This window comes from Dipodomys merriami, unplaced genomic scaffold (genome assembly GCF_024711535.1).
Source record: "Dipodomys merriami isolate MVZ:Mamm:240054 unplaced genomic scaffold, mDipMer1.0.p SCAF_56, whole genome shotgun sequence".
NCBI lineage: Eukaryota > Metazoa > Chordata > Mammalia > Rodentia > Heteromyidae > Dipodomys > Dipodomys merriami.
In genome coordinates this window covers 8,360,776-8,504,461 of record NW_027206135.1, presented here as the reverse complement: position 1 = coordinate 8,504,461, position 143,686 = coordinate 8,360,776, and the positions used below count along the sequence as shown (strand labels likewise).

At 39.3% G+C, this 143,686-nt stretch overlaps 10 protein-coding genes and 3 pseudogenes across 12 annotated transcripts; 7 read left to right on the top strand and 6 right to left on the bottom strand.

Moving 5' to 3' along the window:
• Positions 1–1,121: 1,121 nt before the first annotated feature.
• On the top strand, positions 1,122–7,876 carry LOC138812036 (T-cell surface glycoprotein CD1b-like). The gene is made up of 6 exons (XM_069999978.1): positions 1,122–1,299; positions 1,589–1,855; positions 2,655–2,933; positions 5,339–5,617; positions 6,377–6,470; positions 7,043–7,876. The coding sequence occupies exons 1-6, from the start codon at positions 1,239–1,241 to the stop codon at positions 7,062–7,064; spliced, it is 1,002 nt and encodes a 333-aa protein (XP_069856079.1). The 5' UTR covers positions 1,122–1,238; the 3' UTR covers positions 7,065–7,876.
• A 1,553-nt stretch (positions 7,877–9,429) lies between these two features.
• Positions 9,430–10,748, bottom strand: LOC138812081 (bcl-2-like protein 2 pseudogene; annotated as a pseudogene).
• Positions 10,749–13,718: 2,970 nt separating this feature from the next.
• Positions 13,719–19,715, top strand: LOC138812035 (T-cell surface glycoprotein CD1c-like). Of its 2 annotated transcripts, none has more exons than XM_069999977.1 (6): positions 13,719–14,046; positions 14,336–14,602; positions 15,247–15,525; positions 15,747–15,921; positions 16,644–16,734; positions 16,867–19,715. In XM_069999977.1, exons 1-5 carry the CDS (start codon positions 13,986–13,988, stop codon positions 16,723–16,725), a joined length of 864 nt encoding a protein of 287 aa, XP_069856078.1. In that variant the 5' UTR covers positions 13,719–13,985; the 3' UTR covers positions 16,726–16,734; positions 16,867–19,715. The 2 variants fall into 2 exon arrangements, with proteins under 2 accessions (XP_069856078.1, XP_069856077.1); XM_069999976.1 differs by having other exon boundaries at positions 15,747–16,025.
• A 1,871-nt stretch (positions 19,716–21,586) lies between these two features.
• LOC138812080 (T-cell surface glycoprotein CD1b-like) lies at positions 21,587–23,746 on the top strand (annotated as a pseudogene).
• A 1,403-nt stretch (positions 23,747–25,149) lies between these two features.
• Cd1e (CD1e molecule) lies at positions 25,150–29,046 on the top strand. Of its 2 annotated transcripts, none has more exons than XM_070000072.1 (6): positions 25,150–25,278; positions 25,665–25,961; positions 26,507–26,785; positions 27,012–27,290; positions 27,638–27,728; positions 27,955–29,046. In XM_070000072.1, the coding sequence occupies exons 1-6, from the start codon at positions 25,218–25,220 to the stop codon at positions 28,118–28,120; spliced, it is 1,173 nt and encodes a 390-aa protein (XP_069856173.1). In that variant the 5' UTR covers positions 25,150–25,217; the 3' UTR covers positions 28,121–29,046. The 2 variants fall into 2 exon arrangements, with proteins under 2 accessions (XP_069856173.1, XP_069856172.1); XM_070000071.1 differs by having other exon boundaries at positions 27,635–27,728.
• A 22,306-nt stretch (positions 29,047–51,352) lies between these two features.
• LOC138812145 (olfactory receptor 10T2) lies at positions 51,353–52,300 on the bottom strand. The gene has a single exon (XM_070000070.1). It carries the CDS (start codon positions 52,298–52,300, stop codon positions 51,353–51,355), a length of 948 nt encoding a protein of 315 aa, XP_069856171.1.
• A 4,218-nt stretch (positions 52,301–56,518) lies between these two features.
• On the bottom strand, positions 56,519–57,463 carry Or10k2 (olfactory receptor family 10 subfamily K member 2). Its single transcript, XM_070000018.1, has one exon. It carries the CDS (start codon positions 57,461–57,463, stop codon positions 56,519–56,521), a length of 945 nt encoding a protein of 314 aa, XP_069856119.1.
• Positions 57,464–73,607: 16,144 nt separating this feature from the next.
• On the bottom strand, positions 73,608–74,552 carry LOC138812144 (olfactory receptor 10T2-like). The gene has a single exon (XM_070000069.1). It carries the CDS (start codon positions 74,550–74,552, stop codon positions 73,608–73,610), a length of 945 nt encoding a protein of 314 aa, XP_069856170.1.
• An 11,609-nt stretch (positions 74,553–86,161) lies between these two features.
• On the top strand, positions 86,162–87,800 carry LOC138812078 (olfactory receptor 10K1-like; annotated as a pseudogene).
• Positions 87,801–94,781: 6,981 nt separating this feature from the next.
• Positions 94,782–95,762, top strand: Or10r2 (olfactory receptor family 10 subfamily R member 2). Its single transcript, XM_070000017.1, is given in 1 exon segment — positions 94,782–95,762. A coding segment is annotated over 1 exon segment (981 nt).
• An 8,097-nt stretch (positions 95,763–103,859) lies between these two features.
• Positions 103,860–104,804, top strand: LOC138812143 (olfactory receptor 10R2-like). The gene has a single exon (XM_070000068.1). It carries the CDS (start codon positions 103,863–103,865, stop codon positions 104,802–104,804), a length of 942 nt encoding a protein of 313 aa, XP_069856169.1. The 5' UTR covers positions 103,860–103,862.
• A 4,990-nt stretch (positions 104,805–109,794) lies between these two features.
• LOC138812076 (olfactory receptor 6Y1-like) lies at positions 109,795–128,846 on the bottom strand. Its single transcript, XM_070000015.1, has 3 exons — positions 128,793–128,846; positions 125,976–126,946; positions 109,795–110,308 (listed from the first exon to the last, which is right to left on the bottom strand). The coding sequence occupies exons 1-3, from the start codon at positions 128,844–128,846 to the stop codon at positions 109,795–109,797; spliced, it is 1,539 nt and encodes a 512-aa protein (XP_069856116.1).
• Positions 128,847–142,127: 13,281 nt separating this feature from the next.
• On the bottom strand, positions 142,128–143,081 carry Or6p1 (olfactory receptor family 6 subfamily P member 1). The gene has a single exon (XM_070000067.1). The coding sequence runs from the start codon at positions 143,079–143,081 to the stop codon at positions 142,128–142,130; it is 954 nt and encodes a 317-aa protein (XP_069856168.1).
• Positions 143,082–143,686: the final 605 nt, after the last annotated feature.

Here is a 143,686-nt window from a genome sequence, read left to right as displayed (position 1 = left end):
ACTTCTGATCAGTTTTAATAAACAGCTTTATCTACATCCCATTCTATTACTGTAAGTTTATTGAGATGTATGTGTCTGTGCATAGACAGGCAGAACAAAACAGGGAAAATAGGCAAAGTATTCACAAATAAAATATACATTGAGTAATACATATTAGTTCTTGTCTACAAGATAATCAAAACACTTTCAAAGGATCCCATGGTCCAAGAGCTGGTGGCTCACCGCTCTAATCCTAACTATTCAGGAACCTGAAATCTGAGTATTGGGGTTCGAAGCCAGACTGAATAAGAAAGTCAGTGAGACTCTTATGTCCAATAACTGCCAGCAAACCAGAAGTAGAGCTGTGGTTAAAGTGTTAGAGTGCAGTGAACCAAAGAATTCACGGATAGTGCCAGACCCTGAGTCTAAAACTAAAACTAACATAAATATATTTGTTTGAACAAATTTTGAGGTATTTATCTGTTTTTTAAATCATCATCTTACTTTCATTTAATTGTGGATATTAAAAATTTTGTATTTAAATGTTTCAAGTTCACAGATATATTTATTCTTTATATTTGGCAGCTTGGTTAACAAATAAAGAAAATAAGGTTTTTCTGCTGTCTTTTCAGTTGTGAGTTTCTGCTTTTTCCACTGGGACCTTGGCAAATTGTCTATTTTTTATTTTTACTGTTTTATTGGAAAATTCTGGAAAGTTTAATAAAGTAGAAGAGAAGATATGAAAACAGGAACCCAGGACTAAGAATATGAGATTAGGCAATCCAGACAAGGAAATAAAACAGGGAATGAAGCTGTGGACAACAGTAGGAAAAGAGTCATGACATTAAGGGAGAAGACAGAACAGTGGGAGGATGGAGGATGAACTGGGTGTATAAAACAAAAACTCCTTCCAGGGTTCAGATGCTCATGAAGCTGAGCAACTGTTGTGTATTCCCCTGTATGTATAGATATGACATCAAAGCTTAGAGAGGTTGAGACAAGGGGAATTTCTTTGAGGTCATCTGATGAACGTGGAGTCATGGAGAGAAGCTGCAGGCCAAGGAAGGAAGAGGGAAGTGAAATCTGGAGTGGAGAAGGCAGGCTGTGCAAGAAGGACACATTTCCCTCTCTGATCTGCAAGTTCTATGAAGAGAGTTTTCAGGTGGGAGAGACAGGAAGTCTGTACCGAGTCCTGAGCAGCAGCATTGCAGAATCAGACATCAAGCAGAGCCCTGAGCTCCTGAGGTCCTCTCTGGGAGATGCTGCTCCTGCCACTTGTGTTGCTAGCTGTGCTCTTCCCAGCTGGGGACAATCAGGATGGTAAGACAACTGGGGTAGCAGCCTGCTCTGTGTGGAGGGTCTGGATAAAGACAGGCTGCACTTAGTCTGCTGAGCTTGATCAACAGGCTCTGAGGCCTCCTGTCTCCAGTGTCTTGACCATTCTGGAAGTTGGGGCTGAAGCCTGAGGCCCAAGGCTCTTAAAGAGACAGTGCTCATGGGTTGTACAGATTCTGAGTTTGTGCTTTCACATCTTCTCAGTGTCCATGCTTTCATCCCTCTTCCATCCCATTCCTTCCTTTCTTTACATGTTTCTCTCCTTTATTAACAGCCTTCCAGGAGCCAAGCCGTCTGCACTGCATTCAGATCTCATCATTTGCCAACAGCACATGGGCAGAAACTCAATTTTCATGTTGGCTGGATGATTTGCAGATTCATGGCTGGGACCGTGAGTCAGCCACTCCCATATTTCTGAAGCCTTGGTCCAAGGGGAATTTCACTGATGCTGAAGTGACAGAGCTGTTGGAGCTATTTCGAGTGTACTACTACGGATTCATTGAGGAAGTGCAAAAACATGCCAGTGATTTCCAGTTGCAATGTGAGCACTGTTGCCTCTCCTCCTCTTCTCCCCTCTCCTGAGTCCCTCTCTCCACCCCTATTTGCCTGCACACCTTTCTCTAGAGCAATCTCTACATCTCTTTGAAGTACTCAGATCTGGCTGCTTTTCCTTTGGTCTCTGATGGAGGAAATCACATTCTTTGTGACCAAGGCCTTGTTTTTCTTGTAAGAAACTTGTACTGACTTTCCTTCCCTGTGCCGGAATGCCCTAAAATGTGCCTTCTTCTTACTCAATTTTGGTGACTTTATACTTCCTGATTGGTCCTCTCTAAGTGAGTATTTTATTTCTCTCAGGATGCTGAGTTTTTTTTTTGTTGTTGGTCACGGGGCTTGAATTCTGTGTCTGGGTGTTCTCCCTCTGTACTTCAGCTCAAGGCTAGGGCTCTACCACTTGAGCCACAGCACCAGTTAGGGCTTTTTTTTTTTACTTATGTGTGCTGAGGAATCGAACCTAGAACCTCATGCATGCCAGGCAAGCATTCTACCACTTCCCAGCCCCAGGTTGCTGAAATATTGACTCTAACTCCCTGATCCTCAACCCACCTGTTCTATCTCCTTTCCACCATCACACACCCTACTCTGGCCCATCCATGGCATGCTTGCCCCTTCTTAATGCTCCTCTATCTGAGAGCCTCTAAGTGTTCTAAGTGTTTCAGCTCATCATTTTATACTCCTGAATTATATGCTCATCAAATCTGAAATCCTGAACCCTTTCCACAGTCTTTATTTCTAGTTTGCTGTTTAGTAGCTGAAATTTTATCTGTTTTTGTCCTCCTTAGATCCCTTTGAGATCCAGGGCACAGCAGGCTGTGAGCTGCATTCTGGGGGAGCCATCCTAAGCTTCCTGACAGGAGCATTAGGAAAAATGGATTTCCTGTATGTCAAGAATCACTCCTGTGTACCTGCACCGGAAGGTGGCAGAAGAGCTCAGAAGTTCTGCACATTCATCCTCCAGTACAAAGGTATCTCGGAAATCGTGGACACTCTCCTCTATAAAACCTGCCCTGGATATCTCTTGAGTCTTCTTGAAGCGGGAAAGGAGGATCTGGAGAAGCAAGGTTTGTCCTGCTCTGTTTCCCTTTTGACCACCTTCCTTAAACTTAAAGAGCATCATAAAATTAATTTATTCCAAGTAAAAATACAAAATAATATAATGACATTGACCAGATATGAAAGGCCCTCCCAGAAACAACTCTTGATGATGAAGAGAATACCCCTTTAAAGAAAACATGAAATAAAATGAAAAATATGTAAGTATGTATAATTTTTCTTTTAGCAAAACAACTTTTTTAGATTCTTTTTGTATTAATAAGTTTAATTTATCGTGAAAATACCATACAGAGGGGTTACAATTACATGGGCAAGGTAATAAGTACATTTCTTATCAAGCATTACTGACTCCTCCTTTGTTTCCCCTTCCCATAACCTCCTCCTTTGTTTCTCCTTATCTTCCCTGCTACCCCTCCACACCCGCCCACCCCAATGTTGTTAATTTTTTTTTTTGGCATAATGTCTTGTACATCTCATTGTTGTAATGGGTCCACATGTATCCCTATTTAAACCTTTGGTTTTTTCCCTTCAACTCCCCAAATTATACCAACATCAAATACAGTGAAAACAGGGGTTATACCGTGGGGGAGGGACATACAAAGCAACAAAGAAATCATCTTATAACTGTGTTAGAAACAATAGCAAGAAAGAAAAATCATTTGAGTCCTAATCTTGGGGTTCTTTTTACCTAACATCAACTTATCTGAACTTTTCTGCTTGTCTCAGACATATAATAGTTATTGTAAATAAGGGAAACCATGGGACCTACGTTTCTTTGGGTCTGGCTTACTTCACTTAATATAATTTTTTCCAAATGTTTCCATTTCCTAACAAATGTGGCAATGTTAGTCTTTCTGATGGAGGCATAGAATTCCATTTTGTATATATACCACATTTTCTTGATCCATTTATCTATGGAGGGGCATTTGGATTGGTTCCATATCTTAGCTATGGTAAATAATGTTGCAATAAACATAGTTGTACTAGTAGCTTTAGTATGGTCTTGTGATCATTCTGGTAAATGCCCAAAAGTGGGATTTCTGGGTCATAGGGGAGCTGTGTCTGGAGAATTCTAAGAAACCTCCATACAAGTTTACACTCCCACCAACAATGCAGTAGTGTTCCCTTCTGTCCACATCCCCTCCAGCATCTGTTGTTATTAGAGTTCTTGAGTATAGGCCATTCTAACTGGGGTGAGGTGGTATCTCAGTGTTGTTTTGAGTTGCATTTCTTTTATGGCTACGGAGGTTGAGCATTTTTTCATGTTTCTATTGGCCATCCTTCTTTCCTCTTCAGAGTAGTTTCTCTTTAAGTCTTTAGCCCGCTTATTTATTGGACAGTTCTTTCTTTGATGATTTATTGTTGGGGGATTTAATTATTTGAGTTCCAGGTATATTTTAACTATGAAACCTTTGTCTGTTGTATGGCTAGTGAAGATCGTCTCCCAATCTGTGGGCTTTCTATTGATCTTGCTAGCTATGTCCTTTGCCATGCCAAAGCTCTGCAACTTCATGCAATCCAATTTGTCCAACCTGTCTTTGATTTGTTGTGCTTCTGGGTCTCTATGAAGAGAATTTAAGGCTGTGCCAAGAAGACCTAGGGTTTCTCCAATTCTGTCCTGTAATGTTTTCAGGGTGTCTGCATGGACTCTAAGGTCTTTAATACATTTGGAGTTGATTCTGGTGCAGGGTAATATATAGGGATCTAGCTTTAGTTTTCTACAGGTGAGTAACCAATTTTGCCTGCACCATTTACTTTCTTCCATTCTATTTTTTTAGCTCCCTTATTAAAGATTAGATGGCTATAGGTCTGTGGGTTCATTTCTGGGTTTTGAGTTCTATTCCATTGGTCCTGAGGTCTGTTCTTGTGCCAGTAACAAGCTGTTTTGATTACTATGGCTTTGTAGCAGAATTTGAAATGTGGTATTGATATTCCTTCAGCACTGTTTTTGCTACTCTGGGTCTTTCATTGTTCCATATGAATTTTTGGATTGTCTCTTCTATTTTCTTGAAGAATGAGGTTGCAATATTGAAAAGATTCACACTGAATTTGTAGATAGCCTTGGGAAGTATTGGCATTTTCACGATGTTGAATACCAGCATGAAGGAGAGGTACATATTTGACAGTAGAAAAATGATTTCAGTGAATTACAATGTTTAAAGTTTGCAATGAAAAGAAATCCTCAATAAAGATGTATACCATTTTTCTTTTTCTCTTATTTTTATACAAACAGTACAAAGAGTTGCATGCAATAACAAATTGTAGAGGTTAGAAGAAAGAGTGAGAGTCCATCAGTCATTGATTTTGTTATCAAGGAAGTGGGGGATCAATGTCCAAACATGTGGACTTTGAAGTCCATATGCCCCAGGTTAGAGTTGTTTTCTAATATTGTCTCTGCCTCTTCCTGCTCCAGTGAAGCCTCAAGCCTGGCTGTCCAGTGGCCCCAGTCCTGGGCCTGGCCATATGCGGCTGGTGTGTCATGTCTCTGGCTTCTATCCAAAGCCTGTGTGGGTGATGTGGATGAGAGGTGAGCAGGAGCATCTGGACACCCAGAGAGATGACTTCCTGCCCTATGCTGATGGGACGTGGTATCTGCGAGTAACCCTGGATGTGAAAGCTGAGGAGGCGAAGGGCCTGAGCTGCCATGTGAAGCACAGCAGTCTAGGGGGACGGGCCATCGTCCTCTACTGGGGTGAGAGAGAGCTGGAGTTCTGGCTGGGAGTGGGAGCAGGTGGTTCTAAAGCAAAGAGGGAGAGGGTGTGTGAGGGACAGGGAATGGTGAGGAGGAAGGGCTGGAAGACATTTGGTGGGAGGAAGGGGACAGAGGCAGGCAGAATGGGCAGGTATAAGGAAGAAGATGATCCAAGGACATTTAGAAAGATACTGAGGTGGTCATGAGAGCATTTCCTTGTAATCTCAGCACTAGTGAGTTTGAGACACAGGATGATAATTTAATGGCCAAATTAGATTATATAGGGAGACACTGTCTCAAAAGTGGTGATGGTAACATGTGTGTTTGCATGTGTTCACACTCAGTAAATTGTCCACCCTTAAATAGATGCAGTTCTTTGCTGGGTGATAGTGGCTCATGTGTATAATCCTAGCTCCTTGGGAGGCTGATCTCTGAGGATCAATGTTTGAAGACATCCCGGGCAGACAAATCCCTGGGGTTCTCATGTCTGGTTAACCAGATAAAAGCCCAAAGTGGAGATGTAGCGGGAGTGGTAGAGCTCCAATGTGGACCAAGAAAAGCTAAGGAAGAGTGTTAGATTCTGAGTTCAAAGTCCAGTAGTGACAATATCCTATCTATCCACTTTATCTCAGTAAAGTTGTTAACCTCAGACTCCCCCCAAAATTGGGATGATAGGTGGATGGTTAGCTAGGCAAAGGAAGTCCAGGTAATGGAGCAAGTGTCATTAGAGTGACAATTGATTACTCTTCCAATCCACAGGATACTCTGTGTCTGTTGGTTTAATCATTGCTGCAGTAATAGTGCCTTGCTTGATCCTTTTGCTGTGCCTTGCACTGTGGTTTTGGAAGCGCTGGTGAGTTTTTTTTAACCCTTCTTTTCTGTCTGTTCCATATTTTGGTCTTTCATCTACTAATAGCCCATTACTTGTCCTCTTTCTACCAAGAGTTTCCTCTTAACCTTGATCCCTGGGGAGAGGTAATTTAAAGAATTTTGGCAAAATACATCTAACATAGAACTTTTACCATCATTAGTGCTTCTAACGATATTAAGTACATTGATGCTGTTTTATTTGTTCTCCTTGCAATGTGAAACTGTCCTCACATTTGAAGCCATGTTTCCTTCCCCCCTTCCCCAGGCTCTGGGATAGTGACTCTTGTACTTTTGCTTTCTATGGATGTGATTGGCATTACACGGTATTCATCCTGTGACTGGCCTCTTACTCTTAGCCATCTGTTGTCAGAATATATCTCTATGGCAGCTAGGTCAGTTACCTTTCTTCTTCAGGCTGGGTCCTTTCCACTGCATGTCTAAATACCATAAGGAGCACTTGAGCCGCTTCTTCCATTGGGTTCTGTGAAGAATGCTGTTATATGACTGTGTTCATACCTCTTATATATATATTTTAAAAACTTACTTTCTTTACAGGTCATATGATGATATTCAATGAGCTCCCAACCTTTCTTCTCTCTCATTTGGAATAAGTACCAAGATGCCGAGAAACCTGTGGACTCAAGAGACAGTTTTGTTATGTAAATAATTATTTTTTGTGCAGGAAAACATGGCTTCATATCATTTTTTCTGTTAATGTGTGTTACAATGACTGATTGCTCATATGGCAAAACAAAACTCTATGGTTTCATCTTTCCTGCTTGTTGAGGATGTATGCATTTGGATTTAGTTTGAGAATACTTGGTTCCGGTTTTTCACCTACCTGTATTTGTTTCTAGCCTTATCCTTGTTAGGTATTGGTATGAATGAGTTTTTGACCTCATAAGATGAGTTGAGATATGTTTCCTGTCTTCTTAGTCTCCAGAGTGTGGGGTACCATGGCTGTGTTTGTGAAGAATTGGATGAGTTCACTTGTTAGGCCTTTTATGTAGGGAAATATTTTGTCAGGAAAGTTAAATTTTATGGTCAGATTTTTTCTCATTAAATTTCTGGCTTTATTTCTTGTTTAATATCATCATTGCATATTACACAAAATTAAAAGTACAATGAACTCGGTATTTATACATTATTAAATAAAAATACAGGAATATATATTTTTCTTTATAGAGCTTTTCTTTTCTACTAAACTAACCAAATCTTCTGCCATTTTATGATTTAAAAAAGTAAAATAGTGTATGCATGCCCTAGATAGGGTGGGGAGAGTAATTAATAATTGCAAGGCTGAATTTTTCCTTTCTTGACCTAAGCAAAGTTGCTATTTGTGCCTTTGGGCTCAGGAGAGCAAGAAACATCCTCTCTATCTATGTAATCTTTAAAAATGGTCATTATATTTATTTCCCTAATTTAATAAAATGAAATGGATTTAAACATTGGGAGCCATACTCAGACTTCTTGGCCAAGAAACTCTAGCTTCTAAAGGGAGTCTCCAGTTTTCCCTGGAAGAAGTCTCTGGGGTTTCCATTGCCCCTCACATTAAGGGTAGAACAGATCAACACTGCCCACTGTTGTCCCACCTAACCTTTGCTTCTAGGAATACAGACCAAGCCCGTTCCTCTTCCAGAAAATAGCCTCTTCTTCCCCTCAGGTGTGAAGGCCTCAAAACAGGAATTTCAGTCACCTTAGCCTGGTCCCTGTTTCTCCTCACTTCTGAAGGCCCCCAGGAATACTAATTGGATTGTTGTCCTGTGGTGGAGGGTTGAGTGAAGCATCTGCTCTGGACTTGGGGGAGCTGATGACTTATTCAGTGGTTTTCCAATGTCTTTCATTAGCAAACCCCTTCATGCAAATGAAATGTAACCTTGAAACCCAATATGAAACACAGCTACAAGAGGAGCTGTTCTGTTTAAGGGTGAGTTGCCCAGTCTGCTCACCTCTCCCTATCCCCACTCTTTACCTCCCCAAGGACTCCAGAGGCTCACCCCCTAAAATACTTTGATGCTTTGCCAAGCAGTTTGAAAACCACTGGCCTAGTTTGTCGTGGGCAAGTCAGAGGTTCCCCCCTACCCCAACTGATTGCCATAGATAGGCTCTGAGTTTATGGTTCAGCACTCTCAATAGCAGACCAAGTTCAAAGTCCACTAGTGACCATATCCTATCTACCACCTCCCCCAAGAATACCATTAAAAACTGCAGCCCTCTCTCAAAAGCAAAAGTGAGAAGTAAACACCTGAGGCCAATTTGGTCCCACATTCAAGCAAGCATGACTAGGATGCCACATTCTAGGACCAAGGGAAAAATCCCCAAGCAGTCAACCGTGGTCTGGCTAAACTGATGAGTGCTCAGGACCATGGGCAGGGTTCTAGAGCACTGTGAAGGAAATTGGCGTTGGAGAGCAGCAATTTGAGCACCTTGGAAAGTTCAGCAATGAGGTCTGACACAGGGTCTGTGTTTGGAATGAATTTTTACCTCTAAAGAGAAAACTATAGTCTGGATTTGTTCTAGAGGACTGTTGAGGCCTAAAGTTAGTGTCCTCAGACTCTGAAGTAGAGACTCATAATGTAAATGCAAACAAGGTGACTTCAAAGGAAATATAAAAATGCTTGTAGGTATTCTAGAACCCACACACCTGGCCCCTGATAAAGCAGCACCAAAGCCCACCCCAAAGCATATGCCAGTAATGGAATACCTGTGACCCTCACACCATGGGGTTCAGAGCTGGAATGTTCCTTCCAGGGTATCAAAAAAATCTCACTGAGAAGCAAGGACCCAGACTGTATTCTATGTGAGCATTTATGCCCATAACCATGAAAGGAAAATTAAAACCCCAATTTAGAGTTTTGAGTTTAACACCCACAAAAGGAAAAATCAGAGCCCCAATTTAGAGTTTCAGTGTAGGTGCAGAGGTCCCCCAAATAGGCAACATTTTAGGAACCATTGTGCCCCAGTGGGAGGGAAGGGTAGCAGGCAGGTTCAGCTACCAAAGCCTCCACCCAGCCAGGCTCCACAGCCCTGTCCTCAATCAGCGCAGGAGGCAGCAGCAAGTGCATAATGCACAGAGGGGATGTGGAAGGAACAAGGCCAGTTTCAGAGCAGCTGCTTTCTCCAAAGCCCTGCCAGTGACTTTCTGCAGAGAGGAAGGGCAAAGACCTACCCCTTCTTGTTCTTGACATTGCAAGAGGGAATGTTTTCTCCGTGAAGAATCTTACCATCACCAGATTACACAAACAGTCCAGCACGCACAGGAGTACACTTGCACATGCACATATATCCAAGCAGCCCTCAGCCATGGCCACCTTTCCCAGTCACCTCATTACCAAGGTTTCATTCCAAAGAGATGCACCTTCTGGGGTCCCAAATCCCACTCAGCCAAGGGGGCACAATTCCTCATGCAAGTACAACTTCCTTGGAGTTGTAAAGCCAGCGTCAATTGGTTTCCTATGCTCATCCTACAGAGCATCCTATAGATCATTCCCCCTCCCTCCTTCCCAATTCCTGGAATGGTTGCATCTCCTAGACTCTCACCTTCTTAAAACATTCCCCAATATCTCCTGCTCACTCTTCTAGACACTTGCCTGGCTCCCTCATGCATGACCTTCCTTCCCTTGCCCTTCCCTGCTCCATGACCATTCATTCCTCTTCTCTCCCCCCCCCCCCACCTTGCTCCAAAGGCATTCTTTGTGTTGTCTTTGTTCTCCTCCCCCCTCCCTCCACAGCCACACCTAGCCACACCTGGCCCCACACTTTCTCTGACTTGCTACCAAAAAGTGCCCCTAAGATTAGTTACCAGGGTCCTCTGTGCCATAGCCCCAGTCAGCACAGCCTTAACTGATGCCCAGTGCTCCTCCCACAGACTCCGGGCCTCCTCCAGGGAACCATCCCTTATAGAGCTGTGAACTCTGCCCAGCCCACCCTGCTGTGGATCCAGTCGGGCAGGCATGTGTCCAGGTATACCATCATCCACTCCTGCCCCAATTGGGCTCCCTTGGAAAAGTTCATCAGAGACCTGGGTGAAGCTGCTGGGCTGAGTGTGAGGTCCCATGCAGCTGAGCTGCCAGAACAGAGAAGGAGCGTGGGAAGTGGGTCTCTGATTCATCTCCAGCTGCCTCCATGGCTTGATGCAGCAGGTCAGCTTCTGGACCCTCCTCAGGCCCAGCTCCACAGACATAACCCTCTGCCTCACTTTATAGTCTACAAAGTCAGCCACCAGAGCCAGTATGTATGGGGCTGAGGCTGGGGTCACCATCTGGGCGACCAGCCTGGATGGCAGCCCTGAGGACCCAGCTCTGGTGGCAAGGAACTTCCAGCTGGCATCTTCCTGGCCAGCGTGGAGCTCTGGTAAGGGGAAGAAGAGATCAGAACTTGGTGGAGAAGGCCTGGCTTGAGAGCTGGCCTGGGAAGGGCTGGGATCTCCTGGGACTGGGCCCCTGCCACCAACGTTCTACCAGCTGTGGTACCGTCCATGTCAAACCAGCTGTGGTAGAGTCCAGGTTCTACCAACTGTGGCCGAGTCCATGTGCTTTGAGCCCCTACAGACACTTCCTACTTACAATACCCTAGGTTTTCAGTACCTTTCCTCCTGACTCTTCCTTTCTACTCCTTTAAACCACACTTCTACATTTCCAGATCTAGTTAGGTTGCTGTCCCAAGTGCCAGTATGATTTTTTCTGGTACTCACTTTTCCATTATTATAATGAAATAGGTCAGAAAATCAACTTAGAAGGAGCACATGTTTATGTAACTCATGTTTCTGGAATTTCTAGTGTAAAGTTGGGCAGTTCTATTGTTTTGGGTCTTTAGCAAGACTGCAGATGACAAAAATAAGAGTGTGTCTCAGAGTAAACCATTGACAGCCTGAGTGAGGATGCAGAGAGGAGGGAGAGACAGAGAGAGGGACCGAGAGAAGGAGGGAGGGAGGGAAACCTGTAACACATCCAATTTGTAGTGGAGGGAGGGAGGAAAGGAGAGAGAGAAATCTGTAACACATCCAGTTTGTAGCAGTGAGTTTGGTCATTCATTTGGGGGCTGAAAGGAAGAAGGCCATATGCATCACACACTTGAGGCAAATAATCAGCAGCTCTAGCAGAAGGAAATATTTAATCTCTTTTTTTCTAGATCTCATATAGGTTTGGATTTAGGAGGAGGGAATAAAAGACTTCTCATAGAATTCCTATAGAATTAGCCATTATACCTGAATGTTAGATGTACAATGTATAATCAGTCACAGCTGTAGAGCCTTAGAGAAGTTGTCTTCTTCATTTGTAGGCTTCATTCAAACTGGGAAGCCTTCCTCCGTCTCCCACCTCTGCCATTCTGGAAGCTGGTGCCACAGGGCAGGCTTAAATGGTTAAACACATAGGTGGCTCCTCCCTCCAGCATTCCACATTCTCTTGTTCAGATCTCAACATTATAGCTCTCACCCAATTACAAGAGAGTAGGAGAATTTGTGTTTCTCCTGTCCCTGGACTCCCATGGCAAAAAATCCCCCAATGTGACAAATGTCTGGCTTTCTATCTGCTATGGATTTCTAAAACCCCCAAAGTGAGGACTTGCTGGAAATGAAGGCAAAGCCTTGTGCTTTTGAGGAACTTGTATAGGGTTTATGCTGTGTCTCAGTGTAATCATGTTGTTAGTTCATGGACACTGTCAGTTTTCTGTGGCAGTAATAGGAAAAGATGATTGAGGGGACACCCAATCTCTTTTTTAATGCAGACAAATATGAGATTCTGGGAGAATATATGCACATTGGATATACATATATATATATATATATACATTATAAACAAGAGTATAAAATAAAATGTATATATTTGTTTATTTAAAAAGGAAGAATTGCTCCTTCATCTTCATGAATGTTAATTTAGAAAAACTATCATAATAGATGCATTGTCTGGGGTCTAAAATTGCTGTTATATTTAGATGTTGAGATATAACATTGACAGTATCAGGATTAGTAACAAACCACTAAGTAGCTCGCATATTTACCTATATAAATTCAATATAGAAAATGCTGTCTTTTTAGGATGATGTATATTTGGTGCTTGTTGGGGTTTGAATAAGTTCCTGCTGTTTTTTTTTGGTCATGGGGGCTTGAACTCTGGGTCTGAGCGCGGTCCCTCAGCTCTTCAGTTCAAAGCTAGCACTCTACCACTTGAGCTACAGTGCCACTTCCAGGGCCTGCTGTTTTTAAGCTTTTCATTGCTCAAGTCTGGTGCTCCACCAGTCAGCCATAGTGCCACTTCTGGTGTTCTGTTGCTTAATAGGAGATAAGCGTCCTTATGTCTCTTGGTCATACTGGCTTTGAACTGCAGTCCAAAGGTATTGGCTTCTTTACTAGCTAGAATTCCAATAATAATCCATTGGTTCTTGGCTGGACAATATATTTTGATGAGGTCACAAATTTACCTTGAATATAGATATTGGTTTTCACTGCAATGCTGCCTTTTGTCCTTGCTATCACCCAAGAAGTTAGCCTTTACATGGAAATGAATACCGCACAACTAAAATCTTAATTATAGGCTCATCAGGAAGTCTTAATACATTCTTGGGTAGTTAAATGTTGCTTAAGAAAATGATTAAAAAGCTCACCATGTTTCTAGTTGGGATTCCACACATGGAAATATTATTCACCAGAGTGCATTACAGTCCTGAATGTCCTTCTGCAGTTGGGAATGCTGTGACAGATGAGATTATCCAGTCAATCTCCATCTGCTCACATGCTTGATGAGATACCTGTGGAAGGATAGGTATTTTGGTGAATAAACATATGAATTAGACTCAGTAGAAGGGCTTATTCATAGTTTTATAGTCTGGTGAACTGGGAATGTCTGCAATGTCACCACTCAGGCAGTGGTGGTTGCCTGGAGCAGTCACAGGAGATGTGAGACCATAAATTCTCCGATTTACAAAAGAAGCAGTGAATCTCAAGAAATAAGAAAGGATAAAGGGTGAGAAGGAGCAGAGATGGGTTTCAGGACACCTGGAATGGTTTGATCAGGCTGTGTTGATCAGGATAAGAGACATGTAGAAGTCAGGATGGCTGAGCAGTCTAAGGCGCTGTGTTCAGAATAAGAGACACGATTGAGTGTAGAGGCACAGTTATGTATAGAAACCGGGCAACCATTCAACTTCTCCTTTGTAATGTTACAGCTAGATGAAGTGACCTTTGCATGTCACACACCCCTTGGAAGAGGAACAGCTGAGGAAGAGAGTTACATGGGGGCAGAACTTAGTGAAAAGGAGGGTGGCTGGAAATGAGAGAGGAGGGAATGTCTTGAGTTCAGATGTGAGGGAAATGAAGGATGGAGTAGGAAGGTGAGGCTGAGAAAATAGAAAGGTTTTCTTATATTCAGTTGCTGTTGGAAACCATTGTTTGTTGGTGGGAGAAGGAAGACAGAAGAGAGTTGAGACAGGGTAGCTTAATTGCTAGCAGACATCAAAGATCAGCTTTGTTTAGAGAAGGAAACACACATCTGCTTATGCTATGCTGTTTCTTCAACTTCCACTGATGGCTGCTCTTCTCCCAGGCAGTGTCAATGCGGAGGGTAAGATCATATCTGTAAGCTGTCTAGTAGGGTGCATGGGAGTGGATTTTACTTGGGTTTCTAAGATATTTTACTGTGAATGCTAAGATTCTTATAATCTGCTTCTGGGTATTCAAGTCCAGTTGATTGTTTTTGAGGATGGTGCTAGAACACCAAGGGTTTGGGGAGGGAAATTATTATTGATGAACTGGTTTTTATTCTTCTCTCTCTAGTAACTGGTTTGTTTTCTGTCCTCTCTCTGTGTTGCTTTTGTTTTCACTTATGCTACTGGACATTCATCCATCCATAGTGATCCATGAACATACCACATTTCGTCTCAGCCAGATCTCATACTATGCCAATGAATCCTGGGCACAAACTCTGGGGTCTGCTTGGCTGGATGAATTACAGACTCATCGTTGGGACAGTGAAACAGGAACAGCAATTTTCTTGCACACATGGTCCAAGGGAAACTTCAGTAATGAGGAGTTGACAGATCTGGAGCTGCTTTTCCGTGTGTATATGATTGGGATACGTCAGGAGATTCATACCTACTCCACAGACTTGGGGCTTAGCTGTAAGTTTAACCAATTGGGAGAATTCTTCAGAGAGTTCTTGTAATTGAAATCCTTTCTCTATTCCTTTTGATGAGATTTCTCATCATCTCATCTCACAACAAAAGTCTCCAGACCTCCATCTCTTGAGTTATGTGTTGAACATTAATCAAAACTACCTAGATTTTTGCCACTTCAGCAGTCTTTTCTATTGTGCTTTGTTGTGTTTTCTTGTGATCTTCATCTGTGTCTTTAAGATAGAGGTAGAGAATTGTATAAGACAATTCTCTTGAGTCTTTTAAAATATAATCCCTTCTGCTATTTCTTCAATTTCTTTAGACATTTGGAGTCATTATCTAGCACTTGTGATGCTGACTCTATGCATCATGAGATTAGGGCTCCCATCTGTCTGTAGTTCCTAGTCTGTATTATATAAGTCTCTTCTCTCATTGGTCAATCTTTAATTCAAGGACTTTGTTATTTCTTTCCTTCTCATCTTCAGCAGATATTTGCTCTCCCTTGTTTCTGACTGGATGTATCTTTGGCTCACTCTCCTACATAATATGACCCATCTTTGCACTCTTCTTTTTCAGATGAAGCCTTAAGATTCTAACCTGGCTTTCCTTTTTGTTTATTTGAACTCTATCTCATTCTTTCCTTTCTGAAGATCCTGTTGAATTACAAGTGAGACTTGGCTGTGAGCTGTCCTATAGCAAGAGGGCCAAAGGCTTCATGCAGGCAGCTTTGGAAGGATCAGATTTTCTAAGTTTTCAGAATACAACCTGGGTGCCATCTCCTGAAGGTGGGATACAGGCCCAGAAGGCGTGTGATCTCCTCAATCTGTATGAGGGCATCAAGCAAATCGTGGAGAACCTTATGAGCAAAACCTGCCCTCGGTTTCTCTTGGGTATCCTGGATGCAGGAAAGATGTATCTTCAGAGACAAGGTCAGTTCAGCCCTTCCGTCTAATGTGTTTTCTTCATGTCTTCCCCTTCTCATCTTCCTGTTTGAACTCAGGACATGGTGGAGGACAAGAGGGAGTGGGTTGCAGGGTGAGATTTCCCTAAGGGAGACAGAAGACATTAGGCAGATATCTATGTATATGTACTGAAGCCATGTGTTAGGGGCACATCTGTCCTCATGTGACTCCTCTTGTATTCTCTACAGTGAGGCCAGAGGCCTGGCTGTCAAGCTCCTCTCTCCTTGGGTCTGGCAGACTAATGTTGGTTTGCCACGTCTCTGGTTTCTACCCAATGTCCATTTGGGTGATGTGGATGAGGGGTGAGCAAGAGCAAGTGGACAGCAAACGCGATGATGTTCTTCCCAATGCTGATGGGACTTGGTATGTTCGTGTGGCCCTGGAGGTGGAGGCTGAGGATGCTGTTGGTTTGTCTTGTCATGTGAAACACAGCAGTCTAGGAGACCAGGACCTCATTCTCTACTGGGGTAAGGTTAGGGGTTGGTTGTGCCAGTGGGTTTTCATTGAGACTGAAGGTAGAAATGAGGGGAAGTTGGTGATATCAGCTGCAGATGAGGGATGTCATGAAAAAAATACATACAGAAACAAATGCCTGATTCATGGAATGAAGGAGTAGAACATGAATGAGAAATGGATCCAGGAAATCTGGAGGGAAGTTAAGGAATTGTCATGTGATCTGGGTAGTGTTGTGCTCACATCTGTAATCCTAGCTAAGTGGGAGGCTGAGATCTGAGAATCGTGGTTTAAAGTCAGCCAGAGCAGGAAAGACTGTGAGACTGCTATCTCCAATCAATTACCCCAAATCTGGAAGTGGAGATGTGGGTGAAGTGGTAGAGCACTAACCGTGAGCCAAGGAAGGTCAGGACTGCTCAAGTCCAGACAATGCCCAGGCCTATATAATGCTAGATTGAGAAGCAGCACATAAACAGAAACAAACCTCAGAGAAGTATAGAAATAGAGTGTCTGAAGCAGATTGATTGCTGTGGCTTATGCCCAATACACATATTAAGCCAGGCAGTCTAGGGATGATTCAGATGTGTGCATGAGATTCAGATGGTGTCTTTGGATTTCTTCCATATCTACAGGACACAGTCTTCCCGTGAACTTGATCATCTTGGCAGTGGTGGTGCCCTTGATCCTTTTGATGGTCCTTGTGTTATGGTTTAAGAGGCGTTGGTGAGTTCCTGTGTTTTCTTATGTCTTCAGAGTCGTCTTATTGTATACTTTTATATTCTCTGTTACCTTGCTCAGCCTTTCTCTCAACACCTCCTCCTGACCCAGGTTTCTGTCACTTCTGTCTTGTCACAGGTCCTATCGGGGTATTCCATGAGATGTTTCAATGTTCTTCCTACGTGGTATTGAGAAGCCAGCAGTCCTGGAGCTCACGACAGCCAAGTGATGCCATCCTTTCTTCCATGTATCTCAACTGATTCTCTTTTTGTCTGAGAATCACTCCTGAGTATCATTCAATTTGATTTCTGGAACTCTGTACATAATCGCACTTCAATTTTCAGTAGTGGTAAAACTGCAACGTCCATTTCTGATGTTTCTTTAGAGGTAGGTCTTCCAGGACCTGTTAGCAGGAAACCACAAGCATGTATCATTTCCTGCTTGTCTTGCACCTACTTGAGCTTTCTTCTCCATTTTATGTTTAAGTGTTTAGGGGGTAAGGGCATTGCAAAGTGCCATTCATCTATATAATTCTGCTTGCTGAAAAATTAAGCAAAACGTTCAAAGAAGTACTATGTCCATGTTGGATCAACTCCTGTGGATAGATTTTGTTTTATCATTTTATTTATACCTAACATTTGAAACACTCATGCCACTCTTTGTTTGAGGGCTGACATAGCTTAGAAATTCCAACATTGGTGCTGGGAGGTGGCTCAGTGGTAGGGCACTTGCCTTGCATGTCTGAGGCCCTGGGTTTGATTCCTCAGCAACACATAAGCAAAAAGAAAAAAAGTCGGAAGTGGCGCTGTGGCTCAAGTGGTAGAGTGCTAGCCTTGAGCTGAAGAGCTGAGGGACAGCGCCCAGGCCCAGAGTTCAGGCCCCATGACCAGACCCCTTACACCCCCAAAAAAGAAATACCAACATCCTTTAGTTCCCTCTCCTTATGGGTAAATATTAAGGAAATACTGCATCTAACCTCCTTCACACATGCATTTGTCAAATTCTATGTGTCTTAAGATAGATGCATTTTCTGGATTTTTTTCCTTTGTTTACATGTTCTGTGTTTTTTGTATAAATTTGTATTGTAAAAATACTGTACAGAGGGGTTACAGTTACATGAATAAGGTAATGAGTACATTTCCTATCGGACATTGTAACCTCCTCCTTTTCTTTTTCCCTACCATCCCTTCTTTCTTCACCTCTCCAACTCCTCCTCCCCCATATCCTAGAAGTTGTAAAGTTCTGGATTTTATTTCTATCAATAATATTGATTGATTTTTACAATTTAGAATTGGAAATAATTGTGTGCATTTATATCATATAATATGGTATTAGAGTGCACAAACACACTGTGAAATGATTAAATCAATGTACATGATTAGATTATAGGACTGATTTATCTATTAAATTTAATTTAGAATCTTGGCCATAAAATTTGAAACCAGGCAGTATGATGCTTTTATTTTTATTCTCATTCTAAATATATTGTGGTTATTCTTAGTGCTTTGTGATTTCATGTGATTTTTTTCTATTCTTATTTTATATAAATAGGGCCACTTAGATTTCTATGAGCACAGAAAATTAATCTGGAATCTGTAGATTGTTTTAGATAGAATGGATATTTTAGCCATATCAGCATTTCCAATTTCAATGATCATTGGATTTTTCCCTTATTTGTTTTAACTTCCTTGATCAATGGATTATACTTTTTGTGTTAAAGTATTGACTCTCCTTCCATTCTTATTTCTAATTATTTAATTCTTTTTCATGTTATTATAAGCATGATTCTTTCATTAAAAATTTAGTATAAAGGTATTGTACAGAGGAGTTACAGTTACGTAAGTAAGTCAATGTGTACATTTCTCGTCGAATATTGTTACCCCCCTGGATTGTCTCCCACCTGACTTCCTGCCCCTATGTTGTAAAGTTCATTTCCAACATAGGGTCTTGTGGGTATTGTTATTGCATTGATTCACCCTTTGTCTATTTTCTCACCATTTGGGGTTATTTCTTAATTTCCTGGGAACGTATCCCACTGAACATAGGCCTCACTTGTGGCGGGAGGTTCACAATGCATCCTCTGAGCATCAGTTACCAAACTGCACCTTCTCTGTTGCTTCCAATCTGTGCATGCTTCCATTTGTCAACTGTCTGCTTCCCACACCATCACTCAAACAGCATTCACGTTGGGAAAATGTTTTCTTGTCTAGAATGCTACCACCTGTTCTTTTCAGTTCTCTGAATGATCTTCGGATGCCTTTATGGAATTTCAGATGCTCCACATAGAGGCTCGAGATATGCAGAGCCTTCCCAGCTCCTTGGCACATTGATAGCCAGTTCTAGAAGCTGTTTTGCCTGTGTTTGGTCTCCTGAAACCTCTTGCGTGCAATAGCATCAGCTCCTGACTCTCAACGTGTCTTGGGAATCAAGAAATCACTTCTTTTCTCCTTTTTCTTCAGGTTGAATAGTCAGGCAAAATTACCTCTTCACAGTAAATGAGATCACAGAGGTCTCAGAGGATTTATGTAAATTCAGTTTGAGCTCAGCATGCTGTAAGACACATGTACAATTTACGTCTTAGGGCCTTTCCCAGAGCTGGTCTGGGTTCAACCACAGTGCTCTCTACCACTTGAACTATGTGCCAATTTTGGTCTCTTCTGAGTTGTTTATTGGAGATAAGAGTCTCAAGGACCTTCCTGCCTGGGATACCTTTGTACTGCAATGCTCAGATCTCAGCCTTAAACATTAGGAGACTCACCCTGGTATGCCAATACTGTCCACTGGTGTGGCTCTAACACATTTAAAGCCATGAGCGAAATTTTTTGGCGGGGTGCATGTTTTGGTTACATTTTGTATTAAAAAAAACTAGGCTACTAGAATTCATGTGAAAACAACAAGGACTCAGAATATATGAAATAAAAGCACTGTTTCAAAGAAAAATTACTAGAATATTATATATGGTACTTGTGTATTTCTGGTCAGCTTTAATAAACAGCTTTATCTACATCCCATTCTGTTACTGTAAGTTTATTGAGATGCGTGTTTCTATTTGTAGAGAGGCAGAAGAAAACAGGGAAAATAAGCCAAGCAATCACAAATAAAGTATACATTGAGTGATACACATGAAATCCTGTCTACAGCTAATCAAATTACACTGAAAGGATCTCATAGTCTAGGAGTTGGTGACTCACAGCTCCAATCTTAACTACTCAGGAACCTGTGATGTGAGTATTGGGGTTCAAAGCCAGCTCAAATAGGAAACTGACGAGACTCATATGCCCAATAACTCTCAGAAAAACAGACGTAGAGTTGTGGTCAAGTGTTAGAGTGCTAGTCTTGAACAAAAGAACTTAGGGAGAGTGCCAGGCCCTGAGTCCAAGCTCCATATCTGACAAAAACAAAAAGAAAAACAAAAATAATCCTATGGTTAATCATTGCTGATGGGTACCATAGAACAGAAGAGAACACACCTTTTTTTTAAACCAATACCAGGGAGAAATCCAACTCCAAGGAAGAGCACAAATACCTTCATTATGCCAGCCACCATGAATAGAACTTGACATATTTCTGTCCAGTATATCCTGGTCCCAGCATTGCCAAGGAAAACACAACCCCCTTGAGCACCGGAGAGAACAATGCTTTCTTTCCATGGAGAAGATCCAAAATAAGATCAGCTTCAACAGGTGGCTGTTGAAGAAACCACAGTCAGTGGTGTGCTCTCAGGTTAACACTAAGTAATTGGCATGCATACTGTTATCTTGTGTGGCAACAGAGGTGGCTCAGACCTCTCCCTCTTGGAGCCTGAAAACCTGAAAGCTGGAGGTGAGCTTGAGGACCATTTGTACCTGTGATTAACTAGACCAATAGAACCCATTTGAATTTGCAATAGGGAAATACACCCCACACAAGCTGATAAGCCTAGCAGAGATTGAGTAAACAGTGTATCACATGAAAAGGAGGAGTGGCAGGCCCAAGTGTATTAACTGGACAAGTGGTGGCAAACTAAAACTAAAACTAACATAAATACATTTGTTTGAACAAATTTTAAGGTACTTATCTGCTTTTAAAATCAGTGTCCTACTTTGATTTAATTGTGGCTATTTAAATTTTTATGTTTAAATGGCCTGAAAATGTTTCAACTCACAGATATATTTATTCTTTATATTTAGCAGATTGGTAAACAAAAAAAGAACATAAGGGTTTTCTACTGTCTTTTCAGTTGTGTGGTTCTGCTTTTTCCACTGGAACCTTGGCAAATTGTCTTTTTTTTTTTAAACAATTTAATTGGAAAATTCTGGATAGTTTGATAAAGCAGAAGAGAAGATATGAAAACAGGAACCCAGGACTAAGAATATGAGATTAGGGAATCCAGACAAGGAAATAAAACAGGGAATGAAGCTGTGGACAACAGTAGGAAAAGAGTCATGACATTAAGGGGAAGACAGAACAGTGGGAGGATGGAGGATGAGCTGGGTACATTAACCAAAAACTCCTTCCAGGGTTCAGATGTTCATGAAGCTGAGCAACTGTTGTGCATTCCCCTGTATGTATAGATATGACATTGAAGCTTAGAGAGGTTGAGAAGCTTGTATAGTGACATGGGGAATTTCTTTGAGGTCATCTGATGAACGTGGAGTCATGGAGAGAAGCTGCAGGCCAAGGAAGGAAGAGGGAAGTGAAACCTGGAGTGGAGAAGGCAGGCTGTGCAAGAAGGATACATTTCCCTCTCTGATCTGCAAGTTCTATGAAGAGAGTTTTCAGGTGGGAGAGACAGGAAGTCTGTACCGAGTCCTGAGCAGCAGCATTGCAGAATCAGACATCAAGCAGAGCCCTGAGCTCCTGAGGTCCTCTCTGGGAGATGCTGCTCCTGCCACTTGTGTTGCTAGCTGTGCTCTTCCCAGCTGGGGACAATCAGGATGGTAAGAGCAACTGGGGTAGCAGCCTGCCCTGTGCGGAGGGTCTGGATAAAGACAGGCTGCAGTTAGTCTGCTGAGCTTGGTCAACAGGCTCTGAGGCCTCCTGTCTCCAGTGTCTTGACCATTCTGGAAGTTGGGGCTGAAGCCTGAGGCCCAAGGCTCTTAAAGAGACAGTGCTCATGGGTTGCACAGATTCTGAGTTTGTGCTTTCACATCTTCTCAGTGTCCATGCTTTCATTCCTCCTCCATCCCATTCTTAAGTTTCTTTTCGTGTTTCTCCCCTTTATCCACAACCTTCCAGGAGCCAATCTGTTAGCACTGCGTTCAGCTCACATCATTTGCCAATAGCACGTGGGCACAAACTCAGTTTTCATGCTGGCTGGATGATTTGCAGATTCATGGCTGGGACCGTGAGTCAGCCACTCCCGTATTTCAGAAGCATTGGTCCAAGGGGAATTTCACTGATGCTGAAGTGACAGAGTTGTTGGACCTATTCTGAGTGTACCACTTGGGATTCATTGAGGAAGTGCGAAAACATGCCAGTGATTTCCAGTTGCAATGTGAGCACTGTTGCCTCTCCTCCTTCTCTCCCCTGCCCTGAATCCCTCTCTCCACCCCTATTTGCCTGCACACCTTTCTCTAGAGCAATCTCTACATCTCTTTGAAATAAGATCTTGGGCTGGGAAGATGGCTCAGTGGTAGAGCATTTGCCTTGCATGAAATACTCAGATCTGGCTGCTTTTCCTTTGGTCTGTGATGGAGGAAATCACTGTTTTTGTGACCAAGGCCTTGTTTTTCTTTTTCTTTTTCTTTTTCTTTTTTTTGGGTCCGGTTGTGGGGCCTGAACTCTGGGCCTGGGCGCTGTCCCTCAGCTCTTCAGCTCAAGGCTAGCACTCTACCACTTGAGCCACAGCGTCACTTCTGGCTTTTTTCTTTTTGCTTATGTGGTGCTGAGGAATCGAACCCAGGGCCTCAGGCATGCAAGGCAAGCGCTCTACCACTGAGCCACCTTCCCAGCCCCGGCCTTGTTTTTCTTGTAAGAAACTTGTCCTGACTTTCCTTCCCTGTGCCTGAATGCCCTAAAATGTGACTTCCTCTTACTCATTTTTTTTTTTTGTAACTTTATCCTTCCTGATTGGTCTTCTCTAAGTGAGTCTCTTATTTCCCTCAGGAAGTTTTGACTCCAACTGCTCCTCACTCCACCTCTTCTTTCTCTTCTCCCCCACCACACACCCTACTCTGGCCCATTCCTGATATGCCTGCCCCTCTACCTGTTGTAATTGTTTCAGCTCAGCATTTCACACTCCAGAATTATAGGCTCATAAAATCTGAATTCCTCGACCTCTCTTACATCTCTTTCTGTCTTGTTTTCTGTTTAATAACCTAACTTTTCTTGCTTTCTTCCTATCAGATCCCTTTGAGATCCAGGGCACAGCAGGCTGTGAGCTGCATTCTGGGGGAGCCATCCTAAGCTTCCTGACAGGCACATTAGGAAAAATGGATTTCCTGTGTCAAGAACCACTCCTGTGTACTTGCACCAGAAGGTGGCAGAAGAGCTCAAAGTTCTGCACATTAATCCACCAGCACAAAGGTTTCTCGGAAATTGTGAGTACTCTGCTCTAAAAAACCTGCCCTGGATATCTCTTGAGCCTTTTTGAAGCGGGAAAGGAGGATCTGGAGAAGCAAGGTTTGACCTGCTCTGTGTCTCTTTTGCCTAAGAGAGCAGGGAGGTGCCCAAGAGGGAGTGGGATTCCATCAGTCATTGATTTTGTTACCAAAGAATTGGAGAGTAAATGTCCACATTGTGGTCTTTGAAGTCCATATGCCCCAGATTAGAGTTGTTTTCTAGTATTGACTCTGCCTCTTCCTGCTCCAGTGAAGCCTGAAGCCTGGCTGTCCAGTGGCCCCAGTCCTGGGCCTGGCCATCTGCGGCTGGTGTGTCATGTCTCTCTCTGGCTTCTCACCAGACTGTGTGTGTGATTTGGCTGTGGGGTGAGGTGAAGCAGAGAGACTTCCAGAGAGGTCACTTGCTGACATATGCGGATGGGACATTGTATCTGCGAGCAATCCTGGATATGGCAGCTGAGGGGGCATGGGGTTAGGGGGTGGGGCTGACCTGTTCTGTGAAGCACAGCATTCTTGGGGGACAGGACTGTGCATCTGCATCCTCCCCATCCTGTGTTGTCTCTATTCATGAGGGTTTCAGCTCTTTTCCTACCATGCACAGTTGGATGGCAGCTGACCTCTCTAACGTGAATCTACTCAGTAAGAAAAGTAGAGGTTTTGCATAGGACGTTTATTTTATTTTATCATAAGGACTTTTATCTCTGGATTCTTAGTGTCTAATGTATAGTTTTGAACTACATGGGCTGCAAGCTAATGCTACGTGAATAAAGATAGGAAAACAAAACAGAAGAATGAGACATTGACTGCCTAAGGCTGTCATAACAATTATCAAAGAACACATTTTAAGCCTTGATATGGTAATTAATTCTTCCAAGAATACTGCAGTCCCATAGAGTTACTTATCTAATCAGACCTTACCATGGGGTCTCCAGTGCTTGTAGCCATGATTATCAAGGGGAAGCCTTCATGCCTCCATCCATCTTTCTTCATACCCACGTAGGGCTAGCCCATACTCTCTATGCTTGCTCATGATATCTCTCATTTGGGCAGAATAGGGCACCCAAGGATTCTGTTGCCCCAAGACCAACCCTATAATATGGGTGAAACTTTCCCTGTCCAGCAGTTCACCACTTCCAGGTGAGATGACTCCACTCAAGGACACCTTCAACAGTGACCTTTAATTTCACTGGGGAAACAGAGCAAAATATCACTTCTTTAAACTACTTGAAAATATGAATACATTAGTCATCTCTACTCCTTCTCTGCTATGGATTACAGAGACTGGTCTGTAGATTGTAAGCCACATTGAAATGTTCAGTGCCTTCTCTGAATGACTCCGATAAGAACAGAATGAAGAGACTGAGGAGAGGCTGAGGAGACAGGGAAATTATATATGATAAGTGAGATGAGCAAAAGTTGATTCAGAGGCACAAGTAATGGGTTAGTAGATAAAGACTGGAAGACAAGGGACAAAAGAAGATAGGAAGACAGGAAAAGGAGCAGATTGCTGGCATATACACCTCGGGGATTCTACTAGGAGGCTCAGTGGGGAACTTTGAGTAGCTTCCACCACTTCTTTTCATATACAAAAAAATTGAGAACCCAAACATGGACTTGATTTCTCTAAGATGACTTTTTCAACCAGATGGCAGACTGTAGACTTGACCAGGTGTAGGATTTCTACAACAGTTGCTACAATAGGGAAGGTCAGGAAGATACAGATAACGCAAAGCAAAAGCCAATAGTGGGAGAAATAGACAGGAAACGAGAGGCTCTGTGGAGCCTTGTGGCTGAGGGAAGCAATGAGGTTATCTCATAGGGAAGTGGGCAGAGGTACAGGGTAGTGTGTGCTTCAAAGGAAGACAGAAGAGAGTATGAGAGCGAGCAGGGAGGGAGCTGATATCTGAATTCCAAGGGCCATTTTCTGGCCAAGACATCAAAGCTTCAATGCTGTTCTTGTTCCTCCTGCTCTTCAAGGCACTTGTCTGGACTGGAGAAAGCACGGCTGGTAAGGAAAGCTCATGTATAAAGATGTCTGTGATGGGCACAGGAGGAGAGAAAGCTCTTAGGGAGAATCTGGCTTTAAAGAACATCGATCTTTCCTTCAAGCTGCATTCCAGGAGACTGCATTCCAGGAGAGTTGCAGGGAAAGAATTTTGCCTGCTGTATCTATTTCTGTCTCTGGTTTTGGAGAGAGGAACTTGGCTCAGGGAGTTGAGGCTCAGGGAAATGTGCATCTTGTAATTATTTCTATCCTGGATTCCTATTTTTACATCAGTGTCTCTTCTCTCATATTTTGGTCTCTCTCTCTCTCTCTCTCTCTCTCTCTCTCTCTCTCTCTCTCTCTCTCTCTCTCTCTCTCTCTCTCTCTCTCTCTCTCTCTCTCTCTCTCAGCATCCCAGACTCTGGAATGGCATCATTCAACACCAGCAGAGCCCCTGACCTTCAGAATAGTCCACATCACCTCCTTTGCCAACCACAGTTGGGAGCACACCCAACTTTCAGCCTGGCTGGGTGAGCTGCAGACTCATGCCTGGGACAATGTCTCGGACACCATTAGGTTTGAGAAGCCCTGGTCCCATGGATATTTCAGCAAGGAGCAGTGGAAGAAGCTGCAGGCGCTGTTCCAGTTGTTTATCCATGGCTTCCCCCGGGAAGTGCAGAACTTTGCCAGCCAATTTCAGTTTGATTGTGAGTTTGTCTTTCCATGATAATCTTCTGCCTGAGGTTCCTGATGAACTTCCAAGGGGTGTAAATTTTGACCATCTTCCTCCCTTTCTAAACTTATTCTCTGACTTCCATTGCCTGACACAAAATCCCCTTCTCCATGCTTTACTACCATACCACCCTTCCACAGACAGAACAGAGCTTGCACGGGCATTTTTTCTTCATATCCCTGAGTACAGCATTATGTCTGCCCCCTCTGCCCTTATGCCTGAGTGCCCACATGACCTGACCTGTACTTCACTATTCCTATTTGAGTTTCTCCAGGCAGCCTTTCCTGCCTTCTTGACAGCTTTCCATCCATGACTTCCCCGTTAATTACTTCAAGGGACCTTTACTGTCTTCAGTTTTTCTTCCCACAAATTGCCTTCCCATTTCCCATCTCAAATCTAGTCTTTCATATATGATTCTCCTGGCATTTTTCTCCGCTTTTCTGGCTGGGCTGGCTTCTAGATTGCTTATATTCCCTCCTTGTCATTTCTACATTGATTGTCTTTTCTTTCTACCCTCAGACCCGTTTGTGCTCCAGATATCTAGTGGATGCACCATGCAACCTGGGAAAGCCTACAAGAGCTTCTTAAATGGAGCCTACCAGGGATTAGATCTCCTGAGTTTCCAAGGAAGTTCCTGGGAGCCAGCTCCAGGCTCAGGAAGGCGGGCTCAGAATGTCTGCAGGGTGCTCAACCAATACTTAATCGTTAAGGAAATAGTGCATAGCCTTCTCAGTGACACCTGCCCCCGGTTTCTGGCAGGTCTTCTCGAAGCAGGGAAGTCGGAACTGGAGCGGCAAGGTGAGCCCAACCCTCTGGTCTCCTATGCTTAACTTGTCACTTTTCATCATTATATTGAAACATTATATTATCATGTCATTATATTATAATGACAGGCTACAGGGAGAGATATCTAGTTTGTTTACTAGAGAAAGTAATGATTACTCAAAGTGCAGAGGCATCCAAATTCCTGAGCTGTGGCTTGAGATGCTGCCAAGGTTCCATTTCTTCCCATCTTCTTGTCCAGTGAAGCCTGAAGTCTGGCTGTCCAGTGGCCCCAGTCCTGGGCCTGGCCATCTGCGGCTGGTGTGTCACGTCTCTGGCTTCCATCCAAAGCCTGTGTGGGTGATGTGGATGCGAGGAGATCAAGAGCAGGCAGGCACTCGCCACAGTGATATCCTTCCCAATGCGGATGAGACCTGGTACCTGAGAGCAACCCTGGATGTGGCGGCTGGGCAGACAGCTGGACTATCTTGTCGAGTGAAACACAGCAGTCTAGGAGGCCACGACATAGTTATCCATTGGGGTGAGAAGGGACTGGGACCTAGGCGGGAATGATAGGAGACAGTTCTGGAGATTTCGAGGGAGGAATAATAGGCACAAGAATGGTAAAGGCAGAATTGTCTCATGAAAAGGATTTGAGAATGTTAGCAGTTAAATGAGAAGAAACTGGAAGGAGGGAATTAGAGGTACTAAAGGGAAAAGGAAGAGGGAATTATTCCTTGGGTGAGGAGACAAGGAGCGCAGATCAAGTAGAATTGAGTGAGAGCTCTAGAAAGCACAGATGGGAACCCCAGGAAAGCCTCGGCCCCAATGCCATGAGCGACTTTAGAGATACTTCAGGGGCTGACATGCTTCTTTTACCCTAAGCAGGTGGACACTCCCTCCTCCCGACACTGATGTGTCTGACTGTCGTAGTTGCCCTGGCCATGGTCATACTGCAAGCATGTTGGAGAAAGCAAAGGTGCTCCTTTTGTTATTGTTCTTTGGTTACCCAATGTCTTCTGCTTTATTCTTCTTTCTTTTTTATGTTTTTATTGTAAAAATAGTGTACAGAGGGGTTAGAGTTACATGAGTAAGGCAATGAGTATGTTTCTAATCGATATTCTTCTCTCTTAATCATCCTTTTTCTTTCTACCTGTCTCCCCGAGTCCTTTCCATTGTGATTAAGATCTTTTCTTTACCCACAGCTCAAATAAGAGCATTCTCTCCCCCTACATGCCCAACTCTGCCTTTCCTACGGAAGCCAAGGCCCAGGACCCCAAGAGTCCAGCCCATCAGCTCTACTTGGCACAAGAATCATGGATCAAAGCCAGAATCCGGATGTGGAAAATAAGCTTGAATCAATGGTGGTGACATGTATTTATCTTACTTGCAAAATTCTTGAATATGGTGTAAGGCTACTAAAGAAAATAGAATTTTATTTAAGTGTTTATTCTGGCAGCTATATGGAAGCCAATGGAGGGGGGACTCTGTGCTTTTCATCTTCTACAATTTCTTTTCTGCTTTGATCACAAGTTCGTTATCACCAATCCTTCAGGATTGACCTCAGATGTTTCTTTCTCATGGGCACTGCCCAGAATTGTCCAACTAAAAGCTCTTCTTTTAAAATTAGATCTTTATCAACAGTTACCGCAACCTCCTCTAATCATAGTGAGTTCATGTTCTTCTCTTTCTCTCAATTGCTTGAAAGTAGGCCTTGCATGCACGTACCTGTGCAGGCAGGCAGGGACACATACTTTGAGGATACACCTAGGTTTAATGCTCTACTGTGGCCATCTTGTACTGCACCATTTTCTAACAAGTGATGGTGCATTATGGTTTTGCCCCAGTCCCCATAAATTGTGGTGTTAATTCTGCTTGAATGTAATAGTTTTCAATAAATGCTGACTGAATTCTGTGTATTAGTAAAGTGATTCTGCTTACTCCACTACCTTATGAATCATTTGAATGAGTTCTTATTTAAATGGTCTCTCTCTTCCTTCATGTCTCACCAGAGGTAAAAGTATCAGGTTAAGTGTCACAGGCTCCATGGTTATTGGATGCCCTAATGTGTCTTTAAAATGTAAATAAAATAATCATGTGTGGGAACTCACACATGTCAAGTGAAGATAGATTTGGAATAGCACATTTACATCCAAGAGATTGTATGTGTCTTTGTTGATGTAATGTGCTCAGGGGTCAAGTTCACATTCTGAACAGTTAGAAAGAGAACATGGGCTTTGAGGATGCCTTTAATTGTATCTGTCTCAATCAGAGTTGTATCCTCTTGCCTAGATTATAGTCTGATATAGTGGATGCTCTTAAAGATGTTTGTCAACTGAATAAATGATATTGAACTTTGACTTACCCGAAGAGATTTTTTTAACTTATGAGTTTATTTTGTTTCCTTTTCTATGTACTTGTAAATTTCACCATCAAATTCTCTGCTCATTACATTTATGTGTGAGAAATTCTTTTAACATCATATTCTTTATGTACATTTTTTATTATAAAGATACTGTACAGAGAGGTTACAGTTCATGAGCAAGATAATGAGTCCATTTCCTATGGAGCATTGTTTCCTCTCCTTTGATTTTCCCCTACCATCTCTTCCCTCCCCCATCCTTCCTCCCCCCTCCCCCCACAAAGTTGTAAAGTTCATTTTCAACATAGTGTCTTGTACAAGTCATTGTTACAATGGGTTATCCTGTATCCTTGTTTTAGCATTTTGTTATTTCCCTTCCCCTCCCCAAATTTGAAAAAAAATATATACAAAATGCTGGACACGAGAATCAAATACAGTGAAAACAGGGGTGATACCATGGGGGAAGAACATACAAAGATACAAAAGAAAAAATCACATCGTACATTTTAAATGCATTGAAAAGAACAACAAGAAAGATAAAATCTCCTGTGTCCCTATCTTGGGGTTCATTTTACTTAGTGTCAGCTTATATGGTTATATGTGCATAGCTTTTGACCTCTTCTGCTTGTACTAGACATATACTAGTTATTGCAGATAAGGGAAACCGTGGGACCTATGTTTCTTTGGGTCTGGCTTACTTTACTTAATATAATTTTACCAGAAGAGGTTTTGGTGATACCAATTTCTCTCTAATAGGCCATAGATGCTGATAATTCTCCAAAGTGCTGGTATCAATAGAAGATGTGCTAGACAACTAGTATTGTTCAAAGCTGTCAAAGAGCAGGCTACAGTGTTGTTTGTCTGATATCCCAATATTTTTGAGCCTGAGGCAGGAAGGCTGTGAGTTTGAGGCGGGCCTGGACTACATAGCGAGTTAGAGTCCAGCTGAGGTTTCATGTTGAATTTAGGGGGAAAATGGGAGAGAAGGAAAAAAAAATCAGAAAGAAAAAGAAAAAAGATGCTAAAATGTTAACTGGGCTTTGTCTTTTCTTCAAGTTACTCTTTGTGAATAAATGGCAAGAAGCTAAGAGACATATATGTAATTAGGAAGGAGGGAGGAGATTCTAGTGTATTATTGTTATTAATTATTTTTGAAACTCTGGGTTTCTTGGTGATCCCCAGGTACTTTCCTAGGGAAGTGTGACTGCTGTGTACAATGATTTTCAGGAAGTTCAGGGGTTCCTGAATAAAATAGTTTTCTGATTTCCACTTCTCTGACTGACAATTGGCCATAGTTGAGAAGTTGGCATAGATTTTGATGAAGTATGAAGGTATGATTTCTCCTGTTTTATGAAATTGGCAGGGCCCAATTAAAGATGGGATCAAAGACTGATCAGGGACATCTTATTATTTTGACAAGAAATACAACAGAATGTCAGAGTTTTAAACATCTGTCTATGGTCTTCTTAGAAAAGTTCTATCTCATTCCTGTAGTGTAGATCTTTGGGTTGAATAATTCAGTCAAATCCGTGGGTGAAAATCTGCTATCAAAGAGCCAGGTTATGCCACTTAATCATAGTGGGAGAAGGTTAGTGGTATCACTGTGTTAGAACTTTGCAGCATAGAACTTACTAGATTTTTCTTTTTCCCTAGTACTCATCTCTCCAGGCAGAAAACCAAGAAGGTAATATGATTTGCTGACATTACTATGTTCTGTTGAGAACACAGAACACAAGAAATGATAAACAGAAGTCTAGAAAAAGAGGTAGAGGGTTAGTCATTGGTAATTTCTCTAGAAGTAGATTCATTTTTGGAGGGAATCTATGGGCTGGTAGAATCAGAACATAATGGTCCAGAGTTCTCTCAGAAGGGTTCAGTCACTGTGTTCTCTTAGTAAGCTGTGGTGTTGGAGAAAGCCTGTCTCATATCTTTTTGCCTTGTGGAGAAAATAAGGGGAAAACCAAGAAGACTTGATTAAGTGGAGCCATATAAACAGAAAAGGGCGGGTGTCTGGCCTCCAAATTTTTCACCTGCAGATGAACATAGGTAAGTATGCACCATCTTCTCTACTTGTATCTAAAGGATGGCAAAAGCACAAGACTGCTTCTTCAGGTTACCTATACAAGGTAGTAAAACCAGTTCATCACCTTGCCTTCGGAGCCATTTCCTCATTACCAGGTTTCTCCTGTTAAATTGTCCCATTATTTACTAGTATTCCACCAGAAAAACTTCTTTTTCTGTCTGGACCATTCTAAATAGTTAAGCTGTCACATCCTGTTCCATTTTGTGTGATCCCAAAGCAAGTGTGGATATCACTGCCAGATATGTGACACAGATACTGATTCCATGGGCCATAATTATAATTCTATATTGACAATCCCCTACATACTACAAAACAAGAGAAGTACCTTATTTATTTATTTGTTGGTTGTGAGGCTTAAATTCTGGGCTTGGACACTGTCCCTCAGCTCTTCAGTTCAAGGTGAGCGCTCTATCACTTGAGCCACAATGCCACTTCTGGTTTTCTAGTAGTTTTTTGGAGTAAGAGTCTCATGGACTTTCCTACCCGGGCTAGCTTTGAACCGTGATCCTCAGATCTCAGCCTCCTGAGTAGCTAGGATTGCAGAGATGAGCCACCAGTGCCCAGCAAAGTACCTCCTTTATAGACAAAAGTGGTTGAACAATAAAAATCATTTGAGAGTTGGGTGCTGGGGGCTCACGCCTGTACTTCTAGCTGCTCAGGAGGCTAAGATATGAGGATTAGAGTTCGGAGTCTCACATGCAGGAAAGTCTGTGAGACTCTTATCTTCAATTAGCCAGCAAAAAGCTAGAGGTGGACCTGTGTCTCAAGTGGTAGAGTACTAGCCTTGAGCCAAAAAGCTCTGGACAGTGCCCAGGCTCTGAGTTCAAGCCCTAGAACACACCCACACCCACCCACCCACCCACCCACCCACCCACCCACCCACCCACACACACACACACACTACATGCATTTGACTAAGCATGATATTACATGGGGTAGGTCAGATGCTCTATGCATCCTATATTCACATTGATCACATAGTCCTTATAACAATTTTGAGCAGATACTATTATTCTGTATTATTCTAACTTTACTGGTAAAGACACAAAGGAAGGTACTAGCAAATACTGTAGGTCACACTGCTCCCAGATCACTGCATTCCCACTATATTACATATTCAACCAATAACTATTGGAGTCTTACTATGTGATAGATGCTATTACACGTAATGAAATACAACAGGAACACAAAAACAAAATGCTCTGTCCTCACATAACTTACATTGTTTACCTAGGGGTTGGGGAGAAAGACAATAAGCAAATAAAATACATGAGATGATGATTTGCAATACAATTAAAAACTGAATCAAGAAAGGAGATGAGTGAGAACTTAAAAATATCATTTCAAAGATCAAGGCCAGACTGGTTGCATTGAGCAGATGGCATTAAAGTAGAGACCCCAAGCAAGCACAAGAAACAAGATTTGCATTTCTGGAGGAAGAGGGTTCCAGGCAAAGGAAGCAGATACAAGCTATCACTCTACTGGGAGCTATCTAAAAGCTGTAAGAATTGTATTGTTGCTAGGTTGGAATACGCATGGACAAGGCTGGAGAAGTGTAGTTAGGTCATTAGGGGGTCTCATGGCTCATTGTACAGGGGTTTGTTGCAGAGTTTAAATAAGTACATTCCAGCTAGGACAAAGAATATGAGTCCTTAGAAGCGGGAGGAGGCATTGGAGAAGTGATGTTCACAGGGCATAAAGTTTCAATTATCAGGACAAACAAGGTTAGGGGTGTACCATATATCATGGTATCTTAAATACAGAGTTCTGATACACACTTGAAATTTGTTGTGGGTAGATCTTATGTGAAGTGCTTTCAACACAACCCTAGACAACACTACTACTAGTAGTCATGGAACACAGAAGAAACTTTAGGAGGCGATGAATATGTCTTGGGTGTTGATGATGGTGCTGAGTCTATGCTTGCATACTTTTCACAAATTCACTGAAGATTAAATAAGATACGAATAAGCCTTTTGGCTAATCATCCCTCAATAAAGTAGCTAAAAATACAAACTCTTAAAACCCGAATGTCATCCAGCCTCACTATCTGTGATTAAAAAATGGGACATGATTGCATCTAGGCCCAAATTACAGTGACCCCAATCTGCTCACCTGCTGTAGTGTAAACGGAGCGAACTTGAATGTAGGCCTCACCTGCAGGAGGGTCACAACACAGCCTCTCTGCATCAGTTACCAAACTGCACCTGCTTTGTCACCCCCTTTCCAGCTCATGCTTCCACTTGCCAACTGTCTGCTGCCCACAGTGTTGCTCATAGCAGCCGCAGAGCATTGGCATCTAGGGCGGGAAAATGTTATCGTGTGAAGGGTGCTACCACCTGTTTCTCTCAGTGCCCCTGACTGATCTTCAGATGCCTTTATGGAAGGATGTTCCATTAGAGGCTTGGAGTATGCATAGCTTCTCCCATTGCTTGTCTCTTTTGGTAGTCATTTCCAGAAGCTATGTTGCCTGTGTTTAGTTCCCTGAAACCTCTTGTATGCAATACCATCAGCTCCCAACTCTCACCTGTCTCTTTGGAATTAATAAAGAATCTCTTGTCCACTCTTCCTTCTGGCCAGTTGGTTGCTTGACTTAGAAAGTTAAGTAATAGCGGGAAATAAGATCAGTAGGGTGCAAAATTTTCACAGAGTCAATTTAAAATCAACATGCTACAAATTCTAAAAGATGTTGTCAATTTCTGACACCATTAAAAATACAGTACTAGGGCTGGGTACTGGTGGCTCATACCTGTAATCCCAGCTACTCAGGAGGCTGAGATCTGAAGATTGTGGTTCAAAGCTAGCCCAGGCAAGAAAGTCAGTGAGACTTTTACCTTCAATAAACTACTCAAAAGAAGCTGGAAGTGGAGCTGTGGCTCAAGTGGTAGAATACTAACTTTAAGCAAAAGAAGGTTAGGGACAGCACCCAGACCCTGAGTTCAAGTCCCAGAACCAGCACACACACACAGACGCACAGACACACAGACACATACCAAAACAGCAAGAATAATTCACTGTACATTTTATTTGCCATTTAACATCAGAAGTGTGAGTCTTACCTCTCAAATTATACATTTAAAAGAAAAGGAGTAAGTGAAGGTTAAGGAGTTGGTTTTATTTAATATTTTTTGTATTCAGAAAAATCTTGTCGTCTCAAAATCTTCAAATGAACACTGATTATTCTCCAGATACGAAGTAAAAAGTAATTAGTTTCAAAGCAAAAGATGCTTGAGTGTGGCATTAATTAATATTTTTCAATTTTACTGGGTATTTTGCTTATAACATTTTAGGTTTTTTTATATGCAGACTTATTTGTATAAGCAGGGAAGACTAAATAGGGGGAAAATAGGACAAATGATCACATAAAAGTATATGTAGAATCAAATACAGAAAATATTATGTTGCCACCAATAATTATCTCTGTTGTGACTAAAAAAAAAGAAAATTAATGGAGAAAAGAATTCTTATTTAATCCTTGTTGAGTTCTAGGTAGGAAAGGTAAATCATGAAGATGTTAATCAAGCCAAAAGGGCATACTAGTTACTGATGCCAGGAGGGAGCCAATCATGTGGAAGATCGCAAAGATAGTCCCCATATTGTCCACCACAAACAGAAGTCCAGCCACTATAGCTTAGGATCAGTGATGCCAAGGAAAACACAGCCCAGCCACGCCCAGGATATATAACAATGCTGTCTTTACAAGGGAGAAGACAAGGATTTCCATCAGCTCTGTTTCCACTATCCCTGAATTTTAATGCATTCACAGTAAGAAATATTAGCAATAACACAATGCCCTCATGTTCTGTTCTGCCAGCAGATAGATGACTTGAGGACTACTCAGTGATCCATTTGTACCTTGGCTAATGGTTACTCATGTTGGTCTTGGAAAGCTCAGGCAATGGTATTAGCTCTGTCCACTATCTTTAATGACAGGATGCATAGCACAGTAATAAGGACACAAACAGCAGAATGGAACAACTTGTTTCCTCTTCTTACTAGGACATCTTGGGCAACCATGTGATATATTTTAATAATGTGTCTTCCAACTTATTTATTCAACTTATTTATTCATCTTGAATAAAAGCCCAAGAATATTCTTAAATAGTGTACCCTCTCTGTGTGTAGCTAGGCACTGAGGATATCCAGTCTGCCTGGCAGAACATAAAACACATATGTAACAGTACAGTTGCACAAACCTTGTATCTGGTTTAACTATGAGTAGGTGGCCAGGTAAAGTTAGAAAATGCATGGACTTTCCTGTGCCACCTGCAGTTTAAAGTCCTCTTCTGAGTTTATGTGAATGCTAGAGGTGAGTTTCATGCATGGTGGGGTTAGGTGTTCCCATGGATCTGAACCCGCATACCTGGTATCACCCTCTGGTCGTAACTATGAATGTCTTCTGTCTTATTGGTGATAATTCAGAGATTATTAGCATCTGGAAGGAAATTCTGTGGAAATGCTAGTGGAAAATCTAATAACAGCTCAAAGCTCTACCCCAGGCTACTGCCATACTGATCTTCACTAGTATATTGGCAACCTATGAACCACTGGGTCTTCAGTGTACAAAATGGAGAGATGTTAGTGTCTCTATTGCCTGCCTGATTCCATATCTGTAGGGGTTAGAGGCAAGCCTGTCTATTCCTTGCAGTGCTAGGTGTCCAACTATTACCATCTGGGCCCTCCATCCCAGTCCTAAGGCAACTACCTCTGCAGGCACCCATTGTCCTCATTACCAATCCAGACTGTTTAGACTCAGTTGCCTAGTCTAGGAAGAGTGCACATCCTTCAGAAATGAGACATGTTGGTTAATGTTTATCATCAAAATGGAAGGGTGAGATATCTTTGAAGCCACTAGAGGGATGTTAAAATATTGATTAAAGTTTTGTTAGCATAAAATTTGCATGTAGAGTGTCAGGCACCGGTGGCTCATGCCTGTAATCCTAGCTACTCAGGAGACTGAGATCTAAGGTTCAAAGCCAGCCCAGGGGAAAGTCTGTGAGACTCTTATCTACAATAAACTACCAGAAGTGGTGCTGTGGCTCAATTGGTAGAGCACTTGCCTTGAGCTAAAGAGCTGAGGGACAGCACCCAGGCCAAGAGTTCAAGCCCTATGATGACCAAAAAAATTGTATGTAGAGAGACTTTATTTTGATATATACAATGTGCATATAATAATATACTTTCATCAAGTTTACCCGCATCTAATATTATTGTTTCTTAACCCCTCTCCCACCTCCCACCTTTTAGTGCTTGTTGTTGAGTTTCATTGTGCTATTGTCATGTGTACATACATATACACTCTATGCACTAGTATTCTATTTACTCCTGCACTGTCATTCTCTCCTTTTCCTTACCCTCACCAGTTGGTTTCCCACCTCAAACTGTCCCAATGTGGCAATCATCTTAGTATAATTTTTGTTTAGGTTCAGATTCGGCATTTGAGCGAAACCTTCATTAATTTAGTTTTCAGAACTTGGCTTATATTGCTTAATGATGATCTCCAGTTATATCCATTTTTTCCTGCAAATTACATAATTTTATCACTTGTGACTGAAATAGTACACATCATAAATATGCAGAAAATATATACAGTCATTAGTTTTGGGGCAACTTTGTAAACAAACTAAATTTGAGAACTACTCTGTAATGAAAAAAACAGTCAAATAAAAGTAATTCTACTATGCTGTTATTGAGTGGCCAGTATTTTGTGGTGTCGGTTAAGTTCAGGCTATATGGGAAGGAATAGTTAGTCCTTCCTATTGGGTTACAAAACAATGTTCAAAGTTTCTACATAAGATGAATTTCCACAACACTGAATTGATTGATGAACAAAGCCCACTGGAAAGAAGACTGTAGTGATGAATTAAAGGCACAGAAGTACATAATAGCCCAACTTTGGATGTTGGAATTGAAAGGATTTGGAAACACTTGAATCACAGAGCCAGTGGTGTGCAGTGTGATCCAAGGAATAGGCCAGACTAGGAAACATTTATTATTCACTCACAACATGATAGATGTGTGAAAGTCAGTGTTTGTACTATATATGGAAACTCATAAAATTGTAAGTCTGCCACGCTTATAGTTAGGGCCTATTTTTTCATTTCTAAAATACTATTCATTGTATTTTGTTGTCTAGAATGAATTTGGGACAAACACCTGTCTTTTCAGAGAAAAAGTTGAAAAGCACAGACATAAAAGATGGCTGTGTAGAGGTCAGGAAGGAAGGCGCGATGAGCAGATTTTCTTCTCTTGTTGGTCCTGGGGTTTGAATTTGGGCCTGAATGCTGTCCGTGAGTTTCTTTTACTGAAGACTAGCACGCTACCACTTGAGCCAGCAATCCCACTTTTGGGCATACATCCAAGTGATCACAAACAATGCCATACTAACGCTACCAGCACAACTATGTTTATAACAGCATTATTCTCCATAGCTAAGATATGTCACCAACTCAGATACCCCTCAATAGATGAACAGATCAAGAAAATGTGATCTATCTATCTATCTATCTATCTATCTATCTATCTATCTATCTATCTATCTATCTATCTATCTATATCTATCTATCTATCTATATATATATGCAATGGAATTCTATGCCTCCATCAGAAAGAATGACATTGCCCCATTTGTTAGGAAATGGAAAGACTTGGAAAAAATTATATTAAGTGAAGTAAGCCAGGCCCAAAGAAACATAAGTCTCATGGTTTCCCTTATCTGCAATAACTAGTATATGTCTAGGACAAGCTAAAAAGGTCAAAAGCTATGTACATATGACCATATAACCTAAGGCTAAGCAAAATGAACCTCAAGATAGGGACACAAGAGGTTTTATCTTTCTTGCTGTTGTTTTTAATGTACTCATAATTGTCTATGTTTTTGTTTCTCTTGTATGTTCTTTCCCAATGGTATAACCCCTGTTTTCACTGTATTTGATGTTGGTGACCTGCATCTTGTATATACATTTTTCTAATTTGGGGAGCAGAAGGGAAATAACAAAATGCTGAAATACAAGACACTATGTTGAAAACGAAATTTACAACTTTGGGGCAGGGGGAATGGAGGAGTTGGGGAGGTGGAGAGGGAAGGAATGGTAAGGGAAAAACAAAGGAGGGAGTAACAATGTTTGATAGAAAATGTACTAGTGAAGGGTAAACAAAGGAGGAGGCTGCAATGCTTGGTAAGAAATGTATGCATTATCCTGCCCATGTAATTGTAGCCCCTCTGTACAGTATGTTCTCAAATAAAATAAAATACAATTTAAAAAAAAAAAAAAAAGAAAATGTACTCATTATCTACAACTGTATATGTATATAACTGTAACCCCTCTATACAGTATCTTTACAGTAAAAAAAATATATATTAAAAAAACAAAAAACAGCACAGATGAATCATCCTAATTTTGTTTCTAAAAATTCATAAGAGCACCATTGCCAAGTAATTATTCTTTACATTGAGTATCTAAAGAAGAATAATCTGAGGTGCCAAGTGTCTTGACATTAGGCAATAAGATAAAAAGTGAAGCAAAGGTAGAGTTGCAAATGCTTCTGAAACTGAAATGTCATCTTTCCCCTCCCCAAATTAGCATAAAATCATGAAACTGTGAAACAGAGATTTGAAAGAGCACATGTTCTGATTTTAGACATGCCATTATCAGGGGAATTTTTTCTGTGCACAGATATGCTGATGACACAATTCCTTCATTTCTTCTTTTAGTGATATTTTACTTTAGTTTTCTGATACACAGAGGAACTTTTGGTAGGACAGCTATAATGTCTTCATCTTAGAGATGCATCTCGATCTGTAGTGTAGAAGGGCATATTAACAGTATTAATAGAGGCACATACATAGTTATCAGGGTACAAATTTAGAAAGGTCTGTATTAGAAAAACACAAATTAAATCAAAAGGTATTTCTTTAAGCAGATAAAAATAACCAGATAGGGCTGAGAAGGTGGCTCAGTGGTAGAGCGCTTGCCTTGCATGCATGAGGCCCTGGGTTCCATTCCTCAGCACCACATAAGCAGGAAAAAAAAGCTGGAAATGGTGCTATGGCTCAAATAGTAGCGTGCTAGCCTTGAGCTGAAAAGCTGAAGGACAGCACCCAGGCCCAGAGTTCAGGCCCCACAACCAGACGCCCCCCCCCCCCAAAATAACCAGATGAACCTGAAAGTGAAGTTAGAGATTGCTAATATCAAGTGAGAAAAAGTAGCATTATTATTACTCATGCAGAACTGATAAAGACAAGGAAATAATATAAATAATTTTATGTCAATAACTTTGGCAAGTCAGATTAAATGGACATTTTCCTTAAAATAGTTTAGTAGGAGTCAACATTCAACATTAAGATAATTGGTATATAATGTTTCATTATGTTAAATTTTAACCATAATTTTACTTTTTCATTAGATATAAAACTACAGAAGTTGTTGTTTAAAAAATGAGTCAATTAAAATTTTTTTATTTATCCTGTACTGGTATTTGAACTAGGGCTTGTCCTTTGCTTGGTTTACTTGCTCAGCTGGTGTTCTATCACGGAAAACAGCAATATAAATGGTAAATTATCCAGAGTTTATTTTTATCAAAGAATCACACAAATAATTATTATTAGACAAGTATACCTTAAGTAGAAAAACATGATTCATATTTTTATCTACTGAGTTTAATATTATAAAGTCAGAGATTCCCCCAGAGTTCAAGTTATTAGTGTATATGAACATGACTGTGCTTGAGTATGTGTATGTGTTACTTGAAAGAGTAACCATTATTTGAAAAAGAAAGATGCAGAGTACTAAGTGATCCTCTAAAATATCTGACATACAAAAATTACCTAGCAGTATACAAAGGCAATTGAATGATGGAGAGGGGAAAACATGAGCAAGCTGTGATTTATCCTATGAAATTACATCCTATCCTATCCTATCCTATAGTGAACCTGGGAAATAAGTCCCACCTAAATTCCTATCATCTGACTATATTTGTAGAGAAATATTCTAAAGAATATTCTAGACTCACAGGATGGGGACATAACAGTATTTTTTAACTTATTTATTGTTACTGTAAACGTGATGTACAGATGGGGTACAGTTACATAAGTCAGGTAATGAATACATTTCTTTTTGAACAGTGTTACCCCCCCCCCCGTATCTCTGCTTCTGTCTCTGTTTCTCTCCCAGTTTTCCCCTTCTGTCTCCCCTACAAGTTTTATAGTTCATTTCCAACATAGTGTCTAGTGAGTACCATTGCTGTATTTGTTCACCCTTTGTCCCTCCATTGTGGACTCCCCCCTTACCCTCCATAAAACAGATAAACTTACAAAAAAGACAAAGGTACAGAAAACAAAAATAGCAACAAAGGAAAAAAACAAACCTTGGAGTTCATTTAGATAAATATAACTTTATATGGTCATATATGTATATAGCTATTGAGCCTTTGTGGTCCTCTCCTAAGAATATCTTCCTTTGGTCTCACTGTGAATGTCTAAAGAGCTGTATAATTTATCATATCCAAATGTATTATTTTTGTCTTTTACCATTCAGTGTGTTTACTTATAGATTTATAAGCATGTTCTAGTTAGAATGAGGGAAACCATGCAACCTATTTTTCTTTGGGTCTGGTTTACTTTGCTTAATATAGTTTTTCCAATTCTTTCCATTTCTTTATGAAAATATAATATTAAAATCAATATCAAATATAATTATATTTGATATTGATTTTAATATTATATAATATATTATATTTGATATATTATATCAAATAAATATATTTATGATGGAAGTATAGAATTCTGTTTTATCAGTCCATTTGGGGGACACAACTTACTGGTATAACAATTTACTAGTATATATGAGGCTCTGAATTTTATCTCTAGTACGATATACCAACAATAACAACACTCAAATGGGCTTTGGAATTAAATTTGTGGATAAAATAAGCACATATCTTTGGGTATGACTCTTTCAATTTAATGTTTTGCAGGCCAGACTTGAATATAGATTTTGGTAAAAAAATTAAGAGGATATATAAAAATATTTATATGGGGCTGGGAAGGTGGCTCAGTGGTAGAGCGCTTGCCTTGCATGCTCAAGGCCCTGGGTTTGATTTCTCAGCACCACATAAGCAAAAAGAAAAAAGCCAGGAGTGGCGCTGTGGCTCAAGTGGTAGAGCGCTAGCCTTGAGCTGAAGAGCTGAGGGACAGTGCCCAGGCCCAGAGTTCAGGCCCCACGACCGGACCCCCCCCCAAAAAATATTTATATGTCCATACATAGTGGATTGAACCTTAAGAACCTTTCACAACTACAAAGTTTTCCCTCCCTCCCTCCCTCCCTCCCTCCCTCCCTCCCTCCCTCCCTCCCTTCCTTCCTTCTTCTTTCTTTCTTTCTTCTTTTTTTTTTCTGGACTTGAACTCGGGGCTTGGGCACTGTTCCAGAGCTTCTTTTCCTCAAGGCTAGTGCTCTACCGCTTGAGCCACAGTACCACTTCTGGACTTTCCTGCCTGGGCTGGCTTTGCACTGTGATCCACAGATCTCAGCTGCCTGAGTAGCTAGGATTATAGGTGTGAGCCACCAGATCTTGACAAGTTTTTTTTTCTTATTTTTGTGAAATGAGTATTTTGCTTAGTTTGTTCTGAGAGAGAGAGATATGATAAAAATTTTAGTAGATTTGCTTGTACTTCTGCTTAGGTTATGCCTAACTTTGTGCTACAAGAAACTAGAAGACCAAACCTCATGGCGCCTGCTCTGGGGAAATCCCTGTGGCAGGTGTCATCAAAATGGCAGAAGTGTATGCCAAAGGAAGAGATCACATTCCCAGACAGGAAGCCAGAGAAATTCAACATTCAGACTCAGGCTTACATCACAACTTGCTGTCATGAGAGGTGACTCAGTGGTTCTTTTTTTTTTTAATTTAATTTAATTTTATTTGTGAACATACTGTACAGATGAGTTACAATTACATGGGCAGGATAATGCGTACATTTCTTACCAAGCATTGCAGCCTCCTCCTTTGTTTACCCTTCACATCCCTTCCCAGCCTCCCCCCTCCCCCCCAATCCCAATCCCAATCCTTCTCCTTCCCCCCCCCCACCGATGTTGTAAAGCTCGTTTTGGACATGACAACTTGTACTTCTCATTGTTGCAAGACTCAGTGGTTCTTAACCATCTTAATCTCTTCCAAGCGCAGCATCCCCATTGACCTAAGGCTACAGAGTTTTTGTTTTTATTATTAATTAATTAATTAATTAATTAATTAATTTGTCAGTCTTGGGGCCTGAACTCTGGGCATGGGTGCTGTCCCTCAGCTCTTCAGCTCAAGGCTAGCGCCCTACCACTTGAGCCAGAGTGCCACTTCCCACTCTTTTCTGTTTATGTGGTGCTGAGGAAGTGAACCCAGGGCCTCATGCATGTGAGGCAAGCGCTCTACCACTGAGCCACCTTCCCTTGCACCACCTCTTAACATTGGGGGACAAGGCTGTCACAGGAATTCTTTTATATGTTTTTTATTATAAAAATACTGTACAGAGGGGTTAGGGAACTTCAGCTTATAAAACTGCAAACTAAGGAAATGGAAAGACTTGTAAACATTTATATTAAGTGAAGTAACCCAGTCCCAAAGAAATTTAGGTCCCATGGTTTCCCTTATTTGCAATAATTACTATACATAGGGGATAATCTTATCAGAGGAGCTGAAAAACTCAAAAAGCCATGTACATATGACCATATAAGATGATGTTAATTGAAATAAACCCCAAGATATGGACACAAGAGGTCTGTCTTTATTGTTATTGTTTTAAATGTGCTGTGTGATTTTATTATTTTTGTTGTTTCCTTTGTATGTTCTTTCCCCTATGGCATATCCCCTGTTGTCACTGTACTTGATTTTGGTACCCTGCATCTTGTATATACATATGTCTAGTCTGGGGAGGGGAAGGGCAATAACAAAACACTGAACCAAGGACACAAGATGACCCATTGCAACAATGACACCCATAGAACAGTATATTGGAAATGAACTTTACAACTTAGGGCAGGGGGTGAGGGGAATGGGGTGGGGTGGGAGGAGTATGGGAGGTGGGGGAGGGAAGGGATAGTGGGACAACAACAAGGAAGGGAAGGGGTAGCAATGATCGACAATGCCTTACTCATGTAACCCCTCTGTACAGCATCTTTACAATAAAACAAAAAAGGAAACCTCTAAAAAAAAGAAACTAGAAGAGTAAACTAATCCCAAAAGTAAAAGAAAGGAAAAAATAAAAATTAGGTCAAAAACAATGAGTAAGAGAATAGAAAAAAAACATTAGAAAAGAATTTGCTTTTTGAAAAGATCACCAAAATTGATAAACCTAAACTAAGGAAAAAGGAGAGATGATTCAAATAACAAAATTAGAAATAAAGGACATGTTTCATACCATAGAAGTACAAAGGATCATAAGATGCTGCTATGTACAATTATAGACCAGCCAATTCATTAGCCCAGAACAGGTGAACACATTTCTAAGAGACTATCATTTCTAAGAGACTATAACCAGCCACGGCTGAATCATAAATAGAAAATCTGAATAGGCTAATTATGAATGAAATGATATCAATAATAAAAAATGTCCCAAGGAAGAAAAGCCAAATACCAGATGGCCTCATTGCTAAATTAAACCAAACATTTACAGAATTAACACTAATCCTTTTCAAACTCATCAAACAGTAAATTTTTCCAAGCTCATTTTATGAGGCCAAAATTGCTCTCATATTAAAGCTAGACAAACATAAACCAATATTCCTCATGAATAAAAATATGACAAATTTCAGCAAAATACTAGCAAACCAGTTTTAACAGCATTTCGAAGGACCAGGAATCATGATTAAGTGAATTTTACCCAAAGGATGAAAAATAGAGTTCAACATAGATCAGTAAATAAATATGATATGCTACAATAATATAATGGAGGATAAAAATCACACGATTATCTTAATAACCATAGATAAAGCATTTGGTGAAATTAAACTCACTTTCAGGATATAAACCCTCAGCCAGCTTGGAATAGGAAGAAATTATTTCTCTATACTAACAGCCAAATATGAGATGCCCATAGCTAGCATTATTTTCAATGCTCAACACTAGGAGTAGCAACAAAGCCAGGATACCATTCTCACTACCACTTCAATTCAGTACTAGTAACCCTAATCCATATAATTATGCATGGGAGAAATAGAAGACATTCAATTTGGAATGGAAGAAGTAAACTATCTCTGTTTACCAATGACATTCTGTATGCAGAAGGCCCTAAAGTTTACATGAAAACCTTTTAGGAGTAACAAATAAATTTAATATGTTGCAGAATACCAAATGAATCTAAATTTTCCCTCTTATACATCAATAACAAACAATAAAATTAGAAAAATACCCTCAAATCAATAACATCAAAATAATTAGGTACAACTTTAACCAAGGAAGTAAAATATTTATACATGGAAAGCTACAAAACATCAAGTGAAGAAATTTAAAGGCTTAAATAAATTGAAAAACATCCCATGTTCATGTATTAATATTAATTTGGCTAAACTGTCAGTGCTAGTGAAAGTGATCTGAAGATTCATTATTACTTGAAGGCTGAACTCCACAAAATATTTTAAGAAGTCTGTTAATTTAATATAAGTTGTTAAACTTTTTGACATAAAGTTATTTATATTATTCTTTTGTCTTCATTAAGTCTACTTAATAATAATAATGCCTCCTGCCTTTTCACTCTTGTAACTTCTCAATCCAGCTGGAGGTTTACCTGTTATGTCATTATTACTTTCTCTCACTTTATTACTACTCTTTGAAGAAATGCACTCAAGGCTAGCACTCTATGAGTTGAGCCACAGCGCCACTTCTGACTTTTTCTGTGTATGTGGTACTGAGGAATCGAACATAGGGCCTCATGCATGCTAGGTAAGCACTCTAGTAGCCACATTCCCAGCCTTAGATACATATTTTTAGAGGTTACTATAACAAAATTCCCCAGAAAATGATAACATAGGAAGAAGGTAGAGAAGTAACATTCATTTTTTTGGGGGGGGGTCCGGTTGTGGGGCCTGAATTCTGGGCCTGGGCGCTGCCCCTCAGCTCTTCAGCTCAAGGCCAGTGCTCAACCACTTGAGCCACAGCGCCACTTCCGGCTTTTTTCATTTTGCTTATGTGGTGCTGAGGAATCGAACCCAGGGCCTCACGCATGCAAGGCAAGTGCTCTACCACTGAGCCACTTTCCCAGCCCCAGGAGAAGTAACATTCATTAAGATCATGCTTTGGGAGCTCTGTGTGCAGCTCAGCGGTAGTGTTTGCCTAGCATTCACAAGTCAATAGATTGGATCCCCAGCAATACAAAATATAAAGATTCTACTCTGTTTCAGAGGCTTAAATATGTTATGATATTTTTGCAAGATCCTTTTTTTTGGTGAAGGACCTGGTGCTTGAACACTGGGTCCTGGCACTGTTCCTATGCTTTTGTGCTCAAATGCTTGACCACTGAACCACAGCTTCATGTCTGGATATTTTGGTAGTTAATTGGAGATGAGTCTCATTGACTTTCCTGCCTGGACTGGCTTTGAACCTGGATTCTCAGTACTGAGCCTCTTGGATTACAGGCATGGGCCACTAGCACCTAGAATTGCAAGAATCATTGAAGTAGGTACTATATCACCATTTTTCAAAGCTAAGAAAGTAAAATACAATAAATTCATATAGATTTCAGTTTCTTCATATCTCAAAAGTATGTTGAGTGGTATGCAATGTATTAACTGCAATATGGTGGATTCAAGGAAGAATTCAAATAGTGTAATTCCTTAAAAAGGCAAAGATAAAATTCAACAAAGTAAGTACCAGGAAGTGGGTACTCAAAAGGGTAGTGGTAGGGCCAAGGGGAAAGTTATAGACAAATGAAGTGGAGAAGATCGGGAGAATGGCAGTCAAGATTCCAATGTATAGCCTACAAAATTAAGAAGAGTGAGGGAAGGGCTGGGTAGAAGAGGGATGGGTGAGAATGTTGAAAGGGTGACATTGATCAAGATGTATTTATAGACTTCTTTGTTAAATGGCAACTCCTTTGTACAATGTCTAAAAGACAATGTTGGAGGGGAGATGGGAAGGGATGGGAAGGCGAAACAAAGGAGGAGGCAACAATGCTTGATAAGAAATGTACTCATTACCTTGCTCATGTAATTGTAACCCCTCTGTACAGTATTTTCACAATAAAAAAGACAATATTACACAAGAGTAGAAGATTGTATTTAGGGCTATTGCAATAAAGAAGGAAAACTAGAACTCAGCCTAGCTAGGCAACTCCACCCACACAGGGTCAATTTTTTTTTAAAAAACAAAGTTATTAGGAAAATGAATGGGGAAGTGCTAGAGGATCCTGGTCATTTGTGTTTATTAAATTATTTTATAAAAAGGAAAAAGAAGTTTCATGTCATTACAACATGTGATAGTCTTCCAACTTGTAGTAAGGTACTCATTGAAACTAGGCCTCTACTCTGGCCCAGAAAATGGGAGATAAGGATGCTACTTTCATTACCTTGCTCATGTAATTGTAACCCCTCTGTACATAATAAAAAACTTACTAAAAAAAGAAAATTATATTTGGAATGAATGACACTCAGATTCTTGAGGAAGACATTCTTGAGTCCTATAGTTGATAAAAAGTGTTTAAAATGTTTGTATCTCAGATGGACAGTGAAAAAATATAGTTACTAGTATTATTAATAGTATACCTCTGAGAAAAATGAGATCAAGTGACTTGAGCCAGGAAGTAACCTGTCCAACGTTTAGCCAGGCTGAGAGAACTAAGGCTGTTATAGTAGCCTATACTCTAGCTCTTGTGTGGCAGCAGACATAACTGGGTCACTATATCTGGTGATCACTGTCACTTAGCCCTTTATGTTCCCATTGTGGGAAGTGGAGATAAACATAGATTTGGTTCTCTAGCTCCTGGTCTTACTGAAAGGATTTAAGTCATCCTTTGTCTTTGACCTTGGGTTCTCTAGTACTTGTAAAATTGTAGCTTGCTGGTTTTGCAACTACTGCAAAATCTCATTTTATAAAGTTCTTCATGCCACACCTAATGGACTTCTGTAAGCAAATAATGTTTCTTTTAGGATGCTCCTGAAGAAATGAACACATAACTAGATTATTGGGTTATGTAAAGAAAACAGAATAAGTGAAAAAAACTCAGCTGTGGAATCTTGCTAGTCATCTCTTGAGGGAATTATTATAGGAGGATTTTCAGTAGTCTCCTCTCTGTTTCTTCTCAAAATTTTGAATCCTGGGTGAGAGAAAATGGTTTTCCTCACTGAGTTTTCTCAAACCTGTGGTCAAGGTGATTAATGCCTGTAGTGTGTCCCCTAATTAGTCTACATGGAATCAAGAGAAAATTACCTGAAAGAGGGATGTTACATAAACAACTTCTACAAATTCCCATTAGATTTTTACTTCTAGTCTTTAAAATATGTCCATGTGTTGGGTTAGAGGACTTAGTTTTGTGTTTGCTTACATCAGGTACTTAATGAAAGTCTCTATCAAAGACCTTAATAAAACAAGTTTAAAAGAATTCACTAAAATATACTATGTATTAAACAGAACCATGGTAGTATTCATACATATATCAGACATATATGTCATGATATTTTTCCTTTATTATGCTGTTCTTTCGTTTATTTACTGCTCACAAAAACAATTAACTAATTTTACTACACAGAGGGGAATGACTTTAAAAAACATAAAAATACATGTTCTTTGGGGCCAGAATTCAAAAGAATCTTTTACAATTCAACTATACTATCACCATCTTATCAAATTTTATTATGTATTATGTGCCTATTCTCATCCTTGATGAAATTATTCATCACATAGTAAGAAACATACAATAATACTCATTCAACTGGTATAGATAATCAGCTAGTTGACTAGTCAACAAAGATAATAGAGCTGAAAATATAAAGGATGGCTCAAAAATTGAAAATTCAGCTCAAAATGTATGTATTGGTACCTTCATTTATGAATAAGGATTTTTACTTTTTGTATTAGAGACCTGATAAGAGACATTTTCAAAGATTTTTTTTTAGCATAACACCACTCACATACTTTATCTACATTCTAGTGAATGTATATATGTATGTGTATGTATGTATATGTGTCTGTATGTGTATATGTATGTATGTGAGTATGCTTGTATAATGTATGTTTGTATGTAGGCATGTATACATTGCTAGGTGTTGACCATAGGGTCATACACATGTTATACAGGTACCCTACTACTTAGCATCATCACCAGCCCCCGTTTAAAGATGTGCAAGAATTTAGAGACATTTGAAAAATAATGCAAATAAGTGACACTTTTAGAATTTTATGACTTCCTATTTTATGTAATTTATTCTTCCCAAAAAGTTGGCTTATTATCTCAGTTGGGGGAGTAGAGAGGCGTGTGGGGAGGTAGAATGGGAGATGGGAAGGAATGGGAAGGGGAAACAAAGGAGGAGGCAACAATGTTTGATAAGAAATGTACTCATTATCTTGCCCATGTAATTGTAACCCCTCTATAAGGTATTTTCACAATTAAAAAAACCCCAATGGTTACTTTTTATAATCATACTTTGCCAGGGTATAATAGTAAGAAATTACACTTCACAAGTAGAATAAGTAGAATAATAAACACAACAAATACAACTTTTTTTTTGAGAACTAACACATGATTTAACTTTCCAAGGTTACTGTATTAGATGTGAATGCTCATTTTGCCATGGGAATCAAGGTACTTTACCCAGGGGATATAACATTCTGCCAATTAGTTACAAAGACATGTCCCTTATTTATATATTTTCAGTCACACAGTCAAAACATAATATAGATTTCTTTTTTATTAATAAGTTTTTTTGTTGTGAAAATACCGTACAGAGGGGTTACAATTACATGAGCAAGGTAATGAGTACATTTCTTATCAAGCATTGTTCCTTCTTTGTTTCCCCTTACCATCCCTGCCCCATCACAAAGTTGTACAGTTGGTTTTTCATCATAATGTCTTGTTGCAATGGGTCTATCCCTATTTAAACAATTTGTTTTTTCCCTTCCCCTTCCCAAAAGAAAATGTGGTATATACACACAATGGAATTCTATGCCTCCATCAGAAAGAACGACATTGCCCCATTTGTTAGGAAATGGAAAGACTTGGAAAAAATTATACTACGTGAAGTAAGCCAGGCTCAAAGAAACATAGGTCCCGTGGTTTCCCTTGTTTACAATGACTAGTACATGTCTAGGACAAGCAGAGAAGGTCAAAGACTATGTATATATGACCACATGAGATAATGTTAAGCAAAATGTACCCCAAGATGGTGGCACAAGTGGTTTTTTCTTTCTTGCTATTGTTTCTAACATATTTATAAGATGAGATTTTGTTGCTTTGTATGTCCCCCCCCCCACGGTTTAACCCCTGTTTTCACTGTATTTGATGTTGGTATGATATATATTTCTATTTGTGTGATGCATCATAATGCTAAAAATTCAGAAATTTTCTTTTAAAAAATAAATTCTAATATGCACTGGTGGCTCACACTTGTAATCCTAGCTATTCAGGAGGATGAGATCTGAGGATCATGGTTCAAAGCCAGCCCAGGAAGGAAAGTCCTTGAGAGTCTTATCTCCAATACGCCACTAGAAAACTGGACGTGGCACTGTGGCTCAAGTGGTAGAGTGCTCACCTTTAGCTGAAGAGCGAAGGGACAGTGCCCAAGCCCAGAGTTCAAGCCCCACATCTGACCCCCCAAAAAAATTCTAATATGGGTTGGATTGCTGGGCAGGAAGAAAAACAACAACAACAATAATCAACTCTCCCAACTAAAAGACAAAGGACAATGACTTATTAACTCAAAAAAGGAAAAAAAAAGAGAAATCTTAAACCGTCCCCAAACATCCCCAAACACTTTTATCCAGATAAAGTTCAAAAGTTTATTAGCTTCGATGGTTTTAAAGAACATGTCTCTAATTACACAGTTTGTAAACAATACAGCTAGGATTTAAAATCAATTCTGTTTAGTGTTCATAATAGAAATCATTACAAGAAGGTATAGGTTTCACTTTAGCGTATCATTTCCATCACAGGAACAGTAAATTGGAAGATTAGGGTGGGGTTTGCCTCACTGGGGCTATGCACATGGTAGCATCAAGCATGAGTTGTTACTGATGATTGCCAGTCCATTATTTAAAATTATCCATCCTTAGAAATAGTTAAACACATTGATGTTGGAGGCATGGTGCAGGTGGTAGAGCACCAGCCAATTAGCAAAAGCATCAAATACTGTTGGAGTACTAGTCTTGGACAAACAAACAAACAAACAAAAAGGAATACTTTACCACATCACTATAGGAAAGCAAAGTGAAACTACAAACAAAAACTGAAATGATTGCTTTATAATTAATTTAATAACAGTTTTAAATTTTGACATTCACAGTTTTAGTAATTTTAAATAATGTTTTTCATCAGTTAAAAAAACTCTAGGTCTGGCCGGGTGCCAGTGGCTCATACTGTAATCCCAGCTACTCAGGAGGCTGAGATCTGAGGATCACGGTTCAAAGCCGGCCGGGACAGGAAAGTCTGTGAGACTCTTATCTCGAATTAACCACTAGAAAACTGGAAGTGGCTCTGTGGTAGAGCACTAGCCTTGAGCTGAAGAGCTGAGGGACAGAGCCCAGGCCCAGAGTTAAAGCCCATGACAAGAAATAAATAAATCCAGGTCCTTAGTATTGATAGCTTGTTCTCCACTGAAGTCTCATTTCAAACTTTCTCCTGTTTTCATCCTCAGGCTAAACCTTTTTTTTCTTCAGAAAGCATAGTCATTAAATAAAACCTTTTACAACCCTTATTTTATCTTTCTAACAAACCCAGTCATCTGTGTCTTCTCTCATACAATGCTCACCTTGTCTATTTTTTATTTTTTGGACAAGTATGAGTTGTCTTTTCTTTTCCTAGCCAGGCACTGGACAATGTAGATTTACTTGGACATTCTTCTGGAATAGGAAACACTGTCCACATAGTAGTGTCTAAAATGTTAGAGAACATTTTGAGTCTTTGATTTCTGGTTGTTTTTTAAGTCTTGATTTAAAGTCTGAATTTCCTAGTTAAGTTTAAGAAGTGTTCTTAACTCATCTTGGTAGCGATGGGCATTCCTATCACTCTTTTCAGTGCAGTCTTTACCTCCTGGTTCCTCAGACTATAGACAAGAGGATTGAGTAGGGGAGTGACCACTGTGTAGGTCACCGCCACCAACTGATCCTTGTCTGAAGCAGACTTGGACTTGGGTCGGAGGTAGATGATGGATGCGCAGCCGTAGTGGACAAAGACCACTGTGAGGTGAGAAGCACAGGTGGCAAAGGCCTTCCTCTTGCCCTCGGCTGAGGGGATCTTCAGAATGGTGTTGACAATGAAGCCGTAGGATATGAGGATCAACAGGAAAGGCACCATGATCACCAGGATGCTGAGGCTGAATAGTGCCAGCTCTTTGACATGGGTGTCAGTGCAGGCTAATTTGATAACAGGTGCCATATCACAGAAATAGTGATTGACCTTGTTGGGGCCACAGAAAGGCATGTCACAGATAAGGTTCGTAGCCACCAAAGCAATGAGGAAACCGGTGAGTCCTGACAGAGAAACCAACCCCAGCCCCAGCCTTTTGTTCATAATGAGCGTGTACCTCAAGGGGTGACAGATGGCTGCATAGCGGTCATAGCCCATCACTGCGATGAGAAAGCAGTTGGTGCAGGCAAAGCCCAGGAAGAAGAAGAGTTGGGTGGCACAGGCCACAAAGGAGATTGTCTTAGTAGCTGAGAGCAGGTGGGCCAGAAGCTGAGGGATGATGACAAAAGTGTAGCAAGATTCAGAAAATGAAAGGATGAACAAGAAAGCATACATAGGCGTGTGCAGGGTGTGGCTGAAACGGATAACTGTCATGATGGTCACGTTGGCCATGAGGATGGTTAAGTACAGGAGAAGAAAGATGACAAACAGCAGTAGCTGCAGTTCCCCGAGGCTGGAGAAGCCCACCAGGATGAACTGTGTAACCACGGTGGTTCTGTTGAAGCTTTGCATCTGGATAACTTCTCTCTGAGTGAATTTGGAGAGACACAATGACATCATTGTAATAGTAACGTTTTCTTGAAATATATTTCTAGTCTTAAGAGAATTTGTCACTGTTTCTCAATCCATCTAGGTATAGATGACCTCTTTGGCTTGTTTTTGGTATGAAATTGCTAATCTTGCTGGGTGCTGGTGGTTCATGTCTGTAATTCTAGTTATTCAGGAGGCTGAGGTCTGAGGATACCAGTTTACACCAGTTTGAAGCAATTGGGGAGCGACAAATCAGAGATACATTTTTTTCAAGGATTTGTTTTTATGTTAGTCTGTTTTCATTGTATTTTTTATGCAAGCTACACTTTGTTTTTTTTTCTCTTTCTTTCTCTTCTTTAAAATTGTTTTTGTATAGTTGACATACAGAGGGGTTACAGTTACATGAGTTAGGTCAGACTCACAACCACCAAAAAGTTGGGAGTGAAGGTATGATTCAAGTGATAGAGTGCTGGGCCTTGAGCAGAAGAGGCAAGTGAGTATGCAAGGCCCTAGTTCAAGTTCAAATCTCAGTACTGGAATTAAAAAGAAAAAAGGAAAGAAAGAAATTGTTTATCTGTATTTTAAGGAATAAATATCTTTATCTCAAAGGTTAAAAAAAATCACTTAACAAAATGGGAAAATTCCCCAGATCAAGAAGAATACTATCTTCAGTAAGGAAAAAAACAACTTAAATTAATTTTCTTATGTGCTCTTGATTCTGTGCTATCCTGTGTGTTGGTTTCTTTCAGAGTGATCACAATTCATTTTGTTAACATTATCATAAGGACATTAAAATGCTGGGCCTTGGAGTATAGACTCAGGAAATAGAACACACAAAAATTTGAATCTTGCCTTTGGCAATTAAAGCTTAAAAACTTCATCAGGATTTGTGATTTTTTTCCCATTTGTAAAATGTAAATTACGATACAGCTTAATATAGGATTGGTAAAAGAATTAGGTAAGATAATATAAGTAAAATATTTGAAATGGACGTAGCGAATACTACTTGCTGTTTATTTGGTATGTTTTTGCCTTTGCCTCAAATACTCATGTTTATAAGATTTGAAAGACACCATATGCTTAAGTACCAGAGCTTAAGACTTTTTATTTATAATCTACTTTCTACCTTTACATTACATTACATTCTTTACATTATCAGATTTCCTGGCCATGTCCCTTTACCAATAGACTAAATAGTTCCAAGTGCTGCTTGTTCATGCAAAACTAACATCATTTCCACCTTCTCTCTTTGCATTATAATGACTCACATTTTAAATGCTACCCAATTTTAAAATAGATTTGTGCTTTATTCTTTCTAATTCTAAAGTTCATGAGACAAGAAAAGGTGACTGGAGAGGAGGAAAATAGGTAAGTTAAAGATATATTTAGCTTGGTGATTGTACTCAAAGGTAGGGAGGGAGGATCACAAGGACATGACTTATGTTCAATCACAGTTTTATGAGTCCTTTCAACATTCCCCTAAATTGTTAGTTTCTTTTTTGTGTGACTTAACCAAAATCTGGTTATATGCACAGGTATTTTGAAAGGGATCATAAGCACACTTAAGTATGAATATAAGTATGAAAGGTATTTTTATACCTTTTTATGCTGTTTTGTGTGAAACACAGACATACAAACATGTGTCTCATATACAATCCCAAACATTTATCTCATTTATAATCTCTTTCATATCCATGTTTGTCAATAAAACTTCCAGGACCCCTGAAACCTTCCTGGAAGCTCTTTCTCTTCATAAGACCAAAGATCTTAAAACTGTGCACATACGGGTAGTAGACTAGGTTCTACTGTGTGCTTCTTTATAATTAACTTGTCCATGTAGAAGTCTCATATCCCTAAAGAGACTGTTAATTTGAGGCAGGATTGATAACAATGTATTGTAGATGCTATTCAGTCCTCAAAGCAGTATAGAGCACATAAGAGACTCTAAGAGAATACTTAATAAATGATGATATTAATTCTCCTTCTGATTTTTCATTTTCTCATATGCTATCACTTTTTCTAATGTAGGTTTTTACGATTTTCTGCTATGGTCCATATCATTCCTAAATTTTAAATTTTTTCTCAAGGTCATCCTTAATGTCAGAAGAGGAATCTATACTAAGGCTTTCTGGCACTCATTTACTTCTATTTCTTGACTCCTTAGCATTTCTATTTTATATATTAAAATATAGTGTGTGTGGACATGTGCCTATATTTCTGTGTGCCTATCCAACCAGAATTGAAATTCCTTTCATTGCAGGAATAGAACAACTATTGCTTAATTTTAGTGAATATTTTGCATAACAATGAAAACTATGCCAGTGTATTCAAATCTTAGTAGGAAATAGTTCTTGCTTCAGATGGCTATTGACAAAGAAAGTACACTTAAACATTTACCTCCAAAAGATCAAGAAAGATGACATGTGACTTTGAGCTTGATGACTTTGTCTGGTAGGTCTTGTGAATGTTGAAAGAGGATGCACAAAGTCAGTTGTGAAGTAATGCCATCTTCTCTGAAAGATTAAATGAACACCTCTCATAAAGGATTTATTTGGATGTTTAAGTGTCCCAAATCTCCAGGTTTTATATAAGAGGCTGAAAATAACCAGTCTATATTCATATGTCAATTCTGATTCTATAATTGGATTGGACAGCCTTCTGGGATTCTAAGGACTAAGGGCCTCTGAGATTTAAACAGAGCTTAAGAGGAGAGAAATTAAATGACTACATTTGGACAAGGATATCACATTTAATACTAGAAGAGATATTCAGATTTGATAAATAAAACATAACTAGACAAAATAAAAATACTCTTCACATCTGCAAAGTACTTGACACTAGATACTCTTTTAGCTCAGGGAGTTTATTTGTTTAGGACCTGCTTCGTAAATACAGAAATCTTGGGCCTTTTGAAGAATTATATAGGCTGGGCCTTTTTTGCTTCTATATATATGGCCTGCATAAAAGCTCAGATGACTAGATTTCTTAATTCTGTCTGTGGAATTATTGAGAGGGAATGACTTCTATTCAGTACTCATTCACTGTGTGATTTGGGGAGTATTATAATAGGCATTACAATGATAAGAAGATAAATTATGTGAACTGAACTGATATGTGGGAAGACAGAAGCAAAGCCAACAGGCAGAATGAAGAAGGTGCCAATGAACCCCAGGGCAGCTGAAGCATGAGTACCACCAACAAAGATGTTATTGAATACATTCAGGATAAGATTTATTTATTAATTTATTAATAAGTTTTTTTATTGTGAAAATACCATACAGAGAGGTTACAATTACATGGGCAAGGTAATGAGTACATTTCTTATCAAGCATTGTTGCCTCCTCTTTTTTCTCCCTTACCATCCCTGCCTTCCCATCTCCTCCCACCCGCCTTGCCAAAGTTGTAAAGTTTGTTTTTCGACATAACGTTTTGTACATCTCATTCCACCTGTATCCCTACTTAAACAATTTGTCTTTTTCCTTCCCCTCCACAAATTATACCAACATCAAATACAGTGAAAACAGGGGTTATACCGTGGGGGAGGGACATACAAAGCAACAAAGAAATCATCTTATAAATATGTTAGAAACAATAGCAAGAAAGAAAAAACCACTTGAGTCCTTATCTTGGGGTTCATTTTGCCTAGCATCAACTTATCTGACCATTTCTGCTTGTCTCAGACATACACTAGTTATTGCAAATAAGAAGGTGAAAATATAGCTTTCAGATCAAAATCGTAGATATTACAGTTACATACATAAGGTAGTGAGTACATTTCTTGCCAAATATTGTTACCCCCTCATTTTTTCCAACTTTCCCTGCAACCCCTCTGTACATCACGTTGACAACAAAATTAAATTAAAAATAATAAAAATTTAAAAAAGAAAGAATACCACTTTCCTATTTAAAAAAATCTGTGAGAAAGCAACATTGTTTCTAACTAACCCTGGATGAATTTGTGTTTGCCAGAGACTAGACTTCTGAACATATGCATAATTTCCTAAAATTGTTGTGCATTAGTTTTCACTTAACCCAAAATATTTCAATGGATGATAATTAATATGATAATGGTGAAAAGTGGAGGGAGAAATAATCTCTGCTTTTGAGCATGATGCTTGGTTGGTTTGTCATTTCCAAACTTCCTAGGAAATTTCTCCTTCATATCTTATGCTTTGTTATTTGGAAAGATCAGAATCCAAATTAACGTTGTGGCACAAAAATGGTTCTTCCTACAACTCTGCGAAGAGCTGACTTGAATTCTTTATTCCTTAGGCTGTAGATCATTGGGTTGAAGAGTGGGGTTAGGATAGTGTAGGACACCGATATCAGAGCATCCTGGCTTGAGGAGTAGTCGGACTTAGGCCTCAAATAGATAAAGGAGGCACAGCCGTAGTGGACAGTGACAATGATGAGGTGGGAAGCACATGTGGAGAATGCTTTGTACCTGCCCAATGTGGAAGGAAACTGGAGGATGGCTAAGATGATGTGAATGTAGGATACCAAGATCAACAACAGGGGGATAACGAGGACCAATGCACAAAGCATGAAGATGGCCATCTGACCGGAGCGGGTGTGGTGAGAGGCCAGCTTGAGGACCGGGGAGATGTCACAGAAGAAGTGATGGAGTTGATTAGAAGAGTGAAAGGGCAGGTGGAATACCAAGGATGTGATGACCTGTGCCACAGTGAAGCCACAGGCACAGGCCGCAGCCACTAGCCCCACGCACACCCCACGCCCCATGAGCACGGTGTAGCGCAGCGGGTTGCAGATGGCCACGTAGCGGTCATAGCCCATGGCTGCCAGCAGGAAGGAGTGGGAGCAGCCAAGAAAGAGGAAGGTGAACATCTGGATGGCACAACCCAGGAAGGAGATGGTCTTCCTCTGGGCCAGCAGGTCCACCAGCATCTTGGGTACGATGACGAAGGTGTAGCAAGTCTCGGAGCAGGAGAGCACAGAGAGGAAGAAGTACATGGGGGTGTGCAAGGCTCTGTCCAGCACAATGGTGGAGATGATGATGGCATTGGTGCCCAGAGTGAACAGGTAGAGGATCAGGAAGATGGCAAAGAGCAGCAGCTGCAGCCTGGCCAGAGATGAGAAGCCCAGGAAGACAAACTCTCTCACCACTGTCTCATTGACCCACTCCATGAGCAGTGCATGATCAGGGGACTGGAGGATTGAGGAGGCGCAAGTACCCACAGGAATCTCTGAAAATCCATAAAGCCGGGAAACTGATAAATGCAGAGTGAGCACGTGTTCTCAGATTTTTGTCTAAACTCATCACTTCCTCTTCATTCCGATTTTCTAAAATTTGTCCAAAAATAAGTAAGTCTGATTGCTCAAGCGTTTGTCTTCACAGTAATTCTAACACCATAGTTAAAGTATTGATAATTTTCAGACTCAACTGATCCTTTGTCTCTAGTTCCATGGTGGGGCTGGGATTTAAATTCTTAGTGTTTCATTTGTAGCTTGTAGCTCTTGTCCATTTGGGTTGCCAGTACCCATACTTTCTCAATGAAACCTTTCCTACAATTGAATACACAGCCCTCCCATTAATAATTGCTTTTTGCTACAATTATATAATGTGTGTTAGCTTTAGAGCTTTATCCTCCTTATGCTTAAACTCCTCTCAATTTTAATCTGTGCCTAGCTTAGACCTATATTATCTCCTAGTTTGTTTTTCTTCTCGTTAGGAATTCTCAGTTCTACTGCCTCATATTCTCATAAAATTGTATATAGGTTCTCTATCTGGGTATGTTCTGTTTCAAAGGCTGAAGAGTTCTTTTCTTTCTAATTTATTTATTCTAAAATGAGACATCTCTCTGCTTCTCTAGGTCTTTTCTTCCACAAGGAGAACCAGTCTTTCTGGAGCCCTCCTATCCATTTCTACTACTTCCTTTAACTCATACTGGAATTATAGCTGGCCATCTTTTCTATTCCTCTATCATACGCAAAGTTAGCACTCTACCACTTCAGCCATAGCTCCACTTCTGGCTTTTTTGTGTGGTTAAGTGGGGATGAGTCTGTGGACTTTCCTACTTAGGCTGGCTTCAAACTGTGTTCCTCAGATCTCATCATCCTGAGTAGCTAGGATTACAGGTGATAGCCACTGGGGCTTTGCTTCTGAAGAACTTTTATGGTATGTACTGTGATTGGGAAAAGTTTTGTCCTCTGTCCCTTGCTTATGTCAATTTATCAGTCATCTTCATTTATAGATACTTTATGTATATTCTGAAGCTTTGATGAAATCTGTGGTTTTGATCAAAGCTTTCTTTGTATCTCCCGATAAAAGGAATGGTTTCTCAAAACTCACACATCTAGTGATGTAAATTGTTTCTTCCTCAAAACCCACACATCTAACGAGTAAATGACATTTACTCAATTTTAACATATTGTAGTAAGTTGTTTTCCTATCTTTCTTCGCCTCTAAATTTTGCCTCCTTTGAGGGAAAGACGTGAATTTTACTTATCTTTCCCTGAATACACCTAGACAGACATATATTATAAGCATCTGAAAGCATCCCTGTAAATATTGTTAGATTAAAATGAAAAGTGAGCTAGCGTACTGTTACCAATCTTCATTCATGACATCATAGTTTTCTTAGGAACTCACAAAGTAAGAAAATCCTTAGTTTTATCCAGGGTAGAAAGACTGCCAAGAATCAAGAACCAACTCCTAAGGATATCTGTATCACGTGGCTTAGATTCCACCCTTTCAAACCTAAAAGAGAAATCATGGGGTTAGACAGGCTAGTGACACTGAAGGGAGCATCTGCTGTTTGGAATTCGCTATGCCGAAAAGCTTTCCCAGCAGCTGGTGCCTGTGATACCCTCTAGAGCCCAGTAGAATCCAAGTCAGTGAGAGGGCTATGATGATGATACCCTCACTTTAATCCCATCTGGAAGCATGCCATTACAAAGCTATCACATCTGCTAGTTAAGTAGCCAAAACTCGGTAATACGTCCTACCTTAGCAGAGATCTGCTGAGTCAAGAACATCAGATTGCCACACAAGAAATATTAAGCAGTATCATGGCAATTACGTGTCAGGTGCTGGGGATGTGTTAACAATGCATGTGTAAATAATTGCAGTCCAGGGCTCCATGTTTCTCATGAGTCAAAGATGAGACAGTCAGAAGAAGAGGTCATTATTCGAAAAAATGTGGTGACTGAATTGATGTTTATGCTCCTATGATTATGGCAGCATTCAAAATGCACCTGTTCTTGTACATCCTTGGGCAATAATTTAAAACACTGATTTCTGAGTTTCCATATCTTTCTAAGGAGTTCTTGGCATACTAACACAGGAATGGGCACTATTTAGTTTTTGTGACTTTTAATTCAAGTATATAATGAATTTAGATAAACAGCATTGCTATCAGAAGAGCACTACTTGTTCTCTGGTAATTTCTGCTTACATAATTATGCTTAACCCTCCCTTCTCTGTGAAAGGAACATATGTCCTCTTCTTCCTCCATCTCATTCCTCTGGCTATTTGTCCAGAGGTTTACATAAGATTTTTATTGACAAGTAGGTTGGTAGTTTTGCTATAGTTGTACTGTTATCTTTCTAATTTTAGAGTCCCCAATCTCAGCACTCCTAGTGCATTTGTAATATCTGATCTGAGATTTTACCTTTAGAAAACTCATATAGCAGTGGATAATGTAGGAATAAAAGAGATGTTGCTATCAGACAGATGTAGGAGTAAATCAAAACTGTCATGTTCTGTTTGGAAGACTATAAATTCCATGAAGCCTGTTTTCTCATTTCTATAGTAAGAAGAGCAATTACTGCTTTCCAGGGCTATTGGAAAGATTCAAAGGGAGTATTTATGTGAAAGGAGGCTAGTTCAGTAAACAGCAGTTAATAAATACCTCATTTCCCTCACTTTCTTGCCATAGTTTCTGTAAGGGAAATTTAAGAGGGATCTTCATTCCCTTGAGGTTCTTCATCTTGAGGAAAGTAACTAGGTTTTCTTTCTTTCTTTTTTTTTTTTTGGTCCAGTTGTGGGGCCTGAACTCTGGGCCTGGGCGCTGTCCCTCAGCTCTTCAGCTCAAGGCTAGCACTCTACCACTTGAGCCACAGCACCACTTCTGGCTTTTCTCTTTTTGCCTATGTGGTGCTGAGGAATCGAACCCAGGGCCTCAGGCATGCAAGGCAAGCGCTCTACCACTGAGCCACCTTGCCAGCCCAGTAACTTGGTTTTCTATTGAGCTCTGTTCGCACTGGGAAGAAGCAAGTCTTCCCAAGATTGAAACACCACACAAATACTTCGTTACTTGCTTGCTCAGAGCCATGCATACATGTTACTTTCATCTGGCAGAAAACTGAAGGAGGCTTCCTAAATTTTTTTTTGCAGGGAAGGGATATAAATTTAGAAGATAAAAATTTAAGTAATCTTAGCCATATATACATAAGGATTCTTCTTATAGATACTTTATGATTATAGAGAACACATATTTTATGAAGTGTATTTGTTCAACTTGTTTAGACAATAATCTAGCTGTTTACTGATCTCTTAAAGATTGGAAAATTATCTAAAAATTCTCATATTTCTGTGTTATTCTAAGCATTGCAGATAGAAATATGAACACAGGTACTGTTCTTTTCTCAGAGAAGCAAGGATTCAATATGCATTTTAAGACAAATGGCCATACAAATTATAAAGAAGATTTCAAGACTAACAAAACATCCTGAATATCTTGAAGTAAAAAAATCAGCTCACTTTAGGGAAAGCTTTAAGTGTAAATAAGATTTTAATATCACCTGTAAGTATTTTGACAGATATAATGTGTATATTGCTCATGTAGACATTTTGAATGAATTAATTAATCTTTTCCTTACTTCTTAAAAATATATTTTTATTGTTATTGTAAAGGTGATATACAGAGTAGTTTTGGTTCATAAGTCAGATAAAAAGTACATTTCTTTTAGAACAATGTCACTCCTTTTTCCTTAATTCTTATTGACCTTTCTAAAGTAAGAAAACACATCCTGTTCCACTGTTTACACAAGTGCACACACACACACACACACACACACACACACACACACACATACACTTAAAGGAAAACGTATCTACAGGGGCCTGTGAAACAAGAGACATCTATTTTTTCCTTCTCTCCCCCCCCCCGTACTAATTCCTTATAATAAGCTTCCTGTTGAGATCACAAATTTAGAGGTTATGAAAAACACATTCTTGGAACAAGCTAAGAAATTAGATATTAAGTATTGTCACCATAAAAATAGAAAATATGTAAGGTAGTCCACATATTAGCTAGACTGAACCATTTTACACAAACATAAATACTTCAAAACATCTTATACCTGATAAACACAACAATTCTTCAAGTTAAAAGAAACCCAAATGAACAAAAACAATGAAAGAGGTTCATTACATTCTTTGAGGAATCCTCATCCCAGTCAATCATTCTGATGTACATTATGTTTCCAGGAAGAAAACCTGGGAAAGGATTTTGGCTTTATAGTAGCATCCAAATTTGATATTTGTTTTATTTTATTTTTTAAGAAACGTTACAGAGGTTAACATGTATTCCATGTTCTTTGTGTTGTATAATAGGGAGAAAATACTGTTATACATGTTTTCTAAGTTGATCCTTACAGTGACTTTATGAGGTAGTTATTAATCTCTCTCTCTCTCTCTCTCTCTCTCTCTCTCTCTCTCTCTCTCTCTCTCTCTCTCTCTGTGTGTGTGTGTGTGTGTGTGTGTTGTGTGCATGCCTGTGCATGCCTGTCCTGGGTCTTGAACTCCAGGCCTAGATGCTGTACCTGAGTTCTTTTTTGTTCAAGGTTGGCACTGAGGTAGTTATTACTTTTAATATCAACATTATGAAGAGGAAAAATTTGAGAGTCAAAGATGCTGTGGACTCTGTTTAGGTTCACAGAGTGGTGTATCCAGCACTAAATAGAGTATAGTCTGTGTAGGTGAGTGTGCCTGCTTTTGTGTACGTTATCTCTGTGGATGTGCATGTGAATGGGTATATGTGTCATGAGAAAGGGAAGACAGTACCCTGACATTCTCCTTCTGTACAAAGATATTTAAAGAAAAAGAGCTCTATTACAATTTAGTATGGGTCCAGGTCCTAACTCCATCACTTATTAACTTTCAAGGTTTCTTTTGCAAATGTCCACAGGTACTAGTCCTGGAATTGTTACTTAGAATTAAAGTGGGTGGGGGCAGATAGCTGAGGTTTTGGGGAATCACTTCATTCTGCCTCTATCTTCATTAGTTAGAAGGTCTTTGCAGGTTGGCAAGGGTACAGTGTAGACATTGTCTATCACTCACACAAGAGGAGCCTTAGAAAGCCTGAGTCATAACTATTACAATCTCAGATGGTCTTAAGGAACTAGCCTAATAGTGTCCTTTGACAGGTGAAGAAATTCACTCAAATAATGCTAGAAATCCCAAGACCAGAAAGCCAGAATGACTTTATTAGCAACCAAAACAGAAATCTTTTTTTCTTTCAGGAGTGTGGAATTCTGCAGGATAATGCTGCCTCTGGAAGGTGCTCTTCATGTAGATGCTAATTTTCCCTTTTTGTTACTTATGTGCTTTGTTCCTGTATCTCTCTGCTTACTATGTGCCTGTGGTAGTCACGTTTTTACTTTTCTGATTTTGTGTGTGTTTTTTTTTGCCTTTGTAATTGTCTATTATAATTATTGTAGAACACTCAAGAAGTTCTCATCTCAGTTTAAAGTAGTGTTGCTTTGTCTATATCCCACCTAATACATCCCTTTTTGCACAAAGGTCATTCATTCATTGTTTAGGATTTTGTTATTAAAATATTGCTGAGTTGAATTAGATCAGAACTAAGAAAATTTAGAACTATGTAAATTTAGGAAGAGCAATGGGTCAGTTAGTTTAGAATATATCTATACCTATACTTATACCTATATCTATATCTATATATGTAAAATTTATATGTTCGGTCTTGTAGAAATTTACTTTAGAGTTCAACTAATCCTGATGAACATTGTTTGGAGTCCATATCCTTAATAGTGGCTCTCCCATTTTGTTATTGGCACTGTAATAGCTTTGACTTATCACTCGTCTCTGTTTCTTACCTGAGATATGAAAACTAAGTCCCGCTGGGGGTAGATGTTTACTCTCATTTTCTGTCCATTGTCCAGTTTCTCAGTGTGGTTTTCAGTCCAAGGTGAATATCTGCTATTCATAGGCTCCCAATCTCCTCTCTTTTTCCTGCGAGAAGCTAGAGATACACAGCCTACAGGATGGAATTCAAATTGAAATACAAAAGAGGTTGCTGGAGTCTTCTCAAGGTAGAGATGTGACCACCGTCTGGGTGCTGAGACCCAGACCAAAGTCACATGTAATCAGGCTCCTCCTGTCATTTTCTGTCAATTGAGCCAGACCAGTGTCACAGCTACTAGTGACCAGGAAGCAATGGGTAGTTTTTTTTTTTTATTGATAGTGTGGGTTTTTTTCTGTGAGTCTCCTGATGCCAAAGTCACTGCCATTGGGATGTCACAATGGGTTTAATTAACAGCTTTGGTTGACTGTGGAAAAGAGAGGCAAGTCACCAAACAGCCAATTGCTCAAAATTGGGCAGAGACATTAGGGCTCAGGAAGCAGAACATTGTTAACCACTTTTAGAAAAGGTAATTTTAGAAAATTTAACTAGGTTTCCTTTCATTTTCTGAATTTGTTATGTTGCCGAAACTACGAGAGAGAACACTTACCCAGATAATTTTGATAGCAGGGACACTGTGAAACAAGGTTTTCTTAAACTCTGTTGTTGAAACTAAAATTGGAGGGTTGGTGCTTGTGTGTCTGAGAGGTGGACCGAGCCATGGCTTTTATAGTTCAGGACCTGGTCAGAGTAAGATGAAAGGACATCCCCTTCTCTATCCTAACACCCAAGTTTGTGTTTTCTTCCTTTCTGCTCACTCACACAAGATTAATATATTGCGTCTTTGTAATGTAAGAAATATTAAATAAAATATGTTAAATGTTGGGAGAATAAATGATCACAGGCTCCATTGTCCCAGTGATATAAATGTCTCAGTTTAATTAGAAAACAATCACCATTTATTTTCTAGTCTCCAACTCTTCAGACTTCTATTTTCCTGTGGCTGAGTCAAGGGGTGCTAGCTGATGATCTCTGATCATGGCTTGTAGCATAGTGAGAACTCATCAAGAAATCATGATGGTGAGGAAATTAAACTGAAAACAGAAGAGTTGCTTAGAAGAAGGAAAGATGCCATGAAGTAAGAATCAAGGAGAATGAATTTAATATATCTGGATCTGAATCCTAAACTTTATTTTTTATTGTGGAAATACTGTACAGAGGGGTTACAATTACATGGGCAAGGTAATGAGTGCATTTCTTATCAAGCATTGTTGCCTCCTCCTTTGTTTCCCCTTCCCATCCCTTCCCATCTCCCCCTCCCCTCCCACCCTACACCAAAGTTGTAAAGTTCATTTTTCGACATACTGTCTTGTACATCTCATTGTTGCAATGGGTCCACATGTATCCCTATTTAAACAATTTGTTTTTTCCCTTTCCCTCTCCAAATTATACCAACATCAAATACAGTAAAAACAGGGGTTATACCGTCGGGGGAAGGACATACAAAGCAACAAAGAAATATCTTATAAATATGTTAGAAACAATAGCATTTGAGTCCTTATCTTGGGGCTCATCTTGCCTAACATCAACTTATCTGACCGTTTCTGCTTGTCTCAGACATATACTAGTTATTGCAAATAAGGGAAACCATGGGACCCATGTTTCTTTGGGTCTGGCTTACTTCACTTAATATAATCTTTCCCAAGACTTTCCATTTCCTAACAAATGGGGCAATATCATTCTTTCTGATGGAGGCATAGAATTCCATTGTGTATATATACCACATTTTCTTGATCCATTCATCTACTGAGGGGCATCTGGGTTGGTTCCATATCTTAGCTATGGTAAATAATGCTGCAATAAACATAGTTATGCTGGTAGATTTAGTATGGTCTTGTTTGTGATCATTTGGGTAAATGCCCAAAAGTGGGATTGCTGGGTCATAGGGGAGCTCTATGTGGAGTCTTTTGAGGAACCTCCATACTACTTTCCAAAGTGGTTGAACAAGTTTACACTTCCCCAACAATGCAGTAAGGTTCCCTTCTGTCCACATCCCCTCCAGCATCTGTTGTTATTAAAGTTCTTGATTATAGCCATTCTAACTGGAGTGAGGTGATATCTCAATGTTGTTTTGATTTGCATTTCTTTTATGGCTAGGAAGATTGATTATTTCTTCATGTGTCTATTGGCCATCCTTTCCTCTTCAGAGAAGCTTCTCTTTAAGTCTTTAGCCTACTTATTGGGCAGTTGTTTCTTTTTTTTTTAATTTAATTTAATTTTATTTGTACAGAGGGGTTACAATTACATGGGGGCAGTTGTTTCTTTGAGGATTTGTTGTTTGGGGATTTAATTTTTTGAGTTCCAGGTATATTTTAGATATGAGACCTTTGTCCGTTGTATGGCTAGTCAAGATCTTCTCCCAATCTGTGGGCTTTCTATTGATCTTGCTAGCTATGTCCTTTGCCATGCAGAAGCTCTGCAATTTCATGCAATCCCATTTGTCCAATCTTTCTTTGATTTGTGTTTCTGGGTATCTATGAAGAAAATTTTGGCCTGAGCCAAGGAGACCTAGGGTTTCTCCTATTCCATCCTGTAATGTTTTCAGAGTGTCTACTTTGACTCCGAGGTCTTTGATCCATTTAGAGTTGATTCTGGTGCAGGGTGATATATAAGGATCTGGCTTTAGTTTTCTACAAGTGATTAGCCAATTTTGCCAGCACCATTTACTGAAGAGGCTGTCTTTCTTCCATTCTATTTGTTTAGCTCCCTTATCGAAGATTAGACGGCTATAGGTCTGTGGATTCTTTTCTGGGTTTTCAATTCTATTCCATTGGTCCTGAGGTCTGTTCTTTGATTACTATGGCTTTATAGTAAAGTTTGAAATGTGGTATTGATATTCCTCCAGCACTGTTCTTTCTGTTGAGGATCGTTTTTGCTATTCAGGGTTTTTATTGTTCCATATGAATTTTTGGATTGCCTCTTCTATTTCCTTGAACAATGAGGTTGGAATATTGATAGGTATCACATTGAATTTGTAGATAGCCTTGGGAAGTATTGCCATTTTCACGATGTTAATCTTTCCAATCCAGGAGCATGGGAGGTTTTGCCATTTTTTAAGTTCTGTGTTGATTTCCTTTTTTAAGATTTTAAGGTTTTCATCATAGAGGTCCTTCACTTCTTTGGTTAATTCCTAGGTATTTTATTTTTTGTGAGGCTATTAAGAATGGAGTTGCTTTCCTGATTTCAGCCACGCTTTTCTCATTGTTGGCATACAGAAAAGCCATTGACTTTTGAGAGTTAATTTTATCCCCTGCTACTTTGCCAAAGTTTTGAACCAGCTTGAGTAATTTGGGAGTGGAGTCCATGGGATTCTTTAAATACAAGGTCATGTCATCTGCAAAGAAGGAGAGTTTTACTTCATCTTTCCCTTTTTTTTTTGGTCCACTCGTGGGGCCTGAACTCTGGGCCTGGGCGCTGTCCCTCAGCTCTTCAGCTCAAGGCTAACGCTCTACCACTTGAGCCACAGCACCACTTCCGGCTTTTTTTTCTGCTTATGTGGTACTGAGGAATCGAACCCAGGGCCTCCTGCATGCAAGGCAAGCACTCTACCACTGAGCCACCTTCTCAGCCCCCTATCATCTTACCCTTTTTGGATCCCTTTATGTTTGCATCTTGTCTTATTGCTCTAGCTAGGCATTCTAATACTAAATTGAAGAGAAGTCGAGAGAGTGGGCATCCTTGTCTCATTCCTGAGTTAAGAGGAAATGGCTTTAGCTAAACACTTTTTATTGTCATTGACACATAGCTCTCACTCTGAGATATGGTAAAAGCCCTCCAGTTTTACTTTAGTTTATTTTGCCCTTGTTTTATCTACTCATCCACCCTCAAGTGTCAGAGGAGAGCTGCATACACTCACTAACACTGTAAGTGGATCCTCTTCAGCTCTAGTGTTTAGTTCAGGATGAGTGTGTGTGAGTTAACTTAGACAATCAGGAACAAAAAGATACAAATGTGTCATGAAATCATTTTTTAACCTCAGGAAATAAATTCTCTCTTCCTCCAGTCTGGACTCTGGGAGCTGAAGGGGCCAGAGATCATATTTAGGCTAAAAATTGAGGCAAGGTAGAAGTAGACTTATGAGATGCACCCAAATAGTAGTTTGACTTTAGATTTCATTAAGTTGGTTTACTCCTAGACTTCTCAGCTTTCAAATCTCAGTATATTTATATTTTTTTCCTACTGGGTTAGATGATGATGATGATGATTATGATTATTATTATCTAATTGAGTTAGTTAAGAAGACTCATGTTGCTTAGTTATGTAAAGCCTAATAGAGATGCAATTTCTAATTTAGGTATATGGATTTTATAATGATAAGTAATTGTTGTATATCTAAGCAAAATGGGTGGTCTATAAAATTGTAATTGTTGGATATCTAAGCAAAATGGAAGGTCTACAAAAATGTAGTTAGATTATACCTTTAAACTGCAGAATGATAGCCTTCATGAAAAGTATAGGCTTGCTTATATAGTCTTAGCTTGCCTAGGTCTCTGGTTTGCCTGGATTACTACTCTGGGTTAAGATTGTCCAAATCTGCTGGGTGTTGGTGGCTCATGAGTATCATCCTAGCTATTCAGAAGGCTGAGATCTGAGGACTGTGGTTCAAAGCCAGTTTGGGCAGCAAAAATCCATGAGGCTCTTGTTTCCCACTAACCATTACAAAGTTAGAAGTAGAGCTGTGGCTCAAGTGGTAGAGCACCACTCGAGAGAAAAAACTAAGGAATAGCACCCAGGCCTTGAGTTCAAGCCCCATCCCAGCACCAAATCAAATCAAACCAAGCCAGTTTATCCAGATCTTTGTTGAGTAGAATTTCTACTCCACAAGCTAGTTTTAGGGCTTCAGAAATTTAGGATGACACTACACCATGAGAATTTGTTGTGACCTTGTTCTCAGACCACTGTTTCTTCTTCCTATACAATTGACACCTGAGTGTGGCTCTGAGGCCCTGTACAGTTTTTACTTTGATTTCAGTTAACTTGCTTCAAAGAGCACTTCAACTCATCTGATGTTCCCCTGCTACTCATTTTACTTCTCCCTTGACTTTTGAATTATTCCTATGCAAAAATTATGCCCAGCCTTCCTCTAGATCTTTGCTTCTTCTTTTATGCCTTGGATTTCATATGAAAAAAATCTCACTTCCTTGCTCTGTGGGCATCTCCCAAGAAGAACTGAAAGGCTGAAGGTCAAGTGAGCCTTCCTTCTCTCAGTCACTCTTCTTCTACATCCTCCTGGCTCTTCCTCTTCATTATTCAGGAGAATAAACTTCAGCCTCAAATGGAAATAGAAGGGAGAAGAAGAAGTACAAAGTTCACTGTAGGAAGTGCCAGGTCCCTGGAGTTCTATGTTGTTTCTGGGTCAGAACCACAGCATGTTTTGAGGTGACAGACAGGTTGGGAATCATGGCAGAGAAATGTCCCAAAACAGCACAGTGGATATTACTATCAATTATTTATTTCAAATAGGAAATAACTGATGTAAGGATATATACAGGTTACAAAAGAATTCTAACAAACTACTTGAGAAAAGCTGTTAAGAACATTGTTTCACTTATAGCAGTTGTAGAAAAAAAATTGGGAATAAATTTAACTAAGGAGGTGAAATACCTCCACAATGAAAGCTCTAAAATATTGATGAAAGAAAGAAGACAGAAAAGTAAACATATAGATACTCTATACTCAGCAATGGGAAGAATTCAATTGCTACCATGTTCATGCTGCCCAAAAGCAAACCACAGATTAAATGCAATTCCTGTGAAGACATAAACATCCTAATTTCTTGGAACAGAAAAAAAGTCATAAAATTTGCATAGAACCATAAAAAATCCTGAACTTTGAGTACAAAGCTATAGTCTTCAATCTTAGTTATTCAGAGGGCAGAGATAGTATGTATGGATTGCTACATGAAGCTAGCCTAGGCAAAATTAGTGGGACACACAAAATTAGTCTCAACACAAAAACTGAGTGTGGTGGTCACATCTATCATCACAGCTATTTGAGAGATATAGATAGGAGGATTACAATCTGAGGTTAGTCTGGGCAAAAATGCAACATTCTACCTGAAATATAACTAATAAGCACAAGGGATTGGGACTGGAGGTGTGGCTCAAGTGGTAGAACATTTGCTCAGCAGGCATGAGGCCCTGGTTTCAAGACTTAGTCCTGCTAAAAGAGAAACAGAGAGACAGAGACAGACACAGAGACAGAGATCAGAGTAACAGGATAGGAAACCCAGAAAAAAAACACATGTGGAGCTGAATTATGCATGCACGTGTGTGTGTGTGTGTGTGTGTGTGTGTGTGTGTGTGTGTGTGTGTGGCTGGTACTGGGGCTTGATCTCAAAATCTTGAGCTTTTGTGCAGTTTTCTTACTCATATCTAGTGCTCTCATACTTTGAGTCACATATTGAGTCAAGTCTAATATTTCTTAGTTAGCTGGCAATGAAGTCACAAAGACTTTTCTTCCCAGGCTGGCTTCAAATTGAGATACTTCACGTCTCAGCCTCCTGACTAGCTAGGATTATAGGAGTCATCAGTGCCGGACTGTCTTCAGAATTTACCTTACAACTGAACCTTTGAACCCTTTTAACAACATGTCCCCATCTTTCCTACCTCCTACTCCCTGGTTATACAATTCTAGTCTTTATTACTTTGAGTTTAAACCCTTACATTCTACATAATTGGGGTCATGTCCTATACAATATTCTGTGCCTGACTTATTTCACCTTGCATCTTGTTCTTCAGATTTATCTGTTTTTACAAATGGAAGGATTTCCTTTTTCTTTTATGAATGAATAGCATTCTATTGCATATGTATGTGAACTGTATTTTGTTTAGTCATTGTTCTGTCAATGGATGTTGAGGGTACTTCTATATAAATAATTCTGTATTAAATTTGGCAGTTCAGGTATCTGTTTGGAAAAAATATTTTATTTCTTTTGAATGTATCCTTTCAAGTAGACTTTCTGAACTAAATGATACCTCTATTGTTAGTTCAGTGAGAAACCTCCGTACTGTTTTCTACAATGCCTATACCAATTTACATCCCTACCAATAATGTTTAAGGATAATCTCCCCATATCCTGTCTAACATTTGTTACCTTTTGATATTCTGACAATAAGCTTCCTAGCAGGTGGAGGTGTTAGCTCACTGATGATCAGTAATATCCAGCCATTTTCACATTCTTTTTAGCCATTCCTATGTCTTTGAACATCTAATAATCAGGTTATTTGATTTTTTTTCTGTTGAGTTTTATGCATACTTTATTGACCGTGAATACAAACACTTTGTCAGATAATCATTTTAAAATACTTCCTCCTATTCTGTAGGTTGTTTTTAATTTCTTTTCCTGCACTCTCAATAAAAGGTTTAAAGTAAATGCATCTCAGTATAGTAAAGGATCTGTCTCTCTTTCTCTCTCTCTTTCTGCCTATAGTAAACCCACAATAAGTATTATTTTATTTTAAAAGTTGAAAGCTTCTCCTTTAAGATTAAGACAATGATTCCAACTCCTGCCACTTTTACTGAACATTATACGAGACATTCTAACTGGGGCAATTAGGCAAGAAAGGTAAATGAAATGCATTTAAATTGGAAATAATTAAATTTGCCTTTGTCTATAAATGGCATGTTCTTACATAGGAAAAATCCTCAAGTCTCCCTCACTAGCAAACTGCTAAAAATAATAAACAAATTTGATAAAGTTGTAAGAATTAAAAATCAACCTACAAAAAAAGTTGAGTTAGTAAGGACAACAAAAACTACCAGAGTATGTTATTAAGGAAGCAATCACATTTTATAGTATTATCAAGAAGAATAAATACTTAGGAATTAATCTAAGTAAAGACTTTAAAGATACATATCCTTAAAATGACAAAACATTGGTGAAAGGAATTAATAAGAGGAAAAATAATTAGAATCATTGTCTGTGTTCATGGATTGGAAGTGTTGATGTTGCCAAAATGTCCACACTACCCACAGTGATCTACAGATTCAATGCAATTTCTGTCAACATTCCAATGAGGTTTTTATTAGGAATAGAAAAATAATCTAAATTTGGTATGAAAGCTCACCAGACTCTACAGAAGAGTTTTGAGAGTCTGATGATTGCCTGGTATGTCTTCACTGTTATCTGTCAAAGTCTCCTCAAAGTATAAATTCAGTGTAGTTCCTATTAGTTTCTGGTAAGAGTGACATCATCTAGGACTTTAAGGCCTAGAACAAGTTTATGAACACTTCCTAATCTGTCATGAATAGAGAAGTATGTGTACTGTCTGCAAACCAGAGAGGAGTAATTTCATGTGTGTGTGTGTGTGTGTGTGTGTGTGTGTGTGTGTGTAGATGGGGAAAAGTGATATTTTGAAAATATTGAGGCCACAGAGTATGGAGCTGAAGGTCACCTCTCATTGTTTTCAGTTAATCTTTCCTACAGTTAGATGGATCTCAGAAACTCCCATATTCCTCTCCCCATTGGGAAAATTCAACTTTATCTCAACCAATAATGCTCAAACACATGGGTAAAAATGTATAGTAAGTGTATGTGTTCTTCAACTATCTTTATAAAGGAATGTTCTGAGGATGTTTTGGACATTTTATTTTGCTGAAATATGGATAGATTAGCAACCTAAAGTTACTCTTGGAATACTCATCACCAAACCTTTGGGTCTAGAGACAATAGAGCTCCAGATGGGAAAAATAATTTCTATTGTTACAAAGCAAATTCAACAATGTTGGCTTTTATTCCTCTCTTTTTTTATTCCTACTTCTTCTTTCCCTTTTCCTTTTCTTTTCTTTACATATCAATCTTCTCATTTAGTCTCTCAACATTATATATATATATATATATATATATATGTAACAATATGTCAAAAGCACATTGTGATTCAAAACAATGTACATATGTTCATCTAATCCTTGCAACAACCTTATTTTAATTAGTACAAAATTATAGAATTGAAGTTTCTAGTTTGTGAATACACAGTAACATTGTGAGGAAATTACTGTTAAATTCATTCTATTTATCTTCCAACTCAGTTGTTAAAGTACCTGTTGTTCCAATGGAAGGCTGAGAAATAAAAACTTATTAGTATTAGATAACTAGCTGTTTTATTGAAACAAATCCTTAACAAAAGCCACCGTATACTCAGGCACATGCATATGGCATACCTGTATAGGTAACTGAAACTAGGCCATTTCTCACACTGAGCTATGAAGGGAGGAAAGGACTTCTCCCTTTGTTGTACTTGCTATGGTACATAGTTTATGGATTTGCACATGGTAGCAGATGAATGATTCAGCTCATGGCCTTTTAATAGCTTATTTGCTTTCATACTGAGTCAAACCTTAAATCCAATCTTAGCTTATTGAAAGAAGAAAGGCAAGTAAAGAGAATGTGAAAAGAAGCAAATAGTTTGGTACATTCTATTAAACATAGAATTACTTTATATAAATTAACCATTTTAGTGCTTACAGTGGCCCATGAAGAGGTATTAAAGGTCCCAGGTTACATAAGAAGTAATTGACATTAAGAATAGTAAACTTAGCTCAGAGTACTTAATTAGATAATGACCTGGAATGGGACTCCAACCTCACTCTTTGTCACTCCAACATCTATGTATTCTGTTCTACTATTAACCACTTGGAGCTTTAATCCTCCTCATTCCCATAAGTAAAATCATGCTTGTATCTAGACATAATTTGTTTTAATATTTTTATGTTGCTGTCACATAGATGACAGAGGGACAGAAGAGTTTAGACACTTCATCAACATTCCCCCCCTGCTGCTTTCTGTGTAGGAGGTGTTACTATCAGTCTGGGAATTCCCAAAAAGAGAATGCAGAATTTCTAGTCTTAGTTCCCCAAACTGACATTTTCAATGCATGGACATCAGCATAACCTTAATCTTTGAATGTTTCCATGTTCCATGTCATTCTGGCAGGCAGCTGCTCTATGTTAGTGGACTTAGGTTTACTCTGAAGAAATTTCCAACAAAAGGAATCAAATTTACTAGAGAGTTTATTTCTTCTTTTGTGAAAGTGTCATAGAGATAAAAAGGACAGTGGAGACTATAGGATAATAGGAAAATTCTATCCAGGGTACTTTTGTGAATGCCGTTTCCCCCTCTATCACACAGTTTTGGGAACTGAGTACCTGCTCAGAACTTTTTTCAGAGCGATCTTCACTTCTTTATTTCTCAGCGTGTAGACAAGCGGGTTGAGCAGTGGAGTGATCACGGTATAGGTGACTGCTACAAGCAAGTCTTTATCGGAGGAGTGTAGGGACGAGGGCCTCAAGTAGATAGAGGAAGCGCAGCCGTAGTGAACGATGACCACGGTGAGGTGGGAGGCACAGGTGGCAAAGGCTTTGCGCTGTCCCTCCGCGGAGGAGATCTTGAGGATGGTGGAGACAATGAAGACATAGGAGATGAAGATCAACACGAAGGGAACTAGCAACACCAGAATACTGAGGAAGAAGATGACCATTTCCTTCAGGTTGGTGTCGGTGCATCCCAGCTTTATGACGGGAGAAATGTCACAGAAAAAGTGGTGGATCCGATTGGAGGCGCAGAAAGGCTCACTGAACACCAGGACGTTGACCACCATCGAGATGAGGAAACCGCAAAAGCTGGAGGCCAGAACCAGCTGCACGCAGGTGGTATGGCTGACGATGAGCATGTAGTTAAGGGGGTTGCAGATGGCCACATAGCGGTCATAGCCCATCACAGCAATGAGGAAACAGTTGGTGCAGGCTAAGCCCACGAAGAAATACAACTGGGCAGCACACCCGGCAAAAGAAATACTTGGGATTGTGGACAGAAGGTTGGTTAACATTTTGGGTACAATGACCAAGGTATAGCAGGTTTCGGAGCACGAAAGGACAAAGAGGAAGAAATACATGGGGATGTGCAAACTCTTGTCCAGGCGAATGACAGTCATGATGGCAGCATTGGCCATCAGAGTCGTCAGGTAGATGAGTAGGAAGATAAAGAAAAGAAGGATTTGAAGGTCGCCCAGGTTTGAAAAGCCTACCAGGATAAACTCAGTGATCATGCTTTGGTTCTGTCTCTTCATTGGTCAGTGGGGGATCAGACTCTGACCACTTGTGGTTAAGAACAAATAATTTGACAGAAATGAAATCAGGAGACATGAGCAGTGACACATGTAATACCTAAAGAAGTTTAACTTTCATGCTCTTTCTGTTTTCTGTATTCATAGATGTATCTAATTCTTCCATTAAGCAAGAAGAAACTTGAGACTCAAAAGAATTAAAGACTGGCTTAACCCACTTGAGGGTGACTGGTGGTCCTTAGAATTCAGTGATCTTCAAAGCCATCTTGTTAATATCTGATAAAAGCAAAAAGGAAACAACATAAAAACCAAAAGCCGTGTATAATCTCATATATTTGACTGAAATAGTGCTTGTATTGTGTAATTAAAATTCATCTATTTACACGGGACCAGTTGTGAAGCCTTTGGGATGGGTATCTTTTGTCATGAGTGCAAGGGAATCTTGGATTCAGAACGTAACAAAGGCTCCAGTAACTCTGAGAGCATTAGGATGCTTGCTCTGAGACCTCTGCCCTTCTGCCCTATGTCTCCATTTCCATTACTTCCACAGTTGTTCTCAGAACAACTCTTGCAATTATTGGCAGGAGGATCTATAGGTATAGTTTGACAACACTAAGATTACCAGACTCAGAAAATTAGACAACCATTACATAGAAAATAGATCAGTAATATTCTAACTCAATCTGTCTCCAGTTCTGGGAGCCTTCTTATAGCATGTTAGGAACTATTGTTCAATCTCTGTAGTAAAGGACAAATTATAAGGAGTTCTCAATATTTAACAAGTCCTGCCTCATGAACCAGGCTGGTTTCTTATGCTCTTTTGCTGGAATAATGTACTTGGCTGGAACTTCCTTCCTCTGAGATGAATGTCTCCTCAGAGGCTGCAGCTATGGTCCTTGCTTTGCTCTTAGTAGATGCTCACAAGAAGTTCAACTCTTCTTTAGAAATGTCTTCTGGTAGGCCTTATTTTCCTCCTCACATTTATCATTTTACTTTCAATTATTACTCATAATATTGTTCTCAGAAATTTCTGTGTTGAACACCATCTTAATAGTTCCAGCCCTGAGCATTAGGCCATGTGTCTGCCCCTCAGCTACAGACAAACCATCACAAAGAACCAATTTGTGTCTCTGCTGCCACACCTTACCTTCCTCATCTTGCCTTTCTTATCTTTTTCCTTCACAAGTAACATTTATCTCTTGAGATTTTCCAGAGGCTTTGGTCAGCATTCCCACTTACATTGCTGTTGTTGGTTCTGGGTCAGTTAGCATGATAGCATAATGAGGAGAAGGATGTAAAGTTCTTCATTCAAACTCCCTGGATTCTTTCATTTTATGACCTTGTGGAAAATCAAGTCCCATAATTGTGCCTCATGTTTTGATCTCTGAAATGGCAACAATAATAGCATGAATCAGGAGGACTTTGTGAGTCTCAGGCATTCATAAGAAATCTCCTTACTCAGAGCAAGTGTAAAGTAAAAGTTCACTAGTGCTTAACTCCCACTTGTTACAAATGAAGAGACGGAGAACCAGAGGAGTACAGGTTGTTAGCTATCGAAGCAGAGGTGAATCTGTATCCTAAACATCCTCAACTCTTGTCCAAGACTTGGTTTTTTGAATCAACTGGGTTCTGTTTTTAGTATTTTCTTTGCACTTGTCTAGTATGTTAGTATCTTAGACTGATCAATGTCTGATCAATGTCTGATTTTCACAGAGGCTTTCTGCCACCCCCTTCCACCTCCCCCTATCCCCTAATCTACTTTTAACACATTGTACAATTTTCCTTCTGCCAAGATATATATCTGTCCTGCTGTCTGAAAAATTTCTGAGAAATAGAAAGTTATTTTCTTGTAAAGATGCTGTACAGAGAGGTCACAATTACATCAGTAAGGTAACATTTCTTGTCGAGCATTGTTACCCTCTTCTTTGTTTTTCTCCTGCTATCCCTTCCCTTCCCCTACCCCAATTCCTCCCTCCTCAAAATTGTAAAGTTAATTTCCAACATAGTGTCTTGTGAGTATCATTGTTGCAATGGGTCATCCTGTGTCCTTTTTCAGCATTTTGTTGTTCCCCTTCCTTTCCTCAAATTAGACAGATGTCTATACAAGATGCAAGGTACCAAAATCAAATACAGTGACAATAGGAGATATACCATAAGAGGAAGAACATACAAATGAAACCAAAAAATCATATAGTACATTGAAAACAATAGTAACAAAGAAAAATCTCTTATGTCCATATCTTGGGGTTTATTTCTGCCTTTTTTAAAGTATCTGTTTCAGGATTATTTTACCATTTTTCATTTCTTAAATCCTTGTTGACTTACTCTTTCATTTTCACATTGGAGTTTTTGTTCTTTGCTCTGTGTGGTGTCTGTTTCTACCTTTGGTCACAGATCCTGATGCCATAATCCACTTGACTATGCATGATTTCTAGCAGACCCTGCTTCTGGTACTCAAAATATTTTTAGAGAGGATTGACAGATAATATTTCTAATAAGAGAGAGTTATCTACAACTTCAGTACAAAAGAGACACTTACATTCACAGACAAGTTCTTTTCTCCTGTGTCTCATCAATGCCTTGAAAGAAGAGAGAAATAGGCAAAGTTTTGAGGGATATCAATAGCATTTTTTTCTTATCTAATCTTATTGGGGAAAATTGAAGAACCATGAGATTCTGAAGATGAAAGATAGCTCTGACTAGTGGCTGAACTGGAACTAACTGGACATCCTTGATCTTAGTAGATTTGTATCCCTGATGGCACATGCTCTAGCAAATTCTCTCTGCCTTATAATAGTTGGGATTCCCCAGGGACTGAAGCATTAGAAAGAGGAACTTCTTTGTATTCTAGGCCTTAAAACCACACATGCAGGTATATTTAGTCCCAAAGAAAGTAAGGACACCCCCTCACATTATATTATTCGATCAGTATAGAAGCTTTGAATATTGCAAATATTTTCCCATGGGCAGTTTGAATAAAGGTTACATTTGTTATAATTGAATTATCACTCTCTTAATCATTAGCTTTACAGATTCTAGTATTAAACAAATGATGTCTTTTTTTGGACAGATTTCATAGTTTATTTGGATTAACCAGATTTTACACACATACACACATGTGTATACATGCACACACAGATTGCATTCTGAGTGGGGCACAAAGTATAATTTTTTTGTATTCCTTTACCAGCTAGACTGATCTCTTCAAATATGTTCATTAGTGCAGACTTTCATCCATGCATCCATCAATTAATTAATGCATTAGGAATCTCTAGTGTTCCTGAAATGTTATAAGCACTCATGAAAATCTTAGTGGGAAAGGTGTTTTGAAGATGAGAATGGTATAGTCTGTGTCAATGATAGTTTGTGGACCACATGAACCCAACCTTCCTGAGTCATGTGTAAAAACACATACTGCTGGGTTTTAATAAGGATCCTTCCAGTGAAAATAAACATTAGCGGTGAGGCCTGGAGTATTGCACAGTCAGGTCATGTCTTCTTTGTTTCTTTTCTTTTTTTTTTTTTTGTGGGTCATGGGTCTTGAACTTGGGCCCTGAGAACTTTCACTCAAAGCTAGTACTGTACCACTTTTTAGCCACAGCCCCACTTCTGAGTTTCTCATGGTTAATTGGAGACAAGACGCTCATGGACTTTCCTGCTGGCTTTGAACTGCAATCCTCAGATCTTTCAGCCTCCTAAGTAGCTAGCATTACAGGCATGAGCCACCAGCACCAGGCTCATGTTTTCTGTTGTTCTTAGTAAATTTAGAACCATTGGCTTCTTTCTAAAATGTTATGTAGAGGTGTATAGAGACAGGAGAAGTAGACGGAGAATTAAACATACTGAAGTGGACTAACATGGAGTATATGCAGAGCATGGAAGCTTTACTAAGGGGAGCAGGCTTCTCCTATCCGGTATCGTTGTCTCGCATAGAAAACTTACTCTTAAACTATTTTTTATATTAGACATAGGAAAAAAAGCAGAGAGTTATTTTAGCTTTTATATCTGAAAAAAATAATTTTTTTTCTAACAGATGAGATATATACTAAAACAAATTCTCATGGGATATTATGATTTCATGCTTTTGATACTAATACAGTTTCTGAAAAGGAAGAGTAAAATGTTAGGTAAATTAATGGGTCAATTGAGAGAATAGAGGCTAAAATGACAACCCTTCCTTTTCATTTGTTTCTTATTTCAACTCTTAATATTAATATCAGATGGTTTTGAACAACATCCAGACAGACATCATAATCCATTTATTATCCTAGGGAATCCCCTTCATGAAAATTCTATTATGTCAGAAAACTTGCTATTATTTTGTTGTTTTTCATTTTACTCAAGATACTAAAGGAGAGGACACTAGTTTTGTTAGGTTGAGGGGAATAAAATTAAAGGGTGAGTGCAGGGTGCCAGGGGCTCATGCCTGCAATCCTAGCTACTCAGGAGACTGAGATGTGAGTATCAAGGTTCAAAGTCAGCCCAGGCAGAAAAGTCCCCATGAGACGCTTCTATCCAATTAACCACTCAAAAACTGGAAGTGGTGCTGTGGTTCAAATGGTAGAACATTAGCCTTGAGCACAAAGAGTCTCAGGGACAGTGCCCAGGCCCCTAGTTCAAGCCCCACAACTGACAAAAAAAAATTAAAGGGTGAGGAGCTGGAGACAAGTGTAATTTATTGAGCAAGACTGACTAGGGGAAGGGGCCCAGAAACATTCACTTCTTTGAATGATGAGCTGAATGCTAAAGTATTTAAAAAGTTGGAAAGAAAAAAAGGTACCAGTAACTCCTTGGAAGACAGAAAGATGTTAAGATGAATCTGTGTGAATCTGCTTGAAGTGATGCAGATGTCTGAAATGGTAAACATTAATGGTAATCTCTCTCTGTCTCTCTTTCTCTCTGTCTCTGTTTGTCTCTGCCTGTCTGTCTCTGTCTGTCTCTCTGTCTGTCTGTCTCTGTCTCTCTCTGTCTCTGTGAATTGGACTGAGGTTTTAACCAAAAGCTTTATGCTTTTGCAAGTGACCTATTCACTGAGTCTTGCTCTTGGTCCTAATACAGTTGCTTTCTGAGAGTAAATTAGAATCTCCCAGGTATTTACAGGAATAGGAGGTATAATGGGTGATTTAGAGGCTGTATATGTATTAGGAGGCAAGGCAATGAATATTAGGAAGGATTTTCTTGGCTTTCAGAATTTTAAGGATGACAGGATTCCCCATGATGGTCCTGGATACTCCAGGACTGATGCATGATTCTCAAGAAATCTTAATATCCAGGGCAAAAGCCAATGTCTACCATGTGACATGTGTTGGCACATCAGGAAGCATAAATACAAAGCAATAGCAAACTGCAAACTGGCTTTCCTTCTGTCATCCAAATAATAAATGCATGTCCTCTATTTGTGAAGTCATCTGGCATGAGATTCCTACTGTGCAGTACTGAGAGAAACTTAGAAGGAAAAATATAAGAACATTAAAAGGCAAATAACCAGCAAAGCTTTCTCTTTTGGATATCCAACATCCACATATCTTTCTGTTTATAACCCATTTCTAAGCACTTACAATGAATATGTTTCATTCAAGAGATGCCTACATTGATTTCCAGAGAAAAAAGACACAACATTCCACAGGTTAATTAATTATTCTTCTTTGAAGATGAAATTATATAGTTTATCACTGTCAACATACTTTACAACAGTAGATTATAATGTTACTATATTATAAAATGTTATTAATGTATACAAATACATATATTGTAAATGGAAAAATATGAGTTTCTGTCAGTAAGTACATGACTGTCATTGCTACTTAGGAAGTTTTTTTCATCTATTTAATATTTGAACTTAGTGAAGCCTCAAAGCCTCTGTTGGTGATTTTACTCATACATTCTCTGCTAGCCTTGTATTAAATTTCACCCTTGTATATGAAGAAATAAAAGATGCCCTAGATAATCTTCAGATTCCAGACATACTCTTCTTTGCTATGGGAGTCTAGTAACTACCTATGTTTCCTTAAAGAAAAGATAGTACCAATAACTGTACAGATGTACTGAATTAACACATTTCTGCTTGTAGATTATTGGTGAGGTAGAACAAGACTGGAGTGATATCCAAGAATAATCTTATATATATATATATATATATATATATATATATATATATATTTCCTGATAGAAACAACATTCCTTTGAGAAATAATACACAGTTCAGTTTATATAACAAAATAATAGAGAAAGAAGGATTTTTGCTTTTTATTTTTTGTCAGTAGTGGGGCTTCAGTTCAGGGCTTGAGTGCTGTGGCTGAGCTCTTTTGCTTACTAGTACTCTACCACTTTGAGCAACAATTCCACTTCCTGTTTTTGAGTGAGAGATAGGAGAGTCACGGAGGCCTGGGCAGGTGGCTCAGTGGTAGAGTGCTTGCCTTGCATGCATGAGGCCCTGGGTTCAATTCCTCAGCCCCACATAAGCAGAAAAAGCCAGAAGTGGTGCTGTGGCTCAAGTGGTAGAGTGCTAGCCTTGAGCTGAAGAGCTGAGGGACAGCCTCCAGGCCCCACAACCAACAAGTCACAGGGACTTTTCTGCCTGGGCTGCCTTTGAGCTGTGATTCTCAGATCTCAGCCTTCTAATTACAGTCATGAGACACTGGTGCCCAGTAAGAAAAAAGTAGTGTTAGCTCATTCACATTGACTCATGGAATTCTGCAATCTTGTTATAGAGTAAATGCAGTCCATTGATTGCCTGTTCAGAGTATATTTTACTTTGGATAGATATGTGGGGCTCTTTCAGGTATTGTTACATAGCTGGTACTATAATGAGCCTTAAGTAATATTACTTCATGAGTCTACTGGGCTACTTCCTACTGACTGATGCTAGAAATAGAAGGAGCCAGCTTTCCCGGCATTATTGACTAAAAAAAAGCCATGATTTTTTTCCTCATTGATCTGTGAGATTACTTCTTTGGGAGATAAGTTTCTCAAATATTCAGAAAGCAATTTCACACTATTTGACTCTTCCTGCACCATTAAGCCTGTTGTTTTTGATTGCTGACTAATCCCACTACTAGAAAAAATGAGGCCCTGTACCACTTGTCCCTTTTTTCAGAACTGTGTTATCTCTGCACACAAATTTAGAGAAGCAATTTTCAGGCTGACTTCACAATTTGTGCAGAGATTTTAACGGGATTATATTGAGTTATAGATCAGTTTGGATGAAACTGATAAGTACCAAGTATTTAGTTATTTTACGAAATATATCCATAGCATGTAATTTAATGTAGATTTGAAATAGATTGTCAAATATTTAGTGTCTGATCAAATATTCAAATTTTAATGAGAATTTCTGAAGTCAGAGGCATGGGAAAATAATTATGTAACAAAATTCCTTTGTTACAATTACATGAGCAAGGTAATAAGTACATTTCTTATCAAGCATTGTTGCCTCCTCCTTTGTTTCCCCTTCCCATCCCTTCCCATCTCCCTGTCCCCTTCCCCCTCCCGATCTCCCAACCCCCCACCTCCAACCCCCCCACCAGTTGTAAAGTTCATTTTTCGACATAACGTTTTGTAAATCTCATTGTTGCAGTCCTTTGTAATATAACATTATTTTAAATTCATTTGTATAATAATGTTATGAAGAAAAAAATTGCTCAACCTGCAATATCAGCACAGAATTTGTAAGTAGCTATATTAAATATAATGTTGCACAGAAAACATTTGAAATGATGTTCTGTGTGCTTCTGATGGTGTTTTGCATTGTACAAACACTAAAGCTCTGGACCATGAGTATCCTGACTTAAAACTCAATGAACATTTTCTATGTGCTTGACTGTGGCGAGTTTTTCTTCAGAATCCCTTACAGATGGCATCAACAGATGCAACTTTGAGTGCATACATGGACTAATTACTCTCATGGCTCTAATTCCCCAGGCTCATCGATTAAGGTCACCTTTGAGAAACTGGGGACATAATTTTTCCAAAATAAACTTGTCTTCTAATTAGCCTCAAGGTAATGGGTTTGAACTAGCCTAGAAAGGCAGTAGAACTATCCCCAGTGATCACAGCACAATCTTCTAATAACCATCACTTACATTGGCCATTGTCACCTCTAGAGATAGTGTCCTATCTGAAGGATCTGAGTGATGGATAGAGGGGACTGGCTCTGTGACACTAATGTCTTAAGGCAGAGTCCCTCTCTTCTACTATTTCTTCAGGCTCTGATCTGTGCCTTAGAGTCTACTAATGTGGGAAACCTCCCATATACTGAGAAAATGTTTCTCTCTGAATTAAGAAGAGAAAGAGAGAAGTATAGACATTTGTGTAGCAGTGTTAACATTGATCTATTCCTGGACGTTGTATATCCTGGACCTGAGTGATGTGTAGTGCTTAAGAACTCTTTTCTTACCTTTTCCATCCCCCATGAAGATAATGGATGGCATTTCTGGTGAGTAGAAGAGATAAAAATAAGAATCAGGGCCTATAGAGAGACAAAGAATATATGTTTTCTCTCATTATGGAAGCTAGAATTAATTTATAATACATAAATATAAACATTAGTGTGGTATCCAAGAGAACTCCAACAATGTAATTCCTTAGAAAGGCTAACTCATGGTCAAACAAAACAAACACCATACCTCCTGATATTTATTTTCCAGTGACCTGGAAATGGGTAATCAAAAAGGTAGGGGGTGGAATCAAGGGGTAGGTTGAAGACAAATGAAGAGGTGGGGGGAATACAGTCATAAAATCCAATGCATATTCTACAAAATTAAGAAAACTGAGGGAATGGTGAGGTTGGGAAGGGTGGGGGAGAATGATGAAAGAGGTGACATTGAGCAAGATGTATTGCATTCCTATTGAGTGGCAAATCCTTTGTACAAATGTTAAAGATAATAATGATGATGATGATGATGATGATGATAATCAGGGTCCACTTTTTTACCCCAGGTAACAGTGATATGAAATTATTCATATAGTTTTTATAATTTTTCTAGATCTTAAAATATTATGTCATTCTTGCTCCAAACAAGACCCTTTACCTTCCCTTCCTTCCCTCCCCTTCCCTTTTTTCCATTTCCTGGCTTTCTTTCCTTCATTTATAGAACGTTTCTTTTTTTCCTTTTATTGATTGTTTGACTTATGACTTAACCGAGAAACTCTACTTTCTCTTTTCTTATTTCTCTAAAATTCAAAAATTTCAGGTATATTTGTGAAAATAAAAATTCTGCTTATTTACTTATTCTTATTGCATAAGAAGCAATATTTTAAACTAGGAACGTGCACCTCATGCCTGTAATCTTGAGAAACTGAGATGGTTGGGAATGTGCTTTGAAGCCAGCCTAGAAAAAATGATATTTGAGACACTTTCTAAAAGAATTGCTGGTTGTGGTGGCTAGTGCCTGTTATCCTTCTTACTTGGAAATTTAACATGAGTGAATCAATCCTGGGCAAGAAGCAAGACACTATCTCAAAAATAACAAGGAACAACCAGGGCTAAAAACACAGGTTGGTAGTAAGAGGATCAGTTTAGGAAGTATAAGGACCTGAGTTCAAAACCCAAGTACTGCCAAAACCAAAAGTGAAAAATGCAGGAAAAACACTAGGAAAATTTCAAAAGTTTTACAAGTGAAAACTAGCTTCTCCCACTTGTGAGGACATCTAGCACCTTTGAGTATTTTCTATTTAAATCCAGATTATATAAAACCCCCGGTAGAATACCTGAGTTAGAAACAGAAGACACAAGAGTATCATCCCTCAACGCCATAAGCTGAATTCCATGCTTAGACTCTAGAGTATTTAAGAGGACTTCTGAGACTATCTGGGGAGAAATCATTGACTCTGAGTTAGAAAAGATCCTAAGGGTCATAGTACAACTTCTACATTAAATAAAACTATTTCAACAAGATATTTTTTTGGAGAAATTTCTATTTCATCACATTCCATGCATCTAATAGCTTATTTCGATTATTTCTTATTCATCCTCTTTAGAATAATGAGCTTGTGGAGTGATGTTGATTAAGATATATTGTATCCATGAACTACTTTGTTAAATGCCAACTCCTTTGTATAATACTTAAAAATAAAAGTATAAGCTGGGTGCCGGTGGCTCCACACCTGTTCCTAGCTACTCAGGAGGCTGAGATCTGAGGATCACAGTTCAAAGCCAGACAGGGAAGGAAAGTTTGTGAGACTCTTATCTCCAATAAAGCCCTAGAAAACCAGAAGTGGCGCTGTAGCTCAAGCAGTAGAGCACTTGCCTTGAGCTGAAGAGCACAAGGACAGTGCCCAAGCCCAGAGTTCAAGCCCCATGACTGACAAAATAAATAAATAAATAAATAAATAAATAAATAAATAAATAAATAAATAAATAAATAAATAAAAGATTAAAAAAGATAGTTGAAAAAATAAGGAGCTTAGATGTGCAAGTTATATGTGTTTCCCAAATCACACAGTTCCCTAAACCTCTGGATGGTCTCACTACAAATGGAAGAAGCTTAGAACTTTTACTTTATGTTCTATGAATACTTGTCTAAATAGAATGCCTATTTTTCTATCTTAAATCATTCTATCATAGCACTGATGATAAAAATACTATGGCTATCTTTCTGTTTCTCTGAGGCATCTCAGAATGAAAAAGATGTAGTGTGTTATGAAATGTCACAAACTCAAATGAGACTATATCTACATTTCAGTGTCCATTCTTTCCTCAAACAAGAAAAACATATCCTTTAAAATACTGTTACCACTGGGTGCTGGTGGCTCATGTCTGTAAACCTAGCTACTCAGGAGGCTGAGATCTGAGATCATGGTTCAAAGCCATCCTGGGCAGGAAAGTCTGTGAGACTCATCTCCAATAAGAAGTGGTGCTGTGGCTCAAGTGGTAGAGTGCTAGCCTTGAGCTGAAGAGCTGAGAGACAGCAGCCAGGCCCAGAGTTCAAGCCCCATGATGGACAAAAAAAAGTACTGCTACCTTCTTTCCCACCTTTGATTCAGTGATTTAGCTTATAGAACCTCAGAGATGTTCCTACCTTGCCTTTTATTAATCTAAATTTTCTCTTTTCTTGTTGTGTTGGATACTGACATAAGATTGAGATAACTCATTGCAACTTGAACACATATCTCAGCATACATTAAGTGCTCAATAAATATAAGTTGTTTCAAACCTTCCCTATGAGGTTGTCTGATTTTTCCCTTTCTACCCGTCTAGTGCTTAGGTAAACTGAAGTTGACATGTTTATAACTGAAGAATACCCACTCTCATTCTATATCCTCAGTAGCTTTAGGTAACTGAAATTAATGTTTTTCAGTTTTGGAGAATGAGTTTTCTTGAGCTGATACTGAACAAGAACAATCCATATGTAAGATGAAAGGGAAACCATTTAGGCAGCTTTCTAATCCTTGGAAGATAACTTGTTTCTTACACAGAATGGTGTCAATTACACTGCCACACAAATGAAATCTGTTCTTTCCTCAGCAGACCATGGAGGGATGCTCCCAAATATCTAAAAATGCCTGCCACCCCCAAACATTGTGGTAAGTTTTTGTATATCTCTTCTGTTTTATAATCCTGGAACCTGGTCTCTACCCCTGTCCCTGCCTCTCCTATCTGGAAGTGCCCCTGTATGGAGTGGGTCAATGAGACAGTGGTGAGAGAGTTTGTCTTCCTGGGCTTCTCATCTCTGGCCAGGCTGCAGCTGCTGCTCTTTGCCATCTTCCTGATTCTCTACCTGTTCACTCTGGGTACCAGTGCCATCATCATCTCCACCATTGTGCTGGACAGAGCCTTGCACACCCTCATGTACTTCTTCCTCTCTGTGCTCTCCTGCTCCGAGACTTGCTACACCTTCATCATCGTACCCAAGATGCTGGTGGACCTGCTGGCCCAGAGGAAGACCATCTCCTTCCTGGGTTGTGCCATCCAGATGTTCACCTTCCTCTTCCTTGGCTGCTCCCACTCCTTCCTGCTGGCAGCCATGGGCTATGACCGCTACGTGGCCATCTGCAACCCGCTGTGCTACACCGTGCTCATGGCTTATGGGGCGTGGGGTGTGCATGGGGCTAGTGGCTGCGGCCTGGGTCTGTGGCTTCACCGTCTCCCCAGTTACCACCTCCTTTGTGTTCCACCTGCCCTTCCACTCTTCCAACCAGCTCCATCACTTCTTCTGTGATATCTCCCCTTTTCTTAAGCCGACACCTCATCACTCCCGTCTCAGTCAGTTGGTTATATTCATGCTTGGAGTGTTTGTTCTAGTTTTCCCATTGTTGCTTATGTCTCATATCCACTTCATCTGGGCCATCTAGAGATTCCATCCTCTGTTGGAAGATATAAAGCTTTCTCCACCTGTGCCCCATCTCATTGTGGTGGCTGTGTACTATGGGTGTGCCTCTTTCATCAATAAGACCAATCACTCCTCAGGTCAAGACATCTTCATATCTGCATCTTATACCATCCTCACTCATTTATTCAATCCCATGATTTATAGTCTGAGAAACAAGGAATTCAAAGCAGCTCTTAGAAGAACCCTGGGCCAGAATTTATATCCTGGTAATCAAAGAACCAATTTAACAAAATATTCATGGCTATACGTGCCAGAAAAAGGTATACTTCCACATATATTTTTTTCTCATTTAATTCACCAACTGTGCTATAGCATGAGAACTTTTTACCTGTAAAGAGAATGAAATTCAGTGAAGTTGACACATTTTTTTTCCTTTCTTCTGTTTGTGATACTCTTAAGAAGTTAAAGGAGATAGGAAAAGGATTGCTCAGTTCCAGAACAAATTGAATTATATTTTACTACAGTAACTGTTGGTCACACAAAGGCTAATAGGACGGAAAAGATGCATTCAAGCCGATTTGAGAAAATGAGGAGGCAAAGATGTATCTACATATCTAGCTCCAATGGACAGAAGTGGAAAATCTATCTCTATCCCTTTCATAAAGATAATGAGCAAACTTGGTCCCATCAATTCTGCAACAAACCTCAAGAGCCCTTTTTTGGGTCCTGTTTCACCTCTTCAAATTGCAGATTGATGTGCCTTTGCCTTTCCTGGGGATTTTCTTTGTTAAATCTTTCTATCATAGCACTGATGGTAAAACATGTTGGCTATCTTTCTGTTTCTCAGAGGCATCTCAGAATGAAAAAGATGAAGTATGTGGTCAAATGTCACAAACTTGATGAAAATCTCTCCTTTACATCTTACTACATGTCCGTGGCTATTCTTTCCCTTGACTCAATGATCCAGCTTATGCTACCTTAGAGATGTTCTGACATTGTCTCTTATTTATCTGCCTGTTGGAAATAAAGCTGACATAGTCTTCTTTCTTATTGCTTTGGGCTGACATAAGATTGAGATACGGCATATCACATCCTGACCACACATCTCAGCATACACAGTGTGTATTCAATAAACACATGTTGTTTCAAGCCTTCATCATGAAGTTATCTAATTTCCCTTTTCTTCCTATCTAGTGCCTAGGTAAATGGAAGTTGGCATGTTTATATCTGAAATATATCCACTCTCATACTATATCCTCAGTAGCTTTAGGTAGCTGAAATTAAAGTTTTTCAGTTTTGGAGAATGAGTTTTCTTGGGCTGACACTGAACAAGAAAAAACAATCCATACATGGTTTCACCTCCCAGAGTACTCTCTGCTGACTTCATGATAGTGCTTTTACCTGTCAATCCATTGCTTTGCCATTCCTTAAAATCTAAAATTTAGATTGGCATTTGGAAACAATAGGAGGTGGTCATTATTGTCCAACCAAAACGTATGAAAAGAAGAAAAGGAGGAAGCATTTGCAAGAGGAGTTCTTAGCTTTTTCTATTGGCAATGTTCATCAGTACCACTAAGAAATGAATCATTTTAACAGTGAATCTACAGGAAATAAGTAATTCCCCAGGCCTATTCCATGGTTTATTATTTGGCAAAAGACACTTGAAGTCCATTTTCTCATGGGATGACAGTTGCTAATTGAGGAGAGGCAGAATTTTGACAGACACAATGTATTAATGGCTCCCTATGGTGCTGGATGGTGAAATTACAAGCAGGGCATTGAGGCTAATTCTGGTTACCAGAACAAAATACTATTAATAGCAATCATTAGATTTTTAGTTGGCCAGACCATGTAGAAGAGGCATAATGGTCAATGTTTTGAAGAGTGAAATGGTGAGTCTTTTCCTCTTTGGAAAATTTTAAGAGAATGGGAGAGAAAAGTGTGGTATAGTTAGAATGTGTCAGATGTAGCAAATTCCTCAGATTGGTTCTTACAGCCCTGGGCAATGATTAGAACATTGGACAACTGTATTCCTTTGTACGGCAAGATTTGTACTTTAAAAGATGTGAAACTTGTTCATGTTAATCTTCTGAATTTCATAAGCAGTTCAAAGAGATTACATGATCTAAAATCTTACAGATATAGTTATGCTATCCTAAAGGTAATAGCTAGTGATATATTTTAGCTCATGGTTGATGCTAAAAGTGTCGAGACTGTCTTAAATCTGGGATCTACATAAACATAGCAGTGAAGGAATGCAAGAGGGTGATAGGAAAAGAAGCTGGATTGGAAGACAAGGTTGAAGCTTTAAGGTTAGAAAGAAATTTAGAAAGAATGCAGAAAGTTCAAAGATTCTACCTTTAGATCACTAATCTTTAGAAGTAAAGAAGAATGACAGCGGAAGTGGTGCTGTAGCTCAAGTGGTAGAGCGCTCGCCTTGAGCTGAAGAGCTAAGGGACAACGCCCAGGCCCAGAGTTCAAACCCCACGACCGACAAAAAAAAAAAAAAAAAAAAAGAAGAATGACAGAAGAAAGGAAGGAAAGAAGGAAGGAAAGAAGGAAGGAAGGAAGGAAGGAAGAGGGAGGGGAGAAGGGAAGAAGGAAGGAATTAAGAAAGAAAGAAAAAACAGTATTTTGTAATGTATAATTCTAGGTGTCATTTTAAATTATACTGTCCACTACCCTTTCCAAACACTAGTAAAAAAACTAAAATTTAAGAAGATCCAATTATTTGTTTAAAAATGCTTATCTGGGGGAGGGTATAAAATGGAAGGACATAGGATGAACAAATGTAACAGTGGTATTCAGTAGAAACTAATTTAAAAATGAACTATGCAACTTGTGAGTAAGAATGGGAGAGAGAAACTGAGAGAGAACAAAGGAAGGGGTGATATTGTCCAAAATGAAATTTACTCTTTATCTGACTTATGAAATGGTAATTCCTCTGTATATTACCTTTATAATAAGAATAAACAATTTAAAAATGTTAAAATGCTAAAATGGCCAGGCTCTGGTGGCTCATATCTATCTATTCAAGAGGCTGAGAATCAAAGGGTTGAAATTTAAAGCCAGTCTACGCAGAGAATTCCATGAGATTTTATTTCTAAAATCATCCACAAAATCAGGACTGGAAGTGTAGCTCAAGTGGCAGATTGCCAAGCAATTACGAAAGATAGGCAAGTGTAGTGTCATGAGTTCACACCCTGTACTAGGGGAAAAAAAGCCATCACTCAAACTCCAAAACCAAACTAAAGTGTAAATTTCATGTTTTTTTATAAAACAAATTCAGACCTACCTCTTTCTTCACAATATTAACCTTTATCTTCTTATTTGTTCACTGTAAGTCAATTTCCAACTACATAAAATAGTTACAAATCCGTTGTAATGATTTTGTCATCTTTTCATCTGAGTAATCATTTACTCACATAGATTTTGAATATTTAAGCTATTTACTAGGAATCACGATGCTGGTGGAGGAAGAGAAATGGTGCCTGACATAAACTTTTGTCAGGTGAACAACAACCTGGCTTTTACCTCCTAGGAGCTCATTGCACTGGTACGAAAGAGAATTATTGAGAATTATCCAGAAGGTGAGAGGGTGCAGAATTAGGTTTCATGACAACAACGATCTTTGTTTTTTTTTTTTTTTTTTATCTTCAATGTATCTCAAACACTGGAGAAAGTAGCTGTCCCTTAGTGTACAGAATGGTGAGACAAAGTACAAGGACCAATGCAACAGAAATATATCAAGACAATAGGTTGGAAATGATCTGTACAACTTGCAGGAAGGGTTTGGGGGGAGGGGAGGAAAGTAAGAGAAAAATGAAGGAAGGGGTAACAAGGTTGATAAGAAAGGTACTTATTTACCTTACTTATGTAACTGTAACCCTCTGTACATCACCTATAAAATTAAAAAAATAAAAAAATTTTAAAAGAAAGTAGAAAACTGACTTGCTAGAAAATGATTTGAAACATCAAAGAATTTACCCAAATATACACCCAAAAGACTTTTTTTTTTTAATTTTTATTTTTGGGTCCAGTCGTGGGGCCTGAACTCTGGGCCTGGGTGCTGTCCCTCAGCTCTTCAGCTCAAGGCTAGCGCTCTACCACTTGAGCCACAGTGCCACTTCTGGCTTTTTTTCTTTTTGCTTATGTGGTGCTGAGGAATCGAACCCAAGGCCTCAGGCATGCAAGGCAAGCGCTCTACCACTGAGCCACCTTCCCAGCCCCCAAAAGACATTGTTATACAATATGACTCATATTCAATGAATTACATGAAGTTCCATATGATTAGAACTTTGGGATGAATTCTAGTAGTTCTAGATGTGTTTAAAGTATCATTAGAAGGTTAATTACCAACAAACTTTTTTTTTCAAAAATAGATATTTATATTCTTTAAGTAGTTATACAAAGAAGTTGCCATTCAACAACAAAGCAATTTATGAATACAATGCATCTTGGTTAATGACACCTTTTCCAACATTTCATCTCTCCCTCCCCATCCACCCCTTTCCTCACTTTTCTTAATTTTGTTAGGTCTGCATTGATTTCTTTTTCTTTTTTTTTTTTTTTTGGTCAGTCGTGGGGCTTGAACTCTGGGCTAGGACCTTGTCCTTCAGCTCTTCAGCTCAAGGCGAGCGCTCTACCACTTGAGCCACAGCACCACTTCTGGTTTTCTAGTGCTTTATTGGAGATAAGAGTCTCACGGACTTTCCTGCCTGGGCTGGCTTTGAACTGTGATCCTTAGATCTCAGCCTCCTGAGTAGCTAGGATTACAGGCATGAGCCACCGGCGACCAGTTGCATTGATTTTTTTTTTTACTGCATTCTTGCCCTTCTTTTCCCTTCCTTTCTCTTTTCTCCCTTTCCCTCTTTTTCCTTCCCCCTTTCCTTCCTCTTCTCCCCCTTTCTCTTCAACTCCTCTCCTTTTCTCTCCTTTGCTTTCATTCCTTCTCAACTCTTCTTCCTTTTATTTTCTTTGCTAAGGAATTTTCTAACTTTTTTAGGATTTTTAAACATGAAGATACTTAATAAAAAGTACATTTTAATGTCTCTAGCTCTACCACTTGTCAACTATGTCAACATCTATTTTGCCATTTATTCTCTTGCTTTCTCCTGTCTCCTGCAAGAGGTTTCCATGTCCGAAAAACATGCCTTTTTGTATCTCTGTTTCCTAAATAACTGGGAAATAATTTCTTCAATCACCCTTCCTAGGTCAACATGAATGGAGGTTAAAAGAAAACTGTAGCTTGAATTTATGCTTTCAATGTCTGCCTTTAGTCTGCAGGATGAAAGAGGAGAAACAAACCATTGAAAACAGTTTCATGGGACATTTATTTTTCTTTTCTCAAGCACTGATTTTCTTCAGATTCTGTTTCTAGAGAAGAACCACTTATGATAATAAGACTACATATGAGAATCAGGGCCCTTATAGAGGTAAGGTTCATCTCAATGAGGTGTTGTTGACTTGATTGTTTGGCTGATTGATTTGTGCATTCTTTGTAGCTCCGTTTGCAAGATAAAGTTACAAATACATTTTAATTAGCAAGTATGTGCACATCAACATTCATAGATTAAAATAACAAATTCACTTTTTATTGTTACTGTAGAGTTGTTATTCAGTGGGGTTGCAGTTACATAAATCAGGTAATAAGTTATGAGTATAATTCTTTTTGAACCATGTCTCCCCTTCTGTTGCTCTCTCCCAGTTTCTCCCTCCTGTTCCTACCCGTAGGATGTATAGCTCATTTCCCACATAATGTCTAGTGAATACCACTGTTAATCTTGTTCACCCTTGTTCTACCTTTTGTGTGCCCTTCCTTCCCTCCCAAATGTGAACCAACTAACAAAGATGACAAAAGGAAAAGAAAACAAAAACAGCAACAATGGTAACTAAAAATAGTCTCTTGCTTCCTTTTCTTGGAGTTCATTTAATAGAACATTATTTTATATGATCATATGTACATAGCTATTGAGCCTTTGTCAGCCACTTCTGTGTATATTCTCCTTTGGCCTCAATGTGTGAATGTCTAGAGTCCTATATAATTGATCATTTCTCAGTGTGTGCATATACATATGTGTATATATCATTGATCATTTTATATATATGTATCATTAGTCAGTCAGTATATTTACTTGTAGATTTATAGCCACATTCTAGTTACCATAAATGCAGCCTGTTTCTTTGTTTCTGGCTTACTTCCCTTAAAATAATTTTTTTTCACATCTTTCCATTTCCTTCTGAATGGTACAATATCATTCTTTCTGATGAACCATAAACCAGGCCACACAAAAGCCACCAGCACAACCATGTTCACTGCAGTGTTGTTTACCACAGCCAAGATATGGAATCAACTCAGGTGTCCCTCATCAGATGAGTGATTCAGATTCATTTTAAATAATGGCTTATTAAGCTGTATGTAGAGGCTCTTGGTTTTCTCTCTTCTCTTAACTAGTTTCTAATTAAACTTTGAAACTGCTGATATTGGTCACTAAATTCATTCTATAATCTCACTAGCAGATAATCATAAAGTTTTAAATTTACCATCTTAGAATAGAGGAGTCATCTAAACAGGAATGTGACTACCAGAATAATAAACAGTAAAAGATATATCAGTGACGGAATGATTCTCATGTATCAGGTTTTGTTTTCTGTATTTTACCTGCATACATTCAATATTCAAGGGAACATACTTTCTAGATGAGAAATCTCTAACAGAGAAGTCAGGAAATTGCCCAGGTTTGCACAGTCACTCAATGGAAGAAGAGGACCCAAATACAAGTTACCTGCATCTGAACCTCACATTCCTACTCATTGCCCCAAACTACTGTCTCTCTAACACCATTCATATTTGGGTGCAAATACCTTATTAGAAATATGTTTTACAATAAATGTCTAACATTTGTAGTATTTGTGTTCATTTTCATAATGGTACCTTTTGAGAGTATTTAATTTCTGAGCCTCCTGTTCTGTCTATGTATTTTAATGTTAGTACCTTTTGATACTACTGTACCTTAAGAGAAAGTTTCAAATCAAGAAGTAAAAATTCTCTACTGTTAGTTTTCCTTTGCTTAGTTTTTCTAGTCTGGTTCCTTTTCATGTAGTTGTATGATCCTCTTTATAAAAACAGCCTAATATTTGATAAGCATTATTCAGAAACTAGAGATCAATTTGGTAGGAATCATCTCTATTTTACTGAATCCTTATCTCATGAATGTGATGGTCTCATATCTTCCTTAATGTCGCCCATCACTGTTAAACAAAGTTAACACCAGTAAGAAGAAAATATTTGGTTGTTTTCAGTGTAAAGATCCCACATTTTCTTGGTCAAATTTAATAATTATTCTACACTACTATAGATGGAATTCACTTTTAAAATTTATTATCTTTAAGTAGCTGTAAAAAGGAATTACCATTTAACAAGGCAGTTCATGAACATAATCATGATCAATGCCACCCCTTTCAACATTCTTACCAATCTTTCCTCTACTCAACCCTTCCCTCACTGTTCTTAATTTTGTAGGATATACATTGGATTCTTGACTGTATCCTCCTCCTCTTAAATGAAATTCATTTCTGCATTTTTTTGTTTGCTTATATTAGTTGTAGTAAGAAAAATTATAAACCCTCAAGGATGCTGATATTCTAAAGCCTGGAAATTGAACAATATGTATCAAAATTGGAATTAAGCTTGCAGATGCAATTGATTGACTTTCAAATAGACAGATTATCTTGTAATATTCTGTTGGAACCATAGGGGACATATGGGACATTAAAAGTGGTAGAGAGACTCAGAGAGAGAGATGTGGCTTTATTGGCTTTGAAGATGGAATTGGGAGGGGGCACAAAATAGGGAATGTGCAAGATCCCTAGATATGCAACCAGGCAAGTAAAAGACAAAAACCCTTTACTGGCATCTTCAAAATGCAACACAGGTGAGAGCTTCCTCGATCATGTACCTGCTATGTTTTAGTTCTTTCCCTTTTCATTACAGGTATTGGCAGAAAACCTCACCGTGATCACTGAGTTCTTACTCCTGGGTTTCTCAAGCCTTGGTGACGTTCAGCTTGATCTCTTTGTGGTTTTTCTTTTTCTCTATCTAGTCATTCTCAGTGGCAATGCCACTATCGTCAGTATCATCCGCCTGGATCAGAGCCTCCACACACCCATGTACTTCTTCCTTGGCATCCTCTCAACATCTGAGACTTTCTATACTTTTGTCATCTTACCCAAGATGCTCCTTAACCTACTTTCTGTGTCTAGGACAATCTCCTTCACCTGCTGTGCCGTTCAGATGTTCTTCTTCCTTGGTTTTGCCATAACCAATTGCTTGCTGCTGGGGGTAATGGGTTATGATCGTTACGTAGCCATCTGCCATCCTCTCCATTACCCCATCCTGATGAGCTGGCAGGTATGTGGGAAGTTGGCAGCTGCCTGTGGGATTGGAGGTTTCTTGGCTTCTCTTACCGTGGTAAATTTGGTGTTCAGCCTCCCTTTCTGTAGCACTAACGAGGTCAACCATTACTTTTGTGACATCTCACCAGTCATACGCCTGGCTTGTACCAATACAGATGCCCATGAACTTGTTATATTCATCTGTGGGGTTCTTGTCCTTGTGGTTCCCTTTTTCTTTATTTGTGTTTCTTACCTCTGCATTCTAAGGACTATCCTGAAGATTCCCTCAGCAGAAGGCAAACAGAAAGCCTTTTCCACATGTGCCTCTCACCTCACGGTTGTAGTTATTCACTATGGCTGTGCCTCTTTCATCTACTTAAGGCCTACAGCAAAGTACGTGTCTAATAAGGACAGACTTGTGACAGTGACATACACCATTGTCACTCCGCTACTAAACCCCATGGTCTACAGCCTCAGGAACAAGGATGTCCAACTTGCTATCAGGAAAGTGCTAGGCAGAAAGAAAGGATCTCTGAAACCATATATATGAAGCATTACTTAGGGGCTGGGAAGATGGTTCAGTGGTAGAGCACTTGCCTTGCATGCTTGAGGCCCTGGGTTCGATTCCTCAGCACCACATAAGCAAAAAGAAAAAAGCCGGAAGTAGTGGTGTGGCTCAAGTGGTAGAGCGCTAGCCTTGAGCTGAAGAGCTGAGGGACAGCACCCAGGCCCAGAGTTCAGGCCCCACGACCGGACCCCAAAAAAAAAAGCATTACTTGGGGGTAAGAGGGGAAAGTGAGAGGAAAGGAAGGAGAGGGCAACACTGTTCAACAAGAAATGCACTCATTACCTTACTTATGTAACGGCAACACCTCAGTACATCACCTTTACAATAAAGTAAAATAAAATTTAAAAAATATTATGTTTTAATTTTTTCATAAGTAATACCCTCTTTTAATAACACATAGTATATCTAATTGAAAAATTATAGTACTCTTGGGACTGGGAATGTAGTTCAATGGTAGAACTCTAAGCATGCTCAAAGCTTGGATTTGATCATTAGCACCTCTAAACTCCCTTAAAGGAAAAAACATAAGACTTTAGGATCACATCATGAAATGCTTATCTTCTTACAATCCCTTTTTTAAAATAACTTTTTTATCCTTGAGCGAGTAGCTCATGCCTGTAATCTTAGCTATTCAGGAGGATGAGATCTGGGGATCGTGGTTCAAAGCCAGCCCAGGCAGGAAAGTCTGTGAGACTCTTATCTTCAATTAACCACTGGAAAATTGGTAGAGCGCTCGCCTTTAGCTGAAGAGCTGAGGGACAGCGGCCAAGCCCAGGGTTCAAGCCCCCACTGACAAAAAACAAACAAAAAACCTTCTAAAATTATTTTTTATCATTAAAAAATTTATTGAAAAGGTGATGAATGGGAGGTTACAGTTACATAAGTAAGGTAATGAATACATTTATTTTTAAATACTTTTAATTTTAATCTGCAAGTCAATGTTCTTCATGTTTTCAAGTGAAATAACCAGGTCAGTATGATACTAAAAATTGTAAATTCAATCTAAAGCCAAAATTTCTCTCTGTTCTTGGTGTTGGTCTTTTTTAGGGAAGGCAGGCTTTGCTGGGAGCAATGTAGGCTGATGTGTACCTTAGCAGCCACTTCTTCATCTTACTGCAGTGACTGTTTGCTTAAAAATTACAATGGGAGGGCTGGGAAGGTGGCTCAGTGGTAGAGCACTTGCCTCACATGCATGAGGCCCTGGGTTTGATTCCTCAGCACCATATAAGCAGAAGAAAGAAAGCCAGAAGTGTTGCTGTGGCTCAAGTGGTAGAGTGCTAGCCTCGAGCTAAAGAGCTCAGGGACAGCACCCAGGCCCAGAGTTCAGGCCCCACGACTGACCAAAAAAAAAAAAAAATTACAATGGGAGGTGGAAGGAAGCCCCTCTGATGAGGGGCTCTTGGGACCATGAGACTGTCCTCACATAAGGATGTTTAATAGTTTCTTTTCTTTTCTTTTGTGTCGGTCGTGGGGCTTGAACTCTGTGCTTGGGTGCTGTTCCTGTGCTCTTCAGTTCAAGATGAGTGCTCTACCACCTGAGCCACAGTGGCACTTCCGGTATTCTAGTGGTTTATTAGAAATAAGAGTCTCACAGACTTTCCTTCCCGGACTGGTTTTGAATCATGATCCTCAGATCTCAGCCTCCTGAGTAGCCAGGATCACAGGCGTGAGCCACCGGCACCGGATGTTTTATGGTTTCTGAAAGAATTGCCTTCTGGGATCTTAGGCCATATTTCCTGAGGTAGAGATGACACCTTGTGAATTTGCTTCTTCGTTCTGAGAAATGGCCCTCTTTCTGTGTCACCAATCTGAGATTTTATAGGGCAAACTCCTTTTTTAATTGATTCTAGAATGACTTTGTACCAATTTGTCCATATCTAATACAAAAGAAAAAGAAATGAGCATCATTGCCACTCATCATCACACAGAGTGTCATTTCTACAGCCTGGAGTATCAGGCCAATGACAGAAGATTTCTACCTTTAAATTACTTAAGCCTCATATAACAATCTACTCTGTCCCTAGAAGATGCAATGTAATTTCCAACTGTGTATTCAGGAGGAAGATAGAACATGTAAGAATTCAATAGTTTCCTAAGAATATATTTGATTCTTTTTTATATTAAAAATCAATACTTGGCCTATTTTCTTCTTCCAATCTTTGTGATCCAATGAAACTAAGAAAAACATTTGCTTGAAAATATCATTGCAGCCAGGTGTGGGTTAGTCTTGCCTGTAATACTAGCTACCCAGGAGGCTGAGATCTGCAGCTCAAAGTTTGAAAAGTCCAAACAGCAAAGTCAGTAATACTCTTATCTCTATTTAACCAGCAAAAGGCCAAAAGAGGAGCTGTGCCTCAAGGGGTAGAGGGGTGGTCTTAAGTGGGAAAGGTAAGGGACAGAGCTGAGACCCTGAGGTTAAGTTCTGGGACCAGCACACACACACACACACACACACACACACACACACACACACACACACACACACAATTATGGCATGTTTTTTCTGTAGAAAAAGGTATTATGATGCTATTTATTGGCAAATATTAAAAAAATACAGAATATAGCTGTGTGTATAACAAGTCAAGAAGCCATTGGCATGGCCAGTATAACCTTAATTTTTCTACATCACATATTGAAATAAACTTTCCTTAAAAGTTTGTCAAAAGCTATATATCTCATGCATAAACTTTTTTTTCATGCACATAAGGAGAAAAGTTTGCTTACTATGTAGTTAAGTCTAAAGTGTTTAAGGTCCACCCATGGACCCACTTAATTAGCTTCCTTTGATATGGCTAAATTCATATAAACTATTGCACCCAATTTTTTTTTACCATTTACTCCTTTATCATATTTAGCACTTAAGTTTTAAATTTTCTCTAATTTTACAGGAAAAAATATAACTTTATGTCACATATTTTACATCTTATAACAGTATATGACAAAGGAACTAGCATCTGTGCTGCTCTTTTCTATATCGCCTTAGTGGATTTCATTTCCCCTTCAAAGTTGACTTTCCACAAAGCTCATGATAGAGTAGAGGAAGAAGCTATCCTGTTTATCATAGCACCCACAGTTACCTAGAGTGATACTCTTTCTTGTTACTTTTATTGAGACAATCAGGATGACCAACAGTATAGTTTAGAAAAGGCGTCTGAATACTGACTAGGTACACATTAATATCACTAAATTATGTTTTGTCATGAATGGTGTTTTCTATATTCTCACTTGAGATTTCCTAAGGAAGACCTGTAAGTTTATTAAAAATTATTTTTAAGCTATAATCTGAGACAGTACTATTAAAATTTCCAACACCCAAAGGTGATTATTGATTTTTCAGCCAAACTCTAAAAATTCTTAAAATCCTAAGAGATTTATCATGGTACTTTCACCTTCCATGCAGATTCCCCATACCACTGCTTCTAAACTCAAGGGAAATTGTTTTACATCTTTTTTTTTAGTTTTGTTTGAAACAATGTTTTAATATGTAGCCCTGGCTGACTTTGAACTCACTGTGTACCCCTGCTGGACTCAGACTCCCAGGGCAGGTATACAGACATGTATACCTCTTAGCTCTTCAATTTTTATTACAACTGCATCCTGTCTTTGGATACTAACATCTAAAACATTATTTATTGCTGTCTAACAAACTATCTTGAACTTTAATTGCTTAAAGTAGCAATAATTATGTATTTTGAACATGAATTTACAATTTTGACAGAGATCAGTGGGGACAGATTGCATTTTCTCTATACAGATCCAACTTGATTGTTCCTCTGGGCCATCTAAACATTGCTTACTTACATTGCACATTAGTTCATGTTTGCTACTGATTGTATTCAGCTGGGAATGTTGGCAAGAGTCTTGGTTTTCTGCCACATGGATTCTTCAAGGGTTGCTTGAGCTTCCCCAAAATATGGTGGTTAGGATGGAAAAATATTAAAAGATGTCCTAAGAAATAGGAAGAAGAAGGTGCCAGACTCTAAATATCAGAGTTTATAAACGGTTACAGTGTAACTTTAGTTATAGAATAGTGGCCAAAAAATATCTATCTCCATTTAAGGGGAAGGGCTTTCTAGGTGAGAAGTATAAAGCAAAAGGTCTGGTTGTCTTTAATCTTCTGTACATCTACAAGGAAGATAAAGCCTGTGGATGAATTTTCTCAGCAAAAAAGGTCTAGTCATTGTCCCAATCATAGATAAAACTAAGGATAAAGAGGTCACTACTATTCCTCAGTTAAAAACTTGGGTTTGCTTTTTCTTAACTTCCTATTTCTGCAAGCATCCCTGTCATAACTCATAGAATTGCAGTTTGTAAGAGCTTTTCTAAGAGACATCCATGAGTGTTTAGCATTTGATCATTTTTCAGCTGAAATATTTGGAAGTTATATGAGAAAGAATCAGTGTGGTACCTAAAATATGGAGAGCTCCAAAGCACTCTTCAAATATCTAAACCAAGGTGCAATCAATCACATTTTTCTCCACAACTCCAAACTTCTTTTATTTATTGAACAAATTTACTAAATTCATATTAAATTGCAGGAATAAAACATGTTTCCTCTGAGTCTTAAATATTTATGCTGCCTCTGACATTCTAATATTCTGTCCTCTGTTCTTCATATCTTTCTTCCTTCTTTTAGACTTGGAAGTGGGAAATACGTTATCTTTAAAAAAGAGTTTTCTTGGCATGTTATATGCATTAAAAATGGCCACAACAAAACACATTATTCTAGACAATTATTCATTAAAAAGCTATGAAAATGAAAATCTGGAAGCACAGGGTTGGAAAACCCAAAGGAGGCAGTTTCATTGATGTCTAGTTTAAGAAATGGTGCCAAGAAACCCTCTACTTTCTAATAAGTGTCCAGAGGTTGTCTGAGGGGAAGCCAATTAATTTCCATGGTGTATTAGAAAGGGCCTTCTCTTGGGCCAAATAATTCTTATAGTGTATTACCATCTATGATGCTACTTCATAATTGGGGAAAATATGGACAATTTAGGTACAATGTGGTAATTAGCTCCCTAAGGAGGTAGAGATTTCAGCTACCAATGAAGTAATTGGCACAGAGGTCTTAGCCAATGTAAAATCAAAGACCATTGGCTATATCCATTGAAGCAACACCTAAGATATTTATAGAGAGAAGACAACAGGTGATATTCTGATGTGGACTATTTCTTGTGGTCTGGTATAAAGTGTCTGGGAAATGAAAGAAGAGGCTTCTTGAATTGTAACAGGGAAACATGTTGGCAAATTTCACTTAGACACTTCCAGAAACCTCCTTCAGGAAACAGCAGGAAGTGCTCAAGAATGAAGACACCTACATGTCATGTTGCAGCAGAACTCAGCTTTGAAGGAATTTGAAATGTTCTATTTAGGAACTATGATTTCATAATCTGAAGAACGAGGTCTATGTGTAATTTAGTAGTAGGTAAAATTTTAAATTGTGGTGTTTTACTCATGACTTAACTCCCATTTATACCCCTAAATATTAGCTGTAGAAAAGAAACCTGGCAAGTGAATGGTGGAGGTGATGTTCCAGGAAGAACATAGCTGGGGACTTTGCCCCAATCAAATGCATAATGTATGCTTCTTAGTCATTAAGTTTGCAATAAAGCAATTTAGTGAAATATAAAAGTGATAGTTCATTCAAGCCAAACTAAAAATTTGTTAAACCTTTGTTGAAGCAAAACAACAGTAACAGAAATTTAGTTAGCTGCAAAGTAATTCAAACTTCAAAGTAAAGGTGTTAAAATTTCAAAATAGAGCTGGGAAGTTGGCTCAGTGGTAGAGTGCTTACATGCATGAGGCCCTGGATTTGATTCTTCAGCACCACATAAGTACAAAAAGCCAGAAGTGGCACTGTGGCTCAAGTGGTAGAGCGCTAGCCTTGAGCTGAAGAACTCAGGGACAGCACCCAGAGTTCAGGCCCCCTGACCAACAAAATTGTTTTTAAATGAACAATAAAATAGTAAGCATGAAGACTACTGGATTGGAAATGTAGATAAACTAGCTACTGTTGCTGCTTCTCCTCCTCCTTCTCTTCCTCTTTTTTCCTCATTCTCCTCCTCTTCTACTTCTTCTTCCTTCTCCTCCCCCTATTTTCTTCTCCCTCCTTCCTCTTTCCTGCAGTTTTGTGAAGGAAAGCTGGCTCTCACAGGTGTCAGGCAAGTGCTCTGCCCATACCCCTACATCCTAACTCCCAACTTCAGAAAGTTAATTAATTAAAAGACTAACATGTTTGGAAAACTCCTAGAGTCAAGTGCCATCTACCTGGGAGTCTGATAATGAGTTAATGGAGGAATTGGATAATTCATATTTACTTTTTTCAACAAACTTCATAGCCTTTAGCATATACTGAACACTGGTGACAGATATTGGGCATGCTTCATAGACTTGAAGGCAAACATTTATAACAATAGTGTTGAAACAGATACCTTTAGTGATTACTAAAAAAAACTCAGAAGAAGTCATATAGCATGGTTAGCATGCTACAAGATTTCATAAGTCATGTCTTCAAATTGAAAATTGGGAGAAATCCATGAAATTAAGAGAGTTGGGTTTAGGAGAGATGAGGGAGAATGGAGTAAGGGGTGATGTTAGGAACTCCCAAATGGATACATTGAATTGAAATCCCCTGGTATGCTGATTAAAGACGATATAAAAGGATAATGTCAACAAAAACATAAGAATGGGATATTTCCAGATGTTGGAAATACTGTGAAAAAAATGCCATAATATTTAAAAATGCCCTAATGTTGAAGTATGGAAGAAGTGGCAGTTATGAGTAGAAAGGTAGTTTTGAGACAAGTAGGAAGACTCTAGAATATGTTACAGATGATTTAGGGCTGATTAGTTTAGGTAATAAAATAAGATTTGTCCTATGTAAAGCAAAACATCTCTGGAGGATGGTTTGAAGTAAGTGGTGGTAATCTAGGGAGTCCATTTATAATAGTCTTCAGCAAGAGCTAATTTCTTGCAGAAAAGAATGAATCGATTGTAGAGGTTCTTCGGACAAAGAATAAATCAGATCTGGAAGATAAGAAAACTGGTGAGTTTAAATGTTTCGTAGAAAGTAGAGCTGTCATGACTAAGAGTATGGTGAAACTCTATTGAGATGCAGAATCTAGATAGAGGAGCACATTGGACAGAAGGTGAGAAAGGATAAAATGTTTTAATGAAAAGACATTAAATTTAGAGTTCCAGAAATGATAACACTTTCAGAGAGTTCCAGAAATGATAACTGTTTCAGTGGCTTTAGGGTTTGGAAGTATCTGAACCTCCTTATTCAGGAAATCTGAGGCAGATCCTTATTGAGGTGACAATTTGTTGATCCTCTAAGTCAGGGATATCAAAAGTAAAACATAAACGGACCATCAGCATTGAAGTGACACTAAATTTTCTAGCCATGTGTTTTCTATAAGGAGAGGTCAGGTCTAGTGGCTGATAAGAGTTTTAGAGAATCATAAAGTTAGTTCTAAGATAGTGGCAGTAGTTTGATACCGAATCAGTTCTAATGGGTGGCTTTGTGGAAGCAGAAAAACCAATTAGTTGTGCCTGGGAACTGTGCTACCAAAGGGCATGTGATCAATGGATGCTTCTCTAGATTGGAAGTGAAGAGAAGGTATGTGTGTGTGTGCGTGTGTGCGTGTGTGTGTGTGTGTGTGTGTGTGTGTGTGTGTGTGTGTGTGCGTGTGTGCACGTATACTCAGATATTGATGCTATTACTTATATGTGTGCATGTATATATACATATATATATCAGTATATTTACTGAGTTTGAGGAAAAAGTCTGATCACTCAAAATAATAAGTAAAGTAGATAAATGCTTCTGTATAGATTAAACAAGTGAAAAATTAAGCAGATATTGCCTGTCATCGCCTGAACTTGTCCCTCGATTCACAGGAAAATTACTGGCAGGAAGGTAGTGACATGAGTGCATTTCAATGTACAATAATTCCCAATTCATTAAAACTCTCCCCTTCTCTCTCCCACGTTTGCCTCATTCAGACATGACTGGGATGGCTGCTTTAGGAGGACAACGGTACTTCTGTCTGATTGACTTTTAGTCCAGGCGAGCAGCTCTTCATGGCTAACTCCTCCTTGGTGACGGAGTTCCTCCTATTGGGTTTCTCCAGCCTCGGGGACCTGCAGTTTGTCCTTTTTGGGGTCTTTCTCTGCCTCTATCTGGTCATCTTGAGTGGGAACGTCATCATCATCTCAGTGGTCCGCTTGGACCGCAGCCTGCACACACCCATGTACTTCTTTCTGGGTGTTCTTTCCACCTCAGAGATCTTCTATACACTTGTCATCCTGCCCAAGATGCTTATTAACCTGTTCTCTGTCCTGAGGACGCTCTCCTTCGTGAGTTGTGCCACCCAGATGTACTTCTTCCTCGGGTTTGCCCTCACCAATTGCCTGCTGCTGGGGGTGATGGGTTATGACCGCTATGCTGCCATCTGCCACCCCCTGCGGTACCCCACTCTCATGAGCTGGAAAGTGTGTAAGCAGCTGGCAGGAACTTGCATTGCTGTCGGCTTCCTGATGTCTCTAGTAGGGACAAATTTGGTCTTCAGTCTCCCTTTCTGTGGTCCAAACAAGGTTGACCATTACTTTTGTGATATCTCACCAGTCATCCGTCTAGCCTGTGCTGAGAGTCACGTGCATGAAATGGTCATCTTCCTCTGCGGGGTTTTCTTGCTCGTTGTGCCCTTGACCTTCATCTGCATCTCTTACAGCTTCATTGTCCGCACCATCCTGAAGATCCCATCCACCGACGGCAAGCGGAAGGCCTTCTCCACCTGTGCCTCTCATCTCATTGTGGTCACCGTCCATTACGGATCTGCATCCTTCGTCTACCTGAGACCCTCCACCAAATATACCACAGGCAAAGACAGGCTAGTGACAGTGACCTACACCATTATTACCCCACTGCTGAATCCCATGGTGTACAGCCTCAGGAACAAAGATGTACAGCTGGCCATTCGCAAGGTGATTGGGAGGACTGGCTTTTCTCTTAAGACTTTGTAAGCAAAGCATTTAGCAATTTCCTTCTGTGAATCTGGGGGATAAACTCAGGGATTTTTGTTACTAGGTAGGTCCTTTACCACCTGAGCTGTCTCTCAAGTCCTTTTCACTTCGGAAAAGATCTTGTATGATTCTAGGGTTGGCTTAGACCTCAATCCTCCTATTTACCATTCTCAGGAAGGTGGGGGGACAGGCATATACCACAATGCCCAGCTACTCATTGAGATGAAATCTTAATAACTCTTTGCCCCAATTAGCTTTGAACAGCAATCCTCCTTGATCTTTGCCTTCTAAGTAGCTGGAATTATAGGCATGAGCCATCACACCTGGATATTAGAGTACTTTTTTTTTTTACATTTTTTAATTGTGAAAATACCATATAGAGGGGTTACAATTACATGAGCAAGGTAATAAGTACATTTCTTATCAAGCATTGTTGCCTCCTCCTTTGTTTTTCCCCTACTCAGAATACTTTTTAATAGTACATATGTATGTTTGGGCCAATTGTATTCCCTGTTATTTAAGACATGAAAACATTGAGTTTATTTGTCTGTTTGTGACCTCGGGTGAGTTGTTTGACATTTTGTTTTTTTATTTTTGTTTTTTGTCGGTCGTGGGGCTTGAACTCTGGGCCTGGGCGTTGTCTCTCAGCTCTTCAGCTCAAGGCGAGCGCTCTACCACTTGAGCTACAGCGCCACTTTGTTTGACATTTTGGCCCTTACAGTTTCCTTTTGTAAATAAAGAATATTTTCTTCTTGAGATTATGGTAAAGATTATATATGTATGCACACAATAGAGCTTTATTTAGCTGTGAAGAAGAATAAAATTATGTTGTGTATGGGTGAAACTAATGTTAATGTGAGGTGAAACAAGCCAGTCCCACAGACAAGTATTGCATAATTTCTCTCATATGTGGAAATTAGTGGAGGAGGGAGGATTTGGAATTAAAAGGTAGGTTGTTAGGATTAGAAAAGAGAAGGAAAAAAGAGAGAGGGCAATAAGAAAGAGTAATAAAGGTGGTGAATGTGATTTAAAAGTATAGAATATGATTATATGCGTGTGTGGAAATGTCACAATGAAATTCCTCACTTTGTGCAATTAATATGTACTGAAAATAAAGACTAAAAGAATTAAAGTATGTTTTTTTCCTCCTTTCTCCCCCCTCTTCCTCCCTTCCTTCTTCCCTTCTTTCTTTCTTCCTCCTCCTCATTGTCTTCCTCCTTTCTCCTCCTCCTCTTCCTCCTCTTCCTCTTTCTCCTCTTCTTCTTTCTCCAGATTTACAGCTCTCAAAAAATTTTTACAACCATCATTCCTTGCACTGTATTTGACTTGTCTGTCCCCAAACCCAGATTGTATGCTTTGTTTAACGTTATATTTAGCGTTATACCAGGCTGCCAGGCCTGAATATGGCTTTGATCAAATATCATGGCACTACAGGGAACAAGGTAATAATACTTGGAATTAGATGAATTAATGACTGGATATTGTTTAGGACACAGTCTAAACTATGCTTTTTCTCTGAGTCTAAATTTTAGTATATTTTAGAAAATGCAATTTCTTTCTTTTTTGACTTCACAAGGGTTTTGTGTTATATCTAGTAGATAATATAAAAGAAATCATGCAAAACATAATACATTGGATGTAAGAGAGTAAATGAAGTTCTGTTCATCTCTGTTAGGACATCACTTCATTCAGATTCTCTAAAAGTTCATCTTGTTCATAAAAAGTTCATAAAAAGATTCCTTTTTATGACCATTCATTTAATGTCTCCATTTATGTGTTCCATGAATGGACAGAAAAATGGTCATGTCTCCTCTCTCACTCGGTTAAAAGTTTTTTCCATAGGATCTCCGTGAACGTCCACCTAGAACTCATTAAGAAGGAGCTACTCAATTTTAAATCTATCATAACGCTCCATAGTATTAGAGAAGGAATGGCCCTCATGGCCAGCGGGGCCTCCTTCTCCCCTGTACAGAAATTCTTTCACCACCTTCTCTGGGGGAAGCTAACTCCCACGGACTGAGCATCGGCCATGTCACTAAATGTGACTAAATCCCTTGCTTCTCAGCTCTTGTTAATACTTGCCTCAATTCACGGACTGAGCATCGGCCATGTCACTAAATGTGACTAAATCCCTTGCTTCTCAGCTCTTGTTAATACTTGCCTCAATTCACGGACTGAGCATCGGCCATGGCACTCAATGTGACTAAATCCCTTGCTTCTCAGCTCTTGTTAATACTTGCCTCAATTCAACTGCTGTTTGCCTCTGTGACTTCCATAGATTCAGTTCCATGTCACATGATTCATCTTATCTTGATTCCCAAGATGCTTCAGATAGTTTTTCTATGACTTATGTAATCTGAATTTCTGGTATCTCCATCACACTAAGTGGGCTGCAGTGTAAAGCACAACAAAAACTAATGTCCAGATCTCATGTGTGACTTCCTGTTCAAGTGTGTGACATTATTTCCCTCTGCTCTGTTAATCTAATTTAGATGTTCAGACTAAAGTATAAAATAATCTTCCTTAAAATTTAAAGTTTCTGCCTATGTTTTTCTATTTTCTTCAACTGCTAGATAAAATATTTTTATTAAACTAATTCAATTATTTTATTATAATATATCAGTGTATGTGAGAGAGAGAGCAAGTGAGAAGGAGCCAGAGTGATCAAGCAGGAGAGAGAGAGAGAGAGAGAGAGAGAGAGAGAGAGAGAGAGAGAGAGAGAGAGAGAGAGAAGGAGGGAGAGGGAGAGGGAAAGGGAGAGGGAGAGAGAGAGCATGAGAAAGGCCCTGTTAGGATTTCTTAGTTCTGAAATAAATACTTCCTTCATTGCATTTGCGTTTAAAGGCTTTTTGTTATATTTCTAGCAACATCATCTTATGAATTTTGTTGCAATGTCTTCTTTTGAAATGCTAAAAAGAATGTTTGGGATTTGATGTAGATATTATATCCATTAGTGCTAACGTGACAGAGGCATAAAACCACATAAAAGCGCTCCTCACAAGGGTAAACAGAAAGGGAGAACAAATGGGATGTTTTGAAACAAAGACAAAGGTAGGGGGACAATGAGGATTGCAAGGGTCTGAGCGGAGGAGAGAAAGCAAAAGTGCACCCGCAGACAGGAGGGAGCCAAGCCAGGGCTGGTAGGGACTTCATGGCATCTTTTGTTCATGGTGGGTCACCCAGGTGACAGTGACAAGAGGAAGCTTGGCTTCATGACTGATAGAGAACACAGCCTCTCTGGCAGAGAGTGTCAGATTAACTGCAGCGAAAGACCAGGTCCTCGTCCCATTTTATGAAACCCAGTCCTTTAGTAAACGATGATAATGATGAGTTGCTACATGCTAAGGGAATAGATAGTGCTGTCACTACAAAACAAGATGCATGTGAGATAATCAGTATATACACTGCAAAACGTCATGTTTTATATGATATATACAAATTTATCTGTCATATATATTTAAAATTATCTTTAAATAGTTGTACAAATGGATTTCAATTTAACATGTCATTTTATCAAGACAATGCATCTTGCTCAACTTCTCTAGCCATAAAAGAAATGCAAATCAAAACAACATTGAGATTCCACCTCACCTCAGTTAGAAGGGCTATAATCAAGAAATCTAATAACAACAGAGGCTGGAGGGGATGGGGCCAAAAGGGAACATTAGTACATTGCTGGTGGGAGTGTAAACTTGTTCAATGACTCTGGAAAGCAGTATGGAGGATCCTCAAAAAAACTACACATAGAAACTCCCCTATGACCCAGCAATCCCACTTTTGGGCATTTATCCAAATGATCACAAACAAGACCACACTAAAGCTACCAGCACAACTATGTTTATCGCAGCATTATTCACCATAGCTAAGATATGGAACCAATTCAGATGATCCTCAGTAGATGAGTGGATCAAGAAAATGTGTGTGTATATATATATATATATATATATACATATATATATATATATATATATATATATATATATATATATATTCTGTGCCTCCATCAGAAAGAATGACACTGTTCCATTTGTTAGGAAATAGAAAGACTTGGAAAAAAATTATATTAAGTAAAGTAAGCCAGGCCCAAAGAAACATAGGTCCCATGGTTTCCCTTATTTGTAATAACTAGTGTATGTCTAAGACAAACAGAAAAGGTCAAAAGCTATGTACATATGACCATAAAATGGTGCTAAGTGAAATGAACCCCAAGATAGGGACACAAGAGGTTTTATCTTTCTTGCTGTTTTTTAAATGTACTTATGATGTTCTATGTGATTTTTTTTTGTTTCTCTTGCATGTTCTTCCCCCATGGTATAACCCGTTTTCACTGTATTTGATTCCAGTGCCCTGCATCTTGTATAGACATTTTTCTAATTTGGGGAGGGGAAGGGAAATAACAAAATGCTGAAATAAGGATACAGGTTGACCCATTGTAACAGTGAGATGTAAAAGACACTATGTTGAAAATGAACTTTACAACTTTGTGGAGGGGGGTGGGAGAAGTTGGGGAGGTCGGGAGGGAAGGGATGGTAGGGGAAAAACAAAGGAGGGGGTAACAGTGCTCAATAGGAAATATACTTATTGTTGTTTTGGGGTGGTTTACCTTACTCATGTAACTATAACCCCTATGTACAGTATCTTTACAATAAAATATATATTAATAAAAAAGACAATGCATCTTGATTAATGTCACCTCTTCTATCATTCTTTCTCATGTATATGCAAATATATATTATTCACTTATATTAATATATCATAAAATATTATATTATGTATAATATGCTACATATTATGTGATAATATAACATAAAATATATAATATGTAATTTATATTGTATTATGCATATAATATAATTTATATTATATATGTATAATACATAACATATATGTTACTAAAATTACGTAAAGGAGGAAAATTAAGTAAAGGAGGAAAAAAGTCAAGGTCCAGAAAAATGAAGTGAGACTTATGAACAACTTTGTGCTCTGCTCCTCAGATGTGTCCACCGATGGAGCATTTATATGCCTCAGTAATACCAAATCCTAGAAAGACTGCTGCTTCTGTTGAATCCAGGAGGCTGTGGGAATCCCTGGAGCAGGACTTCTCTCTGTGCCCCTGTTCCAATGGCAGCCTCCCTGGATTAAACAGAGATGGCAGAGCCAGAATGACCCCCTGAGAAGTGTGGGGATCTGAGGTCTGATCAATAGGCATCAGTCCGTGATTGCATGTGGCCTCTGCTCCAGGCAGGTTGCTACCTTGGCCAAGACTTGTGTGTTGTTGACAAATGTGCCTGAGGGAGCGGACAGCTGGAGTCTTCAGCATCGCCATCAGTGAAGCAACAGGCCCTGCATTTGAGGCAGCACGTCTAAGTTTTTCCTGCACAGATAATTCTTGTCTGTAGAAATGTCCCATTTGTTTTCTAATATTTTCTTGTGGGGAATGGGCGGCCCTTTCCCTGCTTGTCTGCTTGACTCTGGGAGGATGAGCTAGGATCACAGTGCCAGTTCTGTGGGTGTGGAACGCCCTCTTGTGTTGACATTGGCAAGTACTCAGCTGACACCCCTATAAAAGCTGGCTGAAGGTCTTCTGTTGACAATGAACCCATGGATTTGTAAATTATCACTACACACCATCGTTCTGTAGTTTTTCTCCCTCCATATTAAAATTACTAAGTTTATTTTTTCCTTTATTTTCTTCAATATTTCGGGACTTTACTTCAAGTTTCTTGGGTACATTCTTTTTAAAAAAGTTTTTTATTGTGAAAATACTGTACAGAGGGGTTACAATTACACGGGCAAGATAATGAGTACATTTCTTATCAAACATTGTAGCCTCCTCCTTTGTTTCCCCTTCCCATCCCTTCCCATCCTTCCCCCACCCAATCCTCCCCTCACCCACCAAAGTTGTAAAGTTCGTTTTGGACATAACGACTTGTACATCTCATTGTTGCAATGGGTCCACTTGTATCCCTGTTTAAACCTGTACCACTGTTTAAACGATTTGTTTTTTCCCCTTCCCCTCCACAAATTATACCGACATCAAATACAGTGAAAGCAGGGGTTATACCGTGGGGGAGGGACATACAAAGCAACAAAGAAATAATCTTATAAATGTGTTAGAAACAATCGCATGAAAGAAAAAAAACATTTGAATACATATCTTAGGGTTCATTTCCCTAACATCAACTTATCTGACCGTTTCTGCTTGACTCCTACATATACTAGATATTGCAAATAAGGGAAACCATGTGACTTATGCTTCTTTGGGCCTGGCTTACTTCACTTAATAGAATTTTTTTCCAAGCCTTTCCATTTCCTAACAAATGGGGCAATGCCATTCTTTCTGATGGAGGCATAGAATTCCATTGTGTATATATACCACATTTTCTTGATCCAGTCATCTATTGAGGGGCATCTGGGTTGGTTCCATATCTTAGCTATAGTAAATAATGCTGCAATAAACATAGTCGTGCTGGTAGCTTTAGTGTGGTCTTGTTTGTGAACATTTGGGTAAATGCCCCAAAGTGGGATTGCTGGGTCATAGAGGAGCTCTATGTGGAGTCTTTTGAGGAACCTCCATAACGCTTTCCAAAGTGGTTGAGCAAGTTTACACTCCCACCAACAATGCAGTAAGGTTCCCTTCTGTCCACATCCCCTCCAGCATCTGTTGTTATTAGAGTTCTTGATTATAGCCATTCTAACTGGGATGAGGTGGAATCACAATGTTGTTTTGATTTGCATTTCTTTTATGGCTAGGGATGTTGAGCATTTCTTCATGTGTCTATTGGCCATCCTTCTTTCCTCTTCAGAGAAGTTTGTCTTTAAGTCTTTAGCCCACTTATTTATTGGGCAGTTGTTTCTTTGAAGATTTGTTGTTGGGGGATTTAATTTTTTAAGTTCCAGGTATATTTTAGATATGAGACCCTTGTCCGATGTATGGCTAGTGAAGATCTTCTCCCAATCCGTGGGCTTTCTATTGATCTTGCTAGCTATGTCCTTTGCCATGCAGAAGCTCTGCAATTTTATGCAATCCCATTTGTCCAACCTTTCTCTTGGGTACATTCTGATTAGATTTCTTAATCTGATGACCATGGATTTTTTTAACCCATGGTCTTCATATTTGCACTTATTTTAAAATTAAGGAATAATTTATATAACTGAAATGCACATATTTGAACAGTAAATTATCTGGGATTTTACAAATAAATTTTCTCCTTTAGCCACCACCTGAGCTAAAAGTCACAACATTTTCTTGTCTCCTAGATCAACCCATGCTGCTTTCCAACTGACTTCTGCCCTAGAGAAGTACAGTAGTGATTTGTATCAGTGTTTACATTCACATATTAGATATATATGTAGTAATGTGTATACAATCAGTATGTACTCTTGTGTCCCAAACATTTCTTGAACCAAACTTAATGATTCATCCATGTTATTGCAGGTAGTTTGTTCTTTTAATTGCTGAATAATATTTACCCAAATGAATATACAAAATTTGTCATTTCTTCTACCCATTGAGCACTTGTTTCTTGTCAGTTATTGGCTATTACTAGTAAGCCTTCCATAAGCAAATTTTGTGAGCACAAGTCTTTGTTTGAGCATTTCTTCTTCATCTCTCCCTTTTAACTTTAGGGGTAGTATTGCTGTATCACAAGGTAAATACTGGTTATATTAACCCCATAATATGCTGTCCACATGTTTTCTCAAATGTCTCTGCACTTGTCACCTTTACTAAGTGATTTGTTGTCTAACTTTTGAAAATGATAGATTTGTTTCATATTTTCAATCTACTAGTCAGTTTATGGCTTGAAGTAATATCTCATTTGGTGTTATTTTGTATAACTTTGATATGTGACTACTGGTGAACAACTTCTTATTTGACTATTCATATGTCTTTTTAGGAAATTTTACCATATCTTCCCATTTAAATAAGGTCATTTTGACAATTTGCAGTCAAATTCGGTTAAATGTTTCTTTGGACACAGAGATTTGGAGGCTTGACAGGCATTCGTGGCATAAAGGTAGCAAGAACACGTCTCAATAAATAGATCAAGCATGCTGGTTCACATCTGTAATCCCAGCTACATGGGAGGCCTACCTAACATGAGGCTGACCTCAAGAATGTAAGATTCTTTGAAAAAGTGACTTAAGGCAAAAGGTGTTAAGGCCTAATCTAATATTTATTTAGTTGTTAAAATTTTAAAATAAAATGCATGTAGTGTGAATGTTCTTCTAAGTCTGTGTCTTGCATTTCTATTTTCTCAGTAATGTCTTTCAATCAAAATGAGCTGTTTTTACATTGAGTAATTTATAATTCTTCTTTAATGTATAATTTTTCTTACATCTTACCTAAGAAACATTTTCCTAAATTAAAATTAAAGAAACAGCCCCTCATAGTAGCTTCTGGAATCTCTGTAGCATCAGTGCTCATGTGTGGGTAAAGGCTCATCTAATGCATTCCATCTTTTAACCAAATGTTTTGAGTGATTCTTACAAGCCACGGTGGTGCATGTCTGTAATCCTAGCTACTTAAAAAGCAGATACAGGAAAATGGTGGTGCAAAGTCAGCCTGGATAAAGTTAAGGCAAGACTCTAAATGTTCAAGATGCATTGTACTCATACACTCACACGTTGAATTAAAACCTCTTGTAGGGTGAACTAATTTGGCAGTGATACTCACTAGACACTATGTTGGAAATGAAATATACTACTCAGGGAGTTGGGGGGGTCAGAAGGGGAAAACTGGGAGAAAATGAGGGAAAGGGTAACACTGTTCAAAGAGAAATGTATTCATTACTTAATTTATATAACTGCAACCACTCTGCATATCAATTTTACAATCTAACCTCTTTGTATAACTACTTAAAGATAACATTTTTTTAAATGCTAAAAACAGATGGGTTGGGGTCAGAAAGCATAGCTAATATGGTAGAACACTTGTTGGTAATTACGGTGCTTTGAGTTCAAAACCCCAAGTACTGCAAAAAAAAAAAGTGATTCTGGGCCAGGTATTGTGGGACATACCTATAATTCTAGCACTCAGAAGGCTGAAGCAGGAAGATTATGAGTTTAGGGCTAGACTGGGCTAGCTATATATCAAGTTCCAGGATCCCTAGCTACGTAGTAAGACTCTGTCTTAACACTCCCCCCCCAAAAAAAAACCCCAAAACAACAAAATCCCAAAGAATTCTGTAACTATCAGTAATTGTAGTAATTTTTTTTCTCTAGATTTATTCTTGCTCTAAAACTTTAAAGGTCTTTGGGTAGGGTTATTTTATTTTATTTTTTAAAAGCTGTTGACTTATCCAGCACATATAGAGAAATGTTTCTTTAGGAAAATACACTTAGCAGACCAGATATGCAACAAACCCATGAACTCAATTGCTATTAGAAAGCATGCTCATGAGCATTTGAAAATGGCTGACAGCAGCCACAGTTGCTGTGTGATCTCTGTTGGGGGCTTGTGAGCACGGGTGATAATAATTGGAAAGAAAAGCCTCAGAGGGAGAAATTGTTTCCCTGGGGGATTTTTGCTGCTTTGAAGGCAACTGTTGGGAGCTACTGACAAGATCTGCAGTAAATAGAATCTTATAGAGGAAGATCTTGGTGTCAAGGGCCTCCGGTCCTGTCTACCCATCTCCCTATGGGTCACTCATGATGTCGTAGGGAAAAGTAGAAAGTGGAGTTAGAAGGTGGAGTTTTCCCACACTATCCATCAGAAGAGGAAGAAGATGAACAGTTTGTGGGAAGCTTGAAGGTCTAGAACATTTGTTACCAAAGCTCAAGAATGGAGAGCTTGATGTGTGTGTGTGTGTGTGTGTGTGTGTGTGTGTGTGTGTGTGTGTGTGTGTGTGTGTGTGTGTGTGTGTTGGTCCTGGAGTTTGAACTCAGGGCCTGGGCTATCCCTGAGCACTACTTGAGCCACAGCATCACTTCTGGCTTTTTTGGTAGTTTATTGGCTATATAGGAGTCTCAAGGACTTTTCTGCCTACGATGGCTTTTGAATGGTGATTCTCAGATCTCAGCCTCCTGAGTAGCTAGGATTACAGATGTGAGCCATCAGTGCCTGTTGAGAGCTTGATTTTTTAACCTCATTTCAAATTTAGTTATTAAAACAGTGGCACAAAGCCATAAATACTTCACTGGTCTTTCTCCAACTCCAAGCCCCTCTCAGCTATCTTGAATCAGCAACTTTCCAAGTTGGCCCAGGACTGGCAAAAAACAAAGTGTGTGTGTGTGTGTGTGGGGGGGGGGGGGAGTTTGTAATGTAATTTGTCCAGCTACGTGTCCAGGGTTCCCTATTCATCACCATTTTCATTACCATCTCCTTTGTTCCCTCCTCCTACCCTGACTCTTTTTCCATTTCCCACTTCTTTATTGCATATGTACATTGAGTATTCTGACTGCATTGTCTCTTTGTTCCCTTTTCCACCTATCCCTCCTCTCACTTCCCCACTACTCACAACCTCATTTCAGCTCTAGTATACATTTTGTTCAACTGTCTGTTCAAAGGATTTACTCCATAGAGATTCACTCCTGTGTATATTATAGTCAACTAAAGCATGTGTATAAGCACATGCTTGTATATGTGATTAGATGGCAGGTTATATTTGGGTCTAAGATTCACATACAAGACAAAACATGTATCCATTGTCTTTTGGGCCTTGCTTACTTCCCACAGTATGATGCTTTCCAGAGCCATCCATTTCCCTACATATGACATAATTACATTCTTCCTGATGGCTAAATAAAATTCCATTGTATATATATCTCACAGTTTTCTGATCCATTCATCCGTTGTGGGGTATCTGTATTTCCATTTCCCTAACTTGTCTATATCTATAAATTAGGGAAAATAGCTTTCTTACAACAAAGACCTCAGAAAAGGCAGTCATACATTAGTTCTTGTAGTACAGATTTTCCATATTCCCTTTCCTGTCATTAATTTGCAACCATCATCACTGTCTAATGAGCCAAGAGGGAGCCTGGCAGAACCAACTGGCTAAAGGCCAGTGCTATTTTTTTCTTCTCTCCGTAGCCCTATTGGAGCTGGGAGATTTGCTTCCAGGGTTATTTTCTGCATCCACTTTGCTTACCGAGAGGAAAGATGGATCTGTTCCAAAAACATTGTTGCAATAATGGCTCCCTAGAGTTTTGAAAACTACAAATATTAACCATCCTATTTAGGCTGAAACTAACAAGAGACAAAAAGAGAAGTTCTTCCTTGATACTTTAGGAAGTGAGTCTCCCAATCTTTAACAGAGAAAGTAGGACTACAACTTAAGGCATCAGGATGCAGGGGTAGAAAGGAGTAGAAGAGAATCTTTTCAAATGGAAATTGTTGGGATACTATCAGACATAGTTGAGATAGTACTGATTCTACCAGCTAAAGGAACACAGAAACTCCCTAGGGTTATTTTATGTGGCAAATTGAGTGAAGATTATATTTGGATTTGCTGATAGAGTTGTCATTCATTGGTAGTAATTTAAAAATTCTCTATCTCATAGCCTTGGTTGGCTTATTTAGTTCCTAAGGGAAAAGAAGAGCACATGAAAAGAAAGAATATGTGACGTAGGGGGAGATTAACAGCATCATCAGCACAGTGGTAACGGGTATGAGGATGGCGTTGTCAAGGGCATGAACTATCTCTCCAGAGCCCACCATCTTCCAGAGAGTACTGGGAGTCTGTCTTAGGGAACTGAGAGGGCAGATACTCGTTCTATCATTCTCTCAGTTCATCTTCCATTCTGGACTGTCACCTGAAAGAAGCACCCAGTGTTAGAAAGTGAAAGAATGAAAAGAAACGAGTGTCTAGCTAAGCTCTCTTTAGACATCCTACTCTCCTTGAACCTCACTACCCCAACCTTCTGTGGATCCATAATCTGTATTCAGAGCTGGGGACTTAGGAGGTAAATAAGTTGCATTCCTGAAGGCTGATCCTAATGGTGTCTGTTTTGTTATTCATGTGCTTAACTAGAGACATATACATGGGGAGAAGCAATGGATGGGGAACTTGTAAGAACTACCACTGGTTTGTGTTTATAACTTCTTGGACATGGGAGAGATCATCATGTGAATAATGCAATTATATCTATGGAATGGAATCTGGTAGACCCAAGCTGAAGACTAGATCTTTGTTCTAATATAGCTGTTTCTCAGATGAAAATACTACCATCCCTTTCATGAACTTTCATAATACCTGAGACAGATGCCCGTTCAAATATTTAATATTCAATTGAAGTGATTTAGCCTCATTCCTGCTAAGAAATAGTCCTTGGCTTATGTCACCTAAGAATATTATATATACATTATAGAGAATGAACCATTTTTGAGTGTATATTTATTAATTTGCTTTATTAGTAAATTAACCAAAGTATTAGTAAATTAATTAAATTATTCATGGGATGAAGTTTCCTAAGTGAAGATCCAGAATCACAACAAATCAAAGAAAGCCCGGATAAGTGGGATTGCATCAAATTGAAGAATTTCTGCATGGCAAAGGACATAACTAGCAAGATAAATAGAAAGCCCACAGAATGGGAGATTTTTTGCTACTTATGCATCATATGAGGGTTTCTTATCTAAATTATTGATTAAGTTATTAATTGAATTAATTTACTCTATTATTAAATTAATTAAATTATTAGTAAATTAATTAAATGCAAGTAGTGATTTGTCTACTCAAGGAGCATATGAATTCCACCCATTAGCCTACTAGTCACTCTAAGTAGAAAATCTAGACTGATGCATAGGAGGGTGAGATTAGAAGTATTATAATTCCAGACCAGCCTGGACACAGATGTTTGGGAGATACCATCTCAAAAGAACTAGCAGACGTGGGAGCATGTCCTTGTCATCTATTGTGAGAAGCATAAACAGGAGGATTGTCCTCCAGGCCAACCCAGGCAAAAAGTGAAATCAGAGCACAAAGTGCTGAGGGTGTGGCTCAAGTAGGGGGGGCCTAGCAAACACAAGGCCTCGAGTTCAAACTTCTGTGGAGTGAAAATACAGCAAGAAGAAAAGCAAAACTGATATTATCCTCCAAGCCTATTTATTTATTTATTTATTTATTATTTATTTTTGGTACTGCTGGTATTCTGAAGTCAAGGCCTCATACTCGCTACGCAAGCACATTTGAGCCATAACTGTCAACCCCTTTTTTTAGTTTCCCAGACAGAATCTCATACTTTTGCCAGAGCCAGCATTACATTGCGACCCTCCTCCCTTCACTTCCCAAATAGCGAGAATTAGAGGAGTGTATCATCATATTTGGCCTCCTAGTCTTCCTGTGAGTATGAAGAAACGCAAAGCGAAAAATCCTCGGAAGTGCGAGTGGTCAAATGCACAGGCTTCACTGTCAGTTGGTCTCTGGAGTTGAGCTCTGTTAACTGAAGAATGTTCGTTTTATGATTCACTTCTGGGCCTTTATTTATTAATTTTTCCAAATACCAACTTGGAATTTCTTTCTCAATGTATTATATTCCAATTTGATTTTGGCTGAATTATGAGGGAAAGGCTTTTGGAGAGAAGCAATTGAAGGAGCTGAAATCCCTTCTAGGTCAAATATGGTCCATACAATGTTGAGTTATGGAGAATCCAGAGGCAATATAATAAAGAGACATAATGGCTTAGATTAGGAGAGATTTGATGGCTCAGAATTCTTTTTTTGAAGTTTAAAACCAGTAACTACAGGGCTGGGAAGGTGGCTCAGTGGTAGAGCACTTGCCTTGCATGCCTGAGGCCCTGAGTTCGATTCCTCAGCACCACATAAGCAAAAAGAAAAAAGCCGGAGGTGGCGCTGTGGCTCAAGTGGTAGAGCACTAGCCTTGAGCTGAAGAGCTGAGGGACAGCGCCCAGGCCCAGAGTTCAGGCCCCACGACCAGACTCCCCCCCCCCAAAAAAAAACCAAACAAACCAGTAACTACAGCAAAAACTCAATTCCATCTTCTTTCTTTTCTTGTTGGGAGGATGGAATCAAGGGCCTCTCACTTGTGGAGACAAATCCTCTATAACTTGAGTTATACCCTCAGCCCTTTTCTATTTTGTTTTTGAAATATAATCTTCACCAGTTTTGCCCAGTCCGTCCTAAGACTTACTATCTTCCTGCTTCTGTCTCCCAAGTAGCTGGAGTGACAGGCATGGATGACCACATCTGGTTAATTTAATCCTCTTGACAGAATGACAGACACTATCCAAACAATCTGATGGCAAGAACTTTATGTTTCTCTGGTGCTACTTAAACATACTAATAGCCTAGCACACTCTAAAGTGCTTCCAGCCTCTCCCTGTCAGGAGGCACAAGTACATGCTGTGATTAGATGCAAGGATAATCTAAACTCAGCCAAGTATTACTGTCTTTCCCCAAATGTCCAAATAGGAATTGAATTTGGAAACTGATCCCAGGGTTTGGTGGAAAGTGAAGTAATAGAGTTTAAAAATAGTGTTTTAACAATGAGCCACAGGGACTCAGAATGAGTAATTTCCTTGTCCTTGAAAATATTATCTCAACACAGTGGAAGTATCACCACTTTCCTTATTTATTTATTTATTTATTTATTTATTTATTTATTTATTTATTTATTTATTTATTGTGAGACTACTTTACAGAGGAGTTACAATTACATGGGCAAGGCAACGAGTTCATTTCTTATCAAGCATTGTTGCCTCCTCTTTGTTTCCCCTTCCCATCCCTTCCCATACTCCCTCCTTCCCCCCTAAACCTCCCCCCCCAACCAATGTTGTAAAGTTCATTTTTTGACATAACGACTTGTACATCTCATTGTTGCAATGGGTCCACCTGTATCCCTAATTTAACGATTTGTTTTTTCCCTTCCCCTCCACAAATTATACCAACATCAAATACAGTGAAAGTATGGCTTATACCATGGAGGAGGGACATACAAAGCAACATAGAAATCATCTTATAAATATGTTAGAAACAATTGCATGAAAAAAAAACATTTGAATACTTATCTTGGGGTTCATTCCCCTAACATCAACTTATCTGACCTTTTCTGATTGACTCAGACATATACTAGTTATTGCAAATAAGGGAAAACATGGGACCTATGTTTCTTAAAGAGAAACTTCTCTGAAGAAGAAAGAAGGATGGCCAATAGACACATGAAGAAATGCTCAACCTCTCTAGCCATAAAAGAAATGCAAATCAAAACAACATTGAGATACCACCTCAACCCAGTTAGTATGGCTATAATCAAGAACTCTAATAATAACAGATGCTGGAGAGGATGTGGTCAGAAGGAAACCTTACTACATTGTTGGTGGGAGTGTAAATTTGTTCAACCACTTTGCAAACCAGTATGGAGGTTCCTCAAAAGACTCCACATAGAGCTCCCCTATGACCCAGCAATCCCACTTTTGGGCATTTACCCAAATGTTCACAAACAAGACCACACTAAAGCTACCAGCACGACTATGTTTATTGCAGCATTATTTACTACAGCTAAGATATGGAACCAACCCAGATGCCCCTCAGTAGATGAATAGATCAAGAAAATGTGGTATGGACTGGAAAGGTGGCTCAGTGGTAGAGTGCTTGCCTTGCATGCATGAGGCCCTGGGTTCCATGCTTCAGCACCACAGAAGCAGAAAAAGCCGGAAGTGGCACTGTGGCTCAAGTGGTAGAGCGCTAGCCTTGGCTGAAGAGCTGAAGGACAATGCCCAGGCCCAGAGTTCAGGCCCACAACGGACCAAAAAAAAAAACAAACCAACCCAGCCCTCCCCCCCCCCCCCAAGAAAATGTGGTATATATACACAATGGAAGTCTATGCCTCATCAGAAAGAATGACATTGCCCCATTTGTTAGGAGATGGAAAGGCTTGGAAAAAATTATATTAAGTGAAGTAAGTATCACCACTTTCCTATCAGCTCTATAGACATGTGCTCTTCTCTGCCCACTAGGCTGCTTAGAGTTTTGTTGCTATGTATCTACAACCCATTCATTATTAAATTGGTTGCTTTGATTTTGACTTTTTGCTCTTTAAATTAATTTCAGATTCCTCTTACGTTTCTACCTTTGTTTTTTGTTAAAAATCAGCATCCTACTCTCTTCTTTTAAATGCCCACATACATGATTACAGTCTTTCTTACTGCTTCATTGTATTTCTTCTTCTTCTAGGCTTTAATAGCTAGCAGTAGTTGTAAGAAAATAGAGATACCAGTGACTGCACGGGTTCTCATATTTATGTCCAATGGTGAAGGGAACTACAGTGATATATTCTTGGTGACTAAGGGCTGGGCTTGAACATGTGGTAATATGGTTAGATGGTTTACCTCTTTGAGATACTTCAAAAAGTAAAATCACTTATCACTCGTGTCTCCAGAAACTCCACTTTGAAAACCCTCATGCTTGCCTTCTGCTCCATCGTGTCTAAAAATTATAGAATGTTTATTCTCCATCAATGGCCATTTGTTTAAAGAAACAGTAGCCCCTTTCAAAAAAGCATGTTCTTGAAAAGAATATAAGCTTGGTGGATAAAGTAGAGTAGATTAATCATGATGCCCCAAGAATCTCTGGACCATAAGAGTATGTAGGAAAATGAGCTAATAACTAGAGCAGTTATTGCAGAAAACTATGGGCAGTAGGAAATGTTCTTGTGAAGGGGAATAAATAAATCTCTTGAGATGGGTAGAAAAGTTCCTTTCTAGTGTCACAGAGGCAAACATGGTGTCATTCTCTCAAGGATCATCTCATGTCTTCTGCCTCATATCTTTGAAGTCAACTTGCAGCAGTGATAGTTTGTAACAATAATGTTTGTAACTAAATGTGTTGGTCTCTCTCTCTCTCTCTCTCTCTGTGCCAGGATTGGGGCCTGGATGTTTTCCTTTTTAGTTTTTTCACTGAAGGCTAGTGCTTAACTATTTGAGCCATAGTTCTACTTCTAGCTTTTTTTATATTTGATTTTATTATTTTTTTTAATTTAATTTAATTTTTTTGTGAACATACTGTACAGAGGAGTTACAATTACATGGGCAGGATAATGCATCCATTTCTTATCAAGCATTGCAGCCTCCTCCTTTGTTTACCCTTCACATCCCTTCCCAGCCTCCCCCCTCTCCCCCAATCCTCCCCCTCCCTCCTCCCCCCCCCCCCCCCCCGCACCAACGTTGTAAAGCTCGTTTTCTACATGACAACTTGTACTTGTCATTGTTGCAACAGGTCCACCTGTATCCTTAAACAGCCAAATGTTTACAAACAAGACCACACTAAAGCTACCAGCACAACTATGTTTACTGCAGCATTATTTACCATAGCTAAGATATGGAACCAACCCAGATGCCCCTCAGTAGATGAATGGATCAAGAAAATGTGGTATATATACACAATGGAATTCTATGCCTCCATCAGAAAGAATGACATTGCCCCATTTGTTAGGAAATGGAAAAACTTGGAAAAAATTCTATTAAGTGAAGTAAGCCAGGCCCAAAGAAACATAGGTCCCATGGTTTCCCTTATTTGCAATATCTAGTATATGTAGGAGTCAAGCGGAAAAGGTCAGATAATGTGATGTTAGGAAAATGAACCCTTAGATATGAATTTTAATGCTTTTTTTATTTCATGCATGTGTTTCTAACGCATTTATAAGATTATCTCTTTGTTGCTTTGTATGTCCCTCCCCCACAGTAGAACCCCTGCTTTCACTATATTTGATGTCAGTATAACGTGTGGAGGAGATGGGGAAATACTTCTAGCTTTTTGGTGGCTAATTGGAATAATAGTCTCACAGACGTTCATGCCTGAGCTGCCAGTCCTCGGACCTCAGCCTCCTGAGTGTCTAGGACTACAGGCGTGAGCCATCTGTATTGGAAATTCCCCCTCCCCCATCTTTCATCTTTTGTACTGGTCCTGAGGCTTGAATTTAGCCCAGGTGCTGTCTCTGAGGTTTTTGGCTGACCACTAGCAACTATACCACTTGAGCACCAATGTTAATGTTTCACTGTTCAAGATTTCCTTTTTTCCATTAATTTTAATGAAAAGCCACTGAAAGTAAAATTAAGAGAACAAAAAAGCCAGGTGTGGTGTGTCACGCCCATAACCCAGATACTTGGGAGGCAGAAGTTGAGAGGTTTACTGTTGTGAAGTTAGCTTATGCAATAAAAATGATGGGGGTAAAGTTGCTCACACCTTTAATCCCAGCTATATGGGAGATGACGGTAGAAAGAATGCAGTTCCAGGCAAAATATGTATTTTGCTATCTGGAAAATAAGTAAAGTCCAAAAGGGCTAAGGGTGTGGCTCAAGTGGCAGAATGTGTGCCCACATTCTGACCCAGGTGAGAAGGGAAAGATATAGAGAAACACAAATACACACACACACACACACACATACACACACACACACACATGCATGCACGTGCGCACACACACACACACAGATAGAGAGGAGGGAGGGAGGGAACAGAAAAATGATAGCGGATGATATTTCCCAGAGTTTGTCTTTCACATGCCTTGTCACTTAAAATGTTTTCCATAGTAAGTTAATCACCAATCATCTCAAATGGACACCGAATCTACAAATGTTCTACATTTTTCTGAAGAAAAAGGAAAAAAAGAAAACCCAACACAAACTTTCATTCTCTGCAGAAGCTGTTGTTTTCTAGTTAGAATGGAAATGAATGTCTTTCTCTTCCTCTAGCCTTCTCCCCACTCACCCCTCCCAAACAATGTGGACTGATACTATGTCACACTTCAGAGAAGACACAAGGTCGATTGCAGCTGTCTCTGAGTTTACAAACACTCTGGCATCTCAATTGTTCTACTCATTATCTACTGGTATTCTCCAAGTCCCTCTCTTACATTTTCCTTTTCTCCCTCTTCTTCCTTGCTCTCCTTCTTTGTCTTCCTCTTGCCTCTTCTCTCCTCCTCTTCTCCCTCCTCCTGCTGGGGAACAGAGATTGAGAATCTGATCTTTTCTGAGTATACACAACACAAAAGATGGATGCATCTGAATTTCTTTTCCAGATTTGATACTTGAAGGCTGATTATATCAACCTACATTTGTCCTACAGTGACAGACCTAAAAGAAAGCTGAGAAAATTCAAAGGAAGCGAGGCAATTGTACCCACAGCTAGAGATATTCCTGTTACTCCATGACATGCACTTAGAGAAATGGGAAAACATTCTCATTTTCTTTAACATGTGAAGATTTTTAAAAAAAATAGGAAAAATTACAAATCATTGGTCCATTAGGACAAGTTACAAATGAACTTCTAGAGTTGAAAATATATAACTATAGGTAGTATAATATAAATTCCTATGCCTCTACACTTAGACACAAAGAGAAATGTCTTTTATATGAACCAGACAATTGAAAATTGGATACCTTAATGTTGCTCAATTTTTAATTTTTAATATTTGTTATTATTATTATTGCCAGTCTTGGGGCTTGAGCTCAGGGCCTGGGTGTTGTTCCTGAGCCTTTTTGTGCTCAAGGCTAGCACTCTACTGCTTGAGCCACAGTACCACTTCTGCCTTTTTCTGAGAAGTTCATTGGAAATAAGAGTCTCACAGGCTTCTCCGTCTAGGCAGGCTTTAAAGTATAATCCTCAGATCTTAGCCTCCTGAATAGCTAGGAATATAGGCACGAGCCACCAGCACCTGGATTTTAATATTTGTTAGTTACTGTGTGAATGTCCTAGGGTTGTTGTTAAAAAGCGCCAAACCACAGATGGCTTAAAAACAAGAGAACATTACTGCTTCAGTATTTCAGAGGATAGAAGTCAGAAAGCAAAGGGTGGGGAAGGAGACACACTTCAGGGGAGAACTCCTTCTTGCTTCTTCTTCTTTCTGGTTTTACCTTCAATATTTCTCATTCCTTGGTTGGCGTTTGTGTAATAACCAGTAGTAGTAACCAGCAACCAGTAGCTTGTCTGTCACTCCCATGTCACATTACCTTACCTTCCCTCTGTAGTATCTATGCCTGTGTCCAAATTTCTTCTCTTTATGATTCAATTCCAGTTGTGTTGGGCCGTTCCTTATGACTTCATTTAGTTTGAACTCTATTGTCAAAATCCTGCTTCCAAGTAAAGCCTCATTCTGAGCTATTATTAGGGAATGTAACTTCTGTGTATTTTCTGTTATAGAACACAATTCAACACATAACAGCTACACAAACAAGTTGTGTTAATATGCCTCTGTTCTTAATTTATTTTCCACTGAGTGATCAATGTTTGAGGTATATATGAGGTATCTTTTCTTTTTCTAATTCTGTTCCTGGGGCTTGGCCTCAGGGCCTGAGTGCTGTCCCTGTTCCTTTCTCAAGGCTAGCGCTCTACTACTTGAGCCACAGAGCCATTTCTGGCCTTTTCTGAGTAGTTTATTGGAGATAAGAGACTCATGGACTTCCTGTCTGGCCTAGCTTTGAATCATGATCCTTAGATCTCAGCCTCCTGAGTAGCTAGAATTACAGGCATGAACCATTGGCACTTGGCTTGAAGTATCTTTAATATCTAAGAATATTACAACATCCCCCCCCTGGGGGGGTGGGGGGAGAGGATGGGAAGGGATGGGAAGGGGAAACAACAAAGGAGGAGGCTACAATGCTTGATAAGAAATGTACTCATTATCTTGCCCATGTAATTGTAACCCCTCTGTACAGTATTGTCACAATAAAAAAAGAATATTATATCATTATATAGATTGGAAATCTTTTGTTATTACATATTTTATCTATTTTTTAATCCTTAACAAATAATTTTATTTTTTTTCTCTTGCTATCCCAATAGAAACAGAGTTTTACAACACCTTTTCCTAACCACACAGCTGAAAAAAACAGTTTTAGTCTGTACAAGTTTATCCTGTCTGGAATGTGTCTTAAGTTGTATGAATTATCTCCCTCTCTCCCCTATCCTTTCTTCCCTCCAGTCGTTTTCAGTCACCATCTTCATTTCAGAAATGGTTAAAATTTGTCTCTTGACCTGGTATAGGAGAGGCTACTGATGAGGAATTGTGGTCCTTTTACATGTGTGCATGTGAGCATGCGCCTACACATGCATGTGGGCACAAACACACGTACACACACACAGAGGCAGACGAGCAGTGCTAAAGGTGCTGGAGGATGGTGAACAGGGAAAGACAAGGAGAGGGAGAAAGTGCGTGGTAGCCCACCTCCCCAGCCAGGCCTGAAGAGATTAGATACACTCTTTAACTACTCACATGCCCTCTTCCCTGGCCCCTCTTCCTCCGCAAAGCACTGTCTTTTGGAGGGCCGCCTTTACTTCCCGGTTCCTCAGACAGTAAATGATGGGGTTTAACAGCGGAACGAGGACCGTGTAGAGAAGAGACACCACTTTGTTAGAGCTGTAGGCGTACATGAGCTTGGGGCGGGCGTAGGTGAAGAGAGTCGTGGAATAGAAGAGGGCCACCACGGCCAGGTGAGAGGCGCAGGTGGAGAAGGCCTTTTGGCGGCCCTGGGCAGAAGGGATCTTGAGGATGGTGGCGAGAATGGTGATGTAAGAGGTCACCACCACACAGAGGGGCACAGCAATGACCAGGAGGGCCAGGAAGAAGTCCACCAGCTCCGCCTGGGAAGAGTCCTGGCAGGAGACATTGAGGAGTGGAGAGATATCACAGAAGTAGTGGTTGATGCGAGGGGTGCCGCAGTAGAGGAGTCGGGCGATGAAAACCATCTTAACCATGGCGGTCAGCAGCCCGCAGAGCCAGCATCCCCCCGCCAGCGCCCCGCAGAGCCGGTTGGTCATGATGACCGGGTAGCGGAGGGGATTGCAGATGGCCACGTAGCGGTCGAAAGCCATGACCGCAAGGAGGATGTACTCGGTGCAGACGAAAGTCACGAAGAAGTACAGCTGAGTCATGCAGCCGCAGAAGGAGATGATCTTGTCCTGGTGGAGGAAGTCTGCCAGCATCTTGGGACTGATGACGGTGACATACCACATCTCCAGGAAGGAGAGATGGCTCAGGAAGAAGTACATGGGCTTGTGCAGCTGCCCGTCGCTGCGGATGGCCAGGATGATGAGAAGGTTCTCCAGCAGGGTCAGCAGGTAGGTTGCCAGGAACACAGAGAAGAGGAGCAACTGGAAGGCTGGCCTTGTTGGAAATCCCAGCAGAATGAAATGTGTCGTTGAGGTGAGGTTATCGACCTCCAGAGCCTTGGGGATGACGGCTGGCTGTGGGCACAGACAGAGTGAGTTCCTTCCATGTTCCCAGTACTAGACTAGGGGTGAATATATTGAAAGCCTGACACCCACAATTCATCATCAGAGGTGCCTTTCTGCCTTTCTACCTTTAGTTTTCCCCCTCCTCTTGAATCATGAGAACCAAGACATTTGAGGAAGATTAACTTCAGAGAAATTATATTTTTATTAAAAAATTAGTTCAAGACAAGTAACTTGTTCAAAGTCACACAGTGGAGAAATTAAGATTTCTTGATTCCTCAGTTTTCCGCTGAATTAATTTACTATCGTGGGGTTTAAGATTGCTCCCTCTCTCCTCCCTCTCCATTGCTGACAAGAAATCTACTGTATTAGATGCAAAAAGATGACAGGAGACCCAATTTGTCATCCTCTAGATGTAACTTTTGTGATTCTGGAGTGGCTGTGAGGTCACACACATTTATAACATAGAGAAAATTCATGTATCTGTTTTATCTAAAAGGGTTATGAAGGTTGAGTGAGGCAATTGTTGAACACACCTACAAGATGAACACAAAACATGTATGATACAAATACTCAGCAGCTTCTCAGAGAATGAAACTGACTGAATAATTTGAAGAATTTCCTTTGGCTCAATCCTCTGTACAGATTGCTTCATGAAAAGTTTTAAAATATCTTTTGGATAAATGCCCAAGAAGGGTACTGTAAAGCTACATTCACAGTCATCTTCACTGCATCATGATTCCCTAGAGCCAATGTATGGAACCAGCCCAGATGCCTCTCAATGGAAGTACGGATCAAAAAAAAAATGTGGTATATATACACAATGGAATTTTATTCATTCATTAGAAAGATTATTACACCATTTGCAAAGAAATAGATCTAGAAAAATTATGTTAGATGAAGTCACGCACAGAGAGACAAAGGACACACGTTATCTCTCATATAAGGCAGCTAGAAATAATTTATAACTGCACAAATAAACACACACAGGGTTGTATGCAAGTGCACTCAAATGTATTAACCAAAGTAAGGCATTTGTAGAGGAGAATTCAAACATTCATAGTCCAATGAACTAGATAGCAGGAAACGAGCACTTGAAAGGTGTGTGAGGAAGAGGTTAAGGGTAGTGGGTAAATGAATGAAGAGAGGAATAGGGAGAGAATATAATCATAATATTCAGTGCCTATCTTATGAAACTAGGCAAACAGGGGAAGGGATGGGTTGGAAGGAATGGGAAGGAATGGTGAAAGTAGTAACATTGATACAGGTATATTTATAAATGGATTTGTTGAGTGTTAACTACATTGTACAGCTACATAAAGATAATAAAAATAAAAGCTTTAAAAAGTTTAATTAAAGCTTGCTTCTCTCTATTGTGTCACTGTCTGCAATATGAGTTACTCTGTTTCTAAGATGAAGATAGATGAGCGGCATTCACATATTGTAAACATCAAATGGGCTTTAGAATTTAAATTAAGCTCCTCTAGGTATTTGCTACCTTTCAAAGCCATTCTCCTTGTCCCCACTTTGTACCTCCTCCCTCAAAAGAATATACACTCTCCCTTCCACAGTGCCCAGGGACCGCCACAGCCCCAAACAACAGAGTAAAAAATGATGCAAAGACTGGTTATTAACAAGAAAAGGAGCAAGTGACTGTCAGACTTTTCCAAGAGTGTTAGATTAAATAACTCATAATTCAGGTGAAAGCAATAACAGAAAAAGGCAAAAATCCTTCCTGTTACTCTTCTGCATTCATGCCCAATAATTCACCAAAATGTGTGGCCTCTTTCAGGGGTTTGCTGAAAGTCATTCCAGAATGTCCTAGACATTAAACTGTTAGTCCTTCTCTATGTCTTACTGCATGATTTCTTCTCTGCTCTTCCCCAGAGCCAAAGTCATTCTCATTTTCCATTTCTTGATGGTCTGATTTCTGTGGCAGGAATATGTAATCCAATCAGAGGACCAGGGAATGGCTTTTTTTCTTATTTTAAAAGAAAATGGTGAAAAGATGAAAAAAACTGAAAACTTTCTGCTCTCCTTTCCACACTTGGATCTTAGCCTTAGAATTCTAGAGAAAGCTACCATAATCACTTCCTCCTGATCTGTGATGAGAGAAGAGAACAGACACAGATAAACAGGTGAGGGAAAAATTAAAACATAGCAAATTTAACAATTGTTTTCTGTTGAAATATAGTTTTACACACACACACACACACACACACACACACACACACACACACACACACACACACACACACACACACACCTTAACCTTAATCACCATAGCCTAATATTCACTAATGAAAAAGTAGGGCAGTAGAAAATCCAACCAAGGCAAGGTTTATCAATCTTCCTTCTTTTTCTTTTTCTTTTTATTCTGATTCATTTTAATTTCTGAATTTGAGTTACTTGAGTCCCTACAATCTGTCTTTTTTTTTTTGTTTGTTTTTGGTGCTTAACTCAGAGCTAGGGTACTATCCTTAAACTTTCTTATTCAAAGCTGGAGCTCTACCACTTCAGCCATAGCTCTACTTCTTCTGGCTTTTTGGCAGTTAGTTGGAAAAGTCTCATGGACTTTTCTGTCAGAGCTGGCTTTGAACCCTGATCCTCAAGTCTCAGCCTCCTTAGTAGCTAAGATTACAGGTGTGGATTATAGGTACCCATCTTCGGAGTCTGTTTTTAGCTATTTTAGCCCAGTCTCCATTCTGGTTCTCTTTTTACTGTATCTTTCACAAACATATTAACATATCCCTCTCCTCTGAGGAAAGACATGGCACTAAATATTTCAGAGGCACTTTTTTGATCCACCGAAATAGGACACAATCTTGAGATCTGTATTCTTGGACTTAGTGCCTGAATGTATTTTTACGGTCTATAGAGGTACAGGATTATACTTTAATGTTTCCTCTTCCTGGAGCCATCTCCAGGGGCTCCTCAAAGAACTCTAGCGTGAAGCTACAGATCTAAGAATGACTCTAGGAAATAGTGCAATATTTTCAGCACCCAAGCTGAAAGTCATTCTCAAAGTACATGCTTCAAAATCATGATTGATTAAAAAAAAGCATTCTGTTTAATTTTCAGAGTTATAATTAGCAAATAAACTGGGAATATTTTCAGTGAAACTATGCAATCATTAATCCTTTCCTCTCATCTAACAGATGTAGGAATGAATGCAGATACAGATCACAGGTGTTTTAGCACAAAAGTAAGGGGACAAAAAGAAAAAGGAACCATAGAATATTAAAGTGAGTCATCTCACCTAATGTTTTTATCATTTGCACAAGGACTTTAGTTTTGAGACTTTTAGTAGTCAAGTAAAACAGACAAAGAAGTGAGGCAGATCGCTTTTTTTATTTCTCTAAGTTATCTAGTTAAGTACATGCACATTATGTTCATATAATCATATGCATATCATTTCTGTGTTTTGATACATGGGGACATGGATAAATAAGCTACTAAGAGTCACTGGTCATGTGGATATAGTAAGGGGGTGTGTAAGTTCACAATCTCCAGGGTTGAATCGTCTGAGTCACATCCTAGGAGTACTCAAGACTGTTGGGACAGCCCATCTGTCAGTTGTGTGAGGAAGAAAATAAAATGAGCCTCTAGCAGGCAACAGCCTTCACTCCTGTGGACATGCTTAGGACCTATGTCCTGCGGAGCCTGTGAGGAATGAATGCCTGTCTGTACCTTCCATGACAGACGCCAGGAAAGCACATCTGCGCCTCACCTGGTTATTACAGCTGACCTCCACAACCAGGGATTCAGATAAGACAAATATCAGGGTGCCTGATTGACCCAGGGATATTTAATATTTATTATTTATCCGAAGGCCACACTGTCCATTGCACAATAGAATTAACATAGAATACTCTAGTCAAACTTACTGCTTATCACCTAGGAGACAAAAGAGGATGATCTATGAGTTAAATATAGATTTTAACAATCTGAGCCTTAAATTATACCTTAGAAAATGGTTTCAGCAGTACTCTGAATGAAAGTGAAAGCTCTAAGGAGTGAAGGATTAAAGTACCAAAAATGGGAGTCAAGATTCTGAGAAAGATTCCAGGACCACAATATCATTCCACACGTGTATGAAAATACAAAGGGACAACAATTTAAAAAGTATCTTAAAAAATGTGTGGAGGGTGGGAATGAAGGAGGAATATATTGGATGGATATGGTCAAAGTGCATTGTTTGCATGTGTGGAAATTTAATAAATCACTTTATTCACTAAATTAAATAAAAGAAACTGTAACTTAAAATAGTGTTACAAAATCAATGGTATCTTAATTTAAGCTTCTTTTACAACTAGATTAAAGAATCCTAGAATGATGAAGTGATTTCCCCCACATTAAATATCTATATTGACAGAGTAGTCTTATTAGTTTCTTGCAAGTTTTAATCTCCATTTATGCACAGAATTCAAGTTAATTCCCTCTATATCCTAATTCATGTTAGCTTAAGAAGTACAAATCAGTCAGGCATTGGTTGCTCACGCCTGCAATCCTAAATACTCAGGAAGCTGCGATTTGAGGATTGTGGTTCAAAGCCAGCCCAGGCAGGATAGTCCATGAGACTTATCTCCAAGTTAATATCTGGAAGTAGATCTGTGGTTCAAGTGGTAGAGTGCCAGCTTTGAGCAAGAAAGCTCAGGAATAGCAGCTAGGCCCTGAGTTTAGGTCTCAGCACCAGCACAAAAGAAAAGGTAAATCACCTTAATTTGGAGCTTTATTTCAACAGAATTACTAATGCGATCCTTACATTATAGTTTTTCTTTAAAAAGATGTAATTCATTGACTTTCACAATTGATAGTACATCTGATGGTATAATTACAAATTACACACACACACACACACACACACACACACATACACACACACGCGCACACGCACGCACACCCACATATACACACATCACTAAAAAACAGTAAAGGGTTTTCTTCTGGTGGCTTATGCCTACTTAAGGGGCTGAGCTATGGAGAATCATAGTTTGATGCCAGCCCAGAAAGAGAAGTCTGTGTGACTCAATCTCAAAACAACCAACACAAACCTTGACTGGAAGTATCGGTCAAATAGCAGAGCACTAGCTATGAGCAAAAGAGCTGAATGAAAAGTCTTACACACACACACACACACACACACACACACACACACACACCACACCACACCACACACACACCCACACCCACACCACACACACACAGAGTGTCTTGGAGCTGCAGAACAGGGAACCTGACAGGTCATAAGACTTAAATCTCCTATGGATTTGTCAGTGTCCAACACACAGACTGAAGCATTTACTTAATCTTTGTCTGATTCTTTGTAAGGACAGAAAACTAAGTATCTGTGAATATAAACCTTGCAAAAATAGGGCTGGGAAGTTGGCTCAGTGGTAGAGCGCTTGCCTTGCATGCATGAAGCCCTGGGTTCGATTCCTCAGCACCACATAAGCAAAAAGAAAGAAGCCGGAAGTGGCACTGTGGCTCAAGTGGTAGAGCGCTAGCCTTGAACTAAAGAGCTGAGGGACAGCGCCCAGGCCCAGAGTTCAGGCCCCACGACCGGAACCAAAAAAAAAAAAACCTTGCAAAAATAAACCTCTGTTTAGGAAGCTTCCTCTTGGGAAATCCAGTGCTTCCACATCTTTGAGTTCATGTCCTGTTTTCAAGTATTGTGTGAAGTCCCACTGAGTTCTCAGAAGATCCCAGCTTGCAGTGTTGGAAGTCAGTGATGGGGTCGACTCGTCCTCCACTTTCCCTATCACCTCCTACCTTATCAGGTCATTGCTTCGAAGCCTCTCAGTTCGATATGTTATATGAGTGGGGTAATTCTTACGTGATCTAAGTTTAACTGGAACATTTCATGAGGAACAAAATCAGAATGCTATGATAAATACATGCAGGATGTAAAGCTTGATTTATTTTTCTGAAAACACAGAAAAGGAATAGCATCCCGCCCTGAGCCTTCCATGGAAAAAAACCGAGAGACTTTCCCTCTGATTTCCCAGGAGGGTGGAGATGGCCTTCCTCACAGCTCATTAGTGGAGAGGCGAGGACAATGGCAGGTCTGTGGAAGGATCTGCTTTTTTTATATTTGTAGGGAAAAGAGAGGAAAGGAAACATCATTATGCAGTCCAAGTGCTCCTGACAACGGAGGTGTTTATAAAATTGTCAGGTCAGGTGTGTGGAACATGCTCTAGGCAATCTTTGGTCTGCAAAGTCAGTCACAGGTCATGTGAAATGTGACCGAATAATGATTTGTACTTAACCTAGTCTTTTTAGATTTCATCTGTCTAATAGGAACAGCTATGTTTCAGGGCTGTAACCACAATGAACCCTAAGTTGGTGTCTGGATAGAATAACTAGCTTCATGCAGTAAACTTCTCTATACCTAAGTTTCTACTGTTACTTGGATTTAAAAACTATAGGGCAAAAAAATCTATATTCAATACCCCCCATTTCTCTATACCATTCATAGTTTCTCAAACCATAGCAAATGTTTGAAATATTTTTCTTTCCATCAAAGGCAAAATGACAGTTTTCTTTTGAGCATTATTATGCAGTGTTTCTCAGGATTTCTAGTTGAGGATAAATGGGATCACATAGTGCATTAAATAATCAATACAATGGGAAAAAAGATCTTGCCTTCTCTCTCTTTGGTATTATGAATAGTTCTGAACTTGTCTTTTATCTTTTTAGGAGTCATAAGCCATCAAAACATTTACAACCATCAACCCGTTTGCCAGCTATGGTCCATATTTGACACAAACCTGGCACACATCCTCACAGACCCATACTCTGCAGCATTTTCTGTCATATATTCTATCTGTTTTTACTTCCACGTTCTTTTTGTAGCTTTCATCAGAATAGCCTTGGAGAAGTGGCGCTGTGGTTCAAGTGGTAGAGTGCTTGCCTGGAGTTGAAGAGCTCAGGGACAGTGCCCAGGCCCAGAGTTCAAGCTCCATGACTGAAAAAACAACAGCAACAACAACCAGAATATCCTTGGATTCTGTACTTTGTAAGGCCAAGAGTCATCTTTAGGTGAATGAGCCACTAGGCAGTTCTCAGAGTCATGGGTCTATTTATCTAGAGTTTGCTCTCATGGTAGAATCTTAACAAGCCAGGTAACACCTAGGGATCTCTCACACTTTCATGTGCTGAAAAAAGTTCTATTGAATTAAAATGATTTTTCTATGCGCTAAATTCCCTCTCTTCATATATACTTCTTTGTACTATTTCTTACCACAGGCTAAACAAAGACAAAGCATTTTCTAAAATCTGTGAAATACAAATCCTGAGGAATAATGCCAGTAAAAATGACTTCTAATTATTCTCTGCTTCAAAATGGCAGTTTAAAGCAGGATGAATTATTCTTTTGTAAATCTCTGAAGGTTCTTTTTGTCCCCCAACTCACCATTTTTCTCAGAGATACAACTCCGTTCCTAGCCTTGTTGTAGAGATCTAGCTTGCACTGAAGAGAGGAAGTCATAACAGTGGAGATGACAATGGTTCTCAGCCTAGAGTTGCTGGACAGGTCTGGTACATGTCTCTGCTAAGCTTGAGGAAGACACCAAACAGAGCTATTTGTGCTTCTTCTGCCTCCTTCCAAGTGACTGGAGGAGCACAAGCCAACTCCCTCCCTCCCACAGGGGACCTTTGAAGATATATAGCCTTCAGCTTTTCTAGGACTTGTGGGCATCCTGGGAGGATAGGGGAAAAGTGAGTGAGCGAAATGGGACCTTAAGGCACAAAGGAGAACCTTAGTCGTACTGCTGGTATATGGTTCTGACTTCCTGAACAGACTCAGTGAAGGGGAGAGAGGGTTAACACTCTATAGGTTTAATCCAGACTCCTAATAGAAGGAAATAGTGATACATGCAGTTAAATATCATGTCATGCAAAAGAGTTTGCTGCTTTCAAGTTGGAAAAACATTGAGCTAAACAGCTTCTCATCTAACACTGTGATGAATATACCACTTACCCACCAACTTTTCTAAGTATTATGCTTTCCATCTTTAAAAGATACTAACACCAAACCAAAAGTTGGGGAGCTATAGTTCCTAGCTTTGGATCCTGGTCCAGTCATCTACTTACATGACCTTAAGCAGTATTTTTATTAATTGGAGAAGTGGAATTTGATTATCTTGGGTTATGTGTTATGTTATGCCAAGCTGTATATGTAAAGGTGTTTACTTGCTACATAAGTGAAAACTTTTACTTGTGATTACTTGTAGGTTGTAGTAAAATAGAAGGTATTCAGAAAAGTTTTTTTCTTTTTTGTTGCCGAAGTGATATACAGAGGGATTACAGTTTCGTAAGTAAGGTAATAAGTACATTTCTTGTTACACTTCTTACCCCTTCCCTCATTTTTCTCATCCTTTCTTCCCCCCACCCCACCCCCAAAGTTGTACAGATCCTTTCCAAAATATTGCCTTGTGTATATCACTGTTGCATTGGTTCTTTGTCTTACCATTCTGTTGTTCCCCTTCCCTTCCCTAATTCAAATAAACATATGTACAATACCAGGGTACCAAAATCAAATACAGTGACAACAGGGGATATACCATAGAGGGAAGAACATATAAAAGAAACAAAAAATAACAGTACCTTAAAATAACAACAACAAAGAGAAACTTATTGTGTCTATGTCTTGGAGTTCATTTCACTTAACGTCATCTTATATGGTCATATGTACATAGCTATTGAATAATCAGAAAAGTTTAATTTCTAATTTCCTGAGAAATACACTTGCTGATGCACATAAGAGTTCTCAGGGCTGGGAAGGTGGCTCAGTGGTAGAGCTCTTGCCTTGCATGCTTGAGGCCCTGGGTTCGATTCCTCAGCACCACATAAGCAGAAAAAGAAGTGGCGCTGTGGCTCAAATGGTAGAGCGCTAGCTTTGAGCTGAAGAGTTGAGGGATAGCACCCAGGCCCAGAGTTCAGGCCCCACAACCGGACCCCCCCCAAAAAAAGAGTTCTCAGTATTTTAAACATTTCTGACATACTTTAATTAAAATAATGCAACCATTTCTGATTAAGCAGCTTGTGGCAACTGGCTTTTCCACCAAGTATGTTTCGTTATCATTCTAGTCTTCATTTTAACTAAAGATGGTACTTGTGGTATGGGACTTCTATATTTTTCTTTATTAGTGCATAAATTGTGTCATCATGACTCTCTTCATGACTTTTCCCACATGTATGCTTTTGTTCCTATGTATCCTATTACTCTTCTTGCTCCCGTTTCTCCTCTCCTTTCCCTTTCTCTTCTATTATACCCCTAGTAGTCTCTCTTTATCTTCCATGCCCTTCTTTTCCTCCCTGAGATTCCACTTATAAGATAGAGCATGTGATACTTGTTTTGGGGTGGCTGATTTATTTCACCTAAAATGATAATCCCTGATTGCACCCATTGTCCACATAATTTCATTCTGTATGGTTGAGTCAAACTTCACTGTATACCTATGTCCTATATTTTCTTTATCCATTCATCCACTGATGGCTGATCCCATATTTTGGTTAATATGAATAGCGCTGTAATAAATATGGTATGTAACTATTCCTGTACTAAGCTGACTTTGATTCTTTTGGGTATGTATAGAAGTGGTAGAGTTGATAATACGCAAATTCTACTTTAAAATTTTTTGAGGAACCTCCATACAATTAGTGTCCACAGTAGCTGGGCTATTTTATTTATTTATTTATTTATTTTTTTAATTGTATTTTATTTTATTTGAGAACATACTGTACAGGGGGGCTACAATTACATGGGCAGGATAATGCATACATGCATTGCAGCCTCCTCCTTTGTTTACCCTTCACTTCCCTTCCCCGCCTCCCCCCTCCCCCCACCCAATTTTACCCCCCTCCCCCCACCCAATTATACCCCCCTCCCCCCCCCCACACCGACATTGTAAAGCTGGTTTTGACATGACATTTTGTACTTCTCATTGTTGCAACAGGTCCACCTGAATCCTTAAACGACTTGTTTGTCCCCATCTCCTCCACATGTTATACTGACATCAAATATAGTGAAAGCGGGGGTTACACTGTGGGGGAGGGACATACAAAGCAACAAAGAAATAATCTTATAAATGCGTTAGAAACACATGCATGAAAGAAAAAAAACATTAAAATACATATTTAAGGGTTCATTTTCCTAACATCACATTATCTGACCTTTTCCGCTTGACTCATACCTATACTAGATGTTGCAAATAAGGGAAACCATGGGACCTATGCTTCTTTGGGCCTGGCTTACTTCACTTAATATAATTTTTTCCAAACCTTTCCATTTCCTAACAAATGGGGAAATGTCATTCTTTCTGATGGAGGCATAGAATTCCATTGTGTATATATACCACATTTTCTTGATCCATTCATCTACTGAGGGGCATCTGGGTTGGTTCCATATCTTAGCTATGGTAAATAATGCTGCAATAAACATAGTTGTGCTGGTAGCTTTAGTGTGGTCTTGTTTGTAAACATTTGGGTAAATGCCCAAAAGTGGGATTGCTGGATCATAGGGGAGATCTATGTGAAGTCTTCTGAGGAACCTCCATACTGCTTTCCAAAGTGGTTGAACAAGTTTACATTCCCACCAACAATGAAGTAAGGTTCCTTTCTGTCCACATCCCCTCCAGCATCTGTTGTTGTTAGAGTTCTTGATTTTTGCTGTTCTAACTGGAGTGAGGTGATATCTCAATGTTGTTTTGATTTGCATTTCTTTTATGGCTAGGGATGTTGAACATTTCTTCATGTGTCTATTGGCCATCCTTGTTTCTTCTTCAGAGAAGCTTCTCTTTAAGTCTTTCGCCCACTTATTTATTGGGCAGTTGTTTCTTTGAGGATTTGTTGTTGGGTGGTTTAATTTTTTGAGTTCCAAGTATATTTTAGATATGAGACCCTTGTCCGTTGTATGGCTAGTAAAGATCTTCTCCCAATCGGTGGGCTTTCTATTGATCTTGTAGCTGGGCTATTTTATATTCCCATAGTCAGAGAAAAAGAATTCCTATTTCCTACATCCTTCCCAGACTTTGTTGTTTTCTTGGTGGTAGACATTCAGACTGGCATGATAGAATCTCGATGTACTCTTATTTGCCAGTCCTGAGGCTTGAATTCAGGGCCTTGGCACTACCTCTGAGATTTTTTTTCCTCTTCAAGGCTAGCACTCCACCACTTGAGTCATAGCTCCACTTTGGGGGTTTTGGGTGGTTAATTGTAAATGAGAGTCTCAGGGACTTTCCTGTCTGGGCTGTCTTCAAACCATGATCCTCATATCTCAGCCTCTTGAGTAGCTAGGATTATAGGCATAAGCCACTAACCCATAGCAGATAGAGTAATTGTTAAGTGAAAAAGTAAAATCTCTTCATTTTTTCTTTTGTTCTAGAATTTCATAATTCTAATGTTCAGTCAGGTAACCATGCCTAGGCTTTTTAATGAAATATCTTCTGAATAAAAATCACATAATTATGATTTCTTTTCTTAGGAGAGTACAGAGGGGGAAGAATACTTCAGATAAAGTCTCTCTCTCTCTCTCTCTCTCTCTCTCTCTCTCTCTCTCTCTCTCTCTCTCTCTCTCTCTCTCTCTCTCTCTCTCTCTCTCTCTCTCTCAGGCTGGTCTCCAACTCTGGATTCTCAATCTTTTGCCTCCAGAGTGTTGGGACTGGAGGTATTCACCATCATGGTTGACATATATATTTTTTATTTTAAATACAGGAACATTCTTAGTTATGCTACATAGTGACATAATGTTAAAAGACATTGCTTTTATTTTTAAAATCATAATTAACTTGATTACATGCTAGTGTTTCCCATGTTAATTCTATCTTGAGAAAAGCGGCATGCACCAGGTACACATACCAAAACAAAATGAAATTACATAAAATAAAAAGAAAGGGAAGCACAGCTAAAATAAAATTAGACAAACCTAGAGACAGCTACTGGAATTAGATATATGTTGTCTGAGAGAATTAACTCGCCTTTATCTGGCTATCCTTGTGAATTACAACTGCACAGAGATGGTAAATATCACATTTTGCAGAATGACAAAACATGAGATTTGGAAAGGGCATGATATTTCTCTAAAAACATATTCCATTAAATATGGTTAAAAATTGACAACTTAAAGCTAGACATACTTTGAATAATTCTGAAGGAATGACAAAAATTAAACCAATGCCATTTAAAAATTAAACCTAACATGATAATATGAAACCTTCAATCTTAGTTTAAGAATGAGGCTGACACATGGTTACTCGAACAGGCATATCTGTTAGAAGAATATAATGATATTCATTAGAAAATGAAGATGAGGATGAAGCTTAACATTTGGTGAATGGCTTACTGTGAGCTGTGTTATATGCTGAAGGCAAAGGTCATGCTTGGCATCAAAGTAGCTTCAGGAAACAGGATAGAAGATACACCATCTCAGCAGAACATTGAGAAGTTTGTCTTATGGGTAGGGAGTCTTGTAAAAGGCAAGTGGGAAAAATTGTCATTCATAATCACAACTGATCTGTGCCTTTAATCCTAGCTATTCAAAAGGCTGAGATCTGAAGATCATGGTTCAAAGCCAGTCTGGGCAGAAAAGTCCCTGGGAGACTCTCATTTCCAATTAAACACTCAAAAACCAAAAGTGAAATGGTCATTCAAAGTGGTAGAGTGCTAGCCTTGAGTGAAAGAGCTCAGGAACAATGCTCAGGCCCTAAGTTCAAGCACCACAAGCAACCAAAAAAAAAATCATAGCTTATGTATGAGAACACAAGATTTACATAAAAGAGTTAAGTGTCTTCCCTGATTTGGAAACTTTAAACCCATAAGAACCAATGTCTCGTAACAATTTCATGTGCATCCAGAGTTTCTAAGAAAGATAAACGAAGTTAACAAAGTAGTTGAGGTTACAATTTCTCAGTGAGCAGTTAAAATAATTATCTTCCCAGAAAAAGGATGTTTACCAATCAGAGGTGTTATCTACAACATTCATCAGGTTTTTCAAGAGATTAAACTAGATTAAACTAGTTCAAATTTATCCATTGAGAGTTTGTTAATTCTTTGTTCACACATGTTATTTATACAATATTAACAACATTCATATGAGCTAAATGATATTATTTTAATTATAAGAGGGAAAATAGAGAACAGAGATGTAAATGGAGATGATCATATAGTTAGTGGTGCCACCAAGATCAACCCAAAACTTGTTAGTTTTAGAGTCTGAACTCTAAATCACACACATATGCCTTCCATAACTCTATGAAAGAAGACGAGAATGTAATATAGCCTGAACCATACTCAGAGAAGTTGCTAAGATTATCTAGAAATTGTTATAAAGATAAGAGCCAACCTAAAGATCAGGGATGGAGAGTGTAGTTCAAGTAGTAGGATACCTGCCTATCAAGCACTAGACCTTGATTTCAGACCCCAGGACTTCCAAAACGGGAGAAAGAAACAGAGCCACATGTATTGATTTAGTATCAGACCTTTTTGGTAATTCCATTTGAAGTATTGGAAAACCCAAAATGATTCTTGGTCAAGTAGATTTTCCTTTATGGCTGGCCATTCTTCCCAACTCCTCATCCCTTCCCAGCCTGGCTTAGCAAAAGCAAAGATACACTGATTTTATTGTGACTTTTATCTGTATTTATTCTGATTTGTTCAATTTAATATTTATTTCAATCATTCATATGTTCTGAATCGAAATCATAACTATTGAAATTGGTTCTCTGTGCAGAAGTTTGGGTAAATGGGGCTAGAGTCTGGATATGAAAAGAAAGATCTGAGAACTTCAAGCAACTTTCTAACACTCAAAGGGCTCTAGTAGAATGTATGCTACTTAGGGGACAAATCTAAGGCATCCTACTCACTCCAGAGGTCTCTTCTTGTTTCTTGTTCTTTCATCTTCTCTCTCATTAAAGTGTTTTCCGATCTTTTGCCCAGGGAAAAATTTCAAATATTTGGCAAATGGCATGACCCAGTACTAACTACTTGAAATGGAAGCTGTTTATCATGCTGGTGAAGATTCTGTATAAAAGTTTCCTAACCCACTGATGACTACTACTAAATGGTCTTCATCCATTAAGCCAATCAGCTTTCTATTCAATAAGGAGAGATGAATTGGTCATTTAGCAGTATCTGTTGGTGTTTATCTGACTGAGTACCAAGAATTCTCCATTACAACTTTTGTAGATAGGATAGCTGAAGAAGCAAATTTTATGTCATCTATTTATTAGATAATATTAAATTTATTTCTGGAGTATAATATATACTTTTGCAGTTTCTTGTGAAAGTGACATTTGAGAATATGAATCTTTGAAATTGCAGCATCATTTTGTCTTGACATATAGATCAATAAGCCTGTACTCCTACAGTAGCATTTTCTCACTTATAAATTAATATGATTAGCTTAAAGCAGAGAACCTCAAAACTGTGAGTGAAACTAGCATTCCTAAAGTCTTAAGGGTTATTTGTAGCATGACTACATCTCAGATTCACCATATATTTTTTGGGAATCTTGCTTTTTTATTTCTGGTACCAGAAATAAAATTCAGAGGTCTTGAACTTGCTTGATTTGCTTGCTCATGGCTAGTAGTCTACTACTTAAGCCACTCCTCCAGCTTGGCTTTTTTTGCCAATTGATGAAGTTCCATGGACTTTAAACTTTGGCTTCAAACTTTGATTATTTAGATCTCAGCCTCTTGAGTAGCTAGGATTACAGGTATGGCACCTGGTGTAGTTTTAATCTTAACAATTTCCCAGGAGAGGGGGCTGGGGAAGTGGCTCAGTGGTAGAGCACTTGTCTTGCATGCCTGAGGCCCTGGGTTCAATTCCTCAGCACCACATAAGCAGAAAAAAAAAGCCAGAAGTGGCGCTGTGGCTCAAGTGGTAGAGCGCTAGCCTTGAGCTGAAGAGCTGAGCGCCCAGGCCCAGAGTTCAGGCCCCACAACTGGACACCTCCAAAAAAAAAAAAAAAAAAAAACAATTTCCCAGGAGATTCACATGTAGCTAGTCTAATCTTAGCTTGGAAATCCCTGCTTGTGAATCAACAATTCATAAGCTTTCATTTATATCAGGAGGTACCCAGAGAACATGTAGAGAACTTCAGTGATCACTGAGGTTCCATGTAAGCTTGTTCTGTGATTCCCGGATGAAGCCCTATCAAGACTTTTATTATCTCCCGTTTAGGACCTGTTGTACATCAGTCTGGAACATCTCTAGGGTAGTGGCACCTTCCCAACAATGTCTTCCTGAAAGCATCCTTCACCTCCTGGTTTCTCAGGCAATATATGGCTGGGTTGAGGAATGGTACAATGACCGTGTAGAGCACAGAAATTATTTTGTTGTGGTTGAAGGTGTACATGGCCCGGGGCCGCGCATAGGTAAAGAGAGTGGAGGAATAATAGATAACAACCACTGTTAGGTGAGAAGTGCAGGTGGAAAAGGCTTTATGGCGTCCCTGGGCGGTAGGGATCTTCAGGATGGCTGCAATGATGGCAGCGTATGATAAAACCACAGCCACCAGAGGGAGTAGAATCATCACCAGAGCCAGGAGAAAGTCCACCAGCTCTGCCTGCTCCTTGTCAGAGCAGGTGAGGTTGAGTAGTGGGGAAATATCACAAAAAAAGTGGTTGATGATGTTGGGGCCACAGTAGGACAATCGGGAAATAAAAAGAAGCTTCATCATGGAACTGAAGAAACCACTGCCCCAAGAGGCGGCAGCAAGGCGAGTAGCCAGGCTAGAAGGCATGAGCGTAGGGTAACGGAGGGGTTCACAGATAGCCAGGTAGCGGTCATAGGCCATCATTGCCAGCAGGACGCATTCGGTGCAGGCTAAGGCAATGAAGAAGTAGAGTTGGGCCATACATCCTACAAAGGAGATTCTACCATCCTGGGTAAGAAAGGCTCCCAAGAGCCGGGGAATGGTAACATTGATATACCAGAGCTCCAGGAAGGAAAGATGGCCAAGGAAGAAATACATGGGGCGATGAAGGCTTGAAGTGAACCAGATTGTGGAGATGATGAGCACATTCTCCAACAATGTCAACAGATAAATCACAAGAAAGAAGACAAAAAGGAGCAGCTGGAGGGATGCTGAGGTAGGGAAGCCCACCAAGATGAACTCATCCACACGATCCCGGGTCACATTTCTCATCATTTCCTGTCCACCTGAATGCCTGAAAAAGCAACCAGAAGAAAAAAAAAGAAGTTTGAAAAGCAGTTGGACCTAACCACTTACATTCATTTACAGATGATAACTTCTGAAGTTATTCAATGGCGCATTGTATTTTCAATCGTTATTATATCATTTTTTCCTCTCACCATACTGTCTTATTTCCCATTTCCAGGGAAGATTGTACTCAATATCTAACAAGCCATAACTAAAGTGGATAGTTGACAAACACTTACTGAGTGATTTCATTTCCAGACTTAGTATTTCGATGCTTTTATTATTGTTGTTTTTTATTTTTACATCTATGGTGTCTTCCTTCAGTAACACCACAAACTCCTAAGCCTTGTAATACTTTTACTTAATACTGGATGAATAAATGAAATCATTAAAGGAGTAATAACAGTGAGCTGGACCCTCAGGGAAATGGATTAAAAGAACTAGTAGCTTAAAGAGATTGCTTGAGCTCTAGTGCAAGACAACACCTCAGGAAGAAGGTTGGTTTGAAATCTGTTCATTCACAATTAGAGGAACCATTCAGTCACTATGGAGGAGCAAAAGAAACTTCTCCAGAGAGGACAGATTTCTCT

Coding starts and splice junctions, on each gene's coding strand:
- LOC138812036 (XM_069999978.1), top strand. CDS start 1,239: ATGCTGCTCCTGCCACTTGTGTTGCTAGCTGTGCTCTTCCCAGCTGGG. Junction 5,618..6,376: donor GGCCATCGTCCTCTACTGGG/GTGAGAGAGAGC, acceptor TCCAATCCACAG/GATACTCTGTGTCTGTTGGT. Junction 6,471..7,042: donor CTGTGGTTTTGGAAGCGCTG/GTGAGTTTTTTT, acceptor CTTTCTTTACAG/GTCATATGATGATATTCAAT.
- LOC138812035 (XM_069999976.1), top strand. CDS start 13,986: ATGCTGTTTCTTCAACTTCCACTGATGGCTGCTCTTCTCCCAGGCAGT. Junction 14,047..14,335: donor AGGCAGTGTCAATGCGGAGG/GTAAGATCATAT, acceptor ATCCATCCATAG/TGATCCATGAACATACCACA. Junction 16,735..16,866: donor TTATGGTTTAAGAGGCGTTG/GTGAGTTCCTGT, acceptor GTCTTGTCACAG/GTCCTATCGGGGTATTCCAT.
- Or10k2 (XM_070000018.1), bottom strand. CDS start 57,463: ATGGAGTGGGTCAATGAGACAGTGGTGAGAGAGTTTGTCTTCCTGGGC.
- Or6p1 (XM_070000067.1), bottom strand. CDS start 143,081: ATGAGAAATGTGACCCGGGATCGTGTGGATGAGTTCATCTTGGTGGGC.
- LOC138812144 (XM_070000069.1), bottom strand. CDS start 74,552: ATGAAGAGACAGAACCAAAGCATGATCACTGAGTTTATCCTGGTAGGC.
- Cd1e (XM_070000071.1), top strand. CDS start 25,218: ATGCTGTTCTTGTTCCTCCTGCTCTTCAAGGCACTTGTCTGGACTGGA. Junction 25,279..25,664: donor GACTGGAGAAAGCACGGCTG/GTAAGGAAAGCT, acceptor TCTCTCTCTCAG/CATCCCAGACTCTGGAATGG. Junction 27,291..27,634: donor CGACATAGTTATCCATTGGG/GTGAGAAGGGAC, acceptor TTTTACCCTAAG/CAGGTGGACACTCCCTCCTC.
- LOC138812145 (XM_070000070.1), bottom strand. CDS start 52,300: ATGCAAAGCTTCAACAGAACCACCGTGGTTACACAGTTCATCCTGGTG.
- LOC138812143 (XM_070000068.1), top strand. CDS start 103,863: ATGGCTAACTCCTCCTTGGTGACGGAGTTCCTCCTATTGGGTTTCTCC.
- LOC138812076 (XM_070000015.1), bottom strand. CDS start 128,846: ATGGAAAATGAGAATGACTTTGGCTCTGGGGAAGAGCAGAGAAGAAAT. Junction 126,947..128,792: donor AGCAGAGAAGAAATCATGCA/GTAAGACATAGA, acceptor CTGTGCCCACAG/CCAGCCGTCATCCCCAAGGC. Junction 110,309..125,975: donor GGGGCCAGGGAAGAGGGCAT/GTGAGTAGTTAA, acceptor CCACACCCACAG/AACTGGCACTGTGATCCTAG.